At 39.5% G+C, this 122,540-nt stretch overlaps 3 protein-coding genes across 8 annotated transcripts; all 3 read left to right on the top strand.

Moving 5' to 3' along the window:
- The first annotated feature begins 10,589 nt into the window (after positions 1 to 10,589).
- LOC132855407 (BOLA class I histocompatibility antigen, alpha chain BL3-7-like) lies at positions 10,590 to 18,088 on the top strand. 4 transcript variants are annotated; one of them, XM_060884335.1, is made up of 7 exons: positions 10,590 to 10,789; positions 12,820 to 13,089; positions 15,267 to 15,542; positions 16,246 to 16,542; positions 16,635 to 16,739; positions 16,889 to 16,965; positions 17,109 to 18,088. In XM_060884335.1, exons 1-6 carry the CDS (start codon positions 10,720 to 10,722, stop codon positions 16,936 to 16,938), a joined length of 1,068 nt encoding a protein of 355 aa, XP_060740318.1. In that variant the 5' UTR covers positions 10,590 to 10,719; the 3' UTR covers positions 16,939 to 16,965; positions 17,109 to 18,088. The 4 variants fall into 4 exon arrangements, 2 of the variants coding, with proteins under 2 accessions (XP_060740318.1, XP_060740317.1); XM_060884334.1 differs by having other exon boundaries at positions 16,889 to 16,973; XR_009649320.1 differs by having other exon boundaries at positions 16,635 to 16,965.
- A 5,490-nt stretch (positions 18,089 to 23,578) lies between these two features.
- On the top strand, positions 23,579 to 86,783 carry LOC132855416 (E3 ubiquitin-protein ligase rnf213-alpha-like). Its single transcript, XM_060884347.1, has 71 exons — positions 23,579 to 23,639; positions 24,210 to 24,288; positions 24,394 to 24,460; positions 24,767 to 24,813; positions 24,907 to 24,991; positions 27,063 to 27,145; positions 28,205 to 28,229; positions 28,402 to 28,432; positions 28,712 to 28,831; positions 30,286 to 30,464; positions 31,436 to 31,668; positions 31,795 to 32,009; positions 32,751 to 32,906; positions 33,914 to 34,091; positions 34,447 to 34,505; positions 35,477 to 35,663; positions 36,101 to 36,205; positions 38,200 to 38,295; positions 38,688 to 38,801; positions 39,249 to 39,269; positions 39,375 to 39,525; positions 41,004 to 41,177; positions 41,493 to 41,609; positions 41,840 to 42,396; positions 42,754 to 42,910; positions 43,319 to 43,536; positions 46,790 to 46,933; positions 47,255 to 47,425; positions 48,128 to 49,649; positions 49,803 to 49,996; positions 50,496 to 50,651; positions 51,015 to 54,542; positions 54,641 to 54,777; positions 54,971 to 55,069; positions 59,590 to 59,705; positions 59,932 to 60,057; positions 60,194 to 60,240; positions 60,599 to 60,740; positions 60,968 to 61,106; positions 61,211 to 61,393; positions 62,411 to 62,541; positions 65,593 to 65,753; positions 66,180 to 66,365; positions 66,491 to 66,672; positions 67,219 to 67,339; positions 67,435 to 67,532; positions 68,867 to 69,034; positions 69,146 to 69,297; positions 69,462 to 69,549; positions 73,174 to 73,279; positions 73,629 to 73,806; positions 75,693 to 75,889; positions 76,109 to 76,219; positions 76,397 to 76,495; positions 76,811 to 76,999; positions 78,112 to 78,211; positions 78,606 to 78,640; positions 78,742 to 78,836; positions 79,084 to 79,237; positions 79,463 to 79,634; positions 80,136 to 80,227; positions 80,404 to 80,646; positions 80,840 to 80,978; positions 81,189 to 81,263; positions 81,400 to 81,550; positions 82,023 to 82,221; positions 82,786 to 82,857; positions 83,060 to 83,257; positions 84,879 to 84,968; positions 85,298 to 85,467; positions 86,037 to 86,783. The coding sequence occupies exons 2-71, from the start codon at positions 24,238 to 24,240 to the stop codon at positions 86,197 to 86,199; spliced, it is 14,445 nt and encodes a 4,814-aa protein (XP_060740330.1). The 5' UTR covers positions 23,579 to 23,639; positions 24,210 to 24,237; the 3' UTR covers positions 86,200 to 86,783.
- Positions 86,784 to 107,959: 21,176 nt separating this feature from the next.
- On the top strand, positions 107,960 to 118,098 carry LOC132855217 (BOLA class I histocompatibility antigen, alpha chain BL3-7-like). Of its 3 annotated transcripts, none has more exons than XM_060884018.1 (7): positions 107,960 to 108,191; positions 108,481 to 108,747; positions 111,039 to 111,314; positions 116,353 to 116,649; positions 116,742 to 116,840; positions 116,990 to 117,066; positions 117,210 to 118,098. In XM_060884018.1, exons 1-6 carry the CDS (start codon positions 108,122 to 108,124, stop codon positions 117,037 to 117,039), a joined length of 1,059 nt encoding a protein of 352 aa, XP_060740001.1. In that variant the 5' UTR covers positions 107,960 to 108,121; the 3' UTR covers positions 117,040 to 117,066; positions 117,210 to 118,098. The 3 variants fall into 3 exon arrangements, with proteins under 3 accessions (XP_060740001.1, XP_060740000.1, XP_060739999.1); XM_060884017.1 differs by having other exon boundaries at positions 116,990 to 117,074; XM_060884016.1 differs by lacking the exon at positions 117,210 to 118,098 and having other exon boundaries at positions 116,742 to 117,072.
- The last annotated feature ends 4,442 nt before the right edge of the window (positions 118,099 to 122,540 follow it).

Genomic DNA, 122,540 nt, shown 5'->3' with positions numbered 1-122,540 from the left:
TCTTTTTTCTGAAGTCCTGGCAGGCAATAGTCAAAATTTGCAGATTAGGGGAAGCATCTAAAATTATGAGATGGTGTACCTATGATTCAGACTTTGCACCAAACAGAATCTATGACAGGTTTAAGATATGAATCTCAAAAGGTCTGACTACTTATCATTCATTTATTTACAAAGGGGCATTCCAGAGTTTTGAAACCCTACAGAAAGATTATGGACTGGGAAAAGCTGATTTTTTTAGGTACCTGCAAGTAAGACAATACTTTAACAAAAATATTAAAGGGGTGTTAGGAACTAGTGAGTCAGGGTTCCTGGAAGTAATTTTATCACTAACTAAACCCAGATCCTGCAACAAAATTATCTCCAAACTATATAATGCTATACAATTATCTAAACAAGAAAATCTTCTTCTTCTTCTTTCGGCTTTTCCCTTCAGGGGTCGCCACAGCGAATCATCTCTCTCCACCTATCCCTATCTTCTGCATCCTCAACACTTGCACCCACTAGCTTCAAATCCTCATTAATTACATCCATATACCACCTCCTTGGCCTTCCTCTTTGCCTCCTGCCTGGCAGCTCCATGTCCAACATTCTCCTACCAATATACTCACTCTCCCTCCTCTGAACATGTCCAAACCATCTTAATCTTGCCTCCCTAACTTTGTCCCCAAAACATCCAACATGGGCTGTCCCTCTGATGTACTCATTCCCAATCCTGTCCAATCTTGTCACTCCCAAAGAAAACCTCAACATCTTCAGTTCGGCTACCTCAAGCTCCGACTCCTGTCTCTTCTTCAGTGACACTGTCTCTAAACCATACAGCATGGCCGGTCTCTCCACTGTCCTGTACACCTTCCCCTTGATTCTTGCTGGCACTTTCCTATCACACAGAACTCCTGACACCTTTCTCCACCCACTCCAACCTGCCTGCACTCGCTTCTTTACTTCTTTCCCACTCTCTCCATTACTCTGGACTGTTGACCCCAAGTACTTAAACTCCTGTACCTTCTTCACCTCTTCACCCTGTAACCTTACTGTTCCACTTCCCTCCCTTTCATTCACACACATGTACTCAGTCTTACTACGACTGACTTTCATTCCTCTTCTCTCCAGCGCAAACCTCCACCTCTCCAGGTTTTCCTCCACCTGCTCCCTGCTCTCACTACAGATCACAATGTCATCTGCAAACATCATCGTCCAAGGAGACTCCTGTCTGACCTCCTCTGACAACTGGTCCATCACTATAGCAAACAGGAAGGGGCTCAGAGCCGATCCCTGATGCAGTCCCACCTCCACTGTGAACTCCTCTGTCTGACCTACAGCACACCTCACCACTGTCCTGCTCCTCTCATACATGTCCTGCACCACTCTGACATACTTCTCTGCTACTCCTGACTTCCTCATTCAGTACCACAGCTCTTCTCTTGGCACCCTGTCATACACTTTCTCTAAGTCTACAAACACACAGTGCAACTCCCTCTGACCATCCCTATACTTCTCCATCAACATTCTCAGAGCAAAAATTGCATCTGTTGTGCTCTTTCTGGGCATGAAGCCATACTGCTGCTCACAAATTTCCACCACCTTCCTTAACCTAGCTTCCACTACTCTTTCCCACAACTTCATTGTAATGGCTCATCAACTTTATCCCCCTATAGTTGCTGCAACTCTGCACGTCACCCTTATTCTTAAAGATCGGCACTAACACACTCCTTCTCCATTCCTCAGGCATCCTCTCACTTTCTAAAACCCTGTTGAACAAACTAGTTAAAAATTCCACTGCTGCCTCTCCTAGACACTTCCAGACCTCTACCGGGATGTCGTCAGGACAAACTGCCTTTCCACTTTTCAGCCTCTTCAAAGCCTTCCTGACTTCATCCTTTCTAATCTTATCTACTTCCTGTTCCACAGAGTTCACCCCTTCTACTCTTTTTTCCCTGATTTTCCTCATTCATCAGCTCCTCAAAGTATTCCTTCCATCTCCTCTGTACACTCTCCTCACTTGTGAGCACCCTTCCATCTCTATCCTTAATAATTCTAACTTGCTGCACATCCTTCCCATCTCGATCCCTCTGCCTAGCTAACCTGTACAAGTCCTTCTCTCCTTCTCTAGTGTCTAACCTAGTGTACAACTCGTCATATGCCTTCTGCTTGGCCGTAGACACCTCCCTCTTCACTCTGCGCTGTAACTCCTTGTATTCCTGTCTATTCTCTTCAGTCCTGTCCATGTCCCACTTCTTCTTGGCTAATCTCTTCCTCTGGATACTATCCTGAACTTCCTCATTCCACCACCAAGTCTCCTTATCTTCTTTCCTCCTTCCAGATGACACACCCAGCACCTTTCTCCCTGTCTCCCTGATCACTTCTGCTGTAGTTTCCCAGTCATCTGGCAGCACTACCTGACCACCCAGAGCCTGCCTCAACTTCTGTCTAAATTCCTCACAACATTCCTCCTTTTTCAGCTTCCACCACTCAGTTGTTTTCTTCTTTATTTTTGACCTCTTCCTCTTACAGACCATCAGAGTCATCCTACACACCACCATCCTATGCTGTCTGGCTACACTTTCTCCCACTACCACTTTACAGTCACTAATCTCTTTCAGATTGCCTCTTCTACAAAGGATGTAGTCTACCTGTGTTCTCCTACCTCCACTCTTGTAAGTCACTCTATGTTCCTCCCTCTTCTGAAAATAAGTGTTAACCACAGCCATGTCCATCCTCTTAGCAAAGTCTACTACCATCTGAACTTCAAGGTTCCTTTCCTTAACTCCAAACTTGCCCATCACCTCCTCATCACCTGTGTTCCCCTCACCAACATGTCCATTAAAATCCGCTCTTATCACCACTCTCTCACCCTTGGGAATACTCTCCATCATCTCATCGAATTCACACCAGAATCTCTCTTTCTCCTCTAACTCACAACCTACCTGCGGGGCATAACCACTAACAACATTCAACATCACCCCTTCAATCTCTAACTTCAGACTCATCACCCTGTCTGACACTCTCTTCACCTCCAGAACATTCCTCACAAACTCCTCCTTCAGGACCACACCTACCCCATTTCTCTTACTATCCACACCATAATAAAACAGCTTGAATCCTGCTCCTATACTACGAGCCTTGCTACCCTTCCACTTGGTCTCCTGTACACACAGTATATCCACCGTCCTTCTCTCCATCATATCAGCCAGCTCTCTATCTTTCCCTGTCATAGTACCAACATTCAGAGTCCCTATTCTCAGTCCTACACTCTTACCTTTCCTCTTCTCTCTCTGTCTGTGCACTCTCCTCCCTCCTCTATTTCTTCGACCAACAGTAGCCCAATTTCCACCAGTGCCCTGTAGGTCAACGGCACCGATGGCGGTCGTTGTTAACCCGGGCCTCGACCAATCCGGTATGAAATTCTTACTGACAATTCGCATGGTTAGATTTGGCAATGTTTTATGCCGGATGCCCTTCCTGACGCAACCCTCTCTATTTATCCGGGCTTGGGACCGGCACAGACGTCACTGGACTGTGACCCCCATGGCTAGATTATCTAAACAAGAAAATACAGAATACATAAAGAAGAAATGGGAAAGGGAAGTAAATGTGAAGATCACATGGGAGAGCTGGGGGAAAATATGCCAGTTACAATGGTTATCAACCGGGTCAAACACATGGCGGGAATTTTGCCGCAAGAATATTGCGAGATTTTTTATTACACCCATTCAGAAACGATACCAAGGCAACGGAGATGCCTGTTGGAGACTTTGTGGATCTAACGGAGCCAATCACTTCCATATTTTTTGGGACTGCCAGACAATAAGACCTTACTGGGAAGAGATCCATGAACAAATAAACAATGTATTTAATGTAAACATTCCATTTAAATGTAAAACTGTGTATTTGGGTAATCTAGGGTTAGAAACATGGAACATTAATGCCAAAAAACTGCTTATGATTTACTATTGGCGGCCAGTAAGAAATCTGTTCCGAGGAAATGGTTGATCCACCCACCATTGATGAATGGATTGAAATTGTCTATGAGATTTATGTTATGGAAAAGATATCCTTTTCCCTCAAAGTTGAAAAAGAAAAATTCTATAAGATTTGGACTAAATGGACTGAGTATGTAAAACCAATTAGATCTGATTTCATTTGACTATAGTGTAGACTTGCCCTCTTTTTATGTGATGTTTTACATACTTGAAGTGATGCGCATCCCGGCTCTGTTCTGCTTTGTTATGGTTTCTAACTGGAATAAGTAGCGGTCCGTAGAAGAAAATTTCAGAAAGGCAATATGGACAATCTCATCTAAAATATCTATATCCATCTATGCACTGGCGTGCACGGGGGGGGGGCCGGAGGGTGCTCAAGCCCCTGCCCCTTTTGTCTAAAAGTGTAAAGTGCCCCTCTCTTATTAGTAGTATTATTATTATAAATAACAATACACTTCTATACAATTTGCCAGTAACAATAATAATTAACACAACACAAAAAAAAAAAAAAGTTTAGGCGGACGTATTTACGTTGAGGTGGAGCGGAAGGCGGGTTTACCTTTACACATTTTGCAGCCGCATCTTAGCCGCGAGTCTTCAAAACAAGAGCAGCAGACAGGTAACGTGGAAAATGGACATTTATCCTACCATAATTTTGTTGTTAACTTAGCGAATACGGTAGCACGGGACTTATGATTAATTATAATATAAGTATTACTCGAATGCTGCCACGTTTCTGACATTGACATGTCTTTTTTTTTATCCAAGGCCATTAATAGGCGCTAGCAAAGTTTAGAATGTGCTCATGTCATTAGCCCGAGGAAATGCATTTAGTGAAATTAAATCTAATTCCACGTCCAAATCTAACGTAAAACACATTTATATCTTTGATTTGATTTATACAAATAAAGTTTTCAATATCAACAAAACTAAACATGAATTCAACATGATTAACTTATTGAGTCTCACTGTTATCATCATCTCCTTATTTTTGCTTGATGTGTGCATTCTATGTCTATCAACAAATTTAATAGAATGCCAAGGAAAGAAAGGATCAAAAGAAAAAAACACAAGGAACTCTCTGATGCAGCTAAAGGTAGCATCTCTCTCACAAGTTGGCTGAGGAGAGAGAATAAAGATGACGGTACTGTTTGTTTGTTTGTTTTTATGTTTGTTTTTGTTTTTTTAAGCTAGTAAGCTATTACTTACATTACAGTCTAAACAATACTTTAAACATTTTTGTTAAATGAATAAATCACCCAAATTGATTATTCTCTCATTTAATCATCTATATGTTTCAATTCTGTATGACTTTCTTCTGTTGAATATTTACAAGATTTGTTTTGTCCATATACTGAAAGCCAGTGGGGACCAAAATGGAGTCCTCATTAATTCCATTCATTATATGGCCATTTGTTTTTCATAGAGAGCTGCAGTTCAGATAAGGAAAGTATTGAAGAGATTCAAGGGAAAGCAGTTGAGACAAGTGAGAAAGATGAAGGAGATGTTAGAGACAATGAGGAAGAAAGTGGGGAAATACAAGGAGACATTAGGCTCAGTGAGGAAGAGGAAGAGATGGAAAGGGAGGTACAAGAAGAGATGAGTCAAGAAAAGGATAGAGAGATAACAGAGGAAGGAGCTGCAGGAGCAGATATTGAATACCAGATTCAGGGTACAAGTGAACAAGACATTAACCAATCCTTGTTGGCCTTACAGTTTCCAACAGACCCAGCTCATGTTGATCAGCTTAAAATACAGGTTACTAGCGACTACATACAGTTCTGCTGCTCTCTTGGGCCATGTCAGCCAGTAGCTGGCTTTCCAAAAAATCCACAAGGACGGTCTTTTCAGAGCCAGTGGTATGCTAGTAACAAATGGCTGGAGTATTCTCTGGAAAAAGATGCCATGTACTGCTTCAGTTGTCGTCTCTTTTTGACAGAAGACAAGTTTAAAGCCAGGACTGCATGGAGAACAAGTGGAGTTGTCAACTGGAGGAAGGCTGTTGAAAAGATCCATGAGCATTCAGCCACTGAAGCCCATATGATCAGTATGGTGAGGTGGGCCAACTATAGAAAAGGGCCTTTAGTTGAAGCTTTTAAAGCTCAGGCTGCAGAATGTGGGTTACAAAATGAAAAAGAAAGACAGAAGAACAGAGAAATCCTGTTTCGCTTAATCGACATCACAGTATATTTGGCAAGACAAGGACTGGCATTTAGGGGACATGACGAAAGCAGCACCAGTTCTAACAGAGGAAACTTCCTTGAGCTTGTGCACCTCTTAGCAGAATATGACAGTGTCCTCAGAATGCATCTTGAGCGTTTACAGATCACTCAATCCCAAAAGAAGAAGGCACAGGTGACACTTTTATCCAACAGCACCCAAAATGACCTGATACGATCTCTTGGAACACAAGTGAGAAATGTCATTCTGAAAGAGATTAATGAGGCCAAGATATTTTCAATTCTTCTGGATGAAACTACAGATGTGTCACACTCCGAGCAAGTATCCTTTGTGGTCCGGTTCGTCCATGACATGCAAATAAAGGAGCGTTTCATCCAAGTTTGTCAGGTTAAATCAACCACTGGCCAAAACTTGGAGGAAGTGGTAATGTCCCTTCTTTCAGAAAATGGGTTGAATGCTGAAAATATCCGGGGCCAAGGCTACGACGGTGCAGCCAACATGAGTGCTTGTTACAAGGGGCTGCAGGCTAGAATTCAGAGGCAAAATGAAAAAGCCCTCTTTGTGCACTGCCATGCACACTGTTTAAACTTAGTGTTAGTGGAGACTGCTAAATCAAGCCCCCATTTTGTGCGTTTTTTTAATTTGGTAGAGAGGCTCTACACTTTCCTGTCTTCTTCCAGCAAGCGTCATGCTGCATTCATAGAAATGCAAAAGTTGTTGTATGGAGAGAAAACCTGGGAATTAAAACAGCTGAGTGACACACGCTGGGCCTGTCGTGAAAATGCCTTAAAAGCACTGCAGAAAGCCTTTTCTGCAGTTATACAGCTGTTGAGAAAAATCTCAGACAGCAATCCACCAGATCCAGCTGCAGGCGATGCTCTAATGTTGTATCGCAGCATAAATTTTGAGTTTATGCTTTGTTTGGAGGTGGCCACCCCAGTGTTTCAGGAGACTGCTGTTGCCTCAGCTGCTCTTCAGCGTAAAGATGTGGATCTAGCAGTGTCATACACATTGGTGGAAGGAGTGCTAAAAAGGCTTCAAGAACTGAGGACAGAAAGTGAATTCAAGGTTGTTTTTGAAAAAGCAAAGGAGCGGACTGAGGCTACTGGAATTGAGTTTCCTAACAAAATACCTGGTGAGTCAAGACCCAGAAAAATACCTGCAAGGTATAAGTACAGTTCCAAGTCAACAGGAGAAGACCATCACCCTGAGAATTTGGAGGAGTTCTACCGAACAAGGGTGTACTACACCTTTTTAGATACCATTACTCAAGAGATGCTCAGACGATTCAAAGGAAAGGATAATAGTTCAACTGGCATTATCCTCAAATGCTTACACAGTCTGACAGTAGCATCCAAATGGTCAAAAGGAGTAGAACCTGGTGATGCTGAACTTGTCAGAACAGTTAGTAAGTTCTACAGGATTGAGGAAGAGAAGGTCTTCACAGAACTGAAAGTGTTTCATGCATCCTACTCCTTCACCAAAAGTAATGTCCAGCAAATGCTAAAGTGCCTAAAAGACAATGAGATTGAGTCTGTTTTCCCCTCTCTTTCTGAACTCCTAAAAATTTATGCAACATTGCCTGTCTCCACTTCTACAGTTGAGAGGTCATTTTCTAAGTTAAAACTTGTGAAATCCAGTCTTCGAAGTCTGTGTAATGAAGAGAGGCTTTCTGACCTACTGCTGCTCTCCATTGAGCGAGACATTCCAATTAATTGTGATGAAGTCATTCAAATATTTAAAAAGACAGCAGATTGACGAATACTGATTTAAATACAGGTAATTTCATAAATAAGTTAAAACCTGTACAAAAATACATTTGGTTGTTTATTGAAGTAATATTTTTGTCTTTTTTTTTTTAGTGCCCTTTTTTGGTCCTTCCGCCCCTGCCCCACTGCAGGTCTGTGCACGCCACTGCATCTATGTACTTGAATAACTAAAGTTGTAACTAATGTATGTGATGTGAATCTGCCTTTCCAACTAAAAAGATAATTTCAAAAAAAAAAAAGAAAAGCTTTTGTGCACCAAAAAGTGGCAAGACCTACATCAGAGCCACTGATAATGCTGTAAAAGTAAATGAAATGTAAATGGTACTAGAGCTACCTACAGAACTGTGTGGTGTGTGTCTGTGTGTGTGTCTGTGTGTGTGTGTGTCTGTGTGTGTGTGTGTCTGTGTGTGTGTGTGTGTTTTACATCAGGAGATGAAAGTGATTCTGCAGAATAGCGACGCCTTAAACACACACACACACACACACACACACACACACACACACACACACACACATACAGTACACACACACACACACACACACACACACACACACACACACACTTTAATTTACCATTAATTGGAAAAAGTACCGTTTGTTAATAAGTGACAGCTCTTCTCTGATGTGTGTTTTATTCTTTATAAATTATTTCCCATTCATTTCTTACTTTTAATTTCTTTACCATTCGACTCTATCATTATATTAAAATCACACACACTGTTCACTGGTAATCATTATCAATTTAGTTGAAATATTAACTCTTAATTATGTGAAGTAAACATCTCAATTTCATTCACTTCTTTTATACAATAGTATTTTTTTTTAAGAAAACTGAATTCTATTTTTCACGTATTGTTTTGTATATAAAATAAAGATCCATTTAATAAAAATGTTTCCCAACTGAGCTGAATGTTTTTGTGTATAAATTAATGACAGTGTTGTGTTTGTCGTTGTCGTGAGGCGTGTTGGTGTGTTGGTATCAGCCATAAAAACATTTCTTCACTGAAGGGATTTTCCAGCCAATGCTTTCACTCTCTCAAACACACACACACACACACACACACACACACACACATACACACACACACAGAAAAGGCTTTGGCAGGACTTTCCGCTGCAGAGACTTTACACACTGTGTAGTACACTGTTGTATTTTATAAAACTGATATAGATTTATTCATTTGTTCATCTCCGGTAATTACTGTAACCTGAACAAGCTGCTGTTCAGATATTCATATCAGTGTGTGTGTATATGTGTGTGTGTGCATGTGTGTGTGTGTGTGTGAGAATCATCTTCATGTCTTCATCACTGTGTATGAGGAAATCTGAGTGAAATGTAGAGCTAGAATAAGATTATAGAAATGTTTCTCACATCATCTCTAATGTTTAAAGCTGTAGAAATGTGTTTAAATGACGGTCTGAGTGCTGTAGGATAAATGAATATAAATAAATAAATAAATAAATAAATAGTTAAATGATAAAAGTTTGTTGTATAAATAGCCGGCATCTCAGTTTTGTAAACCCTGATTTTTTCCACATTACTAAACCACTTTCAGTTACTAAACCTGCTGCTGTAACTTTGTCTTAGTAACTGATGATGCAGTGAGTTATTCAGTACTACAGACAAGACACACACAACACACACACACAACACTGACACACACAACACACACGAGACACACAAGACACACAGACACACTCTCTGTACAGCATGAGGAATTAATCTGTCAGACACACACTTTTTTATTTCTTCTCAATAAATATCACACTGATCTCAGATATCAAACTAAAGCTTCTTTAACTCTAAACATTAGATGTGATACTTTCTTCAGCTCCACAGACACCCAGATTTCTGTATTTTATGTAAATTAACCAGTAGCTGGATGCAGACCAACTGTTTCTCTGGACAATGACCATGTAATTGTGAAATTATAGATTATTAAAACTCTGAGATCTTAAAACTCTTAGCTCATGAACCTTGTGTGGATTTTGTTGAGTTAATTGTGTATATTTTGTGTTTATTACTTAATAATTAATGACATAAACAGAAATTCAGTCAGTTCACAGTATTTACAGCTTTTACTGTTGGTAATTAAAGTGATATGTTACTAATAAATCTTAATGAAAGTCAGAACACTACACTGAGGTTGTGGATGAGTTTGTGCAGTAAAATGGAGGTGTCGTGTTGATGGAGACAGAAACAGGTGTCTGTCTGAAGTGTCTCCACTCAGCAGAATCATTTTCAGCTTCTCATCTGAACCTCCAGCCTTCACACACACACACACACACACACATACAGTAACACAAACAAAATGACTGTTAGTGTGTTTTTCGTTATATTTTTACAGTAGATCTATTCATAAAACCTAGGACAATGTAAACAAACTAAAATTTTTTTATAATAATAATAATAATGTGTATTTGATGAAAAAATATATTTTTTTTATTTAAAAAAAATTAAAATATAAAAAGTGATCAACTCTTTCCTTCATCTCCTGCTTTTACTTTCAGAATAATCCTGCACACTTCACATTTCCTCAGAAATTGGTGACGCAACTGAGTCCTGAATTCTGATTGGTCAGGACTCTGAGTTCTGATTGGTCAATGCGGTGGTATAAAATATCCTTCTCCTGACAGAAGAAACATTCCCTCAATAACAAGAGCAGCAGCAACATCAGTGAACAGAGTTAAACAATTAAACGGACTTAAACTGAGTTACAGTGCTGTTAAAGTTATAAATCCACTCAGTAAATAATAGATTTAGTGTTTTAGTGATCAGACAGTGAGAGATGTCGCTCTGCAGCACAGTGATGAAGACTCTGATCTTCTTCACATTTTCTCTTCATCTTTCATCAGCAGGTGAGTTCTGTAATGTTTACTGTCTTTACTACATTTATTTACTCTCTAATAATAAAGTTTAACGATAAAGCTGTGATAAGGGCAAATCTGACAAAGTTACACATAAATAATACAGTTAATAAATAAATATATCACCAAGTAAAACAGGAATACACACTTTATTATTATTATTTATTATTATTATTATTATTATTATTATTATTATCTTGTGGTCTGAGTATGAGAATAAATTATGCATGTGTGACGTCACTCTAACAATCCTTACATCATCAGCTCCTTTAAATCTCATGACTTTTCCTGTTATTGCTGTCATTTCTGTCTCCTTTGATGATTTAGTTTAGTTCAGTTTAGTTTCTTTCTTTCTGTGACTATTTTTTCTTCACTTCTTCCTCACTGCTCCTGTAATCAGACAGTTTAAATGGTAGGAGGTTCAGGGGCAGCAGTGACTACATGCAGATTTTAGTTCTTACAGTAGGATGATGGAGGGCAAAGTGACAGAAAAGAAAAAGAAGACAATCAATACACATCCAGTCTTTATTACACTTTTAATCTCTTTATTCACATTTAATCTGATGATGTTCAACACAACAGACTTTTTATACAGTGCATTCAGAATGTATTCAGAGCACTTCTATGGCAAGCCGTTTTAACATTTAATGGCTAGTCTGGATATGTATTATAGATATCCATAATTCAGTTCTGCCTAGACAAAATGAAAATTTCAGATATCCACAATGGCATTCCACCTATCCACAACTGTCTTTTCAGATATCCACAACTTCATTCTTCCTAGGATGAAAGATATACTGTAACTTTTCCCATTCATGTCTATGGAGTTTCCCTTTACAGATATCATTAATTCAATTGTAGATATCCGCGATGTGAAATGTGGATATCTACAACTAAATTATGACTATCCATAATTCCGGTTAGAGATATCTACAATTTAATTCTGACTAGTCACAATCCCAGTTCCAGTTGCAGATATCTGTAATTATGTCACTGCAAGTAGGAGGAGGGTCTTGTTATCGGTGAGAGGAGCTTGTTATACTGTAGCGGTGATTGCTGTTAGCCCACAGGATAAACTCATTATAGACTGAATAGTAATCATAGTAATAGTAATCAAATAGAAATCAAAATAGCGTTCTATTTCATGGCATTTTCTAATTATTTTATCTACAACAGCAACCGCCATTTCTTCTGTTACTTGTAAACCGGCTCAAATGATTTGTTTGCTGGGGTGAATATCCAATGGGAAGCCTTGCATTAGCAACGTCATGCACAACTATAATGACGAGTCAAAATGACGTTTGGGATATCTATAACTTTAATTCTGCCTTGGCAAAACTCAATTATAGATATCTGCAATTGTCATTAAGGATGTGTGACGAGTTGAATATCATTGCAGATATCCGTAACTCACTTCTGACCATTCGAATCTGAATTCCAGATATCTCTAACTTTCATTGTGACTAGCTAAAACGGAATTAAAGATATCTCTAACTGTCTTTGTGACTAGTCAGAATGCAGTTACAACTAGTAGAAAACATGTTGTTGATATCTGTAATGTTAATTCCGGATAGTCAATTTTAGCGATTAAATGTTAAAACGGCTTGCCAAACACTTCACTTTTTGCACATTTTATGTTACAGTCTTATTCCAAAATGGGTTAAATTCATCATTTTCCTCAAATTACTGCAAAAAATACCCCATAATGACAAAGTGAAAGAAGTTTGTTTGAGATTTTTGCAAATATATATATATATATATATATATAAAAATATCACATATATCACATGCACATAATTATTCATATATATGTGCTGTGCTGATTTATTTTATAAAATGTATACTTTATATAATTGTATTTTATTTTATACTCTAATACTTAAATAAATGAAATAAATAGTTAAACAATAGGACCTGTGAGCATCTTTTATTATTGTTGAAAATAAAGTTGAAGAATTGTATAAATATTTAAAGCCACAGATTAATATATATTTTACATCTCTATCTTTACACTCTTACAGATAAACACTATTACCAGTATTTCTACACTGGAGTCACACCAGGAATTAACTTCCCAGAATTCACTGCTGTTGGGATGCTGGATGGTCTGCAAGTCAACTACTATGACAGCAACATCATGAAGTTTGAGCCAAAGACTGAGTGGATAAAGAAGGTTCATAATGATGATCCAGATGTCTGGAATAGATGGAGCAAGAATTTCAAGGAGGGTACTCAGGAGAGCTTCAAAGTCGGTGTGGATACACTAATGCAGCGCTTTAATCAGACCACAGGTAAACACACACACACACATCTGTATAAGCAGCAGACTCTAGTGTATGTATGTGCAGGACAGCTAGTTAATGAGCTGCAGGACATGAGATGAATAAAAGTCAGTAATAAAAAGAGTAGGCAGTAAATAAGATTGTAATTCAGTAGACGGTTGTGTCTGGTGCTGCTCTGTGCTTCATCACGTCACTGAGACTGAAAACACACTGAAGTGAAGGTGGAGCTGCTTACAGCACAGAGCGCCGCTCTACAGGACACTTTACTCCATCACACTACACCGTGGACTCGTCACATCACCCGTGTGTTCATGGGAATGATGTTTGGACCGAAATCTTTAGTCTGTGCTCGGGGGGAGAAGTTTCTGCTTCATCCTGAGCTGTTGTTGTTGATCTGCTTCTCCTGCTGTGCTGCACACTGATTGGTCAGATTTACGTATCTCTCCTGTCCAAACAGATGAGCTCGTCTCTGTCGGTCAGAAAGTCAGTAGCTGTACGACGTCTTGTCGGATCTCAGAGGAACGTTTCGTCTGCATGATGGACGTTTCCTTCTTTCAGACCCTGCAGTGTTGAGCAGTGTGCAGTAAAGCTCTCAGAATTCAGCACTGACCAAAGCCACATCTTCAGTGTACACAATAAATATTTGCGTCCATCTTGTGGGTCAGAAAGTCAGAATGTCTCCGTCCCGCTTCAGTGTGGATCCAAAAACAGCTGACTGATGAATCTTCACTCCAGTACAGAAAGCTCCAGTCCAGTCCAAAGCCTGATGGAGTCGATGCCACACGCCGAACATCAGTCGCTTTATGTGGCAGAAAACTGAAGTGAACATCAGACGCTTTATTTATCTGTCTTTATGTTTCATTTGTCTGATCAGAATGAAACACATCAGGGTTTGAAATGTAGATCAGATGCATGAGTGCAGAGAAAAACCTGCAGAACTGCTGGAGAAAATATCTTCTGCTGTCGATCTTCTTCTTCTTCGTGGTGTTGTTGTGTGATGTTAGTCATCATGAGCACTTGAGCACGCTGTCATGCTGCGACTGAACATCAGATTAATGTCAGAAATCTGACGCTGCAGTTACTGAGCCCATGTTTTATTAGTTCAGAGTCTGTCACGCTGCAGAGAGAGAGGTTTATACACCACTACTTTTCACATTCATCTATTTTATACATCATCCAACTGATCAGTTAACTAAAAAATGATTGTTAGAAGGATCGATGATCAAAAGAATTGTTGCCATGAACGATTGTGTAAAACCAAACGGTCTGAATTTGTGAGCATGCGACTGAAACACTGATGGAACTGATGGATGGTGTAAATAAACCCAGCAGCCGAGTCTGTCGCCTGATTGATGAAAATCACCCTGATGATGTCATATGGTGAATTTTTAGGATTGTCTGATGACATAAAGCTACGCCCCCTCACTACCACACACACACACACACACACACATCAGTGACTCTGAGAGACACCGTGTCGGCGTCTGTAATCCTGATGAAGAGGAGGATGGAGTTTCTCTGCAGGATTCTAATGAAGATGAGGTTGATGAAGGTCTTGCTGATGAACTTCACTCTTCCACGTGCTGTTGGTGAAACTCTGCTCACGTTCACATCAGTAACAAAGCTAGCAGGCGTCAGTTAGCCAGCGTGTCTGTGCTAATCTCTCTCTGAAGGTCAGGACGTGTCCCAGCCAGATGTTGTGAGAGCTTTGAGGAGGTTCTGTGGATTCCTCTGTTCCTCAGCAGTAGTGAAACTCACACTTCAGTCTTCAGCTGATCTTCACAGGAAGCTGCAGGAGAAACAGGAAACCAGGTGGATTCTCCTTCCTGAAGACCGTAGTGTCTTCTAATGTGTGCTGTGTTAGTGTCACTGTGCTCTCCTGATTAGTGTGTGTGAGTGACGTGACGTGACGTCGTCGTACTGAAATAAATAAATCACACAACCGAACACGTTGATCAGTGTTTCAGAACTGAGAAAGTCACAGCGTTTAGATGCAGTGTGTAACTTTAATCAGCGCTACACATGACATTACTGCAGCTACATGTCGTGTTCAGGGTTAAACACTGGATTTATTCCTCACTGTAACACTTTAACTTCACATCACTTCACTAACTACACTTTCTGCCGTTAAAGTGAAACAGAACAACTAACTGTGTATGTGTGTGTGTGTGTGTGTGTGTGTGTAGGAGTTCACACATGGCAGATGATGTGCGGCTGTGAGCTGGATGATGACGGGACTGTTAGAGGATACACACAGTTTGGTTATGATGGAGAAGATTTTGTCAGTTTGGATCTTAAAACTAAAACGTGGGTCGCTCCAACACCAAAAGCTTTGATCACCAAGAACAAGTGGGATCCTGATACTGGTTATAATAACAACTGGAAGAACTACCTGGAGAAAGAGTGTATCGACTGGATAAAGAAGTATGTGTCTTACGGCAGAGAGACTCTGGAGAGGAAAGGTAAAGTGTGTGATCTGTTACTGTAACACACACACACACACACACACTTTTCTCCTGTGTTGTGATTATTTAAATCTCTAATTAAAAATGAGTTAATTCTTTAAAAGCCGTACATTAAAAGTGTAAATCTATTTTTCTGTCCAACTCGAAACTCTTTCACATCTTTGTAGACAGAAAATCTTGATCACATGACCAATAACTCTGAACTTCACTGAGGGGGAAAATGAGGTGACGTTCTTCAGATAGTTCAGTGTGTAAAGTGAAAAGACCAAAATCTTTCAGCAGAACAGCGACGTTTTATTTCAGTTAAACAGAGAAAGACTTTTCAGACCAGAGAGAAAAAAGAAGAAGAAAAAGTAACTGAAACTTTAAGGACGTTTTCATTCTAACAGTTTACAAACACTTTAAAGAGTGATGATGATTAGAAAGTGATGAAGATGCTGTTTCTTGTCTCCTGTGCTGCTCACAGCAGATGCTCTTTAACAGTGTGGTGAAGCTTCAACGTTTCTGCTGTAAACTTTCCTCCTTTCCTGCAGAAACCATTCCAGTGTCTCATCTTCACTAAAACACATCAACTGGTGGAAACTTGATGAAAAACGTCCTCAGCAGGAACACAGATTATTCCTCATCAGGGTTCACATGAGGAGTTTAGACATGAAGAACAGAAGAGACTTTTAATATTTCTGTCTCTGTGTCTCTGCAGTTCGTCCTGAGACGTCACTGTTCCAGGAAGAAGCCTCTTCTCCAGAGGTGGTGTGTCACGCTACAGGTTTCTTCCCCAAAGCAGTGATGATCTTCTGGAGGAAGGACGGAGAGGACGTGCATGAGGACGTGGAGCTCAGAGAGACGTTACCCAACCAGGATGGAAGCTTCCAGAAGAGAAGCATTCTGAAAGTCCCAGCTGAGGAGCTGCAGAAACACACCTACACCTGTGTGATTCAGCACAGCAGCTTGGAGAAGGAGTTAGTGCTGAATGTGAGCGAGCGACAGATCCTGAAAGGTCAGAAACACTTTCCTCTAAAACTACAGATTTACAGTGAAATCTGATTTCCTGCTGCAGCAGATAATAAAGACTCTGTGCTGATTTAACAGGTGGAGGATCGATGGTTATCATCATTGGTGTAGTCGTGGCTCTCATTGTTCTCGTTCTGATTGCCGTTGTTGCTGGAATTATAGTTTGGAAGAAGAAGAACTCTGGTGAGAGGAGGAAGGAGGCAGATGTGAAGTTTTCAGAGAACAGATTTACACTTTCTAATTCTTGAAGGAGATTTGATGAAGATTTTACTTGTTTTTAATCTGAACTGATAAACTGATAAATAAATGTCTGTCCATCATCTGTGTTTCAGGCTTCAAACGTGCTCCAGCCTCTGAAGAGTCTTCCTCCACCAACTCTTAAAGCGTGACTGTGTGTCTTCCTGCTGAAGTGAGAGAGTAAGACATGATGATGTTTACAGTGTCATATGGAAGAAAAATCTGTGTGTGGACTGAAACTCCAGCAGAAAAGACTGAGCTCACATTAAATCTCAGCTCAGAGCTGATCCTGTTTCTTTCTCTCTGTTTTTCTAGGAGACACCAGGAGATGGAGATGAGGACCACACACACACACACACACACAATATTCAGTGGGTATCGGGGTATGATTTATTTTCTTGTAAATCTCTTGTTCTGGGTGTAAAATGGGATTTTTCTGATTGTTATAGTTTTATTTTTATGCTCTGTGTAAATTCTCTGTGTAGTTTGCATTCTTCATCTGTGATTTTACACACACACACACACACACACACACACACACACACACAGATCTACTCAGGCTTCAGTCTTTAATAGTGTTTTAAACAGGAGTGTGTATCAGTTTGTGTATCAGTTTGTTTATTCTGTACGTTTCTCAGCTGATTTCCTGTAGAATTGAATCAGGTTCAGATCGTCAGCACACGAGAGCTTTGAGTTCCGTCTTTTCCCTCTGACTCCAGTGAGATTTTCCTCAGCAGCTGTTTGTGTAGCTGATGGATTTGTGCGTCTCAGACAGAAACTGGGTTCTTCAGATGTGATGAGTGTTGAACAGATTGGACTAAAGTGTAAAAGAACAGGAGTGAAGACAGCAGAAGCAGGAGGTCATGCTGGAGGATCAGAACTCTGAGATTTTATTTTCAACACAAGAACAAAACACAAAGTCACTAAACCTCACTGAGGACTTTATTTATTACTGAACTCCATTTAAAACTTAAACAATCCATTCAACACCTTTTCACATCTGAACGACCTGTTTAACAAATCTGTGTGTTTTATTAGCTTCAGTCCCATCAGTAATTCTAACACATCATACTGTGTGTGTTTCCAGACCTTTAAACACACAAACACACACTCAGCACTGACTCACAATCAGTTATCAACCTTCATCTGTTCTGTTCTGTTTTAAGGGGATTAGTCTCATAAAGACACATTTACTGGTTTGTGTTTCTTCTCTGTTTAAATTTTAGCTTAAGATTAATATTAACATGATAAAGATAAAAGGATGCAAACTGTTATAATAATGCTGAAATAAATAACGGTAACGTCCATGCTTCTGTGTGTGTTTTTTTTATAATAAAGAAAATAGAATAAGATAAAAAAAATAAATGACAGAATATGATCTTAGAAGAGAAATGGAGATGGAGTTACAGCTTTCGAGTTAAAATCTACATCCCTGGGTTTTTGAATTCATGATTATTATGATTAATTACTGTACTTTTAAGAGTTTATGTAATATCACACTTGCATTAAGTTAAACATGTCACTGTGCTGTATCCATACTGCATTTCTACTCTGATAAAGACAGACGACTAGAGTGTAGAATGTTACATACTGTAACTGTACAAGTCCTGCACTTTTCAGACGGTCCCTTAATGAAGGTCCCTCATTTCTTGATGATCCTCTTGTATGTTTAGCTGCAGCTCAGTTTAATGGGTTTACTTTATTCTGCTACACTGTCAGTGTTTATTGGTGATTTATCTTTATGCTACAGTAATTTGTGAACACATTTTGTTTCATGTGTAAGAATCCTAAAGCCCTGGTACGTGGCCCTGGGCTATCAGGTGTAAAGGTGGCTGTGTTTCTGGGTTGAGGAGGTAACATTTTAGACTGAAATCAGTGATGTGCTTTAGAACTGTTCTCACCACCAGACCAACATTAGTGAGCTGTCCAGATCTGATCATCTGATCTGTGTATGTTTGTGTGTGTGTGTGTGTGTGTGTGTGTATGTGTGTGTGTGTGTGTATGTTTGTGTGTATGTACTGTATGATTGTGTGTGTGTTTGTGTGTGTGTACTGCAGTCACTCGGTTTCATTTTATTTTCAGACTGGTTTAGTGACCCTGCCTCCACCTTGTGTGTGTGGAGTTTGCATGTTCTCCCCGTGCCTCGGGGGTTTCCTCCGGGTTCTCCGGTTTCCTCCCCCGGTCCAAAGACATGCATGGTAGGTTGATTGGCATCTCTGGAAAAATTGTCCGTAGTGTGTGATTGCGTGAGTGAATGAGAGTGTGTGTGTGCCCTGCGATGGGTTGGCACTCCGTCCAGGGTGTATCCTGCCTTGATGCCCAATGACGCCTGAGATAGGCACAGGCTCCCCGTGACCCGAAGTAGTTCGGATAAGCGGTAGAAGATGAATGAATGAATGAATGAATGAATGAATGAATGAATGAATGGTTTAGTGACAGAAAGTCATGTGATTAACGCTAAATATCCATGTGTCACCACCACACTATTGTTTATCACAACTTATCTGAAAATGTATTAAATTAACGTGTTGATAATTGAGTCAAATCTCTTATTTGTCAGTGAGATAAATGGATTATTTTCTGTAATATTCATACAGTAAAACGTACAAATAGTTCACTTATTAAAACCCAGCGTTAAAGCGCCACCTAGTGTCAATATGTATTAATTACTTTTTACCATTTAATTATAGTCTGTTTATTGCCCTTAATTATCTGAATTAGGAGTAGGAGTTTTTTCTGTTCTTTTCTTTTTTAGCAAGAAAAATAAAGGATTGTATAAATAGAAACATTTTTATTTTCTTTGGAACGTTTTTGTTGATCCGATATATTTTACAGTTCTGCACAAGCAGTTATTCCATCTGGATGCTTTATAATAATAATAATAATAATAATAATAATAATAATAATAATAATAATAATAATAATAATAATAATTATTATTATTATTATTATTATTATTATTATTATTATTATTATTGTTATTGTTATTGTTGTTGTTATGGGTGTTGGTGGTGGTAATTTTTATACAAAACTATACTATTCACCTCTTTCTGACATTTAGTAAAAGGCTAATAAATGTAAAGTAACAGGCAATAGCGTAACTTCAGTTTTTCTGAGCAACTTTATATTGTTCATAAGAAGTAAATTATTCATTTCTTTCTTTTTTCATTGTTTTTGGTTCAGGTTTACGCTGAGAGTTAGACCATATCTGTCTTATCGTAAAAGCTGTCTGTTTTTTTATCCAGCTTCATTTAATTTGTCATCAGCAGATGAGCTCTGTGACTGTACAGAGTTTGTTAGTGTTTGTGCTCCTTTACGACTTTATTCATAATTATTTTTATGCATCATTATTATTTACAGTCTCCAGTCATTTTTGTAAAAGTATAGTGTTATAATGCAAACTAATTCAGCTAATATTCTATTAAAGAAAATCAGTTGTCTGGTAAGAGAAGAGAGAACAGAATATAGATTTTAGAGAAGAATGTTATACATTTTCGCATATCCTAAAACGGTACTGATTTAGTGCCTTGTAATTACAGAATTATTGTGGATTGATGTCATCAGTGGAGCAGTTGTGACTGTTATTTTCTTCACTGTCTGTCCAAGACCATGGTGTCTCGTAAGAGGAGAGAGAACAAAATACAGATTTTAGAGAAGAATGTTATACATTTTCGCATATTCTGAAATGAGATTTAATAACAATCCATATTCATCAGAGATTAATCTGGTAGTGATCTCCTGTCCTGTGATGGTAGGGTCAGTTTTGATTTCTACACAGAATTCACTTTCACTTTAATTGTGATTTAGAACAAAGTGTTAGAATAAACGACTCTGTTTAATCTCTTTTCTGTAAAATCTGACGCCTGCAGTTTCCCTAAAGTTCACGCTCAGTGTATCAGGGTGACATCTGGAATGATAAAACTCTGGCATCAGGATGGTGATAAACAAGACATTTGAGTTTTTAGTCAGGTTTTAGTCTCCACATGTCACATTTGTCATACTCTTAATGTGTAATAAGATCAGGAATGTGTTTAAACTAAACTGCAATCTTGTTATTGTAGAAATATTAAGTGATATGCTGGATTTTTTATATTCCAACTCCAGCACGTCTCACACCAGTGGTAAAGGTTTATAAATGAATTTTATTTAAGAGTGAAGTTAATTCTACATTTTCATGTGCCTTGAATCAAGTCGTATTAACTGCATAAATTACTGAGCTATAATGTTTAGTCCTAGTCCACTTTGGCTATTTTAAATCTTTAGAATCTTCTCTAAATATTCATAATCCCCAAGACTTAAAGTCTAAAATGTCTTTCTGCTGATCACAGAAATAGGACATGAGGGTTTTTCCCCATTCCTGACATAATTAATCAGATCTGATTAGGTGTGTGTATGATGTAATATAAATACTCTCTCATCCCAGACATTATTCACTAAAACAGCGGTGTCCAATCTTATCCGGAAAGAAGCCACACCAGAGTCTAAAGGCCAAGAACAACTGATTAAACAGGTGGAATCAGGTGTGGCTTCTGCTTGGTTGGAATGAAAATCTGCACCCACACCGGCCCTTTCCAGATTGGTCACTGCTGCACTAGATTCTTCTCACCTTATACACTGTATGGAGTGAACAGCTTGTGATTACACTCAGTGCATCAGTGCAACTCTGGTGATGTTCTCAGGTCATCCTTTAGCTACGGTGTATTTGCAGAAAGCTGTGATGTAGTTTAAGCTTAAGGTCGTTAGAACATCATATGACTCAATGATTAAAAATCATTTATGAAGATAAATAAATAAATAAAAAATAAAGAGCATCTCAGTGCTCCCTAGTGGTGTGAATAAAAAGTTACATGCATAAATAAATTAGGTAAAATCATACACAGTACATCAAATGCTTATATCTGTTTGTATGGGTAAAATTATTTTAAAAAAAAACACTGTTAAGGAATGATTGATTTAGTCAGTTGGACTGTTTTCTAGTGTCAAATAATTGAAATTTGTCTAAATAACTAGTGTGTAGAATAAGATGCTTTAAGCTCACACACGTTAACCTGATCTTTATCCCAACAATATCCCCTTTAATGAAGTTTTCAATCTGTTCAGTTTTTGTTTCACAGTACAGTATAATATGGTGGTGAAGGTCAGGACTGTGAGTATGGTAGTGTTTAGGGCGCCTCTGTTATTTAGCTTGTTCTTCATGTGACAGACATCATCTACTGCTACAATCCCCTGAGAGCCTGGTGTAGTATCTTTACATTGTAGTGAAGTCTCCTAAAACCCCAAATTCATCACTTGGTGACGTTGTTGCTGTCCTGGTGTGATTGATGACTGACAGCACCACAGTGACGTGTTTATAAGAATAACCTTATATATTAAAGTCAGAGATAAACAGTAGTGAGTAAACAGTGAGTGTTAACTGGCTGGTGTTAAAGTTCATGACTGCAAGTGACTCATTATGAGGTGAAATGCAGAAAGGAGCGTCAGGTTTTTATTCTGTATCCAAACTATAACACACTGAATTGGAGGTGAATGTGTTAAATATGTCTGATGAATTCATGTGACTCCACAGAACCTTCTCCAGCAGGCACACCTCGGTGTTATTTTTGTGCTCGTTCATTTGAATTTCATTTCCAAAACCTTTTAAATATTACAATTGGATCTTATAAGTGATGAGGAGAAATCGTTCTAAAACATTTGTGTTCATTTAATGATTAAAAGACGAATGGTTTATTTGTATACCATACCGTAATACGACATTGAATAGCATGGAGATAGTTTTGATAATGCTATGTATAAAAAAAGATCTGTTTAAGGGTGAATCCAGTTTTCCTGGAATAAAATAAATCCTGCATGTTTCATTTATTTATAAAAGAATGTTGATCAGATATCAGATTGTGTTAAAGTTAAAACTCACATGACATCCAAATCTGATTTAATGCTGATTTAAGTCTAATGACACATCAGATGACACTCGACTGATTTCAGAAACTGTTCCTAAAGACTTCAGTAACTCTTCTCCTCTCTGCATTTCTGCTGCATCATTCAGCTATGTTATTGTGGAGCCTGATGAGATTTCTCAGAAACCACGTGACTTCTAACTGAAACTGAAACTATAGATACACAGATAGCTGGTTTTCCACTCAAACCATGTGATTTCTTTGTACAGAGCTTTATGTTCTCTAAGAACTCATGTGACTTTTTATCTAAAATGTGTGCAGTTCTAAGTAATACATTAACTACTCAGGGACCGATACATTTGTTTGCAGATTATAATTTCTTTATCAAGTACATTGTCCTTGTCTGTTATATTGTCTACCTGTCCTGTATATATTGCTGTTTATAAACCTGTTTACAATGTTAGTTTGCTGCTAAAGTTGCAGAGCTGCTAAACGGTTTATCATTGATTTTAAGCAATGATAATAAAGATCTTTTCTATTCTGTCACTAGACTCATAAAATATAGTCTTAATAAATATAATTACTCCTATTACTACTAAAGATGCCATTTCTACAAGATAAAAAGACAACATTTTGTTGAATAATTAGGATTTATTCTTTATGTAAATATAATGTTTTTAAAGAATAAAAACAAAACAAAAAACACTGCTAAACATAATATATATATAGCGTGCAATAGACTTTATTTTTTGCATATATAGTATAAAGTCTAGCCCAAATGCTCTGCAGTATTTTATTTCTCTGCAGTAAATGCAGCATGCTAATGAATGTAATAGATTTGAAAGCTTCAGTGATGTTCTTTGACTCAGCAGCTCCTTTAACAGGGCGTGACTGTTATAAATACCCCAGTCTACTGAGTCTACACACTTTTTCCAGGATGCAGAACAAACAGGTTAGAGATTCTGATTTAATAATGAATCAGTTTGTTGCTCTTTTCTCTGAATAATTTAAATCAATGTTTAACAGAAAATAAACTGCACTGAGCAGAATATATAAGGCTTGTTTTGCATTTCTCAGAGGAAGAGCAGATTTTAGTGCTACAAACTGAGGCATATTATCATACACAGGATTGTGATTCTGCAACCTGTAGGGTTTTTATTTTTCACCTAAAGGAAGCACTAAAAATAGCAGTGTAAAATACTTGAGAGGTATGTTATAGTACAGTTCTACATTATAGAATTTATGTTTTGTAATCATCTAAATACATTTTAAATAGGAGTTCAGGAGCACAGTCTCGAACCTGCAGTCTATTTTATCTCGGAGTTTAAGGGACCTTTATACTTTATACAAATATCGTCCTCTAGTGGCTGTTTTAATCCGATATGGGTGCAACAAAATGGGAGCAGTAGATAATGTCAGAAATCTCATCTGTTATGTATAATAGATCATCATAGAAAATTAAATAAATAAATAAATAAATAAATAAATAAATAAATAAATAAATAAATAATGCACTTTCCAGGTAAACCTGTAACTGATGCCGAGGTAAAATGGATTCTTCTCAGGAAACAGACCCTTCAGATGAACTGGCTCCTCAAAATGTAATGACTATTTTATATGGTTTCTTTTTTTTTTTTCAGTTCAGAAGTTCTATAAAATATTAATCAAAAAACATTATTTAGTATTTTTAATGAATTTTCTTTCAGAATCCTGCTGAAGAGAGAACAGACTCTGTGGAGAATTCTGACATGTTTCCACACAACATTTCTCATGGTAAGAACTCTTGACTAAAAAAACTAATTCTAAAAAAGAATAATTTGCTACATAATTAACACTTAATGTACTAAATAATCATTAACACAGCAAGGAATAATGAAGCATAATAATTCACTGGAGCCTAAGATATATATGAGTAGATAATAATGTTACACTGATGACCTACAGTATAAATAAAGCTTAATACAGATTTCTGTTATTAAACTCCTTTTTTTTGTGCACTTAGTAGAGTATATAATAAAGTGTTGTGAAATGGCAGGACTTCAGAATTATTAACGTTATCTCTTCAAACATCTTCATTAGAAAGAGCAGGACAGCTAAAACCAGACTCTCTGAACACGAGAACAGAGGTGAGAGGAGCTCAGAACGTCTGATAGTAATAAAATCACTTGAGATATCTAATGTATACATTCTCTTGGACGCTTATATTTCGCCATTTTAAGTCGGAGACCCAGGTGAGAGCTGAGGCTACTTCAGAGAGAACAGGAGAAACTCCACATGATGGACAGAAACACACGACACTGACAGGTACACTGACTGCCTCTAATGTAGTGTTTACTTTAAATCACATGTCATTGTGAAATATAAGTCACAGAAGAATGTTAGTGGGATTATAGGAAAAAAAGAATTTAATAGTATATAATACAGTACTTTATATGATATAGTACTTATTAGTTTATATAAATATACATGATTGTCTGAGGTGAAGCTCAAACATGAGATGATGATTAAAACGTGATAACATTGTATTTTAGCTCTGTACCTCTTCCACATGTATTTATAATGATTTTATATAAATGACTATATGCAAATACTGTAGCAGGTTATGAATATCAGGTTTGGAAAGGTTTGTGAAATAAAAATGATTGAGTAAATAAGTGGATGAGAATGTAAGTGTGTGGTGCAGTGTTCTAATGTCATGTGTAGTTCATCTGTAAGACATTTTAATTACATTAAAATCCCACACAAGTTTTATTGAACAGGTTACATGTAGTACAACTTACCTTAAAAGGTAATAAAAACAACTGAAAAAACATGTAAACACTTACGTTAAACAGAGCTCTTCAGGAGCTTGGAAATAACACTGGCTTTATGTCTGTTTGGTACAAAGAGGTCACATTCATGCATATATACAGATAAAATGTGGTTTTGAGTTGATCTGCTTGAGGAAAAGCACTTCAACAAACGTGTAGTTACTTCATGCATGAAGAAGTTGATAAGATAAGCAGTTTCCTTCAGCTAGTATTATAAATATTGTTTTAGTAGAAGGCAGGATGGAGGAAATTTTAGTCTGATAGAAGGAATTATTGTAATTTTAACTGACAGTGCAAACCATGACGACCAGGCTAATATTTACAGGTTTTATGTAAGTATACTGTGGACTAAACTAGTAGCAATGTTTCCTCTCACAAGATCCACATGCATTTCCAATTAAGTTATATTTTGTCTCGTTGAAAAATGGAGCTAGCTTAGATACCGAAATGAGTAACATAACTGAAATAATTTACCACCGAGGGTCTGCTAGAACAGTTGAAGCAGAACAAGACATGGCTTTGCTTCAGGTGTGTGTTGAAAGGTGTGTGTACATTCATAAGACTAAACTGTTCAAAATGTCAAAAAGAATTTTTCTTCAATCAGCATCTCTACATATTTGTCAGTGACTATTGAGTTCCAACACAGACACAACCTCATTCTGCTTAATGAAGTATTGATTATCACCTGAACCACATCTATACCAAACCAAAGCTGATGTCATCACGATTCTCTTCTTATATGACTAGCTGGATAGCAAATAAAACAATGCTAGTAGTACTGCAAAAAATAAATGAAGATATTTTTTGCAAATAAATGTTCTAAACGACGAGATGTTTATTTGGAAGTGATGTTGTCAGTAGTTTATAGAATAAAACAAAGACATTCATGTCCAGAGAAACTGATAATCCGATACATTTGCAGTAATCTCTTAATTTTTTCCAGAGCTGTATTAAATGTGTATATTGTATTGATTCTAATAGTTTAATGATAACAAACCAGTCTGGTACAATGTTTATTTCCAACAATCTGTGTTTTAGAAATCTGTGAGTCATTTCAGTGACTCAGTTTAAACTAGCTTAGTGTGCCAGATTTGATAAGACCATAACTAAAAGATAATTATTAACCTTTTATTTGAGGTTTATTTAGTGGTTAGCACGTTCGCCTCACACCTCCAGAGTTGGGGGTTCGATTCCCACCTCCGCCTTGTGTGTGTGGGGTTTGCATGTTCTCCCCGTGCCCCGTGGGTTTCCTCCGGGTACTCCGGTTTCCTCCCCCGGTCCAAAGACATGCATGGTAGGTTGATTGGCATCTCTGGAAAATTGTCCGTAGTGTGTGATTGCGTGAGTGAATGAGAGAGTGTGTGTGTGAGTGCCCTGCAGTGGGTTGGCACTCCGTCCAGGGTGTATCCTGCCTTGGTGCCCGATGACGCCTGAGATAGGCACAGGCACCCCGTGACCCGAGGTAGTTCGGATAAGCGGTAGAAAATGAATGAATGAATGAATGAATGAATGAATGAATGAGAAAATGAATGAATGAATGAAATAAACCTTTTGCACATATTTAGGTGAATTAAAAGACAATCCACCAGAGAAGGTTGTTCTACAGGAGCCCTTACAGTCTTCTCAAGCAGAAGAGGAGGGGTTTGAGGTGAGGAGCAATGATCTACATTCTTGCTTGTAGTCTAAATTTTATATTAATCAAACCCTTCAGTATTTCTGTTTTTTTTGTGATTGTTGTGTCCAAAAAAGCTAGGATGCTTTCAAAAATATTCTATATTTATAAAATAAACACAAATATATTTTATTTTATTTTTTTATCAATTTACAAAATGCAAAGTTATCAAACAGAAGAAAAATCTAAATCAAATGTTTTTGGTGTGACAACCTTTTGGCTTCAAACCAGCATCAATTCATACACTTACGGAAACAGCTGTATAGGAGCTTCACACTGTTTGAGGAAACAAACAAACTCTACCAAGGTGAGGTTGTGGAGACAGTTTCATATCACAGGTCATACACCATGACAAGACTCAGCACAGCAAAACTACTGTCCAGAGAAATCTGATCAGAAGTGGTCTTCATAGAAGTTCCGATATGGAAACAAGGTGAAGAGACTCGACTATACGCAAAAACATAAGAACTAGGTGCAGAAAAATGGCAGCAGGTCTCCAGACTAGAGACAATAATGAGTATTTGCAGGCAACAGTGAAGCATGGTGGAAATTCCTTGAAAGCTTCAGCATATAGAAGAACAATGAGTCCTGGAAGTGATGGTGTGTCTCAATCAAGCCCTAATCTCAACATCATCCAGTCTGTCTGTGATTACATACAGAGACAGAAGGATCAGAGGCAGCTTTGAGAAGATCTGTAGTCAGTTCTCCAAGATGATTGGTCCACCCTACATTAAAACACTGTGTGCAAGTGAACCTAGAAGAACTGATGCTGTTGGATTTCTCTTCTGTTCATTTACTTTCCATTTTGTTAAGTGATAAATATAAACTATTAAGACTTCTATTTTTCTATATTTTTTAACCTGTCTAAAACTTTTGCACAATACTGTATATAAAGCCTGTTATCTTAGTGTAATTAACTAAACAAATGTAATTATCATATGATCAGCTTGTACCTAACCGTATTATACTGAGACTAAGGTTTAAAAGTGATCTATCTCAGGTCCATTTCTCACTTATTATATTTTTATTTTCTAGATTTTGTCTCAACATCAAGATGAAGGTAAGAGAACTGTTTTAAAAATGTCAGTGAAGTCAAATTGTCAGTTATTTTTCTGTTTTATGTGTAATGAGCTCTGAAGCACTGGACAATGTGTAACCACAGAAAGTTTATACAGCCCTTTATACACAGGTTCCTTTCACTGTTAACATTTTTGAATATCTTTTTTCTTTAGTGTCACACTATTGGCCAGATAATGAAGACAGGTAAGCTTAAATTTATGTGTGAAAATTTTACATTTTTGTCTCCAATGGTGCATTGTTTATAAAAGAGAAATCACTCACTCACTTGTTTCCTGCTTTCAATTTTAAACATTCATTTTAGTTATAAAAGTTGTATTACTTGTGAATGAAGGTGTGAACACTATCATATCATGGCTGAAATGTCCTTTTTGCACAGCATTTTCTCAACCCTGTTATCTTTCTTTACCTGCTCGATGATCTTGTCTAAGTGATTGTGCTCTCTAACTCTCTGTAACACTTTAGGAACGAAGACTGCATTTGTGTGAAGTTTTATGCTGCTCTTCGGAAGGGAGTTGGTTCTTCACATGATAAGATGCATATTGTCTTCTCTGACGGAAATAAAATTGAGATGAAGCCAATAAGGTAAGTTCATAAATGACATTTTACACCATAAAAGGAACTTTTATTATTAAAGCACACACTGCATTCATATGTTGTGGTATTTTACTCACTCTCCTAAAAGTACAATTTCAGTCAGTTTAAATCAACAAAAAGTAGCTGCAATATGAAGCTGCAGAAAAAGTGCAATGAGTTTTCATTATTCAAAATGGGTGTATTTGTTGTTAGAAAAAAACACAGTAATAATTTATTAAGGCTGCAGTTTTTATTTATATAATACAAACCTCTTGTCAGTGGGTGCCGGGATAAAAATAGTCCCAAATGCAGGATAGCTGAAAAGCAGGTTTATTAACTAAAAAAAAAAAAAACAAAAAAAAAAAAAAAAAAAAAAAAAAACACACAAAACAAGGACCCCGACAAAACAAGACGTGACAAAGACGACCAAGGACGAGGATTCCACACTGCCATAGGCAACGTGGCATGGCTAAATACACATGACAATTAACACTTAAGGAACAGGTGTGCAGCAGTGGGGAGGAAGAGACAAGGGCGGGGCAGACATGTGAACACAGAACATAAACAAAAGCACATGGTTAAAGTCTGGGCTGGATCCTGATCCGCCACAGAGAAAAAAATAAATGAAAATGTCTATAGGGCAAAACATACGGGCCTGCAACACCCCCGCAGACAAGAAATGAGGCAACGTCCTCCACAGGAACAGGTACGGGGCGAAACCAGGCTGGTACCATCCTCTGCAGGCAAGAAGTAAAGTGACGTCCCCCACTGGAACAAATGCAGCACGATGTCACACAAAAAACAAAAGTCCAGGGAAAAACAGGGCAGAAAGAACAGTCAGAGGAAAAAAAAAATGCTCCTACAATAATACGGTCCAGGCTGACGCTATCCTGCTCGGTCTGAGTCTGGCAGAATCCTTCTGTCAGTGGGTGCAGGGATAAAAATAGACCCAAAAGAAACATGATTATTAACTAAAAAAAACACACACAAAACAAGGACACCGACAAAACAAGACGTGACCAAGGACGAGGATTACACACTGCCATAGGCAACGCGGCACAGCTAAATACACATGACAATTAACACATAAGGAACAGGTGTGCAGAGGCGGGGAGGAAGAGACAAGGGCGGGTCAGACACGTGAACACAGAACATAAACAAATGCACATGGCCAAAGTCCGGGCTGGATCCTGACACCTCTCATGACATTCCATAGTGTGTTTGAGTATATTAACCACCAAAACATAAATTCCTCCATGATATAATGTGGTGACCTATTTGACATCTTATTTGTTCTTATGTTATAGGAAAGTCTTCATCTTTTTTAGATCTTTACAGGAATAGAATTAATAACACCAAAATGTGTGCCAGAAAAATATATTGTCATGCCACAAGCCGAACTTCAGCATTTGTATAAAAGTGAATTTAGATATAAACTGTATAAACTGTTTGTGTTTCTCCAGATCTGATGAAACTGGTCGGATGTTCAAACTTGACCTTTTTTTTGACAAGTCATTTACACAAAATATTTGTTACACATACTGTCTTACTGATAGCAAAGACAACTTTGAAACCCTTGAATATGGAAATCAGAAATACAAATACAGAACATTGGTCAGAGACATCACTGAGAAGGATAAAGGTAAGATTGTTAACTAACAACTAAATGTATATTAGCATATCACTAAAAATTAGTCAAAAATATTGGAAAAAATATATATCCACAAAATAATTCAACTGATTCACCTTTACTGACTGTTTTCTGTCCCTGTGGAAGAAATCTGAAATCATGCACATGTAAAATACCTTCGTCATCAATCAACACTAGCAAAACATAAGACTCTCAGTACAAAACATACAGATGGTTGCTGACCAGCACAAGATTATTATTATCAAAGGATTATTAATTGACAATACCATTCAGCCTAATCAGAACCAGAATTTAACACCCACATGATGTATATGCATCATGCATGTATATACAGCTCTGAAAATATTATGATAAGTTTCTCTGGTTTTACTATTTATAGGTATTTGTTTGAGTAAAGTGAATATTTTTGTTTTGTTCTATAATCTACTGACAAAATTTCTCCCAAATTCCAAACAAACATCTTGTCATTTAGAGTATTTATTTGAAGAACATTAAAACTAGTCAAAATAACAGATGCAGATTTTCAGACGTTGCCTTCTGGCAACGAGATGGTGGAATGAACTTCCCCTTGGGGTCCAGACAGCTGAGTCACTGTCTATCTTCAAACAACGGTTGAAGATCTACTTATTCATGAAACACTTTAACCAGCACTTTCTCCCCTGTTTGTTGTATGTGTGTTAAAAAAAACTTTGAACAGTGATTTAGGCTCATGGCATCTCACACTAACCTTGTGAACCAGAGTTAATATATTCAGTGATAGAGACTTAATAGCACTTTTGTACGTCGCTCTGGATAAAGGCGTCTGCCAAATACTGTAAATGTGAATGTAGATGTACTGATTTACATGAAAAAAAAGTACTTTATAAATACAGATGTTCTTCATGGTCAGAATGCACTGATATATTGTACTGATATATTTTTGTACATGTTTGAGAAATATTTTGAATTTCTTCTATTTACAGTCTTTCACCAGTTTGATGATGTATGCATGCAAACAGGAAAATGGTATCAGAAGAAGAAAACTACAGTGCTTAACAAAATACGATCCAAATTCATTCGTGCAATGTTAACACAGCTGATGAAATGCACAAATGAGGATTTATCAGAGATGCAAACTACGGCTTTATTTTTTATTACTTGTGTTCAAATAAGACGTGTTAGTGACTCTGAATTGCCCCTAATATTAAAATCCTGGGTAAGTACAGGTGGAATTAGTCTTTATTGTATGCCAGTTTTAAAGAGCTTTAATGAGATATATGTCTGAATCAGAAAAAATGTAAAAATGTATTTGATTATTTGGAATTGTTTTAATTTTTTTTAGAATGATGTAAAGAAAAATCTGGACAAAGCATTTCTGCATACAATTAATGAGTCAAAACTGAACACTCCAGTTCAGTATGTTCTCGCTGCAGCACTTCTTGCTCAGTTATTTCGGATTCAACCTGAGAAAGTTACAATGGAAAAGCTGTCTGGAATTGTCAAACAAAATGGCGAGCTGCATGGCCCGCTGACGAGTCTCAATGACACAGTGAGATTGTGAGTTCATTTTTTCATTAATTGCTGACTTCAAAAGTTTTGATATGTTATTGTTTTATTTATATTACAGTAGTATCCTACAGAAGAGATGGTTCTTAAGACACATTTTGTATAAAACATTATTATTTAATGTCAGTTAATGAAGGCTATATATGAGTGACTGGAGACTAAGAAGTGTGACGAAGACAAAATGGTGTTAGGTGTTAGTAACTGGCTTTTTCTGAGACTTTTGCATTGGTGGGACCTTCTGAGCAGTGAAATTTAGTTTAATGTAGAATCTTTACTGAATTTATATGTAGTCTTCAAACAGCATGAGAAAACTAAGACATGGGAAATAAATGTGCAAGCCATTCTGGATGAGAGAATACAGAATCATCTATATCACCTATATTGATGATATATGTGTAGATATAGGTTATCTATGATGCAGGTGTGTGTTTGCATGTGTTTGACTTAGCTCTGTAGTTACTGGAATGAAGGATACACTTTCTCCACTAAAAGCAAAAAAAAATATTTTCACTGTAAAAATTAAATGATTACATATATCTAACTAACATTCCACATTTCATTGATAATAATAGTGAAATATAGGGAAAAGGTATAAAATAGGCTATATGATTTGGATGAATAGTGACAGGGACATGCAGTTCTGTGATAAATAAGCAGTTTAGTGAATTTGAATCACTCATTCAAGTTTTTGTATAAATGATAATTTGTTAATTAATTTTGTTTCTTTTACAGGGAAATTTCTGAAGCTGTACGTTATGTGTACAATCTGGCCTGCCAAACGTCACCAAAAGCAGCACTTTGGTTTATGGCTCTGTTTTATGCAGTGTCTCCGGACTGTGTTCATAAATTAGCATATAAGCATTGTATGCAAAAATTGTCTGCACACAGGTACAGCTACTAACTGTTAATTCTAGTTCTACTTAACTGTTAATTAAGTTCTAGTTTAAATGATGACACAGGTATATTTAACCCATGTTTTCCTGTTTAAAATCATTGTCCACTTAATCTGAAGTATATTTGTGCTCAATTATTTATTTATTTATTTTTGTTTGCTTTTTACTGAATGAATTTGAATTAGATCAACTAGACAATTTTTATATAAAAATATAAATATAAAAATATATATTCCATAGAAAAAAGTTATCTGCATATTTTTTAAAAATGATTCTTGTACATAGATCTGCACGGTCCAGCAGCAGGATCCTTGGCTCTCACTGCCACAGCCTGGGTTTCATTCCCAGGCAGGGAACCAGCCCAGCCACTTAGGGGTTAATTCTCAATGCCATTCAGCATAAAACATTTGCCAAAATCATATTATGCAGAGGGGGGCACGGTGGCTTAGTGGTTAGCATGTTCGCCTCACACCTCCAGGGTTGGGGGTTCGATTCCCCCCTCCGCCTTGTGTGTGTGGAGTTTGCATGTTCTCCCCGTGCCTCGGGGGTTTCCTCCGGGTACTCCGGTTTCCTCCCCCGGTCCAAAGACATGCATGGTAGGTTGATTGGCACCTCTGGAAAATTGTTCGTAGTGTGTGATTGCGTGAGTGAATGAGAGTGTGTGTGTGCCCTGCGATGGGTTGGCACTCCATCCAGGGTGTATCCTGCCTCGATGCCCAATGACGCCTGAGATAGGCACAGGCTCCCCGTGATCCGAGGTAGTTCGGATAAGCGGTAGAAAATGAATGAATGAATGAATGAATGAATATTATGAGGATTGGGTGATCTGCTGTGACGTCCCTTAACAGGGAGCAGCTGAAGGACAACAGAAAGCTATCCAAAGCTGCAAAATTGATTTCTTATTCAAATAAGTAGATAATGAACTCAGTTTATTTGTTGCCTCATGTAATGAAACTGGTGCTTTGTCATTTTTTAAAATATTTAATTAAATCTCTTATTAAGGGACTTCTCAGAAATGATCGATACACACATTGGGATGATCAAGAGAAAAAAAGAATTCAGAGATGCTGTGTTAGACATGTCTAATGCGGGAAATGGACGCTACCTCGTGAAAATCACCGTTACTCCAGAAGAATTCTTGTCACTGCTGATAAAATGGAAGAAGAGCTACAGTTTACATGTAAGTGTTAATCGAGGAAAGGTTTTACTGTATGCTGCTCTATTTCAGCCTTGTCCAGTTTTAAACCCACAAGCATGAACTTACATCTTAAAAATATCTGTGCAGCATATTTAGTCTAGGATATGTATACTTTTTTAAACAAGAGTAGATTCCAAACAAATAAACACACTATCTACAGTATTTGTATTTGACTTACTGATGAAGAGATGGAAGTACAGCATGTGTAATACTGTATTGTGGCAGAGAATCGAAAAACTGTAGTGGATATAGTACGTCCTCCTAGTTATTTTTGAATCTGCACGAATCAGTTACACCTTGAGAAAGGTTTGGATATACTTTCTATTTGTTTTGTCAGGAACTGCATGAGGATGTGAAAACAGCAGCCTTGCACATTAAGGACTGGCTAAAAGAAAGGTACTTTGATTAATGATTAATGACTAAATCACATACAACACAGTGCCCTCCATAATGTTCAGGACAAAAGCATTACTAAAATTTGTACCCAAACAGTTGACAAGTAGTTAAAGTGCTCAGCTTTGTTTCAGCAGTGCAGCAATAGTAGTTCACTTTGTGCAGCTTTGAGAGATTTTTTGTCTTTTTTGAGATTTTGCTATTTGTCAACATGAGGACCAGAGTTGTGTCAGTGAAAGTTGAGGAAACCATTATAAGGCTGAGAAACAATGATCACAATAAAAATATCTTCTTACACCAGTCTGACAGAGCAGTAATACTCTGGAGGCAGGTGTGGCGTTGTCAAGCAGAATGACAAGGAAAGTCTTCAAAATACTTAAGAGCCTGCAGCATACATGATGAACTTGTATCATAGCGAAGGACAAGAGAAACGGGACTGGCCAAGATCCAAAGCATGGCACCTGATCTGTAAACCCTGGGCCTGCATGATACTGAAGATACAGTGAATTCTGAGGTGTCTACAAACATAAGACTTCATCCTACACCTTCTCAGTGATAAAGCATGTGCCAAGTTTAATTTTTTTAAACTAAAGGGAGGAAAATACATGACTTGCCAAGTCAATCACTGATCTGAGTCCCAATGAGCACACCTTTCTTAAACTGTAGAAAGACCTTAAGGGAACTAACCCCTGAAACAATCAGGAGCTGAAGATGGCTGCAGTACAAATCTGACAGAGCATCACCAGAGAAGATACTCAGCATCTGCTGATGTCTACAAGCACGTGCACTTTAACCCTATTGTTTGAGGTGAAATTTTAATGCAAGCATGCAAAGATTATTCCAACCATTATGCAGGGCACTCCATACAAGGGCAGGCAACTACTGTAATAAAACAATGAATGTTTCTAATAAAAACACTAACTATAATGTTCTTTAATGTGTACATTAACATAATGTAACATGATTCCAACAAGCAGCCAAGAAAGATCAACTTCAGAAGTACTGAAGAGGGATGTACGCTCCTGCCTGGAGAAAACGCTGACTTTCCTTGCAAACTCTTTAGTTGACAGAAACTGGAAAGAGCACTGGAACAATGTCCTGTCAGTACTGCAGCTTCTGAATGCATTCACTGACTATCTGGACCACCTTTCAGATGATATGGTAAATAATTCTTTTGACAGATTATAAATGTGACGCTGTGTGATTAACTATACTGTAGAATTGTGTTAAACAGAGATTACACAAAAAAGAGGAGTTACATTTGTAATGAGATGTTGATGAAATCAATATATAAAGCATGATAACTCATTTTAATTTATGTTCATATATACTGTAGGACATTTGTTAGAAAAGACACATCAGACTAGAGGACATAGATTATGGACATAGATTATGCTGAAGCTAAGCTAAAGTTTAACTTATCAAAATTTTATTTGCATGTAGCAAACTTTTATTCACAAGCTTAAGATGTAACAATTGTGTTTATAAAAATGCATTGGATTAACACCTACACTGTCCGAGAGCAGAACAGGAAGTCTTGAAGCTGTAATAGCTGAATGCTGGGTGCATTATATTTACTGTATTTGAATATTTTGCAGGACTTGAACACAGAAAAACACAGAGCTACTTTTGTAGATCTAACAAAGAATATGTGTGACTGTATCAGACAACACCAACTTGGAAACAAGACCTTGGAATTTAAGGTATTTGTATTTACACTACCGATAACAAGTTTTAACACCACGATTTTTCCAGTTTTTACTGAAATTTTAAGTAGTTCCTGTCCAGTCAATAATCCTGAAATAGTACAAAGGTAAGCAGCAAACTGACAAAAGTATAAGTAAAAAGTTTAGGTTTCTAAAAACTGAAAAATAAACTACATTTCCAAACTACATTACAAAATTGTAACAAAATCTTGCAACTGTTCTGCAGAAATGGAACTAAATTAAATGTTGACAGCTAATGTTCCTACAGGTGTCCTAATAAACCCTCTGTCTGTATAAAAGCAGTGCTGGAACAGATTGTGTTACTACACCCTCTTAAACAATATCTGCTCACTATGTTAAAGTATGTTCATCTGTTATATCTGGAAAAAGTGGCTACTTTGAGTCATGAAATATAGATTAAATTAGATGTCATGATGTGTTTTTTTATAATTGTTTATTTCTTCTATGCTTTAATTACAGAGTACATTACAAGTTTAAATTTAAAAAATGGAGGTGTTCAGTAGTGTTCTTTTGACCAGTAGTGTAATAATTCATTTTGGTTTAACAAAATAATTTTAAATTTGACAATATTCAAATTCAGGTTTCTGTGAGCAGTGAGGATTTCATATTGACATTGTGTACATTGGTATTCATACTTATAGTGTATAAAAACAACATTATTATTATTTATTTATTTATTTTATTTGTTTTAAATTGGCTGTTACATTCTAAACTAATTGAATAACAAGAGGTAGCAACACAATACGGTTGAGGGTTTGTTCTTAAAAGTGTTAATTTCATCATATCGCATATAATGAAAATCAAAATGTCATTATTTTAAAATATACACAGACAAAAGACATAAAGGTGACTTGACTTATTCAGCCACTGAGCTACCACCACCCTATACATAAAATATAATCTAAAACAGGGGCGGTTCTAGACCTTTTTAGGGTGGCTCCAGCCCCCCTGTCTGTGATTATATAAGTATAATTTTTACTTTCAAAAATAAAAAATGGACATGTCGATGGAAAAGAAAATTATTTATCAGTTTTATCCAAGAGCGAATTTTTTTACTTTACTTTGCGTTGTAATCTTTCAAAAGTGCGTCATCAGCTGTCTGCTTTATTTGAACGGAGAAGCTCAGGCACGCGCAGCGTGCACGCGCATTCAGAACTGAAGGCATTTATCTATAACGTTAATCGGCGGAAAACCGCAAAGACAGCAACCAAAAGCAGTGAAATTTCACTATTCTTATTACTAGAGTTGATAGCACAAACAAAATATTAATGCAAACAATCATTTCAATACTAAATAAAAATAACATTTATTGATTTGGTCTTTGCCTTGTGAATATATGTTTATTAATGACTGCATTCATTGGACACACTGTTTGTAGAGAATGCACACATACATGAACTGATTTGAATAAAGACTGGCATCATTACATCATGCATAAAATTTTGGTGTCCACTTTTGCCATTTTAAATAATACCATAACTTTTGGCTTACTATGTAGTCATATAATATAAAACTCTTCTTGTTTTAAATTCTCACTGAGGGCTAAACCCCCTCTAAAGATGAAATCCTAGAACCTCCCCTGATCTAAAAATATTGTGTACATTACTGTACGCATTGTCACAACCAGGGAAGGAAGGAGACAGACCCGTACGCAGGATAGCTTCAAATGAAAGGGGTTTAATAAATAAAGAAGACAAAGACAGAAATGACGATAACTGAAATAATACAAATGACGACACTTAACAACGACTAGACATAACGAAGGGATAAACGTAACTAATGATTCCGCGCTGCCATTGGCAACGCGGCTCACTTAAATATAAAAGACAATGATAACACAATAAGGATCAGGTGTGACGACAGGGAGGAGCAGGCGAAGGCAGGGCAGACACGTGACGAGGAATGACAACAAATGCACATGGCCAAAAAGTCCGGGCTGAGTCCTGACACGCATATGATTTCTTTTTCAGCACTGGAGTGCAGTGTTTAAACTTCAATTGCCAAAAGTTTGGCAAAAACACTGGGAGGAAGTTCTAAAGAAGCAATTCAAAGAACATCTACAAAAGGCAAGTTTCATTTTAAATTAGGGACCCAACAAGAACACATAGTGAACCACGACCTTTGTTCTACCAACTAGAATAACAAATATACAAGAGTATACAAATGAAATGTATCATGATGTATCAGTTACCTTACAGAAAGTAAAAACAAGATAATCTATACAGAAGAATGTAGTACATTGTAGTTATTGCAGTATCGGCTTTAGTATGTTCATTGATTTCAGTAAACTGTTGAATTTCATTAATTGTTTTCCACATAGTTTAAATCTTTATACTATTTATTTACAATTCATGTTTTAGCATTCTCATGATTTATATAATTTCTGTGTAACTGTATATCTACATTTTTATACCTTTTATATGTATTAATTTTTTATTTTTTTATTTTCTTTAACCAGAAAAAGATAACTGATCAAGTTCGATACTGCTGTACTTATACTGATCTTTGTCCAGCAATGGAGGACTGCTTGTTAACTTGTGCTCAAAATGCAATTAACAAGCAGGTCACTGAGGTAAGGTTCATTGAAGGTATATGTTTTCAACATGCCTTCAAACTGAGAATGATTAGTAACCTGATAAGCAAAAAGTTTTTTGATTTTGAGCATAAACATATGGGCATAAGCTTATTGTTTATCGTTATGTTTTTCTGTAGCTGCAAAATAGTTACATTGCTGCAAAACACTGATCTCTTTCTGGATTAATGTCTATGTATTAATTAGTGCAAATTAAAAAAAGTTGTCTACTTGCAAAGCACACATACACACACCATCAACACTTACAGCTTTTAGTCCATTAACATCAGCACTGGAAGCAACACTAGATATCAGGCTCCCAGTGCCAAGTGTAATGTGTAAAAACACTGCAGCAAATTGTGACAAAAGAATTTATTAACCAGACCTAAATTGGGCAGTTTTTTATTTTATTTGTGTTTTTTCCTTTTTTTCCCCTTTTTTAATCAGAAAGGAAGCCAGTCTACTTGGGTGAGACTTCAGTAGTTAAACAATACAAGTCTAAAACAAATTATAATTATTATTATGGATTGTTTTGTGATATGATCTTAACAAATGAAATTTGATGTTAAACAGAGGGAGCTCCTTAACATAATATCAGAGTCTACTAAACCTGGACTACTGTCCTTCGTTATCCAAAGCAAGCTGCGTGACCTAGAGTGGAGCGACAAGGACTTTCTTTTCCTTCTGTATGATGAACAGCTGAGAGAGATTTTTCGTACAGTGGGTAAGATATTGTTTCTCTTTCTTTTTACTGAGGTTTTTTGTCATTTGTATTTTTGTATGTCTATTTGAGCTTTAACTAATGATGATTAGATTTTAGACTATTGATGACACAGTATTGGAATGTGGACAGTCAATACCAGTACAGAAATTACTGGTATAAAAATAACATCTAGCAGACACTCCTTCACTAAAATATTTATGAAACATGGTCAAAAATAAATAAAACCAGAACATATGGTAATAGACCATAGACAATTACTTATAAATTGTAATAATAGCCTTAAAGTACTTAACGGTAATTATATATTTCTTAGCAAATTTCTTCATGTTAACTATGAACACCTTATGTAAAATAACCTAAAACATAGTACTAAGTCTTAGAGCAAACACACTGGTTGTAGAAATGCTTTTTGTTAGACTCTTATAGACTATATATAATTTTTTTTCCTGATATTTACATCTGGATGTGTTAAACAGCATGGAGGCAGACCACCCCATTTTAGGTGGACTGTTGTATTGTAGTAGTAAGTATTGAAATTGTACTCTTCAAATAAGTACCCTAATTTAGGGTCTGCTGATTGACTTGACTCTAAAACCTTCTTCTATTTCTGCTGATGAAGTCCTGTGTTGAGTATCAGTCTGTTTTGAAAGTTCCTTCTAATTAAATTTGATTAATTTCTCTGAATGTGTCTCTTGACATTCAGTAAAACATGGTGGTGGTATCATGACATTGGCTTTCACTGCCGCTGAACTACTGATTGTATCAGACAATGTTCTCTAGAAATATGAATTTATTCTGCCGATACCTGCCGAGATTTAGCAGCCATGAAAGCCCATGCCATGACACCACCACTGCCATGTTTTACTTATAAGCTTGTATGTAATGCATCTTGAGCAGATAGGGCTTTCTACATATTTTGACCTTTCTATCACAGAGGTTCATCTTGGTTCCAGTCACATGTATCAGTATCACTTGTGCGTTACAAGATGTACTGTATAGTTGTGAACAAAATGTCGTATAACACAAATGTTGTATAACACATCTAGATGTAAATATCAGGAAATGAAAGCTAAACTTCTGATCCATCATCCCATAATCATCTTTTGATTTTAAACTTTTGTCCTCAGAGTGTGTCAAAAGAAAAACTTTCAGTCCTAGTACTTTAAGGAGTTCTGTGTGTGATGGTCCAATATGTTTGGCAATATAGTGTAATTAAGTTGCTGTATGAAAATACTATGAACCTGGTGGACAGGTTTACTCCCAGCGGAAGCTGTCATACAGATAGCCCAAAATGCCCTAAATGTACCTGGAGAGCCGGGATGTTGGCCCTTGTCAAACATCACCTCTCTAATCCTAAAGCATTGAAACAGCAAGTCCAATTTATTTAGTTCAAGACCTAGTCTGCACTTTCAAAATGTAGGTTAAAGTGTATTAATAACAATTCTGGTGAGTAATGAGACTTTTGAACATTTCTGCAGATAAAATGCGCATGGAAAATATCTGTATGGCACATCTCCCAACAAAACAACTAATACAGAAAGCTCACAATCTAATGGACCAACTGATCGAGGAAATGATAAACAAGTCAATATCATGCAGACTACTTAATGAAATCATTAAAAGGAAACAACATGCCAACCATTACTTCCTAGGTAAGTTTTAAAGTTTTGATGTTCTTAAATTCTGCCTTTTCTCTAGTTCCCATCTCAACACCAAATAATTACGTATATATATCTTAGGTTGAAAAAATGTGTACAGTACTTGTGTCTACCGATATTTCGCCTGAAAGAAGGAGACAATCTAGTGTTTAAATCACACAAAACATTGCATTGGTTACATTTTATGCATTAAATAATTTTTTTTTGTTAGCATATGTGATAAAGTCCCACAGAGTGTTTTTACTTTTTAACAAACATTTCAATGTTCTCTAAAACCAAATGATTTTTATGAAAACTCTTCCTGTATAGGAAAAAACATGGACAAATTTTTGAAGACAATAAAGGAAGCAGAGGAGGATTTTAAAAAATTTGAAGGCCAGAAAAGAAAAGTGAAGGTGCTCTATGACCTTAACCAAGGCATGCCAGGTACAGTGTCTGTTTCTTTTTGAACAGTTGTATTTCAATCTTCCAACATTTTATATTTCACTGACAGTATCATTCTTTACATGTTTAATATTTAAATAAAATACAGTGGTTTTGTTTGATTGAAAACCCCAGTTTTCTGTCATATCTGTTACCTGTTTGGTCTGTGGTGAATTTATCATTGCTAAAGACTGTTTTCAGCACTAAAACATTTATTTATCATTGTTTTTCAGTTGATGTAATACAACTTGAGACAACTTTGTCAATCGAGCTTGACAAGGAGGAACGATCACTGAAAACTATCATGGGCATGTTGACCAGCGACGAACCTGGAAGTGACACATATTTGGTCAATATACAGTCATTTGAAAAGATTGATTTTCTGTCTAAAAGCACATATTTCAAAGAACTGTGGAGAGAAACAGCAAAACAAGCCAAGAACACAGAGTTTAAGGATGTTCCATTAATTCCACTTGACCAAGTCTACGATAATATTTACAAACCAGCCTTTGAAGAATTTAAAAACTCCTACAAGGCCTTGAGGGACCTCTCGATGACTCTTCAGGACTTGAAGAGTAAACTAGGAAAATATTTAGATAGCATGTCAAACGAACTGAATACAATGGCAGAGGTGTTCAGTGAGGATCCACGTGAATGGATTCACAAGACAGATAAACACATTAAACTTTATAGAACTCTTCAGTCTGCAAAAGAAAATGCAGAAGTGATCATTGAACTAAAAAATAACCTCGGGCTGTGTGGAGAGTTTGATGACATTGATAAACTCAAGGTATGCAGAATAGAAAGAATTTCAACTGCTGAATGCTTTGTTTTTCTTTTGCATGTTTAATGAGTTTACACTGGAACTAGATCTAAATTTGAAAGTGACTTGTTTTTTCCCCTAGACCTAGTTACTTTTCAGGACAAATTAGCATTTTAAATGATTGTCCTGAATATAAGCATTATTAAAAGCATATAGACAAAACTGGATCAAGTCAAGATAAAAGATCATCAACAATACATTTGATTATTACAATTGAAACTGAAAAGATTAACCTCTTTTCCATCTGTCATGGAACAGCAATGCTTGTAATCATAAATATTCTTCTGATGTTACATATTAAATTGTAGTAATATGTAATTACAGAATATGGACTTCAGTTGCTTGTGTGATCTCACTGAAAATGTGGCCAAAGCTGGAAACGAACTGAAGAAAATTCCAAAGGAAACAAATAGCTTTCTAAGACAATTTAATGAATGCATCAGACGAGGATTCATCTCGTGGATTAAAGAAATTATAAAAGGTAAGTGTTTAGAAACCTTAGGTATAATAGTAATGATAATTTAATTTAAATGTATTAGGCAAGTATAATTGATTTGACATGTTTTAAAAGGAATTCTGATTATAATTTTCGCCTCATCTCATCTTTGTTCCGTGATTTCATGTGTTTGCTTTGTTTACCTTTGTTTTGATTCATGCCTTGTCTCTACCCCTGTATTGTCACTGGTAGTTGCACTGATGTGTCTTGATTATTTTGACCTTGTTATTGCCTAATGCCTTGGGTTGTCCACCATTCCTGACACAAGATTTATGTTATTATTAGAATTTAGAAAATGCTTACAGATCAATGCTAAGAAATGATTGTTAACCATTGATAAACCACAGTAATTAGTAGTTTATTCATTACTTTACTTTTACTCTTTAATTTTAGACACCGGAGAGCTAACAGCATTTGTGGAGCTGGCCTCAATCTCTGCTGGAGAAAATGCCATGGACATTGATAAAGTGTGCTATTTCAGAGATGCCATATCTGCTGCTGCACCACTCATATATCAGTTGTCTGAAAGATCTGGTACTAAAGAGCTCCTGCAAGCTATCAATAAGCTTGGATGTGCTTTGGAAAGTGACAAAGAGCTGCAGAATAAACTAGTAAGATGAAATTTTAAACTCTTGTGACAGAAAGTGTGCTGGCTGTTACGTAGCTGTTGTAAGATGAGAGAGATGCAGTGTATGGCCAAAATTTTGTGAACTCCTGATTATCACACCCATATGTGGTTCTTCACAGTTATACAGATTGTCTCTGTGTGCCATAGCATTACTTTTTCCTTTCGCTGGAACTAAGAAACTCAAACCCTCATCTAGCATGACACTGTGCACAAAGCAGCTCCATAAGGACATGGTGTGTTAAAGCTGGAGTGCAAGAACTAGACAGAGCATACTAATGGCATAAAATACATTTTAAATTAATTGAATGCAGAAAAATGCAGATAACAAAAATGCAGATCAGTGCAAGTCATGGGGTCAAAGTAACTGTCTGCAGAGCTCAGAGACAATTCAATTCAAGTTTATTTGTATAGCGCTTTTTACAATTGACGTCTCAAAGCAGCTTTACAGAACATAAACATAGAACAGAAGGTTAATATAAAGAATAAAGATTAATAAAATACAAAATTAAAGATTAATATTAGATATATTTAGTTCACAATGTGTATGTATTTATCCCCAATGAGCAAGTCTGAGGTGACTCAGGCAGCAGTGGCAAGGAAAAACTCCCTTAGATGGTAAAGGAAGAAACCTTGAGAGGAACCAGACTCAAAGGGGAACCCATCCTCATATGGGTGACACTGGAGGTGTGATTATAAATATACAGTCAAACAAATGTTGTATTGATGCAGAAGATCACATGGAGTTCACATCTCCTCTTTAGTATCGCAGAGTCTAACTGGAGCTGGTAGATCTCTAGATGCCTCAGGACTCACAGAGTCGGCCTCATCTCAGTGGAGGTCCAAAATCTTCATTGCGCGGAAGACGATAGGAGCTGGTACAATTTCTGGGTGCCTCGGGATGGGTAGAAAGAGAGAAGCAGTGGAGAGGGATTAACATATCTGGTGTTCATGAAATGTGCAAGTCTGATGTATTAGAGCACAATATTATGGGATGTATTATGTGTATGCCTGACTAAAGAGATGAGTTTTTAATCTACATTTAATCTGGGAAAGTGTGTCTGAGCCCCGAACACTATCAGGAAGACTATTCCGAAGTTTGGGAGCTAAATATGAAAATGCTTTACCACCTTTAGTGGACTTAGATATTCTGGGAACTACCAGAAGTCCTGAGTTTTGTGATCTTAAAGAGCGTGAAGGATTGTAACTGTTACGGTGCAGGACAAAGGCGAGTGAGGATCCAAATGCAGTTTAGAGTTTAATAGTCCAAAACACAAGAAACAGATGAACAGACAGGCAGACAGAACAAGGCAGCAAACAGGGCTAACAGGACACAGGAACAGGCACACCAACATCCAACATCAGACAACGACCAACACCAGGGAAGTGAACAAACAGAGTATAAATAAGAGACAAGAACCAATCACACAGCAGAACTAATTAGAGACAAGACAACACACCTGAGGGGATGAAGGAGTACAATTAATGTCCATGGGAACAAAAGAGTGGGCGGAGCAAACAATTAACAACCGGGAAAGACAGCAGACAGAAACAGGACAGAAACACAGACAGACTCATTACAGAGCCCCCCCCTAGGAGTGGATTCCAGACACTCCAACGCAGAACCGGAGGGCGGCGGAGCGGAGGCGGAACAGGGGGCGGGAAGGCGGGCCAGGTCCATGTGGCGGTAGAGGGCAGGGCAGAGCCGGCGAAGCTGGAGGCCAGGGCGGAGCCGGCGAAGCTGGAGGCCAGGGCGGAGCCGGCGAAAGCAGGAGGCGACCAGAGCAGGACCGGAGACCAGGGTGGCGCCGCAGGCAGAGCCAGCGACCAGAGCAGGACCGGAGACCAGGGTGGCGCCGCAGGCCGGGCCAGAGACCATAACGGCGTTGGCGGCCAGGGTGGTGCTGGAGGCGCTTTGAACCTGTAAAGACGGACAGGAAAGGGAGAGACTGACAGAGACAGGGAGACAAAGCTGGGGACCGCTGGTTCCGTCGACCCGGTCGGTTCGGCTGGTTCTGTCGACCTGGTAGACCCGGCTGGTTCTGTTGACCCGGTCGGTTCCGTTGACCCGGTCGGTCCGGCTGGCTCGGTTGGCCCGGTCGGTCCGGCTGGTTCTGTCGACCCGGTCGGTTCGGCTGGTTCTGTCGACCTGGTAGGCCCGGCTGGTTCTGTTGACCCGGTCGGTTCCGTTGACCCGGTCGGTCCGGCTGGCTCGGTTGACCCGGTCGGTCCCATCGACCCGGTCGGTTCGGCTGGTTCTGTCGACCTGGTAGACCCGGCTGGTTCTGTTGACCCGGTCGGTTCCGTTGACCCGGTCGGTCCGGCTGGCTCGGTTGACCCGGTCGGTCCGGGTGGTTCTGTCGACCCGGTCGGTTCCGTCGACCCGGTCGGCCCGGTTGGATCCGGTGTTTCAGCGGGTTCGGCAGGTTCGGGCGTTTCAGCAGGTTCGGGCGTTTCAGCAGGTTCGGGCGCTTCGGCAGGTCCATGCGCTTCGGCAGGTCCATGCGCTTCGGCAGGTCCATGCGCTTCAGCAGGTTCGGGCGTTTCAGCAGGTTCAGGCGCTTCGGCGGGTTCGGGCGCTTCGGCGGGTTCAGGCGCTTCGGCGGGTTCAGGCATTTCAACAGGTTTGGGCGCTTCGGCAGGTTCGGGAACCTCAACAGGTTCATGTGCTTCAGCAGGCTCGGGCGTTTCAGCAGGTTCGGGCCTTTCAGCAGGTCCATGCGCTTCGGCAGGTCCATGCGCTTCGGCAGGTTTAACAATTAACAACCGGGAAAGACAGCAGACAGAAACAGGACAGAAACACAGACAGACTCATTACAGTAACGTGTTAGAAGACTAGTTAGATACATGAGCTAAACCATTAAGAGCCTTGTATGTAAGTAGCAGCAGTTTTTGTAATCAATTCTAAACTTAACAGGTAGCCAGTGTAGAGTTGATAAAATTGGGGTTATATGATCATATTTTCTTGTCCTGGTAAGAACTCTGGCAGCTGCATTTTAGTCTAACTGTAGCCTATTTATTAAAGATGCAGGACAACCACCTAGTACTGCATTACAATAGTCCAGTCTAGAGGTCAGGAAAGCATGAACTAGCTTCTCAGCATCGGATACAGTCAGGATGTTTCTCAGCTTGGCAATATTTCTAAGGTCGAAGATGTGACCTTAATATGTTATAGGTCTGATATGTTATACCTCTATCTGTCACCTTACATTATAAACATGTTCTAATATTTTTAACAGAAAGACTCCTGCACCAACATGGAGTGGCTCAAAATTGCCTATGAGACTCATGGTTCTGTTGAGAGGTCGTCTTTGCAACAGGCCACAGATATCAATGACAATGGGATTTACATAATCAAAATTCCATCTGATGCGCAGAGAAAGGTGAAATATTCAAATCTGTTACTTATTACACTCAGTTTATAGCTTATTTACTGCATATATTACAAATGCCCAGTGTTATGAGATTCTCTTTTCTTACATTTCTTCATAGAGCTGCTCTAGCTGTTTATGGTTTCTTATTTTATTTATGGTTATTTGTTAGAATAAATTAAAAAAACAAAAAGTAACCAATAGTTACTGTAGTACAAATTTACAATTTAATGTAGATACAAATTTACAAATTTTATCTTGCAAAAGGTGGTTTAGTTGTACTAAATGACCCCCTAGATGCAATCCCTAATGATGTTTTACTTTGTTTTTAAGATTAATCTAGAAAATTGCCTCACATTAAGGTGCAAGGAAAAGTTGTCTGATGGACAGGATGCAAAATACAGAACATACGGTCTTGCTGAGCTTCAAGATCTGCACAACAAGCTGATGCTGATTACTGTCAGTGTTAAAAATCGAGAGGATGAAATCACAACCTACATTGAGGTAGGTTTATGATTGGAGTTATAATGTTCTCCACCACTTTTAGCTGTGATGTGTTTACATATATATATATATACACACACACATAAAACTTACTTAAAAACTAAATGGCTCAGAATCAAATGCAAGTTAGTTTCATTTCATTTTTGTTTTCATTCCTCTTCTGGCAAAATCTGTTAACATTTTTTTTTTTTACTTTTTTCCTAGCTTTTTGCAAATTCCAAATACATCCCTACTTTTTATCCTATCAATTTGATCCAAATTCTTCACTCAAATGTCAAGCAAAGTGATGTGGTTAGTAAATACTGGAGTAATGCTAAAGGTTAAACATCTGATTACAAAAGACTTTTTAGAGAATCTTTGTTGTTTTCATCATTTGTTAGCCAGTTATGTAGCTACCTAAGTTAGAAATGACAACCTTGACTAATTAAAGAGCAGGGAGGATCATGTCTGGAAGGTGTTTTAAGGAACAGGCCATTACTTGGTAAGGCAGAATATTTAACATATTCCTCTGCAATACCATGGAAAAATTTGAAAATAACCCTACTTTAACATCATTACTCGGGTTTATCAAGACCTTCAGAAAACAGGAATTTTAAAGTCAGGTGTGTTGAAACTAAGCTGTGCAGAGCAATAGATCTACCGCAGTAATAACAACACTTGCTATTCAAAAAAAAGGCTATAGTATTTATCTCTTTTTTTCAGATTTTGGAGCAGATAATAAATGTGGGAAAGTGCTTCCTTGACCTCCGTGATGCTGGACATATTCTCTTTAAAGACTGGGAGATGACTGCCTACTGCCAACAAACACATGATATTAAAATATGGGTGAAGTTTGGTATTGCAAATGTAGAGATCAAAGGTCACAGATCGTTGCTAGTTGAGTTGAAAGGACTGTGTGAAAGCATGAGGAGCTGTCTCTGTGAATGGTTAAAGTACACAGAGCAGAAAAGGAACACTTACTACTACTTAAATTTCTTCACAGCAAAGCAGCTAGTCTATCTGTGTTGCTCTGTGGCTGAATATCGGATTGGGTGGAAGAACATTAGCACTAGTCTTCTCAACATGTTAGCCATCATGAAGGACGACATCCAAGAAAGTGATCTGCAGAACGCTCTCACCAGAGCACTCGAAACCCCAGTTGAAAGTGCTGGATCCCAAGCATCAATCGAGCTTAAGAAGTTCCTCAGTGATTATCCAGACATGATAGAGTATTTTCTCGATACTGGTTTTACAGAGGAAGAGACCAAAGCAGCAATTATATATTGTGAGGAAGATGAGCAAGTAGAAGGAGGAGATACAGACTCAAGGACTGTAGAGGAATATCGAGACAGTGTGATGCAATGCATTGATGATCATCAGAATGATGAAGAATGGGTTAATGAGTGGTGTGAGAAATACGAGACAAGGCGGGATAGTGTCCTTAAAAATCAAATGAAATTCAAAGGTGGACTCACGACAGAAGAAGTTTCTTTTTCAATGACACAGGAGCAGATTGCAGCAGCATTTGACAACTTGGAAAATTCTGATGAGAAGATTGTAATGCTTTGGAAGACATACCACAACAAACTCTCAGGACTCGTATCAGACAAGTTTGTAGACTTAGATGTTCTTGGAGAAACCATGAACCATCTTGCTAAATCTGCTGAAGTAACTGTGACACGAAAACTGCCAATCACTTTGGAAAGGGGCAAACCCAACCTGATTTCCTGTAAAGATATTGAAATGCTTCCACTTTGCTTATCACTGTACAGTGATAAAGAGCAGTCATTGCCAACCTATGATGAAATTCTGGTCTGTACCTCTGAGACGACTGCAGAAGAGGTGGAACTGATCATTAGGAGAGCTGTACAAACTGGCAGCACACATGAGAAGATCTACTGCTTACTGAATGCAGACCAACTAAATCATGATGTGTCTCGGAATTTCGAGTCCATTTTTTACAAAAAAACTCAGGAGTCACATGTCCAGGGAGGCGCGTCTAAGAACGATTACCAGTTAATTATTTTTTGTGACTCAAAGGCATATCACAGTTATGTTGCCACTGCTTTTGACATGTTTAAGAGGACGGTTACCGAGAATCCAAATCAAAATGAGGAAATTAAACAGTACCTCCTTCACAAGCACCAAACTTCCTCAGAAGCTGGAACTGCATTTACAGAATTGAACCAACCTGATAAATTTCAGCTGAAAACAAAAATCATTTTCTCAGAAAATGCAGGAATGGGTAAGAACCCTTCAAATTAAATATAATTAAGAAAGATAATAACACTTGTAAGTGCTATTTTAAACTGATTGTGTGTGTTTCTCAAATGAGCTGAATGTTCTGGACCTGTGTCCTTTTGGACTTGATTATTTTTTTAAATGTGTTCTACAACAGGAAAATCCCTGTATGTGAATAATCTTGTGAAAGAGTCTGAAGGAAGCCTCAGAAGTGCAGGATTTACTCATAAAACAATCCGTATAAACCAGTCGCACCTGAGGACAGAGGACATTGTCTCTGAGCTGCGGCAGTATGAGGACAAACCCACAGACAAATTCCCGAGAATCTTTCACTTTGACATTCCTCCTGTGGTTAGTATTTTTATTGTATAATATGTTGGCAACATGTAATCTCGATACCCTAGTTTAAAACAGAATCACAAAGAGAGTAAAGCACTGGTTATTAAGCAGTAATCTTGTGGTTTGCAATTTATTAAGTGTGCTCATGAAGTGCTGAAAAAACATCACAAATAATCCAGAATAAAGGGTTGGTACATCAGTTGTAAAAAGGTGTGTGATCAGTTAGCTGGTAACTGTGTATGTGACACTACACCTAGTGTGTGGGTGTTGTAGTCACTGTTTGTAGTTCATGGTGCATTCTGGGAAATGGAGCTTGATGCTGATTCTGGAGATGACATGACAGCTGGGAGTTTCTGTCCTGAGTTGTGTGATGGAGGCCGTTCTGTGACACTGCTAAATGGCGATAAATCGCTAAAGGCTGAGAGACATTCCCCACATCTAGTCTACTGTGAACACAACTCTGCTGTACTGTATATCATTTACTGACTCCCGCACTAAATTTTCTGTTCAGGTGACAAAAGGACTGTACACCTTTCTGCTGCAGCTGTTTGTGTTGAGGTGTTTCCAGAGCCCTGATGGGATCATATGGAGATACAATCACTCCCACATTTACTTGGTGGAATACACAAAACGAAAGCACAGGGAATGTGACCGGCACAGCTCTGAGGTAATCACCAGGCTTAGATTTAATGCTGTAAATATGTTGTTTAATGCTAGATACTCCTGATTTCATTTTTGGACTGGATTCTGCTTTATTATAATGCATTTTTATTTCATAAACACACACAAGCTTCTCTAGCAAGTGGGTTTAAACATCAACTGTATATATCCTGTAATGTTAAAAGGCGAGTCCTTCATGTAGTGTATTCATATTTATTCAGTTTTCTAGACATTTAGAAAAAAAACTTGGTTAATTAAAATCTAATGTATTAAAGTTACCTTTTATAAATATTGTATTAAGGTGAATTAAGATCTGGTTTTAAACATTTAGTAAAACCATAACTACTTCTGTAATTATTTTTACTCTCAGATTTCATCTCAAGTAGAAGATGCATTTTTGGAAATGTTGCCATCTGTGAAGTGTCTTTCCCCTGAGGAAACCCTGAGACACCTAGAGCAGCAAGGATCACATGATAAAGACTACCAGCTCATGGACAATGCAGAGTTTCGTAGTGAAGCCTTTCAGCGCACTTACCAGTACTTTAAAATCTACAGACTAAAACAAGACCAACTGGAGAACTTCTCGTTCAGTCCTGGATCTGTTGAAGATTCACCAAAAGAATGGTTGGAGTGCCTGTTGCAGTTCTGTGACATTAAAAACCCATCTTGGGGAGAACTCAGAAATTTTACACACTTTCTAAACAGTCAGTTGAAGAAATGTGAGCAGTCTATTTTTTGTAGCGCTGCGTTAAAAGATGACCTGACAGGCTTTAAAAAATTTGTTGTGAAATTCATGATGACAATGTCCAAGGATTTTTCCATGAGATCTCTGAAGACATCGGATGACAGTGATGAGACAGCAGAAGATGGAGCAGCAGAAGACATAGTTCTCAGAGAATTTCAGCTGCGAAGACGATGGGAACAACAGGCACATCCTTACATCTTATTCAATGCGGATAATGAGTCCATGACGTTTTTAGGATTCCACATTCACAATTTAGATGCAGTTGATGCTCAGACTAAGGTGGTAGTGGAAAAGAGGATTATTGATAAGAGACTTTTTAGCCAGTTGTCAGCTCAAAGAGTGCCCTTTAACATTAACTTTGAGCAACTGCACCGTGTTGAACAACTTGATATTATTGGCAGAGTGCTAGGAGTCAGTACTGTGATGGATCCAGATGATACGTATCAGTTGACTTTAGATAATGTGATGAAAATCCTTGCGATTCACCTTCGATTTGAATCTGACATTCCTGTGATCATCATGGGAGAAACAGGATGTGGAAAGACCCGACTGGTCCAGTTCATGTGTGACCTGCTGAGATCAGGGAAGCAGAGACAAAATCTGATTGTAGTGCGAGTGCATGGAGGCACATCATCAGAGGTCATTTACCAGAAAGTGAGGAAGGCAATCGAGATTTCAAAAGAGAACGAAAAGTATAACTTGGATACAGTGCTGTTCTTTGATGAAGCTAATACAACAGAAGCTGTTAATGCAATCAAAGAGGTGATGTGTGACAAGACGGTGAATGGGGAACGTATTGATGCACCTCGCCTTAAGATCATTGCAGCGTGTAATCCCTACAGAAAGCACTCAAAGGAGGCCATAGAGCAACTGGAAAGAGCTGGACTGGGATACAGAGTCAGAAGTGAGAATACGGAGGAGAAACTTGGGCAGATACCAATGCGTCAGCTGGTCTACAGAGTTCAGCCATTACCACCAAGCCTTACTCCTCTGGTGTGGGACTTTGGAAAGTTAAATGAGCTCACACAGGAGCTTTATATCACACAGATGGTCAAGACTTTCTTTTGCAAAGAAAACCTCCCCAATGCTGAACAGCAGGCTATATTTACAAAGGTAATCTCTGCCTCTCAGAAGCATATGGCAGAGCTTACTGATGAATGCCGGATGGTCAGTCTCAGAGACATAGAGCGATGCTTGAAAACAGTCATGTGGTTTTATCAACAAAGGCACAAATTATTTAAGGAAATCGACAAAATTAGAGGAAACAAAGGAGGCGTTGATGATGATCTGGTGCGATCTCTTATACTTGCAGTCGGAGTCTGCTACATGGCTTCACTAGAGAAACGAAATGAATACTTGGAACAAGTTTCAAAAGCTTTCTCTCTGTCCTGCAGTGATATTCGGACAGAGATTGAGCTTTGTAAAGATGCATTCATCTCAAACGTCGACTGTCCAACTTCAGTGGCAAAGAATGAAGCTCTGAAAGAGAATGTATTCATGATGGTTGTGTGCATGAACTTAAGAATCCCTTTGTTTCTGGTTGGAAAACCTGGAAGCTCAAAGTCTTTGTCCAAGACAATTGCTGCTCATGCAATGCAGGGCAAGGCTTCTCCAAATGATCTTTTTAAAGGATACAAGCAGGCACAGCTGGCCTCATTCCAGTGCAGCCCACACTCATCTCCTGATGGCATCATCTCAATATTCAGGCAGTGCGCACAGTTTCAGAATGAGAAAAATTTGAACGAATATGTTGCTGTTGTGGTCCTGGATGAAATTGGATTGGCAGAAGACTCTCCAAAAATGCCACTGAAAACATTACACCCCCTCCTGGAATACGGATGTGTTGATGATGAAAGTCCTAATGAGTTCAAGAAAGTTGGATTTATTGGAATTTCCAACTGGTCATTGGATCCAGCAAAGATGAATCGTGGTATTTTGGTTCTGAGAACATCTCCTGAGACAGAGGAGCTGGAAAGCACAGCTCGTGACATTTGTTCAAGTGATAAGGAACCAGTCAATACAGAGATTGCATGTTTGATTCCAAAGCTTACCCAGTTCTACTTAAAAGTGCTTAAAGAACAGAAAACTGAATTCTTTGGACTCAGGGATTTTTACAGTCTCGTAAAGTTGATTGTGTCTTATGCCGTTACAGAAAATGGCAGTCCATCAGATGAGGATCTAACGAGAGCTGTGCAAAGGAATTTTGATGGTTTGGATTCTCTCAATGTTTTGGACATTTTTTCAACTCTTTATAAATCAAGAACTAAGAAATGTGACACGGTCTCACTTCTCAGAGAAAACCTGGACATAAGGACCTCAGGATTTACTTCCAGGTACCTTCTTCTGCCGACAATCAATCATGCTGCTCTTCAGATTTTAAAATCCCAGAACATCATTGATGAAAGCAGTGTTGAAATCATCTTTGGCTCAGGATTTCCACATGATGAGGAATACTCTCAGGTTTGTCGCACAGTAAACAGAGTAAAAACATGCATGGAGACAGGAAGGTCAGTTGTCCTTCTCAATATTCAGAGCCTATATGAGAGTCTCTATGATGCTTTGAATCAGTGCTACGTAAAATTAGGTGGGAGTTACTACGTCGACCTGGGACTAGGATCCCATAGAGTTAAATGCAGAGTCAAAGATGAATTTCGACTGATTGTCATTGAAGAGAAGAGAACAGTGTATGAGCAGTTCCCAACACCACTGCTAAATCGACTGGAAAAACACTGCTTGGAGATGAGCAATATTCTCCCAGACCATGCTCAGGAGATGAAGACTGAATTGGAGGACTGGCTAAACCTATTTGTTACACGGGATTCAAATAAACAAAACCAGCTCCTTACCACCAGTAGGAAATACGACACTATAGTTGGCTACACAGAAGACACATGCGCGTCTATCCTTCTGGTGTGCGCTCCACAAATATTGTCCCAGGAACTGGATCAAGATGAGAGAGTGAAAGTTCTTGAAAAGGCCCAGGAAATGCTTCTACAGTGTGCAACCCCAGATTCAGTTTTGAGAGCAACTAATTACATGGAGGAACATTCTGAGAGATTTCTTGAGGTGTATTTTGCAAAGCAGCCACATGGCAACCTAATAGAAGCTTTAAGAAAATACAGAGAGACGGAAACCGATGGAATTTCCCTTGAGGTTTGCTTTCCATGTGTATTTGTATTTGTCACTTCATAGAATTCTATATAATAATGCATTGAATTAATTGTTTTATTATGACTCATTATTTAAAACAGGTATCCACATATTCTCGACTGCTCAATAAAAGAGATGTGGAGAAAATCAGTAAGGAGCTTGACATTGTGGAATGTGATTCCTGTCTCTTCCTGCTGAATGAATTTTACACAGAGCAGTCATTTTCTCAAACAGTGAGGTAATAATGTTACTGGATGTAATAATAATAATAATAATAATAATAATAATACATATATAAACAATAGAAATATCTTAGAATTATTTTACAATGATTTTAAGTAAACAAATTCATCTATACTATTCTAAAAGATAATCTGTAGACTTGTTGGTGCTTTCCAGTATTGTGACCAAAGTGATTTTGTTTCTTTTAGTGAATTTGTTGCTGCTGATGCAGGAGCACGCAAACTCCTGCTTCTGCAGTCTTACTTTAATGATCCAAAACAAAGTCAGCGACTTCTCTTCTGTGTGAGGTAAAAACAGAAACCAATGAATAATATATTACTGTACTGTATGTTCATGGGTTTTGCATGTTTTCAAGTATTAAATTTGTTTATAAGCAGAGTTGGACATTTAAAAACTGGCACTTAAGAAGTAAAGATTAGCAAAACAACCAAGGAATATGTACAGTAACCTCATGGGTGCCTGTCAAGCAAACCCATGGCCACCAGCATGCCTCTTTATAGGCCCTTGGTCACATACCTGCAAGTAGCGCAACTCGCGATACCTGTGCGCGCCGCTATTTAAGACCCTGAGTTTCGGCACTCGGTCTGTAGATATAGTCTGTGCCAGAGTTAGAGCAGTAATACATATCAGAACACGTAGCGCTCTGAGAGGCAATATGTATACACACCAAAAGGAGTTATAAAAAAAATTCTGCATGGCATAGCGCTCTAAGAGGTAATATAACCACTAGGAGGTCGAAAAGAAGAAGCATTTTGATTGAATTTTCAGAGTAATAACCTGTATTGGAGCGCACATTGCTCTGAGAGGTAATTTTCCATGAAGCAAGGAGTTTACGCTTCTGTGATCATCCCTGACTGATTCTTCCATGACTGCCTGGTGTAACGATAGAGTTTCAGTCACATGATTCAGGGAGCTGCTTTGGGCATCCTGCGTCAACACAAGCGTTTCACCCTCACTTTTTTGGGTCTCATATATATATATACGTATATATACGTATACAGGGAGTGCAGAATTATTAGGCAAATGAGTATTTTGACCACATCATCCTCTTTATGCATGTTGTCTTACTCCAAGCTGTATAGGCTCGAAAGCCTACAACCAATTAAGCATATTAGGTGATGTGCATCTCTGTAATGAGAAGGGGTGTGGTCTAATGACATCTACACCCTATATCAGGTGTGCATAATTATTAGGCAACTTCCTTTCCTTTGGCAAAATGGGTCAAAAGAAGGACTTGACAGGCTCCGAAAAGTCAAAAATAGTGAGATATCTTGCAGAGGGATGCAGCACTCTTAAAATTGCCAAGCTTCTGAAGCGTGATCATCGAACAATCAAGCGTTTCATTCAAAATAGTCAACAGGGTCGCAAGAAGCGTGTGGAAAAACCAAGGCGCAAAATAACTGCCCATGAACTGAGAAAAGTCAAGCGTGCAGCTGCCAAGATGCCACTTGCCACCAGTTTTGCCATATTTCAGAGCTGCAACATCACTGGAGTGCCCAAAAGCACAAGGTGTGCAATACTCAGAGACATGGCCAAGGTAAGAAAGGCTGAAAAACGACCACCACTGAACAAGACACACAAGCTGAAACGTCAAGACTGGGCCAAGAAATATCTGAAGACTGATTTTTCTAAGGTTTTATGGACTGATGAAATGAGAGTGAGTCTTGATGGGCCAGATGGATGGGCTCGTGGCTGGATCGGTAAAGGGCAGAGAGCTCCAGTCCGACTGAGACGCCAGCAAGGTGGAGGTGGAGTACTGGTTTGGGCTGGTATCATCAAAGATGAGCTTGTGGGGCCTTTTCGGGTTGAGGATGGGGTCAAGCTCAACTCCCAGTCCTACTGCCAGTTTCTGGAAGACACCTTCTTCAAGCAGTGGTACAGGAAGAAGTCTGCATCCTTCAAGAAAAACATGATTTTCATGCAGGACAATGCTCCATCACACGCGTCCAAGTACTCCACAGCGTGGCTGGCAAGAAAGGGTCTAAAAGAAGAAAAACTAATGACATGGCCTCCTTGTTCACCTGATCTGAACCCCATAGAGAACCTGTGGTCCATCATCAAATGTGAGATTTACAAGGAGGGAAAACAGTGCACCTCTCTGAAGAGTGTCTGGGAGGCTGTGGTTGCTGCTGCACGCAATGTTGACGGTGAACAGATCAAAACACTGACAGAATCCGTGAATGGCAGGCTTTTGAGTGTCCTTGCAAAGAAAGGTGGCTATATTGGTCACTGATTTGTTTTTGTTTTGTTTTTGAATGTCAGAAATGTATATTTGTGAATGTTGAGATGTAATATTGGTTTCACTGGTGAAAATAAATAATTGAAATGGGTATATATTTGTTTTTTGTTAAGTTGCCTAATAATTATGCACAGTAATAGTCACCTGCACACACAGATATCCTCCTAAAATAGCTAAAACTACAAACAAACTAAAAACTACTTCCAAAAATATTCAGCTTTGCTATTAATGAGTTTATTGGGTTCATTGAGAACATGGTTGTTGTTCAATAATAAAATTAATCCTCAAAAATACAACTTCCCTAATAATTCTGCACTCCCTGTATATATATATATATACAGTCACAAGCTTACCCTCTGCACTTTCACATTATTTATATTTGCACCTTTTTAATCCTATCCTGTCATCACTCCCTATCCATATGTTCAGCAAGTTTCTGATCAGCTGTAGACAGCCCTTCAGGTGATGTTCCTCAGGTCAGCAGCTTGGAGACGGTCGCTTCTACAGTTCCAGAACCCCGACCCCCCCGCCACAGGGCTGCCAGGGGGCTAAAATGCATTCATCATGCAGTATTTATTTGTGTTTGAGATGCAGCCCTCTCAGTTCCCAAAATTGCCTAATTGCCTGGGCTATGGCCGTTTGGCTGACTATCCTATGGTTGGTTCATTTATCGATGCAAAGCACTTTTGACCACCCTATTGGGATAGGAACTCTGACCTCATCCCCACTTTGCATACGCCAGGGCATACGCTCGGTAGCCAGCTATACCATTGATTTCCGAACTGGGCACATAACCATGCAGACAGATCGGCACACCTTGCACATTGGCCCTCCTACAGAACAGCTGTCACTATATGTCACTCTGGCTTCCGAGTTACGCCTTATGACTGGGCCATGCAGTCAGTCATGGTCTGTGGCTCTCATATGCAGTTAATAAATGCCCTGGCAGTTTTCCAGCACCTCATCAACGAGGTCCTCAGGGAGACCCTGAATGCCTTTGTATACCCGGACAACATTCTCCTCTTCAGCAGTTCATGGAAGGAACATGTCGTACAGGTCCGCCGAGTCTTGCAGCTTCTCCTTGAGAATGGCCAATAGATGAAGCTTGGGAAATCACAGTTCCATGTGAATACCACCACTTTCCTGGGCTTTTTGGTCTCTACGGATGGCCTGAGCTTGAATCCATTCAGGATCAGGGCGGCCAAGGAATGGCCTCAGCCATCCTCAGTCGGTGCAGTCCAATGCTTTCTGGGCTTCACTAACTTTTTCCAGCACCTTGTGGGCAAATTTAGTACCTTGCCCATTCCACTTTGCGCTCTGACCAAGAAGCTTTAGGGGAGGTTTGTACTGTATGGACCGTTGAGGCCCAGGAGGCCTTTGAGGCCTTGAAGGAGAGGCTGATTTCGGCCCCCGTGCTTCGGGTGCCTGATCCAGAGGTCCAGATCATAGTTGAGGTTGACGCCTCTGACATAGGAGTAGGGGTCTTTCTGTACCAGCGGTCAGGAGCAAAGAAGAGCTGCACACATTTCTCTTGCTGGCTGATGGTGCCAGAGAGGAATTACGATGTAGGGGACTGTGAGCTCCTGGCCATTAAATTGGCTCTGGAGGAGTGGAGGCATTGGCTGGAGGGGGCCAAGCACCCATTCCTTATCCAGACGGACCAGAAAAACCTGACCTACATCCAGCAGGACAAGAGACTGAACCTCGACAGGCCAGGTGGTCCCTGTTCTTAGCTCGGTTTGATTTTACCCTTTCTTTCAAACCTGGCTCGAAGAATGTCAAACCAGACACACTCTCTTGCCAGTGCGACCCCCAGGCAGAGGACCCCAACGTTCAGAGGTCCCCTGATGCAAGCACAGGGTTTGCTCTGGCCCTTGCCTATACCGTCCCGTCTGTGGTCACTCCTATCCCTGGATGTCATCACCGGCTTGTCTTGCTCCCAGGGAATGAGTGTGATCCTGGTGGTAGTGGACCAGATTAATCACATGGCTTACCACCTCCAGCTGCCCCAGTCCATGACGATCAACCCTACATTCCATGTCTCCAGGCAGAAGCCAGTCCTCTGGAGGTCTCTAGAACCCTCTGTTGGCCGGGTCACACTTTTTGTTTCTCTTTGTAATGCTCCTGTTGATCTCACATTTTGCTTGCTGCTTTGCCTTGCTCATAGTCTGTAGTTGTTGCCGTGAGGTTAACTCAATACAAGTTATTGAAGACATTGCTTATTAAGACATTGCTTTATTTTATTCTGTTAACAAATCACTTTAAGATTGTGAGCATAATTAAAATGTTTACATCCAGCACACAGGATGTAGGCACAATTAACTCTGCTAAATAGAAGGATGTGCTGGTTTATATGCTGCTGAATAATTACTGTTGTACATATTTATAAATGTGACTTAATTTAACTAAATAAACTAGCGTTTTATTGGAAGCCTTTTGTCACAAGATGGTCGTGTAGATGCTGATTAGAAACCTTAATTTGTCTGTAAATACACCACAGTAATAATGTAACATCTCTTAATAGTTCATCTAAAAGCTTCCTGTTTATTAAATGTGTGAAACTTTCAGACACAGCATTTCACGGATCAGATGTTCAGCCTCACATGGAGCTGCTTTTGATGTTGTCCTTCTCACAAGGCTCCCTCGGATTTCAGGCGGCTGTGGATATATTGCTACATTTGGAGGTTATTTCTGTTTAATATTTTTAAATGCAAAGTGCAATAAACAAAGCTGTAGCTTTTATAAATAATGTGCACAATAACCTTTATAAAGGTTTATACATAACCTGTACACTGTGAATCCAGACCCGGTTAACTAGCGTTATAGACTCCAAAGTACTTCTGTAAGTCACTCTGAATAAGGGCTTCTTCTGAATGTTTGAAATGTCACTTTGAATGTGTCTCCTTTTAGACGGCTGGGTTTCACTACACATAGATGAACTAATCGGAACTCCAGGATTTCCAGGAAAGATTTATGAACTGCAGAAATGCACCACTGTCTCAGAGACACTCGCAAAAAGTTCCAATTCTGCAGCAGGTACTGTTGATATCACTTTGCAGCCTTTTGCAATTTTAATATATTTTGCCCTGTAGTCTACTATAGTTATAGTCATATAGTGTTTGTATTATACTTATAATGTTGTTTTACATATAACTGTTTTACATATTTACAGGCAATCCTGATGTGGATAGTCCTAAAACCACATTTTCTGAAAAACAGGTAAGGGGTTTGTGTGTGTGTGTGTGTGTGTGTGTGTATGTGTGTGTGTGTTTTCTTCCACTGCACTCCACGTTCAGCTTCAGCAGATGTAGAGGGATCTGCCACATTTTTCCATTGTTGGACTGTCACTGTGAAAATTAGACCTGTCCTTGCTTACCTCTGTGTGAATTGCATCCCTCTAAGCATCACTTTTTCTAGACTTTGAGTCCAGTGTTCGGGGCTTCTGGTCTGCCTGTGACACAGCACTAATGTTTATATTGTCCACAGAAAGGAATTATTTTGCTTTATGTTCGGAAATTTGTTCTGTGTGATTCTTTTTTAAATCAATATATGTTTATTATACCTTTTTTCCTTGCAGCATGTCTTGGTTGACACACACTTGTTAATGAAGAAGTCTTTACAGAAGGGAATTATGCAGCTACGCGACAAAGCAGATAACACACAAAGAGCAACAAAACGTATAGAGATTCTCCATGGGCTGCTACAGAACAAATACTCTGGTGAGAAGTCAACTGGAAACAATCTCTTTACTGAGTAACTGGAAATGATGCCTCACTATTTCAGTGTTGTGTGGCATTTAATTATCCCTCTATAGAAACAAAGTTATAAGCAGCTGCCTTTGCTTCATCATTTTTATGTTCAAGCTCTAGTGCATGACTAGCTTATTCAGTTGTGTTTTTATCAGTAGGATGACAAAATGTACACATTAATGAATTTGTTTCAACAGCATCTGATGCTTTTATTAAATCACTGGAAAGGAGAATAGTCAGTTTCCTCTCAGAGCTGGAGAAAAAGAAAGGAAAAGAGAACTGGGTTGTTGCTCAGGCACGTTCTGATCGTTTTGTTGCCGAAGGCAGTTCATTCAGGTACATAAACATATCGCGTATAGTCTATTTGAATTAGAGGTATTATAATCATAATAATGAGAAAAAGAATGAAATACTTGAATAAAAATGTATTTACTTTTCAGGCATGTGCTGTGGGTTCATCTGGAGGACAGCGTAGCCTTAGCCATTGCCCACATACTGGCAGTCATTGATGGAGACAACAACCTCGATAATCTGATCAATGATCAGCTGTTGGAAAAGGCTGACTTCTGGCTGAATGTGTTTCAGGAGGATCACTGGGATCTGCTGCACATTCCTGTCACTATGTCAGTATTCATTGTTGTTCTTATTTAAGGAAAAATGGGCTTTGTTTAAACCTTTTATGTTCATTTAAAATATTATTTTTTAGAACTTTTTAATCTGTAATTAGTTCCATGGTTAATGCTGTTATAAATATGTGATACTGTATGTATTCATGAATGTATTAAACACAGATCAGCCATAACATTAAAGCCAATTAGGGCTGTTTCGGTGGCACAAGGTTCCAAGAGGTTGGCAGCAGATCCTTTCCTGTAAGTTGTGTTGAATCCTCCATGGATCAGACTTGTTTGTTCGGCACATCTCACAGATGCAGGATCAGTTTGAGATCTGGGATTTTTGGAGTCAACACTTTGAACTTTGTAATGTTCTTTAAACTCTTCCTGAATGGTTTATGCAGTGGGTCAAAGAGCATCCTCTTGCTGATAGAGGCCATGAGTTCCAGGACCCAAGGTTGCCCAACAGAACATTGCCCAGAGCACCACACTACATCCATAAGCTTACCCTCTTCCCATAGTAACACACACACCCGGCGTCCACATGTTGTAAAAGAAATTGAGATTAATCAGACCAGGCCTCCTTCCTTTGCTGCTCCATGGTCCAGTTTTGATGTGTCCAGTTCTCCTTCCACTGTAGGAACTTTGGGTAATGTAAAGGAGTCAGCATGGCCACGCTGATGCTCTGCAACTGCATACTGTATATTGTGATGCTCTGTGTGATCTGACTCCTTTCTATAAAACCAGCAGTCACTGTTTTTAGCTACAGTAGCTCTTCTGTGGGTTCCAACAAGATAGACTAGCCTTCACTCCTCCATGATTCTTGGGCTCCATGACCCTGTCTTTGTCTTCATCAATTACTTTACCTGTCAGTGGGTTTAATGTTGACCGATGGCTGATCGATGTATATGTTTTTATATGTATTGTCATTGGACTTGTTTACTTTAATTTAGACATATATTTCATTTATATATCTATATTTTATCATTTTTAGAATTTTAATATAATTTTTCCTGCTCTATCATCCAGCTATCAGGGGTCGGTATTTGTTCTGTCAACAAGTGGAGACCAGACAAAGTCATGGACTTGTCATTTCCCATTTAGCTGGGCTTTAAAAGAGAGATTTGAGGAGATTTGGTCATGTGTCATCAATCTGGAAGGTAATACATGCACATACATGATGTTTGAGCTGCCTGAAACGCTGATGTTTTTCTTTACATTATTATACAATACAAAAAATACAATACAGTATTTGAAACTTACAGTACACTACTTAAATGATATTAATTACATTGCTGAAATTTCATGTGGTAAAATTGATAAGACATACCGAGGGCTGTGTGGATTGTAGATGTGAATTTATTAAATAAAACCTAATAAGATTGAAGCACGATGTGCACAGATAAAACTAAATGCAAACCCTTTAGAAATCATGGCAAAAAGAAATGTGTATTTATAACAGAAAGAACATTTTTACTGGTGTAACTGAATGTTTAGATTTTCAGCGTTTACTGCTATTTATAGGTAGATATGTGTAACGACATAGAGCATAGCACATTTTGTATCAGACCCCCCAGTTTTTAAGGATGCAGAAATATTGGAACACGTCACTGTTTTTTTTTTTTGCACAGGTATGTCCTGTTAGATTATTGTTTAGACAGTAACTAGCTACATCAACACTTGATAGACATACCTTTGGCCTGTCCATGGGAGAAAAGCAAGCCATTTTCAAGCAAGAGAATCAGTTAGAGGCACTGCACATTCCTCATAGTCATTGCAGTGCAGACAAAAAGTTAAAAGACAATACGAAAAATACAAAAAAGACAATACACAAAAAGACAATAAACAGAAACAGCGCCGACCAGTGTAAATACTGTATGTTCAACAAATATTGTGTGCAGTTCTAATACTACAGTGTGAATGAACACAGTTTTTTAGCAGCAGGTCCCTGAGATAATGTATAGGATTGTGGAAAAACAGCAAACGACTGAAATATTGTACAGTATGTGCAAAACGACTGAAATGTTGGCTAGTATGTGCAAAGAGCAAAAAAGTGTGCAGAACAGCATGTAAACAGTTTGATGGGTGTAAGCAGCATGTAAACAGGTTGATGGATAGGTATATTGGAAGTGTGTGTATTTGGTGTAGGTCTGTGCAGTCCATACAGATGATGTGCATGTGTATGTTGTGCTCAGTACAGTTCAGTTCAGTTATTGAGAATTCTGATGGCTTGTGGGAAGAAACTGTTACACAGTCTGGTCGTGAGGGCCCGAATGCTTCGGTACCTTTTTCAAGATGGCAGGAGGGTGAAGAGTGTGTGTGAGGGGTGTGTGGGTTCATCCTCAATGCTGTTGGCTTTGCGGATGCAGCGTGTGGTGTAAGTGTCCATGATAGAGGGAAGAGACACTCCAATGATCTTCTCCGCTGTCCTCACTATCTGCTGCAGGGTCTTGCGATCCGAGATGATGCAGTTCCCAAACCAGACAGTGATGCAGCTGCTCAGAATGCTCTCAATGGTCCTTCTGTAGAACATGGTCAGGAAGGGGGTCAGGGAGATGTGCCTTTCTCAGCCTTCATAGGAAGTAGAGACGCTGTTGGGCTTTCTTGGTGATGGAGCTGGTGTTGAGTGACCAGGTGAGGTTCTCCGTTAGATGAAGACCAAGAAATTTGGTGCTCTTGACGATCTCTACAGATGATCCATCAATGTTCAGCGGAGAGTGGTCGCTCTGTGTTCTTCTGAAGTCAACAACTATCTCTTTAGTTTTATCAACATTCAGAGACAGGTTGTTGGCTCTACACCAGGTAGTTAGTTGTTGCACCTCCTCCTTGTATGTTGACTCGTCGTTCTTGCTGATGAGACCCACCACAGTCGTGTCATGGGCGAACTTGATGATATGGTTTGAACTTTGCATTGCTGCACAGTCGTGAGTCAGCAAGGTGAACAGCAGTGGACTGAGTGTTCAGTGTGGTGGTGCTGGAAATGCTGTTCCCGATCCGGACTGACTGAGGTCTCCCAGTCAGGAAGTCCAGGATCCAGTTGCAGAGGGAGGTGTTTAGTCCCAGCAGGCTCAGCTTCCCAATCAAGTGCTGAGGAATGATTGTATTGAATGCTGAACTAAAGTCTATGAACAGCATTCGTACATAAGTGTCTTTATTGTCCAGATGGGTGAGGGCTAAATGGAGGGCTGTGGCAATGGCATCCTCTGCTAAATGGAGGGCTGTGGCAATGGCATCCTCTGCTAAGGAGGGTCTCCGATATTTGAGAAATGCTTCAGAAAACTGTGTTGGGGCACCAAACAAAACAAAAATCAAAACCAACGTGTAGCCAATGAGCAGTAAGGGGCATGTCTTGTCAATATGGGTGGAGAGAGTGTTCAGTGCGCATGTGTGACATTAGCAGAAAGCGGTTTTAACAATGACAAGGATAAAAACAAAGAATGAAAAGCGAAGAAAGGCTTACGATAAGGCAAGAAGTAGGACCCGTGTTAATATAGGATCAGCTTTCCAGTTGGCCGCATATTCACAGATAGGAGTTTCCCCGAGTCAATAACTCCTGAGCTAAACGCTGTTACTACACAAATAACACCTCTTTTCTATTGTAGTAATGTACTGTAGAGAGGCAGCTACAACCACGTTTTGCTAGTAACAGCGTTCAGCTCAGGAGTTATTGACTCGGGAAACTCGAGTCTGTGAATATGTGGCCAACTTCCCGCTCCTTCAGTTCAATCCAGCGCTGGAAAGCTGATCCTATATTAACACGGGTCCTACTTCTTGCCTTATCGTAAGCCTTTCTTCACTTTCTTTCTTTGTTTTTATCCTCCATGTCAATGTTAAAACCGCTTTCTGCTAATGTCACACATGCGCAATGAACACTCTCTCCGCCCATATTGACAAGACCCTCCCCTTTCTGCTCATTGGGTACACGTTTGTTTTGATTTTTGTTTTGTTTGGTGCCCCGACTCAGTTTTCTGAAGCATTTCTCAAATATCGGAGACCCCACCTTTAATCCAAGTGTGTGATGAAGAATTCCCATTAAAATACACATTAGAATTTTAAACCTGATGCGGGCAGCTAGAGGAAGTCAGTGTTTGAATAACAGCAATGGGGTAATGTGGGAGAACTTGCCTTAATCCTTCATATACCAATACATTTGAGGGCTATGTATGCATGTATGCATGTATGCCTTTACTCAGTCATATATACTCTTCTAGGACCATGTGGTAAGCCTTCTAAAAGGTACTTTGAGAAGTTTGAAGAACTGATACCTCTCCCCTGGATTAAAAGTATCACACAAGGCCATAAGCTGTTTGCTCTGTTTTCTGAAGATCTTGTAAACATCTCAATGCCATCATATCCACACGAGCTAAATAAGGTAAGTGAATAAGAAAACTGAAGAAGATGTCTTCTTGGTAAATAATTAGTGCTCCTGATTTGCTCCTGTGGTCTTCAGAAAAATTAGGAGCAATAAAATAAATTCTACTGAGTTGATTCATTGGCTTAATGTTGCATAATTATAGATAAATTAAAAAAATTAAATAAATTATAGACAAGTTGCTTGTATAGACCAATCTTGTGGTGATATTAACCAAATAAATTACCAAACTCTAAAAATGATGAATAACAATGTATTATGGTTATATATCATACTTTATACATAAATGGAAAAGAAATTATTTAAAGTGACAACCTATACTGAGAGAGATTTTGTGGACGTCTCCCAGTGTCTGTAGCTTTCATTTGTGTTCTTTGGTTTTATTCTCGTTTTCAGTATATTTGATAAACCTGTTCTGTTCTGCAGTCTTTTTCAGATACACTCACTAGACTCACACCACGTCTCTATCACAATTTAACGGGAAAAGTTCCTGACTCTGTTCCTCTGCCATGGCTGTATGTAGTTAATAAGTATTTGCATGACAACCATCAGCTTCTCTACACTTTATTTTCCCAAAACACAGATGTGGTCACTGCTGGGGAAGCAACTGAGGTAAGATTTATTTTTGTTTGAGTTTCATTTTTGCCATTCAGAAATCACTTCTCATCAAAAGAACATAATCAAATACACTTGATACCAGTACTGAAGATATATACTAATATATTGCTATTTTCAAGGCACTCAGCCAGGTTCTTCAGGGCCTTCAGCCAAAAGAAAATGAGCTGAAAGATTTTGTCAGCTGCCAGGAGTGGCTAAAGAAAGTGAAGTCCGTGTCTGTGACTGTTGACTTGATACTTTCAGAGGACTCACCGGTATCATGTCATGCTGAAAATGCAGAAATGCTAATCACAAAAATCAGGTATGTTCTGACATTCATTTAATACTTAAAGACAAATTAAAGACATATTAACAGGGGTTTTACTTACAGGACATTTACGATCTCTCTCTCTGTTAACCAGCTATATGATATTACAAAAACTGGCACTGGATCATATTCAGATTTAAGGGTCTGCAGTCAGGATTTAATAGAGAAATTACAAACATCATTATTCAGATCTCAGACCTAACTCCAGACTAATTTATGAGCTGATGTTCTGGATAACATGCTACTTTACATAGAATAATGAATAATGTTTTATTTTCATCTATGAAAATTGCTTGTGAAAACTATTTAAAAAATCCCAGGGCTCAAGTCAACTTTCTTCAGTCAGTATTAATAGAGGTAATTAGAATAGCATCATGTGATAAGTTCATGGTATGAGGACTGTACCATTTGACCCATTAAATAAAACTAAAAGTTACACCATGAGCAACACCGTGAAATATCAAGTTGCATAATACTGAAGTTACAGACATTTATGGCACACAAAAAAAACAGCCCACTGAAACCTGTTTCATATTTCAGACTTATTTGGCAAAGTAGCTGGATAATGTATCTACTGATGGACCACCTACTACAAAATGAGCAGGAAATGGAAAAAAAATTGCTGACCATTCTTGTAAGAAATCTGTTGTTTGCATGGAAGGTATGTCAATTCTTTTCCATTCTTTAAGTTCAATAAATCATTATGCATTATTAATGATCATCCTGTAAATAACCCTCAATGTTTTATTTGTGCAGAAACTAAACTCAGAAGAAGGGAAACAGATGGAATTTGTGATTGATCAAGTCATCCTGACTCTGGCTAAATGTAGCAAGAATGCTTGTAATGTGTTTAAGTGAGTCTGTCAGATGAGAACAACAACAAACGTTTCACTTTAACACACACAAACATTAACAACTGATATCAGTATAATGATGAGTAATGTGTATGTGCAGCTAAATATCTTAAATAACTATTGAGTCTGTACTGTATCGATCTTCACATTTAGCCATTTATATGTTTGAATTTATCAACTTTTTTACTGAGGTGTCAGTTTATAAGCATGTTGAATCAGCATGGCATCCACTGGTCCATGTTACAAGGAATTAAAGTGATTATACATCAATCAGCCTTAACATTAATACCACAGATTCACTGGTTGTAATGAGGAACACTGATGATTTTGTTACAGTGTCACCTGTCAGGGTCTGATACATTAGACAGCAAGTGAAAAGACAGTTCTTGAAGTCGATGTGTTGGAAGCAGGAAAAATTAGTATGTGTATGAATCTGAGTGACTTTATCATGTGCCAAACTGTGATTTGTAGTTGTTTGGGTCAGAGATTATCCTAAACAGCAGGTGCTATGGAATGTTAATGGTACCTTAGGGTTAGATGCAAAATGCTCCTAAAAAATACAACCTGTGAACCAGTGTCAGGGTCATGGTCACCTAAGGCTTATTGATGTGTGTGTAGTGAAGGCCAGTTCATCTGGTCCGATCCCACATTAAAGCATCTGTAGCACAAACTGGTGGCTGGTGGCTCTGATAGAAAGGTAATTTACACAGTTCATTACAGCTCACTGCGTATGGAGCTATCAGAGTAACTGATGCTGTTTCCTGTTCACCACCCAATGTTCTGCCCAGAAACCTTGAGTCCTGGAGTTCATGGCTTCTTTCAGCAGGATGTTGCTCACTGACACACTTCATAAACCACTCAGGGACAGTTTGAAGAACAATCTTAATTTGATCCAGCATCTGTTGGATGTGCCCAACAAAGAAGTTCAAGATAAGTCCAAAAGAATCTGATGCTAAAGTCTTAGTCTCAGATACCACAGCACACCATCAGAGGTCTGTGGAGTCCATGTATCAATGACTCAGAGCTTTTTGGACTCTACAAATGGAACTGTACAATAGGCAGGTGGTTTAAATGTTATGGCTGATCAGTGTGTAAACAATATTAGGGTAATTAATAAATTTTTTTCTCCACAAATTTTCAGCTTTTACTGAATTATGTAACATTAAGTTAAAAACTTAAAGAACGACAGGTTATTAAATGTCAATAATCGCCTCAGTGACTGACCAGTGTACATTGTACAATAGACAACTGACGGTTGTAAGAGGTCACTTGTAAACATATATAATAATTAAAGGTTAGACAGCTACTGTAAAACTTTTATTCTCTTATGTCAGAGTCGTATGTGGCTACTGTGATAAAGACTTCACAGAGGAAAACACAGCTGAGGTGGAATGTGGACACATGTTTCACATATCTTGTTTAAAGGAACATGAAGACTCACAGTGTAGGAAGTGCAAAACACCGATCAGTCAAGACTACAAACCTTGTGGAGTTGTGGCCAAGTAAGAACATCTCAATTTACTGTTTATCATTTTATTCTTGCAGACAGAAATTCAAAAATTCTAACTTTTAGAAACTTTTGAGTGTACATTTCTTTTTTCTCGTTTTACCAGAGACACTTTTCTAAAAGTGAACCGATTTAGAAGAAAGTGCAATTCCTTCTTCGTGGAGTTCATGTGGAACTTTATCAGTAGCAAAGAGCAGCTGACTGACAACGTATTGAACAAACTCATGGACTATGTAAGATGTAGCCCATCTACAGAAGGTAATGATTTTTGACAAAAAACTACCTGCAGTAGTGAAAATGGTCTTCAGATTTATGCTCTATAAAGAAAATAAATAAATAAACAGTATTAAAATGAAATAAGAATGAATAACCTTAATGTAAAAGATTGTTTCTTCTTAAGTGATATGAACATATTTTCATAGCTACAAGTGGGAGGTCCACGTTACAGCAGTACATGAACCCAGACCCGGCTGTCCAGTCTCTCGTACTCAAGATCCTACTGAAATGCGGGTATTGTGTTCATTTAGAGCTCTGCTCTTAGAAATGTTGATGTCCAGCATCATCAGCATCAGCATCATGTTAGAGAGTAAAAAGTAAAATGTGATGCAGTGGATCTAATAATTGGGAATACTGACCTCTAATGTAATGGCAGTGGTTTTCTTGCAGTGTACAGTATGTTTAAGAGAATATACAGTGGGGCAAAAAAGTACAGTGATACCTCGAGATACAAGTGCTTTGACATACAAATTTTTTGAGATACGAGCTGTGATTCGACTATATTTTTGGCTTCAGATACGAGCAAATTTTTGAGATACGAGCATCCGAGCCGCCGCCGCCGAAACAAAGGTCCCCAACAACCACGTGTGCTCTGTTTCCCCTGTCTCAGCTTCCCGCGTCTCACTCGGTTAAAGCCACCTTTCCACTGCACACAACAAACGACGGCCGATAAACAGGAAGTCATTAATTTCCTATGGAGAGTCGCAAAGGCGCTGCGCGAGGTGCCGACCATCTGTGGATACGTAATTTTCGGATCCGTTAAAAAATTTGAACTTGTGCGACTACATCCGATATGCCGACCGGACAGGTTTTTATTAAAACGACTGGCAGATGTTAGTGAGGAAAGAGTGACAAAAAGGGCAAAAACAAGTGAAGAGAAAAGCGATGAAGAAAATTAAGCAAAATTAATGTAAAGAAAACAGAAATTGTAGCAATTAAGTTCAGTTAAGTTAAGAGAAATCAAGCATCGCGTTAGTTCTGGCAGGCCACGTCGTCAAGCGTGCATCAGCTGTTACAGTAATCAGCTGTCCATGACGCGCACCAATCTGGTTACTACATCCACATTACCCGACCATTTAAATTCATATTCATAGAGCCGCTCTAGCGCTTCGCTGCTGCTGCAATTTAAACTCCCTCCTCCAACCACCCCTCCACCATGCTGGAACCCGTGTTCGTTGTACCAGTTTACGTCATAAATCTCCACATATTTTTCTCTCTCTCTCCCTCTCTCTCTCTAATTATTTAATTATTTATTTATCCATTTATTCATTTATTATTTTCCTTTCCTATTTTTAACTCTATGCATGATTAATGGTTCTGTTATACGGGGGTCTATTCTATTTTCTAGTTGCTGCTCTCCCCGCTCTAAATGAAGTTTAGTTAAGTTCCATTTAAGTGTAAAGTAGCATTAAGTGTACAGTAGCGAGTAAGTGAACGAAAGTGAAAGTGTAATTCCTCCTAACTCCTCCACCTGTTTACTCCTCCCTCAACACCTCCGTGCTCATCTTCCGTAAAGTAAAACCAGTTTATTTTTTAACATTCTCTTTTATTACTGTATGTTTTTATACAATATTTGTCATTTATAAATACATGTACTGTACATTTTTCATATTCAAAACACATAAACAAAACAACTGGAGTGGAATTTTGCGAGCTGGAACGGATTAATGGGATTTCAATTCATTTAAATGGGGAAAATTGCTTTGAGATACGAGCAATTTGAGATACAAGCAAGGTCACAGAACGAATTAAACTCGTATCTCGAGGTATCACTGTATTTAGTCAGCCACCAATTGTGTAAGTTCTCCCACTTAAAAAGATGAGAGGCCTGTAATTTTCATCATACTGTAGGTACACTTCAACTATGAGAGACAGAATGGGGGAAAGAATCCAGGAAATCACATTGTAGGATTTTTAATGAATTAATTGGTAAATTCCTCGGTAAAATAAGTATTTGGTCACCTACAAAAAAGATTTCTGGCTCTCACAGACCTGTAACTTCTTCTTTAAGAGGCTCCTCTGTCCTCCACTCGTTACCTGTATTAATGGCACCTGTTTGAACTCATTATCAGTATAAAAGACACCTGTCCACAACCTCAAACAGGACTCCAAACTCCTCTATGGCCAAGACCAAAGAGCTGTCAAAGGACACCAGAAACAAAATTATAGACCTGCACCAGACTGGGAAGACTGAATCTGCAATAGGTAAGCAGCTTGGTGTGAAGAAAGCAACTGTGGGAGCAATTATTAGAAAATGGAAGACATACAAGACCACTGATAATCTCCCTCGATCTGGGGCTCCACGCAAGATCTCACCCTGTGGGGTCAAAATGATCACAAGAACGGTGAGAAAAATCCCAGAACCACACGGGAGGACCTAGTGAATGACCTGCAGAGAGCTGGGACCAAAGTAACAAAGGCTACCATCAGTAACACACTACGCCGCCAGGGACTCAATCCTGCAGTGCCAGAAGTGTCCCCCTGCTTAAGCCAGTATATGTCTGGGCCCGTCTGAAGTTTGCTAGGGAGCATTTGGATGATCCAGAAGAGGATTGGGAGAATGTCATATGGTCAGATAAATCCAAAATAGAACTTTTTGGTAAAAACTCAACTTGTCATGTTTGGAGGAGAAAGAATGCTGAGTTGCATCCAAAGGACACCTACTGTGAAGCAAGGGGGTGGAAACATCATGCTTTGGGGCTGTTTTTCTGCAAAGGGACCAGGACGACTGATTCATGTAAAGGGAAGAAGGAATGGGGCCATGTATTGTGAGATTTTGAGTGAAAACCTCCTTCCATCAGCAAGGGAATTGAAGATGAAACGTGGCTGGGTCTTTCAGCATGATGATTCCAAACACACTGCCCAGGCAACAAAGGAGTAACTTTGTAAGAAGCATTTCAAGGTCCTGGAGTGGACTAGCCAGTCTCCAGATCTCAACCCCATAGAAAATGTTTGGAGGGAGTTGAAAATCTGTGTTGCCCAGTGACAGCCCCAAAACATCACTGCTCTAGAGGAGAACTGCATGGAGGAATTGGCCAAACTACCAGCAACAGTGTGTAAAAACCTTGTGGAGACTTATAGGAAACTTTTGACCTCTGTCATTACCAACAAAGGGTATATACTGTAACAAGTATTGAGATGAACTTTTGTTATTGACCAAATACTTATTTTCCACTATAATTTGCAAGTAAATTCTTTTAAAATCAGACAATGATTTTCTGAATTTTTTTTTATTTTGTCTCTCATAGTTGAAGTGTACCTATGATGTAAATTACAGGCCACTCTCATCTTTTTAAGTGGGAAAACTTGCACAATTGGTGGCTGACTAAATACTTTTTTGCCCCACTGTATTAAGCAATACCAATATAATGTTCTCACTTCTGACCAATCAGAATCTAGAATTTGTTAGCATTGTGATATTTGTATCATCATACTATTTTATTTAACTGAAATCACCTACTTAGTGGTTAGCACGTTCGCCTCACACCTCCAGGGTCGAGGTTCGATTCCAGCCTCCACCTTGTGTGTGTGGAGTTTGCATGTTCTCCCCGTGCCTCGGGGGTTTCCTCCGGGTACACCGGTTTCCTCCCCCGGTCCAAAGACATGCATGGTAGGTTGATTGGCATCTCTGGAAAATTGTCCGTAGTGTGTGATTGTGTGAGTGAATGAGAGTGTGTGTGTGCCCTGCGATGGGTTGGCACTCCGTCTAGGGTGTATCCTGCCTTGACGCCTGAGATAGGCTCCCCGTGATCCGAGGTAGTTCGGATAAGCGGTAGAAGATGAATGAATGAATGAATGAATGAAATCACATAATCAGCTAAATTGAGAGCTGGTGTTTGTTTGTTTTTTTTTGGGCAGAATGGAGGAAACAGCACCTCAGCTCCAGAGGTTTATTGAAGAGGCTGTGAAATCAAATGAGAGGAACGCTGATGAAATCTACTTCATGGTGGTGCGCAGCATCGAGGTCAGCACTGTCTTTCCTATTACTAATTATAATACATTACAGTATAATATAATACTCTTCTAGCAGCTTTTATACATCAGATTAATTTGTGTAAAGAGCATGTAGGAAGGTCAAGAGCATTAGTGAAACCAACATAGCAAATATAAACACACAAACGACAATGATCATGGAAGTAAAACAAATCCTGTTATCACCCTACTAATGCCGCACATAGAATAGCACTTGATCCAACACATCATGTTATTTTACAGTGGCCATGCATCAGTGTGAAACATCCAAACAACAACATTGAAAAAGCTTAGATTTATTCATCTGTTTTATAAACTGTACTTATTAAAATGTTCTGCAGGATCACATCCACTTTTCCAGTCAAGGATGTCTCATAAACAACGCAGTCAAATGTCTTGGTACCTGTGTGTTTATCGAGTCTGACCACAACATGAATTCTGAGGATCTATACACCATCGCGAAACTGCGGTTTGCCATCACGGTTGCGTCTGAGGCCATCAGGATTGTACTGTGTGAAGGTCCTTCAAAATATTTACTTTAAGAATACAAACTCTGTATGTTCTTTTTAATGTGACTTTTTCTGTCCTTGCACACATTGGAATGGAGGTGATATTTGGGTTTAGTTTTTGGCCTACTAGTTACTTAGTTCTAGTTACTTTGACATTCTTATTCACAACCATATTGCAATTATAACATGTGGGATTCAGGGATTAAGAATTGTTAGTGGTGATGGCTTCACTGGACCACGCTTCCCAGAATCCATATCTGTAGAATCCATGTCTGTATACATTACAGCAGCATGAAATACTTTTCTTCACATATCCCAGTTTCGGGAGTTTAGGTCAGGGTGCAGGGTCAGCTATGATACAGCGCCCTGGAGCAGGGAGTGTTAAGGGCCTTGCTCAAGGGCCCAACAGTGGCAGTTTATCAGTGCAGGGGCTGGAACCACAACCTTCTGATTAACAACCCATAGCCTTAACCATTGGAGCCACCATGGGACTGAAGAGAAATGACAGAAGACCAAAAGGCAGGGTATAAAGATAAAGAAATAAAGATGACACACTCCATCAACTGAACATATGGTGAAGACTTAGGTGTATGTGCAAAGAACACACATAAGCCCATGTAGAAAATGCTTAAGGCTGAAATATGAGAAAAACATGAAAGGCAAACCTCATGAATGAACAAAAAGATAACTTTTATCATAGTCATGGAAACATATTAATAAACACAGTGTGATATTAAACTCCACAGTGTGATATTTCGGCTTTTATAGCTTTTATAAATTTTAATACATTTAATAAAAAGGAGTGTAGAGTGAAGAAAGAAAGAAACAAAGGGCCTTTTTACACCTGGTCACTTCATGTGTTTTCTCTGATCCGATAGCGATCTGATTTGTTAAAACTGTTCCATTTACATTAGGCCACATAAATGCGTCTTGGCAAATCGGATATCAATCTGATCTTTCTACTCCCGTACAAAATGCAAATATATTTTACCTCATTTCCGGGGTAATTGAAATGGAACATGCTTTGGTGTATGCGGTTGCTACAAAAAACAGCATTTATTGTTTGCTGCATTTTCGCTGGTGGCAGCAGTGCGGTTTAAGACCCAACGAGACACCTGGGTGAAAGATCGGAGCCAGAACTGGTTCGAAAACATATTTGTTTCTGGCACGATGCACGACTCGCGAGTCACTTGTGAGTGACGTACTTCCGTTTGGGAGGAGTATAGCTCTGACGTATGTGGCTTGAAGAACCACATTCATTTACACCTGTCCAGTTTCATCTGAAATGCGTCCCAGACCACCTCCTGAAGTGGTTTGAACCATCAGATTTATATCTCGAAACCGTTTCCGAGGGCATTTACACCTGGTCTTTTTACGATCGGATCACAGAAAACGCATAAAGTGACCAGGTGTAAAAACCCCCAAAGAAACAAAGGAAATAACAAAAGGCTGCAACATAACAAAAAGTACAATAGAGACAGGTTGCTGAATACTTTCTTAATGCACTGTAACTTTTGTACACTCTTCTTTTTAAACTCTTAAGCGCAAGGTACACACATTAACTTTCATTAGCACTACAACATCAACCTCCACATTTTAAAGTTCCTTCTAGCTATTTTCACCCTATTTCAGAAGCAGCTTTTAGAGACTGGAAACAACTAATTCGATATATAGTGACAGACAAACCATAAAGTTTCTGTAATCCAATAGAGATGTAAACTTTTTAGGACAATTAGAGACTTTTATTTTCAAATAATTACAGTAGAAAATAAACAATAGTGTTGTTTTACAGGAACTTTACCCAGGCATAACCATGTGGTTGTGTATACTTTTAAAACTTTTTTGAGGGTTAATGGAAAACCCCTGTTCACCCCAATTTCTGTGTTTATTCTTTAGAGGTCACAGATGATGCTGAAGAGTGCAGACATCTCCTACAACGCTTGAAACAGCTTTTGTCTGACACGGACAACCCTTGGATACAGATATTCCTTTTACGCAACATCTGTGAGACGCATGGATTCAGCCTGGTCCATCAACTGGGACAGAGTGAGAGGTTTCAGTGGACTATACCGAGTCGGGTGTTAGAAGAACAGGTAAAAATCTGCACACTCTTCTCCAGAAATTCATCAGACGTGAAGTTGGGAATGAATTAACATGATGTTATGAAGGAACAAATGAACAGCATACACAACATACATTTTTGTCTCTCAGTCATGAATTCATTTAATTGAATGTAAGTTTATTTTGGAATTTTATATTTGCATTTTTTTTTACTGTAAAGCTGTAATTTTATTCTCAATGTAACAATTCAGCAGGACTCTACACGAGCAGTGGATCAGTTCCTGATGTATGGACAAATGTATGAGAAGATAGTCGTAGACTCGTTCAGAGCTTTAGAAGAGCCTTCACATGAGATTGCACAGGTTCTGTACATGGACTTAAATAATAATAGTAATTATAGTAATAATCAGAATTATTAGTTTTGTTTCTATTGTTTGTGTAGAAAATAATTAGTGATGGTTATCTTTTAGTGTATATGTGCTGATGTGCTGTTTGAAAATAACTGGACTATATACATCATGATGTATTTGATTTACCAGGAGTTTGAAGGCAGCACATGTTTCCGGGTGTGTATGGCGTTAGCTGCATTCAGGCAGCTCACACAGAACACAGCTTCGGCTGACAGTACAGGCTCTCTGGTGAGAATTTATCATACACTTAGAATTCTTTATTTTTTTTTACTTATATCAGCGCATGATGATTGACTACAGAGTCTTCTGCCATGACTCTGTCATGTAATACCCAGATGTTTAGCTTGTGATTAATCATTGTTAGTATTAACATGATAATTATATTTCTAAACTGGAGTTTCTTATGTTGTTGCATGTTTTTGCTGCATAGTTCAATCCATTTATAATGTGAATGAAGCACAACATATCATCTGAATTTTAGGGAACCTGACTAATGATCTTATTGACTCTACATCACACACACTCCTCTGTAACTCATTTTAGATGACGAAGATGAAGATGAAGTCAAACACAGACACCAGCTGGGGTCAGCTTGTTAAAATCTCTCAATCAGAGCTTGAGGATTGCAGTCTGTCACAGATTATCTTACACACTGCCCTAGTAGCACACGTTTCTACAGCGCCAGAGATGAAACTTCTAAACACTCTGTGCTTCAGTCCAGGAAACTGCAAGGTTGGTATTTTACAGAGTTAATTTCATCAGTGGTTTGCAGTTGTTTTAAAACATGAACATTTATGTGAGAAAGTGATGATCTTCATACAGAGAGTCCCATCAGTTACAGTTAGAGACACTGTATTTTTGTTAAAAAAAAAAAAAAAAAGCCACACTTTTTAGCCACAGTGCATCACTGTTTATTGTCTGGATTAACACCAACAAATCTCAAGATCAGAGTTTGTCATCTCTTACACTAGCTCTTATACCTGAGCACCTTGATCTTTTGATCACTAAAGATTCAACTGGGTTATTTAAATATAAGGGTTAAAATGCCTAGAAAATAAACATGTGACCAAAATCATCAAGGCTCAAGAGAATAATACATTAAGGCAAAAATACATTTAAAAATATTCAATATAAATTCAAATAAATTGATTAAAATAATCTGATTTAATGTATAAGTCTTCAAAAAATATCCTGTTAGCAGCAGCACAAATTACTTTGTAGTGAAAAACTGATGGATTTACGGAACTCAATATTTTCCCAAAAATGTCAGACAACAGGGGGGGCACGGTGGCTTAGTGGTTAGTATGTTCGCCTCACACCTCCAGGGTCGGGGTTCGATTCCCGCCTCCACCTTCTGTGTGTGGAGTTTGCATGTTCTCCCCGTGCCTCGGGGGTTTCCTCCGGGTACTTCGGTTTCCTCTCCCGGTCCAAAGACATGCATGGTAGGTTGATTGGCATCTCTGGAAAATTGTCCCTAGTGTGTGATTGCGTGAGTGAATGAGTGTGTGTGTGCCCTGCAATGGGTTGGTACTCCGTCCAGGGTGTATCCTGCCTTGATGCCCAATGATGCCTGAGATAGGCACAGGCTCCCCGTGACCCGAGGTAGTTCGGATAAGCAGTAGAAAATGAATGAATGTCAGACAGACAGAGAAACAGAAATACACATTCCTACAATATCCAGTCTAGCTAATATTGGGGTTTGAGGGTGTAAGCAGTGATTGCACAGTGTGGTTCTGGTGGAATGGAACAGCAGTGAGGAATACAGCTTGCTCGAAACACTTCTGTAAAGCCTACATTGATAATGTTTCCTTTTCTCTTCAAACATACACTTTTCTGTTGTACAGGATTCCTTCATCCCAACTATGCCTAACTCAATAAATGAAATAAAAGACTGGATTAAAAACTTTAAATCCGAAGCTCCATCAGAAAATCTGAAGATATGGGGTAAGATTTTTATCTGCTTTAATTGATGTATCTAAAACAATATTATTGACAAAAGCATTACTTTATAAAGTGCACACTACACTATGTTTATAATGTGTGTCTGATGCCCCTTTATGGAGCAGTAGCTGTGTAATGGGCAGTCAGAAGTGATTAGCATTTCAGTGTGAGGTGCTATGTGAGGTCCAATTTTTCCTAATTTTTCAGTCATTGAATTTTAAGTTTGTATTTTAATGGAATCAGTGCCCAACCAAGCCCCCTGGCTTCTCACTATTTAAGCTGATTTTGGACTTCAAGGGTGTTTATTGTCTCTATTTCCCGCATCAGAACTCAGTGCTCCTCATGTTCACAGTAAATTTTCTTTTTCCTTTTGTGAATGAATTTTCTTTATCTCCAGTGTGTGTTTGTGGAGAACCTGTTTTAATTGGCAATGTGAGTATTGACTTCATCTCTCAAATACTGCTTTTGAAATTTGCTCATATTTCATCTTGTACTGTAATAACACCATGAATTATTGCTTGCTTTTAACCTAGTGTGGGAGACCATATGTAACATCAGAGTGTGCAAACTGTGGCAGTAAAGTTGGTGGTGAGAGACACACACCAGTAGAAGGTTTCACAGAGTTCAGGTAAATGTTAAATGCATGAATATAAAGAGCTTTAGTTTGCAGTATTCAGCTTAATACCAGAATTGATCCAAAACACCCATGATGTTTACCTAATGCCATGTGCCAAATGCTTTTTAACAACAACTTTCTTTATGAAAACTAAGAATTAAAAAACATTTGCATTTTATGAGTGATTGCATCTGGTGATTTTAGTAATTTTATCATTTTTATTTGGTTTAATTACAAGGGCTTTTTTTGTTGAAATAAGTAATGTACAGGGCAGCGGAAAAGGTCACAACCTCGGTGATCCTAGCAGACGGAAGGAGCAGGTTGGAGAGAGGAGTCTTTATGGTGCTAACCTCCACTTGGTGCGAGCTTTAATACACTCCTCCATGATCTGGGGTACGACTGAACACACTGAGGTATGTTCCAAATTAAAATAAAAATAAGTATACCACTGTTCTAAAAAAAATGTTCTACAAAATAACCAAGGTGCCAGCAAATATTTAAGTTGTAATCAAATGATTATTAGAGGGTTAAGGATTAGCTGTTTTACCATTTAGCAAATGTGTAATGGTTAATTTAGTAGTGCTGGTGGTTTTAACAGATGTTGAACTGTGTGATGTTCCTGTGTTGGTGTTGTTCAGGATGTTCAGAATCTCACTGAGATGCCACAAGGAGCATTGGATATCAGGAAGCACCTCTTTGACCACCTTCAGAAGGACATTGAGCTGCTCGCCCAAGCTTTAGGAAAGAGTGAGCAAGATGCTGAGATGACCGTCCACTTGTTTCTGAGGTTCATCTTGGAGAGCTCCTCTGGTAATAATTCTCCTGTTTCTCTGCTCTCCATTCATTTTTAATGGTCATAACTGTTGCTTCAGTGCCCATTAGGAGAAGTCTCCATCTCTACACTGCAGGAGGACTATAGTAATTTATAATATTATTGGTAATGAGTTAGTAAATCAGAAGTATCAGTGTTGAGAAGAAACTTTGAGATGAACCAGACTTCATAGAAACTATACACTGGCAGACTGAAGCTCAGCTGTGACCTGGTTATTCATTAGAGAACAGACCACTGATTTTTGACAAATAAAAAGGTTTCTTCGTAACAAAATAAAGACTGAAGAAGGGTTTCTGGCTGTCCCAGGCTGTAATATCATAACATAACAAATTCCTGACATGGTGGATTTTTAGTAGTGCTTATGATATCCCACACAGACAGTGTATCTCCATATAAAGCTAATACAATCCAAATAGGGTGTTTCTAATCTCAGTATTGGAAAGGACATAAACTTGTAACTGTGTGCTGCTCTCATTCAGAGCCGAACCTTCAGATCCAAATAACAGACAGTGAGGAAAAACGGGAAGAATGGGAGAAAGTTATTCACCAAAGACTTCAGGCCTTCTTTCAGGTAAAATTTCACTTTCACTTCGAGTCCAAGACTGAACTTAGTTTTCTTTTTTACCAGATGGTTATCAGAGTGCTTTTTTATTTTTATTTATTTATTTTTCTTTATGATAAATAATATTATTGCAATTGAACAATCTTTTGATTTGAATCTTAATATAATTTGTGCTGTTTCTGAAGAATTTTGAGGCACAACTATTGGAGGTTCAGAGTAATATGCTGAAGTTAGCTGGTCTGGGTACTTTGGAAAAGATGATCTACAGTAAGGAGCCAGCACTGACGGACCTGCCTACCTCTGGAGTGTTCAACCTTCCGATCATGTGGAGCTTCACACAGAGGATGACCATCCAGCGCTTCAGTCACTTAATTGAGCAGGAAGATGAAAGGAAAAATGTTCCTCTTCTCTCAGAACTCCTAAAAAGTGTACGAGTTTTATGATTATAGTGATTATAAAATGTTCACACATCTTTCATACAACTCTGTATATGTAGAGAAAGTAGCTGATCATTACTCTAATTCAGCTGTGGCTCAAATAATAAAGGAACACACCCTGCAGTCTATTGCAGAGAAGATTGAACACAACATGAGTCATTTATATTTATTTTTGTATTTACAGCATGTTCACATTGGACACATCAGATATCTCCCTCAGGTTTTGAGCCTTCAGCAGAAACTGATGTGCTATTTTGTGAATCTGGATCTGCAGTGTTACAATAATGTGCCTATTAACACCTTCAGGAAGGAGAATGTGGCAGGTGAGATGGATGTAAACTGATGTGGATTGTTGTCTTTGATATATACACACACACAATGGGTCAAGAATCTGCTGTTAACATACTTTTATAAAACATTTTACATGTAATGAAGAGAATTGTAGAGCGTGATTTATTTAGGTTTGTTATTAGTAATTACAGTTGTACTATGTTGTTAATGATCTTGTTTTTGTCTTTTTTTTTCTTCTTTAGATCATGAACAACAGGACTTCAGCGAAAGTGCTGAAATTATGAAGCTGTTATGGAAACATTTAAAGTCAATTAATTGTAAGATTTTTTTTTTTTTATCTTTGCACCACTGTAAGAGTAAATCTATGAAATAGGTCCAGTTGTATACGTGTATACACCGGCTAGAAAATGACCTGAGAATGTGTTAAATCTTCATGACAAATTGTTTTTTTAGACCCACAGGTAACAGCCGAGCTGAAGGAAAAAGATGACTTAACGATCCTGGACTTCCTACCAACGGAAGACTCCGTGGCACAGATTATAACAAAGTACCTCGTACAGATGCAGAACAAGTTCATAGAAAAGACCAACCCGACAGCAGACAGGTACACTGTTACATCTGCACTGGAACTCAGACACTTTGTGTGTAACAGAAAAGGAGTACGTTCTAAAAGATAACATTTTTGTGCTGTGATGCATTTCACCACTAGGGGTAAATTAAACACCTTATTATAGACCAGTTTAATTAGAATTGTACTGTGATCCAAATCACCCTGCATCTACACAATTAATTTAATTCAAAAGCTCTTTTCTGTTTGTTTGAAACAACATTCTAGCCGATTCTTTGTTGTTCTTTCTTTTTTTAAATAAGATTTTAGGTAGTTTGATATTATATTAGTAGTTTGGTATTATAATAGTCATTATTCATCGTCATATTTCATTTCTGTTCAATAATTAAAATTCACTGCTGTCATTATAATTATGAACATGGCCCATTATAATAAATCATGATAATATTTTCCTATTATTATTATTATTATTATAATTATTATTATTATTATTGTTTCTTTGTTTAAGGGTGATCACTGCTCAGGAGCTCAAGCCTTCCCATGTCATCACTTGTGTTCCTGAGCAAGACTTCCTCACTATTGCCATTTCAAACATCGACCACATGGTGTACGAGGACGGGAAACAGAGCACCAACTATAACTTTCAAACTGTGGAGCGGCAGATAATAGATCGATTCTTCAAAGAGAAACCCATGATCAAAGTCACTGTAAGCTATTTTTTAAGCTCCTTTCAGGCTTCAGAAAATAAGATACAGTGCTGTGTAAAGTTTGATTACCCCACCATAAAGTTACTCAGTTTGCGTCAACAGGGATCATTATCATTATCCAGTGTCACCTCCAGCACATGCTGAACAAACCTAGCACAGGAACACATGACTGTTTTCTGCACCTACACTGAGACAGGTCATCAGGTGTGAATTCATTCTCTAGAACAGCAGCTCTGACAGCTTGGGATTCTCTAGCAAGAACTCATTCACAGGGACGTGGAAGCTACACATAAACAGATTAAAACACATGTTTATTGTAGATATGGCGATGTTTTCTGTGAGGAGATGTTTGTGTATCATGAGTGGTAGGAGTCTCCAGTGTCAACGGAGTGTAAACAGATGTGTTGTTCTTTGATATTGATGTGGAATAATCAGAATAAAGGTTTGGCATATTGTTGAGGTTTAGTTAAAAAGCTGTTTCAATTATTCAGACTGTAACTGTTTACATTAGACTGTTTTAATAATGTTTTTTTTATTTCATCCCATCTCATTTTTCTCCTTCAGACGCTTCCATTATTTAAACACGACACTGGAACAACGCTGCGTGCCTTTTTCAGAACAGTGCAGGACAAGCTGGTATGAACCTGGCATCCTAAACTAAATACACTGAAAATAAGATTAAGTAACAAAGGATATTTCACAGTAGAAGTGTTTATCTGGCATTTTATTAAAAAAAGTTGATGATAAAAATCGTTATGCTCAAAAACTTTATTTATTTGTTGCCTCTAATAGAAAATGATCATGCTTTTATGATAATTTACGGGGTTTTCTCCAACAGGAACCCTTGAAAACCAACGAAAGGAACTGCATCATGAATGATTTCCGGTTTTTGAATGAGATTTCTGCAGCTCTCTCCACCCTGCGGATTGTTATTGGATTCCTGAAGCTGTCATTTCCTGCACCAGAGCAGAAGCTCATGGCGTACGTAAAGAAAGACCTGAAGCTGGACGACAGAGCACAGTCACTGAACTTGCAGGTGCAGCCCTTTTTTCTACACTTTTTCTACAGTGCTATGTTAGAAACTTTTTGATAACTTGAATTCTTGTATTGAATGACATAAGTATTACAGTTTCTCTAGGTTTTTATTTATATAGTGCCCTAAACCATATACAATGTCACAAACCATCGTTAGCTAGCAGACAGTCGAGATGTTGAGCCAGTTGATCTGCTGCCTGGCCTGGCTCTGGATTATATCAGCTCTACTATATGACTAAGTCTGTGTGCTATATTTCAGGTTTTCCTCATAATACAAGAGTAGCAGATATAAATGACAGTACTATAGATTTACACCGATCAGCTATAACATTAAAACCACCTGCCTGGCATGGACTCCGCAAGAGCTCTGAAGGTGTGCTGTGGTATCTGACACCAAGACATTATCAGCAAATCCCTTAAATCCTGTACATTGTAAGGTGGAGCCTCCGTGGATCAGACTTGTTTGTCCACTACATCCCATAAATCCTTGATTGGATTGAGATCTGGGGAATTTGGAAGTCAACATCTTGGACTCTTTCTCATGTTCCTCAAACCATTCCTGAACCATGTTTCCTAAAACCATTCCTGAACCATGAGGACAGTGTCATTAGGGTACACTGTTACCATGAAGGGTATGTGCTGCACAATGTGCTGCAACAATGTTTATTTAGGGGGTTTTCAGCAAAACCTAACTGCTGTTCATCCCAGGTGATTCATCCCCGTGTCACGTTTTTGTGGTCTCCCTGTACAACTCACTGATCTCCTCTTCAGACAGTCTGCTGTCTGCAATCTGCTGTCCTTTTCCTCACACTGCTAATCTGAGGCTCATTTTGATGTGTCCTTTATCAAATCAGAAGAATTCATCCATTTTAATCCACACAGGCCCCTCAGGTACTTGTTCGGTCTCCTGTCATACTGGCAGGTCTACGTCTGAGTGCAGTTTAACCCCTAATGCAGCTGTGTGACTAGTTTTCAACCTTCTGAAGTTCTCCCACAACACCCCATTGCTGCACTTCACTGGCTCCTCCCACATGTAAGCGATGCGCACACACACACGCCATCCACGTGATGTAAAGAAAATGTGATTCATCAGTCCAGGCCACCTTCTTCTACTTGCACCATGGTCCAGTTCTGATGCTCACATGTCCAGTGGTGTACAGAAGACAGCATGGTCACTCTGACGCTCTGAAGCTACGCAGCTCCATACACAGCGAGCTGTGATACTGTGATCTAACTCCTGTTTATCAGCGATTTTGAAGAATTTGTGCTCCAGTTGGTCCTATATGGGATCAGAGCAGATGAGCTAGCCTTGACTCCACACACATCAATAAGCATTGGGTGTCCATGACCCTGTCTCTGGTTCATTGACTGTCCTTCCATGGAGACTTTTGGTAGTTTCTCTTCACTGAGTAGCAGAAACACCCTTAAAAATCTGCTGCTTAGGAGAAGCTTTGACCCAGACGTCTAGACATAACAATGTGACCCTTGCAAATGTAAAAGATTCCTACACTTGCTGTAACAACAGTGACAGTGTTACTTACTTCACCTATCACTGGTTTTAATCTTATGGCTGGTCAATGTTTTATTCTGAATTTTATTTAAGAGTTTCAATTTTGTTTCAGGTGCTGAGATCCAGCCAGGTGAAGCACATCCAGGATCTGTGGGAAGCATTATCACTTAGACAGTCATCACTGCTCATCGAGATGAATCAGGTAGAATTAACCATTCACTTTTCTATCATTGTACTGTAGGTGTCTTTTTCTGTGAAGGCTGCATTTCTAAATTATTTTTAGTGTCTGTCATCATTATGTAGCACTGAATTGTTAACTCAAGTAATGTTCAATATTTTTATACTTTAAAGTCATTAGCAGTCAGAACAGCAGTTCTGTAGAATACTAACAGAATACTGTGTATCTATTAGGTATTACCTGAATGTATAAGATTATTTATAAATCTTTATTACTCAATAATAAAACATTATAATCTGAGTTTTCTGAACTTTGCAGAAGATTGTAACTGCTTAATTTGTTTTTAACTTTAGAATCCCTTTATCATGATTGAGGATCGCAGTTTTCATGAGATGTTCACAGACAACCAGAATAATAAAAATAAGACAATTCTGGCAAACATCACTAACTTGGACGTCCTCATCACCGAGCTTCACTACGTGATCCTGAACATCAAGCTGAATGATGTCCGTCCAAACTGGACGTGGGTGTTTTAAATTATTAACACAAGTAGCTGAGCAGAAAGTGCTGAATGTGCAGAACATATTGAACACTAAAGCACCAACATAAAACACACACTGTCCATAAATGAATTAGTGAATATTTATCTGTCACATAACACGCAGGTCACTGAATCAGCCCCAGCCTCACTTCTCCTGTCCTACTTTATTTTACACTAGTCAGTGATGCTGTTGTACTTTGTTTCAAAAAAACTCCACAATAAAACATCTGCTTTAAGGCTTAAGATTGTTAGCACAAATATTCTCATGTAGACACCAAAAATTAAACCTCATACATGCTCCAGGAAAAACACTTGGACACTGACTTTATGAGACATGTGAACATAGCTTTTTAATGATTAAGAAATGCAGATTTGGAGGTTTTGATGTATTTGATGGGTGTAGTCTGTTTCAGGAAGCCCTCATAAATCACAAATGTTAGCTGAGGTACTGAGTCAGTGCTCTAGGATTAGGATTAGCCGTGTGAGATTTGAGTCAGCAGGCTGGATTTTATTGATCATTTTACTGTGTGATGTTTCTGTCCCCTGCACAGAGTTCTGGAAACATTTGAAGCCTTCCTGGAATACAGAGAGATCAACGAGAAGGCCGTCGACTGTCTGAGGGATCTTAAAGAAATAGAGATGAGACACAGCATCGCTCTGTGGAAACTAGCAGTGCAGATCAAGAAAGGAATAAAACATAGTGAATCTGTGTGAAGTGAAGCTGCAGCACACAGGCATCCACATAGTTAATCCACATAAATACTATAAAGCTTCATTTACTTTCTTCAACCTTAACTGTAATCAGAATTTCTTCTCTTTTCTTGCATGTGAATTAGAACACAAACGAATAAGCATTCTAAATGAACTTCAATATAATATTAATGCTGTCACGGGGGAGCCTGTGCCTATCTCAGGCGTCATCGGGCATCAAGGCAGGATACACCCTGGACGGAGTGCCAACCCATCGCAAGGCACACACACACTCTCATTCACTCACGGACAATTTTCCAGAGATATATTAATGCTGTTTGTTATTAAAATAGAGTCATGTCTTGAAATGCCACATTTAAAAAAAAATGTTTCTTTTTAGCTCCTAAGGGGATTTCATTAGGGTTTATTTGTTGAGGATTATCATGAAGGCTTCTAAAAGTTTTAAAAATGTGTGATGGGTACAGTCACTTTAAACTGGATCCCTGTGTTCTTTTTCTAATACAGTTATTATTAATTGGATTATTTCTGTTCTGAAGATCTATGATCTATGTTCTATGATTTCTGGGCAATTAAAACATATAAAGTTCCACTGAGTAATTCAGTTATTTAACTGTTTAGATGTTTAACTGCTATTTAATCTAAACATTCTGAAGCAATGACTTTTACTGGTGTGTGTGTGTGTGTCTGTGTGTGTGTCTGTGTGTGTTTAATTTTGAGTTAACACACAGAGAGAGAGAGAGGAAGACAGGAGATTGAGACAGACAGGGAGGAGGAGTTTCTGAAAGAGAGCTAACTTATACTCAGAGTCAGTTACCATAGCTTACTCTGTGAACCTAACCTGGTTGGGAGCAGGTTTTCTTTTGTAAACCCAGAGTTTCTTTCAGTCTCCTCCCCATTTTAAAGTGGAAGCAAGGTTTAAACACCTCATTCATTGCACACATTTCAGTTACACAGAGAGAATCAAAGGGAATGAAATGCTCTCTGTTGATGAAGAGGCTGTATTAACTTGTAGGGAGTTACATTTACATCGGGAGAGGATTTTGAGGCCCAAAGCGGATTTTGGTCACATCCCTATGCATTTTTACAGGGAGTGCAGAATTATTAGGCAAATGAGTATTTTGACCACATCATCCTCTTTATGCATGTTGTCTTACTCCAAGCTGTATAGGCTCGAAAGCCTACAACCAATTAAGCATATTAGGTGATGTGCATCTCTGTAATGAGAAGGGGTGTGGTCTAATGACATCTACACCCTATATCAGGTGTGCATAATTATTAGGCAACTTCCTTTCCTTTGGCAAAATGGGTCAAAAGAAGGACTTGACAGGCTCCGAAAAGTCAAAAATAGTGAGATATCTTGCAGAGGGATGCAGCACTCTTAAAATTGCCAAGCTTCTGAAGCGTGATCATCGAACAATCAAGCGTTTCATTCAAAATAGTCAACAGGGTCGCAAGAAGCGTGTGGAAAAACCAAGGCGCAAAATAACTGCCCATGAACTGAGAAAAGTCAAGCGTGCAGCTGCCAAGATGCCACTTGCCACCAGTTTTGCCATATTTCAGAGCTGCAACATCACTGGAGTGCCCAAAAGCACAAGGTGTGCAATACTCAGAGACATGGCCAAGGTAAGAAAGGCTGAAAAACGACCACCACTGAACAAGACACACAAGCTGAAACGTCAAGACTGGGCCAAGAAATATCTGAAGACTGATTTTTCTAAGGTTTTATGGACTGATGAAATGAGAGTGAGTCTTGATGGGCCAGATGGATGGGCTCGTGGCTGGATCGGTAAAGGGCAGAGAGCTCCAGTCCGACTGAGACGCCAGCAAGGTGGAGGTGGAGTACTGGTTTGGGCTGGTATCATCAAAGATGAGCTTGTGGGGCCTTTTCAGGTTGAGGATGGGGTCAAGCTCAACTCCCAGTCCTACTGCCAGTTTCTGGAAGACACCTTCTTCAGGCAGTGGTACAGGAAGAAGTCTGCATCCTTCAAGAAAAACATGATTTTCATGCAGGACAATGCTCCATCACACGCGTCCAAGTACTCCACAGCGTGGCTGGCAAGAAAGGGTCTAAAAGAAGAAAAACTAATGACATGGCCTCCTTGTTCACCTGATCTGAACCCCATAGAGAACCTGTGGTCCATCATCAAATGTGAGATTTACAAGGAGGGAAAACAGTACACCTCTCTGAAGAGTGTCTGGGAGGCTGTGGTTGCTGCTGCACGCAATGTTGACGGTGAACAGATCAAAACACTGACAGAATCCATGGATGGCAGGCTTTTGAGTGTCCTTGCAAAGAAAGGTGGCTATATTGGTCACTGATTTGTTTTTGTTTTGTTTTTGAATGTCAGAAATGTATATTTGTGAATGTTGAGATGTAATATTGGTTTCACTGGTGAAAATAAATAATTGAAATGGGTATATATTTGTTTTTTGTTAAGTTGCCTAATTATGCACAGTAATAGTCACCTGCACACACAGATATCCTCCTAAAATAGCTAAAACTACAAACAAACTGAAAACTACTTCCAAAAATATTCAGCTTTGCTATTAATGAGTTTTTTGGGTTCATTGAGAACATGGTTGTTGTTCAATAATAAAATTAATCCTCAAAAATACAACTTCCCTAATAATTCTGCACTCCCTGTATTTGAGCGGTACCGTTTTTCTTTACAGTCAATAAGATACATCCATAATGTCATCCATCCTTACATCAGAACCATCAGCCATCTGTGCTCTTACATCCCAGCTGATGCTTTGTGTTGCCTTACGTTTCTGTGCAAATGGTAGTTTTGTGTAGAACATATTAGTAAGGCTAATTAATCATGATATCCACCACCACTAAACACAAAATCACAGCAATTTATATGGTGTTCTTCATTTCCAAAAAAAATAAAAATTAGATTTTAATGTAGTTTCAGTACTTCAATACTAGAATTCACCTGTGACCATACACTCACCTTTAGCTTTTGTTTCAGAATCTCGATTGTCTATATAACTCCTTAACTGGCAACTGAAAATACATTAAATTAGAGTTACATAATGTAGTTCTAAAATTAAAGTAGCTCTACAGAATTAAACTGTGGCATTTACTGTAAATCACTGAACTGTGTTCATCTGTGCACCAGAAGCTGATGGACCTTCCTCTGGCAGTAGAAACGGTTTCTTCATCCCAATCATCCTGTGAAGATGAGCATTTCATAAAGTACACTTTATAATATTATTTGTAATAATTTATGGTGTATTGAGTAGGCTACTTAAAACTGCTTGGAGTTCTGTTGGGACAGGAGGCTCCAAGAGACAGATATTAAAATGTGAATCTGTTGGGACCAAAAAAAAAACCCCAACCGAAAGAAATATAAATGGAAAAATCACAAAAAGTCTATATAAAAATAACACATACTGTAGGTAGACCGCTTACATTTTATGAAGGCACTTAAATCTGGAGTGACTGGCTCTGATGAAATCCCTCAGCCATTGGCCTTCCAGAATTCAGGCTCAGGGACATCTCCTCTGCATTTGTCAGAGGTGGTGGTGCAGGTCCTCCCCATGTTTTGCAAGCCTCTGCCTTCTTTCTTTTGGCTGAGTAGTCAAATGAGGATGCACATTTAGACCTATGTAATTAATGCTGCTGCACTGCTAGACACTGAATGCTATTTAGTTATTTAATATGACAAATGTTTGTAAAGCCTTGTACCCTACACCTATGATATGCTCAAGGCTTACCTGATTGACCTGATTACCTGATATTTCATTTTAAGCTGCTGCCACGTTCTTTTAATGCCTGCAGGATTGCACCTATACATGAAAATTAAATTAATAGGTAAAATACTCTTCTTCCAGTTTCACCTCTGATATTATAACAGTTGGTAATTTACTCTAAAATAGTTCTTAATTACTAACTACAAATTACATCTTCAACAAGTATAATTAGAGTAATGTAATAATTACTAACTCTAGAAAAGTATTTTCTACTTACTAATTTGGTCTATTTACTTATTAATAACTTTCTAAATCCCCAATCAACCTCAACCACTTGAACAATAATAAAGAGAGACAAGAAACTGCACTTCTAATGCTTTTAAATAAACAATATACAATTGCATGAATTATCCTTGAATTGACCAAAGTGGTCAATTCTGCTACCGCTCTGGTCTTGATGAACTCCTGGCGGTCATCAGCTATATATGCATCTTTAAACCGTGGGTCGACCAAGGAGGCCATATCCAGCAGGTCAACCGTTTTTGGGTCCGAGTACTTCTCGTTTAAGTACTCTAGGATGACTCTTTTCATGTCCTTGGTCAGCTCGGTGTCATCATCAGCTGCAGCAAGAACAGTGTTGTTGAAAAGATGGAGAACAGGTTTGATGTACGACACACTGACAATCTTCATAAGACAGCGCGTCTGCGAATTCCAGCAGTGGGCCGAGGGTCCGGCTTATAGATTCCAAGACATCTGTATCTTGCCAAGTGGGTACCAGGTGTTTGGGTTTCTTGTCTGCTTTCAGTACCTGTGATTGTGCCTTCTCTTGTTCAAGCACCCTCTGGATCATCATCTGGCATGACCCCCACCTTGTTGGTGTTTCTGTGATGAGCCGATGAAAGGGAAGATGGTGCTCTGCCTGGGCTTTCTTCAACTCTTTTTTCCTTTTCCAAGAGTATGAAAAGGCACTCACAATCTTCTTGCATACGCCAACAGCACGGTCAGTTCGGGGGTCTTTCATACTTTTTTCTGTTGACAAATTTGTAAGATATTATTAGTTAATTTCATCTATAATCTCTCTCTCTCCCCACACACACTGAACAACTATCATTACAACTATTGAAATGCTTGATAAGGATTGAATGAACATCACTTAACACAAATGCAACAGTAAAATAACAGAGGCTGAACAGAGGCAAATTCTACATCTCTAAACGCAAATGCAACATTAATGTGCAGTAATATAGGCAACTATTACAGTATAATGTTAAAATATTATAATTATGCACTATTACATGAATATTATATTTATATATAAACAAAAATAATTAATATAATATTAATATAATACCAAGTGGGTTTATTTATATATTATATATTACAATATTAATATTATGCATATGCACAAATTTTTAACCTACCGATGGCGAGGTGCAGCCTGTGTCCAAAGCATTGCAGACTGGTCTAATCATTCAGAGACGCTGCCTTGACCACGTTCGTTCCGTTATCAGTAGTAATGCAAACTTGGCTTTCTTCTTTAAAACCCCAAGCGCTTCCTTGAGTCCTTGTGCTATCTCCTCGGCCGTATGTTCAGCGGGGAAGTACAATGTCTGCAAACACCGGCTGCCAAGATTCCAATCATCCGTTATATAGTGAATGGTCAGACTGAGGAAAGGCTCCATGGTACGGCTCGACCACAGGTCCGTTGTAGTAGCAAAGTATTTCAAGTCACACAGCTCTTTTTCAACATTTTCGCGGAGCTCGGCATACAATTTTGGCATCTCGGTTTCTGTGATGTATTTGCGGCTTGGCACCTCATATCGTGGATCAATAGCTCTGATCATGGCTTTAAAGCCGCGTCTCTCTACCGTTTGAAAAGGGACCATGTCCTTACACAAGTAAACAGTTATGGCCCTGGTAATTTCCATCCATCGCGGGCTCTTCCTAATATAAGGAGTACCTTTTGAAAATGATGTTGGATTGAGGTTTGGATCAGTTCCTGTTTTTTCTGTCCTGCGTTCTTCGTACTGGATCTTGCGGTTGGCTGCATTGCCTGGCAATGCTGGTGGTATTCAACGACATGTTTAGTTTTGAGGTGGTAGAACAGATTAGTCGTGTTACCGCTCTTAGCTGGAACTTTTGCCCCACACACACTACAGAGTATATTTTTCTGCTGCTCGTCGGACGGCTTAAATCCAAACCAAGTCCAAATAATAGATGTTGCACCGGTCTTTTTCATGAGCTCCTCTGTTTCACTGACGCTTTCAGCCATGTTTATTCAAGGTGACGAATATGATGATTCGTTGCAGCCGGCTGCAGCTCGTGGCTCTAAATTTCGCGGGTAGATTGCATCATCAACATGCATTATCGCGATAGTGCAATAGAATTAAAATCTCTATCGTTTATATCGCATATCGTTTATATCACCCATTACTATAATGAGGTGTAAAAAATATAGCTTAGAAAGGGAAATATTTAAAGGAAAGATATATGAGTTGGGAAAAGAATGACGTTTGAAAGGGATATTAAGGTTGGTTGAAAAAATATGGGAATGTAATGAAGAATTATTTATTTTTCTAAAAGAATCAGGAATATACCATAGAATATAGAATTTTGTTTGTTTAGTAGGTACTTGAAGCCCTGAGGTTGCATATCCTGGTACAGTAGGTGGCGGTATGCACCTAAATAAGTTGGTTGCGACCCGCCATATAAACCGAGAAAGAAGAAGAAGATGCGTTTTAATAAGTGTAACGCATCTAATTAGGTGTTCAACCCAAACACTTCAATGTAGCGTTAGTTTCTGTTCGTAGTGAAAGGAAACATCGGAAAGACGCTGACGTTGCCTCTGGCGAACAGAGACTTAAGTTGCGGTTTACTGCGCCATGTGCATGGACTTTGCTGATGGACTGGCGGATAGCTAGCTCAACTAGCAGGGACTAAGTTTGGCGACTGTTAGACTGAGTACCTCTAATTTAAGGCAGGGTCTCCGATCTTTGAGAAATGCTTCAGAAAACTGAGTCGGGCCGAATAATAAACAAAAATCAAAACAAACTTGTAGCCAATGAGCAGAAAGGGGAGGGGCGGAAAGAGTGTTCAATATGCGGCGGAAAGAGTGTTCAGTGCGCATGTGTGACATTAGCAGAAAGCGGTTTTAACATTGACATAGAGGATAAAAACAAAGAAAGAAAGCTAAGAAAGGCTTACGATCAGGCAAGAAGTAGGACCCGTGTTAATATAGGATCAGCTTTCCAGCGCTGGAGAGAACTGAAGGAGCGGGAAGTTGGCCACATTTTCACAGATTGGAGTTTCCAGAGTCAATAACTCCTGAGCTAAACGCTGTTACTACACAAATAACACCTCTTTTCTGTCGTAGTAATGTAGAGAGGCAGCTACAACCGTGTTTTGTGTAGTAACAGTGTTTAGCTCAGGAGTTATTGACTTGGGAAATTCAACTTTACTTAAGACGCCGAGGCACTTTTTTCTTTCTCGATAGGTGAGTAACGTTGGTTGTGCTTTGTTTCACATAACTAATATATGCCGTCCTTTGCATGATTATGCTTGCGTGTCATTTTTGCTTGTTTGTTTATCTGCAATCGTGTTGTTCTTCCCTTCAGCTATGATAAAGACAAGGGATGAGCGAGTACAGCATTATCTGTATCTGTATCTGTTAACCATATGAATTATCCGTATCTGTATCTGTACTCGGAGTGGGTGGGGCCTTACCCGGAGGTAGCTTGTCTTGAAATGGGTGGGGCTTTAACCGGTAATAATTAATTTGTAATATTTATAACACTAGCTTACTACCTTTATGTTTTTATGAAATACAGCAAAAACGTGTCAGTGTCTGGTTACTAGTTAGAGACAGCTGAAGGTTTAAAAACGAAAAAAAATCTCCGACAGGCAGAGACGCAACGCGAGTCGCATTCTACCAAGCAAGCACCACGTCTGAACGAACCCACGTTTACCAGAACTCTACTGGTTAGTAAGTACGTATTATTAACGTTACAACCCGAAGTAAAAAGCTGAAGAAACCCTAAACGTTAACGGAAAAGACCCGCGAACCCGAGTGACTGAGGGAGAGACAGAGAGCTGTTCTGTGTGTGACTGTGAGTGAGCAGAGCGAGACACAGCAACACAATACATCTGTATGTGTGTAGGGGAGGGGCGCTGTGACTAGCCTATCACTGTAGGGGAGGGGCGCTGTGACTAGCCTATCACTGTAGGGGAGGGGCGCTGTGACTAGCCTATCACTGTAGGGGAGGGGCGCTGTGACTAGCCTATCACTGTAGGGGAGGGGTGCTGTGACTAGCCTATCACAGAACGCTGACACAATCAGCTACCCAATGATGATTTTCATTCATCCGAGCACAGATATTGACTCGTATTACTCGTATAATACTCGTACTCGGCAGAAGTGCTTTATCCGTACCGGATACTCGGCTCATCTCTAATAAAGACACATTTCTTTCCATTAGTTGCCTGGGTTACGTATGTATGTGTGGGCGGAGCTATCAATACAGGGGTGGGACCCATTTGGGTTAGGGGTGTGTTTGTTTTGGTGATTTCAAATGTCAACATTGGCTTTCAAAAATCGGAAACCATGCCTTTAAGTTTTCATTTAATTTTGCCAGATTTTATTATTTATTTTATGGCCATTTATTGATTAAGAAGTGGCATATGTTATTGATACTTTTTTTTAAAACTGAACTTGAGTTTGAAAGTAATCTGGACAATATTTTGCTTGACATCACATAGTAAACTGTTCATGTTGTTTATGTTGTGGTGTGTGTGTTTGTGTGTTTGTGTGTGTTTACAATATTGAATTCCATTTCACACTTTTTGGTACCTGTCAGTTATAAATAGAACCCATACTCAAAGTATATGTAGAGAAAAGACAAATAGATTAAGTTTGACAAGTGTATTTGATTTGAGTTTTTATGATGTGTCTATTACCAATTTTGTGTGTATATATATATATACATATATATATATATATATATATATATATATATATATATATATATATATATGTGTGGGGGGGGGGGTATATACATATATGTGTATATTTTGTTTTGGTTTGTTTGTTGTTTCATTCAGCAAAAAAAAAAACTATTGTATTCTGTGATTAAGGCCATGTCCACACTAATACGTTTTCGTCTGAAAACGTATATTTTCTCTCTCCGTTTTGGCCTTTCGTCTACACTGAGACGGCGTTTTAAGTCAACGAAAACTTAGCTGTTGGAAGACACTCTCCAAAGCGGATAAATTTGAAAACGCCGTCTTCGCGTCTTAGTGTGGACCGTAAAGACGGAGGCTTTTAAATACTATGACGCATTTAGTCATGTGATGCAGTCATGTGGCCAATTCAGCCAAGATGGTGAACGACATTGTGCAGCAGTTGTTTTGGATGCTCTTGTTAAAAATTAATGTCAGTTTCTACATACTGCAGATTGCGTTTCTTCAAAGAAGGCGGAATGTTTACTCGCAGTTGCTGTTTAGTGGCGGAACTCGAGGACAGTTGTGTTTCAGACCGTACATGAAGCGGAGATTTTGGGTGAGACCTGGACACTGCCGTGCTTGGTGGGATAACTTTGTGCGTGGAATTGTCGTGCCTGAGGAGTGGCGTGAAAACTTCAGAATGTCTAGGGATTCTCTGTACCATCTGAGTGAACTATTACGACCTCACATTGAAGGCCAGACAACACGAGTGAGATCACCGGCGGACGTTGTTACAAAGGTTGCATGTACTCTATACTATTTAAGTGACGAAGGTCGACTGCGGAAAACAGCGAATGCGTTTGGATTAGCCCGACAAACTGTGTCTAAAATAATCAGAGAAGTGTGCAGAGCTATCACATTTCACCTTGGTCCCGAGTATGTTTCACTTCCATTCACAGAACCAGAGGTACAGACACTTGTCACAAACTTTTACAAAACACACGGTGTCTAGGGGCTATTGATGGCACGCATATCGAAATTAAGCAGCCTTCATCGAACTCCACTGATTACATCAACAGGAAAGGCAAATTCTCCTTGAATGTACAGGCTACCTGTGATTACAAGTACACATTCATGGACGTTGTTATTAAATGGCCTGGCAGCGTTCACGATGCTCGAATATTTGCCAATTCACAAATCAATGCTTACTTGAGACATGGAAAGATTCATTCTTGTCCAAAAGTAATCGTGGAGGGAGAAGATCCTGTTCCTGTATTTCTTCTCGGAGACCCAGCATACCCCCTGCTGCCCTATATTATGAAAGAGTATGCGAGTGGAGGTTCTACTCCTCAGGAACAATACTTTGGGTTTTCACTGTGCAAGTGCAGAATGGTGATTGAATGCTCATTTGGACATTTAAAAGCACGATTTGGAACATTACGAAGGGCAATGGACATAAATCTGGATGATCTTCCATTCGTCATCAATGCCTGTTTTGTTTTGCATAACTTTTGTGAAGCTAACAGAGAAATCATTCCAGACCAAAATGTTGCTGCAGCTGTCCAGTATGACAGAGACTTCCAGCCACCAACACGGCACAATAATACCAGTACAGAATGCAATGAAACTGAGGGGAGGCGAGTAAGAAATGTGCTCGCCAGGTTTCTTGACCCTTGAACGATGCTCATTTCAGATTATTGCATATAAATTTTGCCACTTACTGTTATTTCTCTGAATTAAAACGTTAAGAAAAATTCAGTTTGGTAAACATTATGCTTGTCTGATTAAGTTATACTTTCAGATTGTGAACGTCATATAATGTCTATTGAAGTGCTTAGGCTCCTGTGATTCAATAAATGAATAAAATGTATTTTGTTTATGAACAATCATTTATTGTGTAATTGCTTCAAGATATTCAGCAGGGGAAAAAGTTAGCCTACTTGTTGTTACTGCATAAAAAAAACTCCACTCTTTCAAACTGTACATTAACTGTACATTCAAACTGAAAATTAACTCATGCCCTTGTAGGCATTGTAAACTTTAATTGTTGAAACTGAAAATGTCCACAAAATACATTTTACTTTAATGTAAACATTACATGCCATGGCTACAGGAAACTTAGAATTAAACAAATAATAACAAAAAGTGCTTCTTTTTTCAACATGCACGTATATCATGTGTATTAAAGACATGACTACTCTGTGTCATTAGAGTAAAGATATTCAGTGTACGAAAATGGAGCAGAATCTTCATGGTGCTGTGGTGCTGTTTGTCTGGTTGGTGCTGAAGAGGGAGCAGAGGCAACAGCTGAACCATAGAGGTAACCAGGTTGCCGCTGGTGTGAGCTGTATCGTTGTGGCAGCGGGGGTGGTGCTACAAATGGAGTCTGGGCCATTGATTGTCTCATAAGTAAAAATACGTCTGTAACTGAATTTGTAAGTTTTTCAATGTTTGATGTCAGTCTGCCAATGTTCTCTGAAAACTGTCTGTTTGCAGCCTCCATCCTCTCAAATGTCTGCCTTTTTAGCTTAAGATCTTCCTGTGCAAGTGTAATGAGCTGTCCTTCATTTGACAATTTTCGTTTAAGCCGCTCTTGTCTGTATGATGACAGCGTTGCGTTCAGCCTGTCACATCTGAGTCTCTGTAGAAATCCCATCTGAGTCCTCACTTGCTGTAACAGGAGAAGGGCTATCGCGACTGACTGATGGTGGATAACTTTCATCGCTGGTGGTGCTGCTTCTGATGTTTATGTCGCTTGTTTCAATGCCACAATTAATGGTGGTGACGGCTGGAGAACCACCCCGGATCTGCTCGCAGAGTTCAAAGTACAGTAGTACAACCCTTCTATGCCCACTTCTCTTTCCAGAGTCTACTGCATGCCTGTACTTAAGCCTGATAGCCTTTAATTTTGTGGTTAGTGTGAGTTTTGTGACCTCGTCCTTACTGTGGGGGTAATCGACGTTATCCGCGGGATATTGCTCTTTGAAGTGGTCCAGTATTTCGCCATATTTGTTTTGGCACGTCTCCCAGTCTACATTCTCGCTTGCTTTGGCCACTTTATATTCTTGTGTTACTCGCAGCAACAACTCTACCTCACTGTCGGTCCATTTAAAAAAATCAGTGCCTTTCCTCGACATTGCCACTATGTTTTTGAGAGCCGAAAAGTAAATAAACGCCTAGCGGAAATGAGGCAGGTTGAAGCTTTACTCATGCGCAGTAGGGAGATGTAAGCGTTTTCATACATTTCAGTGTGGATGAGCAACTTTTGGAAAACGTTTGAAAATGATAATGTGGACGCGGAGCGTTTTTAGATGTAAACTCGTTTTCAAATATATCCGGATTAGTGTGGACATGGCCATAATGTGTTATTTTCTTTCTACTGGAGCAGATCTGGAGGAAATCTGCTGTTTCAGTTTTTTTACATGCCCTGCCCAAATTTTTACTGTCATCCAAAAAGCATAAAAAAAAAAAAAAACAAATAGAATAAAATTGATACCTATTGTATATTTGTAGATTTTGACCTGTGTAACCTTAATCAATAAGATCATGACACCAACAGTACTATTTTAAATATTGTTCAAATCAGGTAAACGGCAATAAACCTTTGTACTTTTGAGACAACGCGGCTCTGCAGACCTATTTTATTTATGTCTCCACCAATGTAAGCATGTAAGAATTGGAAAAAGCTCTTGCAGGAAGTTAACAAACTTCCCCAGGTAAGGATGATATTTGTTATGAGATGGTTAAAGATCTCTCAGAGAAATCTATGAAGATGATTCTGAGTCTCTTTAACAAGGTGTGGGAATCAGGTAAGCTGCCTGCTGACTGGAAGCATGAGGTTATTGTGCCAAGTGGAAAGTTAGGCAAGGATCACTCACAGCTTACTAACTACAGACCTATGATGGTGCGTATGGTCATGAACAGACTGGTACATGTTATAGAGAAAAGAAACCTTTTTCTGCATTTCAAAGTGAATTTTCTGATAGTGTTCGGGGCTCAGACACACTTTCACAGTTTAAATGTAGATTAAAAACTTATCTCTTTAGTCAGGCGTACACATAATACATCCCATAATATTGTGCACTATTACACTAGACTTGCACATTCTTATGAACAGCAGATATGTTAATCCCTCTGCACTGCTCTTCTCTTCTCTTTTTCTACCCATGCTGAGACACCCATGCTATGATCGTCTTCCGTGCGATGAAATTTTTGGACCTCCACTGAGACAAGGCTGACTCTGTGAGAATCCTGAGACATCTACAGATCTACCGGCTCCAGTTGGACTCTGTGATACTTGTATATTTGTAACCACACCATCTAGTGTCACCCATATGAGGATGGGTTCCCCTTGAGTCTGGTTCCTCTCAAGGTTTCTTCCTTTACCAATCTAAGGGAGTTTTTCCTTGCCACTGCTGCCTGAGCCTCCTCAGACTTGCTCATTGGGGACAAATACATATACACACATACATACATACATACACACTGTGAACTATATATATCTTGAATTTTTATTGTATTAATTCTTTATATTACTCTTTATGTTTATCTTTTGTTCTATGTTTATGTTCTGTAAAGCTGCTTTGTGACAATGTCCATTGTAAAAAGCGCTATACAAATAAACTTGAATTGAATTGAATTGAAGCAATCAGATCAGCAACATCTATTTCAGGCTTACAGATGGGACATATGCATCATAAGGTTGCACCGTATGCTGATGTTGTATTGTTATTTTTATCTTAGCTTAAGAAGTCAGTTCCTGCGCTAGTTGAGTTGACAAACTGGTTTGGTATCTTTACTGGTTATAAAATTAACTTATCTAAATCTGAAGCTTTGTCTTTAGGTACTATTATTTCCTAACTTGTGCCTTGTTTTCCTTTTAAGTCTTATAATCTATCCTTCATCAATTTAGGTATTTTTATCTCTACATCTCTACATGTATGAATCTAATATTAGTCCTTTATTTGAGAAAATACAGAAGGCTTTAGAGCAGTGGAATTCCTTGCCAGTGTCTTGGCTGGGTTGGATAGCTGGTTGACTTCCTTTATATTGAGCAAACGTAAAAATGTAAAATACTGCCAAATTCTGAGGGAGGGTTGGATTTTCAGAATATTAAGATGTATCAGATAATTTCTCACCTGAGATACATTGCTGAATGAGCCATGAATGATTCTTCCTCTACTTGAATCTTTTAAGAGCTTTTTTTTTAAGAACTTTCGTAAATTAAAGAGATATATAACAATCCGATTATAGTTAATACTCTGAACGCATGGAGATCTGTCCATAGGTTTGGAGGTTTGGAGGTAAATTGACTTCTTTTTTTTATCCCAATATTAAACAACCCTGACTTTATCCCAAGAATTTTGGATGGTGGTTTTAAATGATGGTGTAATCTGGGAGGATTGGGGATTTGTTTACAGACAATAGATTAATGTCATTTATGGAGTTTACTCAGACGTACCAGTTATTCAAACCTGATTTCTTTCATTTCCTTCAATTGAGACATTATATTACTGATAACACACTTGTTAAAAACTGTGAGATATCTTCTTATTGAGAGGTTATAATTTTTATCATCAGCAAAAATGTCTTTCCTTTGTTTTAGTGTTCGATCTCTTCTGCTGACACACATAATTAGAATTAAATGTTAAGAAGAGTTCCTAATTGATATTGATGATGAAACATGGGATGACTTGGTCTTATGCTGAGAAAATATCTGTTTATACATATACAAGAGAAATACAATTCAAACTTATACATAGACTTTATATTTATTTAACCCCTCTTTATCTCATAGTGTATGTGTTTAAAATGTAAAATTAAATCAGGTACTCTAACATATTGTCTATGGTCATGTGACAGACTGCAAAGGTATTGTTTTTTTGGTGCTGGGGAAATGGAAAAGATCTTTAATATGCAGTTGGAGTTTGACCGTCTCACTGGTGTTGGGTATACCCAGTGGACATATTGTTTTATCTGCTAACAAAAAATATATACAATTTATCATTTTCTTCCAGAAAATACATCTTTTACTTAATTGGATTAGTGATAAAAGGTTGGCATAAGAGTTGATTCCCCTGGAATGTCTTACGTCTGTATTACATCAAAAAATGGGTGGGGTTTATATAGTCTGGACTCCATACCTGATCTATTTTGAACCTCGTCTTTACTCGGTTATATTACAAGGTTTACGATAGCTATAACTCTCTGGACAGTTAATTTCTTTGCTCTCTTCTTTCTTTTTTTGTTTTTTCTTTCCCCAATGTATTATGGCTTAATCCTGTTTGCTAAAAAGTCTGAGCTATTTGTGTTTAATTGGAGCTTTTTGTTAAGTTGTCGAAATAAGTTTTTTGTTTTTCCATGTTCTGTTGTACTTACCTATATTAGTAGAAATTCAATAAACAGGATTACAAAAAACATAAATAAAATAATAATAATATATCATTAATACAAAGTTTACATGTTTTTCTTCTTTTTCTCGTTTAATGTTTTAGGTATGTATTGTGTGGATTTTGTTGAGTTAATTGTCTATATTTTGTGTTTATTACTTATTAATGACAAACAGAAATTCAGTCAGTTCACAGTGTTTACAGCTTTTACTGTTGGTAATTAAAGTGATATGTTACTAATGAATCTTAATGAAAGTTGGAACACTACACTGAGGTTGTGGATGAATTTGTGCAGTAAAATGGAGGTGTCGTGTTGATGGAGACAGAAACAGGAGTCAGTCTGAAGCGTCTCCACTCAGCAGAATCATTTTCAGCTTCTTATCTGAACCTCTAGCCTCCACAAACACACACACACACACACACACACACACAGGTGCGGGGATAAAAACAGACCCAAATGCAGGATAGCTAAAATAAATTGAATTTATTAACTAAAAAACCCAAAATAGGGACAAAGACATGACCAGACTTGACACGAGACGACAGATGACAAGGATTCCACACTGCAATAGGCACGGTTAAATACACAACACAGTTAACACTTAAGGAACAGGTGTGCAGAGGCGGGGAGAAAGAGACAAGGGCATAAATGACAGAACACATGGAGACACAAGGACACATGACAGAACATAAATAAAAGCATCTGGCCAAAGTCCGGGCTGGATCCTGACACACACACACAAACACACACAAACAGAATTATGTTAATGTGTTTATCTTTTTCCCCTCCTCGAACCGCCACCTTATTGTGGTGGAGGGGTTTGCGTGCCTGAATGATCCTAGGAGCTATGTTGTCTGGGGCTTTCTGCCCCTGGTAGGGTCTCCCAAGGCAAACAGGTCCTGGGTGACAGGCCAGACCAAGAGCGGTTCAAATACCCCTTATGAGTGGTTTAAAAACAAGGTCCGTGACGTCGCACGGTATGGCGCAACCGGGGCCCCACTCTGGAGCCAGGCCCGGGGTTGGGGCTCGCATGCGAGCGCCTGGTGGCCGGGTCTTACCCCACGGGGCCCGGCCGGGCTCAGCCCGAAGGAGCGACGTGGGGCCGATCTCCTGTGGGCCCACCACCTGCAGGAGGGACCGTAAGGGGCTGGTGCGATGTGGATTGGGTGGCAGTCGAAGGCGGGGTCCTCGGCGACCCAATCCCCGGACACGGAATCTGGCTCTAGGGACATGGAATGTCACCTCGCTGGGGGGAAAGGAGCCTGAGCTGGTGCGGGAGGTTGAGAGATACCGACTAGAGATAGTTGGGCTCGCCTCCACACACAGCTTGGGCTCTGGAACCCAGCTCCTTGAGAGAGGCTGGACTCTCTATTACTCTGGAGTTGCCCGCGGTGAGAGGCGGCGGGCTGGTGTGGGCTTGCTCATAGCCCCCCAGCTCAGCAACCATGTGTTGGAGTTCACCCCGGTGAACGAGAGGGTCGTTTCCCTGCGCCTGCGGGTCGGGGATAGGTCTCTCACTGTTATTTGTGCTTACGGGCCAAATGGCAGTGTAGAGTACCCGACCTTCTTGGCGTCTCTGGAAGGGGTGCTGGAAAGTGCTCCAACCGGGGACTCCATCGTTCTACTGGGGGACTTCAACGCTCATGTGGGCAGCGACAGTGACACCTGGAGGGGTGTGATTGGGAGGAACGGCCCCTCCGACCTGAACTCAAGTGGTGTTCTGTTATTGGACTTCTGTGCTAGTCACAGTTTGTCCATAACGAACACCATGTTCAAGCATAAGGGTGTCCATCAGTACACATGGTACCAGGACACCCTAGGTAAATTTTGATCGACTTTGTGGTTGTTTCATCTGACCTCCGGCCGTATGTCTTGGACACTCGGGTGAAGAGAGGGGCGGAGCTGTCAACTGATCACCACCTGGTGGTGAGTTGGATCCGATGGCGGGGGAGGAAGTTGGACAGACTTGGCAGACCCAAACGTACTGTGAGGGTCTGCTGGGAACGTTTGACAGAGTCTCCAGTCAGAGAGAACTTCAACTCCCACCTCCGGCAGAGCTTCAACCAGATCCCGAGGGAGGTTGGAGACATTGAGTCCGAGTGGACCATGTTCTCCGCCTCCATTGTCGATGCAGCCACTCGGAGCTGTGGCCGTAAGGTCTCCGGTGCCTGTCGTGGCGGCAATCCCCGAACCCGGTGGTGGACCCCGGAAGTAAGGGATGCCGTCAAGCTGAAGAAGGAGTCCTATCGAGCCTGGTTGGCTCGGGGGACTCCGGAGGCAGCTGATAGGTACCGGAGGGCCAAGCGAGCTTCAGCCCGGGTGGTTGCGGAGGCAAAAACTCGGGTCTGGGAGGAGTTTGGTGAGGCCATGGAGAAGGACTATCGGTTGGCCTCGAAGAAATTCTGGCAAACCGTCCGGCGCCTCAGGAGGGGGAAGCAGTGCCCTGCTCACACTGTTTACAGTGGGAGTGGGAATCTGCTGACTTCGACTGGGGACATCCTCGAACGGTGGAAGGAGTACTTCGAGGTTCTCCTCAACCCCACCGACATGTCTTCCGTTGAGGAAGCAGAGGCCGAGGGCTCAGTTGTGGACTCATCGATCCCCCAAGCTGAGGTCACTGAGGTAGTTGAGAAGCTCCTCGGTGGCAAGGCACCGGGGGTGGATGAGATCCGCCCTGAGTACCTCAAGTCTCTGGATGTTGTGGGACTGTCTTGGTTGACGCGCCTCTGCAACGTCGCATGGAGGCTGGGGACAGTGCCTCTGGACTGGCAGACTGGGGTGGTGGTCCCTCTGTTTAAGAAGGGGGACCGGAGGGTGTGTTCCAACTACAGGGGGATCACACTCCTCAGCCTCCCCGGAAAAGTCTATGCCAGGGTACTGGAGAGGAGAATTCGGCCGATAGTCGAACCTCGGATTCAGGAGGAACAATGCGGGTTTCGTCCCGGTCGTGGAACACTGGACCATCTCTATACCCTCGCCAGGTTGCTGGAGGGTTCATGGGAGTTTGCCCAACCAGTCCACATGTGCTTTGTGGATCTGGAGAAGGCATTCGACTGTGTCCCTCGTGGTGACCTGTGGGGGGTGCTCTGGGAGTATGGGGTCCGGGGCCCTCTGCTAAGGGCTGTCCGGTCCCTATATGACCGGAGCAGGAGTTTGGTTCGCATTGCCGGCAGTAAGTCAGACTTGTTCCCGGTGCATGTTGGACTCCGGCAGGGCTGCCCTTTGTCACCGGTCCTGTTCATTATCTATATGGACAGGATTTCTAGGCGCAGTCGGGGGCCGGAGGGAGTCCGGTTTGGGGACCACAGGATTTCGTCTATGCTTTTTGCAGACGATGTTGTCCTGTTGGCTTCCTCAAATCAGGACCTTCAGCGTGCACTGGGACGGTTTGCAGCCGAGTGTGAAGCGGCGGGGATGAGAATCAGCACCTCCAAGTCCGAGGCCATGGTTCTCAACCGGAAAAGGGTGGCTTGCCCCCTTCAGGTTGGTGGGGAGCTCCTGCCTCAGGTGGAGGAGTTTAAGTATCTTGGGGTCTTGTTCACGAGTGAGGGAAGGATGGAGCGGGAGATCGACAGGCGGATCGGTGCATCTTCTGCAGTGATGCGGTCGATGTACCGGTCTGTTGTGGTGAAGAAGGAGCTGAGCCGCAAGGCGAAGCTCTCTATTTACCAGTCGATCTACGTTCCTACCCTCACCTATGGTCATGAGCTTTGGGTCATGACCGAAAGGACAAGATCCCGGATACAGGCGGCCGAAATGAGTTTCCTCCGCAAGGTGGCTGGGCGCTCCCTTAGAGACAAGGTGAGGAGCTCGGTCACCCGGGAGGAGCTCAGAGTAGAGCCGCTGCTCCTCCACATCGAGAGGAGTCAGCTAAGGTGGCTCGGGCATCTGTTTCGGATGCCTCCTGGACGCCTCCCTGGGGAGGTGTTCCGGGCATGTCCAACCGGGAGGAGGCCCCGGGGAAGACCTAGGACACGCTGGAGGGACTATGTCTCTCGGCTGGCCTGGGAACGCCTCGGTATTCCCCCGGAAGAGCTGGAGGAAGTGTCTGGGGAGAAGGAAGTCTGGGCGTCCCTGCTTAGACTGCTGCCCCCGCGACCCGGCCCCGGATAAGCGGTTGAAAATGGATGGATGGATGGATGGATGTTTATCTTTTTATTTTTAAAGTAGATCTATCGAAAAATCATAGGACAATGTAAACTAACTAAATTATTTTTATAATAATAACAGGGCTCTCAAGTTTTGAAGACAGGCAAGGGTGACATCTACCTAAATCTTACTCAGATAGTGCTATTTTCTGATTGGCTTTTGTGTAGCCTCTATTTTTGATTGGCTGATAAGTGTCAGGTTCGACTGAGAACTCCAGGTGAGACGCGCTTGATTCCTGCCCGGTTCCATAGAGACAGCGGTGCGGACAGATACATTTTAGGCGCTGCGGCTTATTAAATATATGATAAATAGTCAAAATAGTTTTTCTGCATGAGAAATGCAATGTGTGGTGGGAGAGCGTGAGAAAAGACCAAAATGCGTGACTGTCACTCTCAATGTGTGACACTTGACAGCCCTGTAATAGTAATAATGATGATAATAATAATAATAATAATAATAATAATAATAATAATAATAATAATAATAATAACCTAAAAACTAAAGACTAAAAACCTAGAGAGATGGTGCCAGGAGAACAATCTTCTCCTGAACGTCAGCAAGTCTAAGGAGTTGATAGTGGACTTCAGCACAAGGCAGGAGCGGTCATACCAACCACTAAACATCAACGGGACCCCTGTGGAGAAAGTGGACAGTTTCCAGTACCCAGGTTTTCACATCACACAGGACCTGTCTTGGTCCTGTACCATCAACACCCTGGTGAAGAAGTCCCGGCAGCGTCTGTACCATCTGAGAGTCTAGTGTTAAGGGACTTCAAACTACCCTCTCGGGTGCTAAAGACTTTCTACACCTGCACCATTGAGAGCGTCCTGACAGGTAGCATCACCTCCTGGTTCGGGAACAGCACCATGCAGGACAAGCGAGTCCTCCAGAGGGTGGTGCGGTCAGCTGAACATACCACCCACACTGAGCTCCCTGACCTGCAGGACATCTACAGCACGCGGTGCAGGACCAGGGCCAGGAAGATTGTAAAAGACCTCAGCCATCCCAACAATGGACTCTTTTCTTTGTTGCGTTCAGGGAAAAACTTCCACTCCTTAAAACCAAACACAGAGAGAATGAGGAGAAGCTTCTTCCCGCAGGCCATTCGGAGCTTAATCCAGGAAACACCCAGGATCTAGTATTGGACTACCTTCTTTTGCACTATGACACTTTAACTCTGGACTGTCACTTTAACTCTGGACTGTCATTTTAACTCTGGACTTGCACAGCACAGTGCCACTTTATATACACCATACTGCACATGGACACTTTAAGGACAATCATAAAATGCATTTATGTATATGCACTATTTTTCTCACATTTTCATATTTTATATAGTTCTTATAAAGTTTATCTACCTCCTTTTGGTTTAATTATTATTATTGTTTTTATCCCAAATTGCATTCCTTTTTCCTTTTATGCTTGAATACCGGACAGATGTAAAAAGCATTTCACATTTGCCCCTGATGGTTTTTTGTTTATTGTGTGTGTGTTCATGTATTTGTCTGATGTTTGTTTGATTGCTGGCGTCTTGTGTTTCTAATTTACATCATAGCTAATACTTACAGTAGTACTTTTATTAAATGTATTGTAGCTGTATTGTTATTTCAATATGTACTTTTATTTACTTTTATCTTTTTTAGGGTGACTATTACCATCTGTCTAGGGACTACAGATGAAAAATAGCCATCTGGCTAACTCTGGCATATTGACAGAAATGTTTATTAATATGCATTGTCCCTGTAATAAATAAATAAACAAACACTGCATGTCGTACTTTGTATGTATGTGTATGTGACAAATAAAATTTGATTTGATTGATAATAATAATAATAATAATAATAATAATAATAATAATAATAATAATAATAACAACTAGAACGTACATTTCCTGAAGAAAATGTGAATGGTGCTTACACGTGGCAAGTTCCCCTCATCGGGCTGAGTGTTTTGATATACGACATGTCCATGTTGTGCTAACTTTTTGATTTCGCTTATTTTGGGGACGGGGCTACACGTGACATCTCGTGAATACCCGGTGGGGTGCCAATACTTTTGGACAAACGTTGCTACTGAAATAAAACTTTGTTCGGAGTAATGTCCTAAGGAACCTGTCCGAGTTCGGTGTAAATCGCACGAAAACTTGCCGAGTTATAAACCTCCAAAATTTATAATGGCCAATTTGAGCTTCCGTACCAGGAATTCTGGAATTTTGATCACTTAGAAAAGTCCTACTGTAGCACACCTCTCCTCAATGAGCCGGTCAATTTGACACCTCATTCATGGGTCTAGGACAAAAGCTGCGGGACAAGTTACGCGTTATGTTGCGGAGTTTTGTCCGGCACAATAACAAGAATGTTGCTTTGCAAGCACCATTAATAATGCATATTTCATGAAAAGAATAATGTATTTTTTTACTTTAAAAAAGGTTCAAATATAAAAAGTGATCAACTCTTTCCTTCATCTCCTGCTTTTACTTTCAGAATAATCCTGCACTCTTCACATCTCCTCAGAAATTGGTGACGCGACTGAGTCCTGAATTCTGATTGGTCGGCACTCTGAGTTCTGATTGGTCAGAACGGTGGTCTTCCCCTGACAGAAGAAACAGCAGGATCAGTGACTCTCTATTATACAGTTAAATAGAAGTAAACAGGATTAAAATGAGTTAAACAGAGTTACAGTGATGCTAAAGTTATAAATCCACTCAGTAAATAATAGATTTACTGTTTTAGTGATCAGACAATGAGAGATGTCGCTCTGGAGCACAGTGATGAAGACTCTGATCTTCTTCACATTTTCTCTTCATCTTTCATCAGCAGGTGAGTTCTGTAATGTTTACTGTCTTTACTACATTTATTTACTCTCTAATACAGTTTAACAATAAAGCTGTGATAAGGGCAAATCTGACAAAGTTACACATAAATAATACAGTTAATAAATAAATAAATCTCTCACCAAGTAAAACAGAAATGCACACATTATTATTATTATTATTATTATTATTATTATTATTATTATTATTATTATTATGTGTTTGATCTTTACAGTATTTCCAGTGTGTGTTGAGTTAGTGATGTAATGTTAATGTGTGTTTTTACACTTTTACAGTCACACACTCGCTGCAGTATTTCTACACTGCAGTTACACCTGGAATAAATTTCCCAGAATTCAGCACTGTTGGTCAGGTGGATGGACAGCAGTTCAGCTACTATGACAGTAACATCAGGAGGAAGATCCCAAAGACAGAGTGGATACAGAAGGTGACTGCTGATGATCCTGATTACTGGAACAGAAACACACAGCGTTGTCAGGTTGATCAGAAGAACTTCAAAGTCAATGTGGCTACAGGAATGCAGCGCTTTAATCAGACTACAGGTAAACACACACACACACACACAGTAGAGTCTGCAGCTTATACGTGTGTGTGTGTCTGTGTGTGTGTGTGTGTGTGTGCAGGACAGCTAGTTAATGTTTGGTGAACTGTTTTGCTTTGTAGGTAAGAAGTTTGTCAGCTCCACTAGCCTGCTGTTAGTAATTAGTAGTTAATTCTTTTTATTGCCCAGTTAAACTAGTAGTTAATTGTACTAAGCAGTTAAACTAGTAGTTAATTGTACTAAGCAGTTAAACTAGTAGTTCATTGTACTAAGCAGTTAAACTAGTAGTTAATTGTACTAAGCAGTTAAACTAGTAGTTAATTGTACTAACCAGTTAAACTAGTAGTTAATTGTACTAAACAGCTAGTTTATTGTGAACTATTGTAGAGCTACAGGACATGTGATGAATAAAAGTCAGTAATAAAAAGAGGAGGCAGTAAATAAGATTGTAATTCAGTAGACGGTTGTGTCTGGTGCTGCTCTGTGCTTCATCACGTCACTGAGACTGAAAACACACTGAAGTGAAGGTGGAGCTGTTTACAGCACAGAGCACCGCTTTACAGGACGCTTTACTCCATCACACTACACCGTGGACTCGTCACATCACCCGTGTGTTCATGGGAATGATGTTTGGATCGAAATCTTTAGTCTGTGCTCAGGGGGAAAAGTTTCTGCTTCATCCTGAGCTGTTGTTGATGATCTGCTTCTCCTGCTGTGCTGCACACTGATTGGTCAGATTTACGTATCTCTCCTGTCCAATCAGATGAGCTCATCTCTGTGGGTCAGTAGCTGTACGACGTCTTGTCAGATTTCAGAGGAACGTTTCGTCTGCATGATGGACGTTTCCTAATTTCAGACCCTGCCATGTTGAGCAGTGTGCAGTAAAGCTCTCAGAATTCAGCACTGACCAAAGCCACATCTTCAGTGTACACAATAAATATTTGCGTCCATCTTGTGGGTCAGAAAGTCAGAACGTCTCCGTCCCGCTTCAGCTTCGATCCAAAAACAGCTGATTGATGAATCTTCACTCCAGTACAGAAAGCTCCAGTCCAGTCCAAAGCCTGATGGAGTTGATGCCACACGCCGAACATCAGTCGCTTTATGTGCCAGAAAACTGAAGTGAACATCAGACGCTTTATTTATCTGTCTTTATGTTTCATTTGTCTGATCAGAATGAAACACATCAGGGTTTGAAATGTAGATCAGATGCATGAGTGCAGAGAAAAACCTGCAGAACTGCTGGAGAAAATATCTTCTGCTGTCGATCTTCTTCGTGGTGTTGTTGTGTGATGTTAGTCATCGTGAGCACTTGAGCACGCTGTCATGCTGCGACTGAACATCAGACTAATGTCAGAAATCTGACGCTGCAGTTACTCAGCCCATGTTTCATTAGTTCAGAGTCTGTCACGCTGCAGAGAGAGAGGTTTATACACCACTACTTTTCACATTCATCCATTTTATACATCATCCAACTGATCAGTTAACTAAAAAATGATTGTTAGAAGGATCGATGAAAGAATTGTTGCCGTGAACGATTGTGTAAAACCAAACGGTTCGAATTTGTGAGCATGCGACTGAAACACTGATGGAACTGATGGATGGTGTAAATAAACCCAGCAGCCGAGTCTGTCGCCTGATTGATGAAAATCATCCTGATGATTTTGGTGAATTTTTGGAGAAACTCTGCTCACGTTCACATCAGTAACAAAGCTAGCAGGCGTCAGTTAGCCAGCGTGTCTGTGCTAATCTCTCTCTGAAGGTCAGGACGTGTCCCAGCCAGATGTTGTGAGAGCTTTGAGGAGGTTCTGTGGATTCCTCTGTTCCTCAGCAGTAGTGAAACTCACACTTCAGTCTTCAGCTGATCTTCACAGGAAGCTGCAGGAGAAACAGGAAACCAGGTGGATTCTCCTTCCTGAAGACCGTAGTGTCTTCTACTGTGTGCTGTGTTAGCGTCACTGCGCTCTCCTGATTAGCGTGTGTGAGTGACGTGACGTGACGTCATCGTACTGAAATAAATGAATCACACAACCGAACACGTTGATCAGTGTTTCAGAACTGAGAAAGTCACAGCGTTTAGATGCAGTGTGTAACTTTAATCAGCGCTACACATGACATTACTGCAGCTACACGTCGTGTTCAGGGTTAAACACTGGATTTATTCCTCACTGTAATACTTTAACTTCACATCACTTCACTAACTACACTTTCTGCCTTTAAAGAGAAACACAACAACTAACTGTGTGTGTGTGTGTGTGTGTGTGTGTGTGTGTGTGTGTGTGTGTGTGTGTGCAGGAGTTCACACAGTGCAGATGATGTACGGCTGTGAGCTGGATGATGACGGGACTGTTAGAGGATACAATCAGCTCAGTTATGATGGAGAAGATTTCCTCAGTCTGGATCTGAACACTCTCACATGGACTGCAGCTAAACCACAAGCTGTGATCACCAAGAACAAGTTGGATAATCATCCTGGTATGACTGTGAATCATAAGAACTACCTGGAGAATGAGTGCATCGAGTGGTTAAAGAAGCATGTGTCTTACGGCAGAGAGACTCTGGAGAGGAAAGGTAAAGTGTGTGATCTGTTACTGTAACACACACACACACACACACACACACACACACACACACACACACACACACACACACACACACACACACACACACACACACACACACACTCTCTATCTGGCGCCTCTCAAGTGGCAGCATGTTGCAGCAGCTCCTGTTAAGTTTGTACTCTTTTTATTTATTTTATAGTGTCCAGGCACTTTGTGTAAACTGCACAATGGACATCAACAAAGTCACAGTTTGCTCTGCTTTTTCTGCTTTTTTGGACTTTGTGTACAGTCGCGTCTATAAACTTTGTTTACAGCCGCGGTCCTATTGTTTACACCAGGGATCAGCTGTTGGCATTCCGCAACACAGTGATTCTACTACAGGAAAAACCAGACATTCCCCACGAGCTAAAAAGGAGACGACGGGGGAACAGTGCTGGAGCTCTGTGTCGGATTAAAAGGAGACGTTACAGACCAACTCTCCAGTCCATCGTTATGGGAAATGTGAGATCTTTACCCAACAAGGTGGACAAGCTAGCGGCTCTTACCCAGCATCAGAGGAAATTCCAGGTGTGTAGCATCATGCTGTTCACAGAGTCATGGCTCACTAAGCTAACACCGGATACGACCGTGGCTTCAGACAGAACGATAAGATAAGCGGTAAGAGAAAGGGAGGAGGACTGGCAGTTTTTGTGAATAATAGATGGTGTAAATCTGGTCACCTCACTATTAAAGAACAGATCTGCTGTAAGGACTTTGAGCTGTTAGCCGTTAGCATGAGGCCGTACTATCTGACCAAAGATGGTATATCTCATCAAAAAAGATAGTATATCTCATCAAAACCAGATGAAATAGCTAAAGTGTCCAAATTTACTCAATGCTTTAGAGAGATAAAAGACTGGATGAGCTGCAGTTTTCTGTTGTTAAACTCTGATAAGACAGAAATACTACTTATAGGTCCAAAAACCAGTACACAGAAACTCTCACAATTTAATTTCCATTTAGAGTAATGTAATGTTACTGTTACTACCTGGGTGTTATATTAGACAGCAACCTGTCTTTTGAAAATCATATCGCCCATACCACAAAAACAACCTTCTTCCACCTTAGAAATATTGCCAAGCTGAGAAACATCCTGTCTGTATCCGATGCTGAGAAGCTAGTTCATGCATTCCTGACCTCTAGACTGGACTATTGTAATGCATTACTAGGTGGTTGTCCTGCATCTTCAGTAAATCGGCTACAGTTAGACTAAAATGCAGCTGCCAGAGTTCTTACCAGGACAAGAAAATATGATCATATAACCCCAATTTTATCATCTCTATACTGGCTACCTGTTCAGTTTAGAATTGATTACAAACTGCTGCTACTTACATACAAGGCTCTTAATGGTTTAGCTCATGTATCTAACTAGTCTTCTAACACGTTACAGTCCTTCGAGCTATCTCAGATCACAAAACTTACAGTAGGACTTATGGTAGTTCCCAGAATATCTAAGTCCACTAAAGGTGGTAGAGCGTTTTCTTATTTACTGTAGCTCCCAAACTCTGGAATAGTCTTCCTGATAGTGTTCGGGGCTCAGACACACTTTCCCAGTTCAAATGTAGATTAAAAACTCATCTCTTTAGTCAGGCGTACACATAATACATCCCATAATATTGTGCACTATTACATCAGACTTGCACATTTTTTATGAACACCAGATATGTTAATCCCTCTCCACTGCTTCGCTCTTTCTACCCATCCCGAGACATCCAGACATTGTACCAGCTCCTATCGTCTTCCAAGCGATGAAGATTTTGGACCTCCACTGAGATGTGGCTGACTCTGTGAGTCCTGAGACTACTGACTCTGTGATACTAAGAGGAGATCTGAACTGAACTCCACGTAATCCTTACACCAATACAACATTTGTTTGACTGTATATTTATAATCACACCCTCCAGTGTCACCCATATGAGGATGGGTTCCCCTTTGAGTCTGGTTCCTCTCAAGGTTTCTTCCTTTACCAATTTAAGGGAGTTTTTCCTTGCCACTGCTGCCTGAGCCACCTCAGACATGCTCATTAGGGAAAAAATACATATACATACATACATACATACATACATACATACATACATACATACATACACACTGTGAACTATACATATCTTGAATTTTTATTATATTAATTCTTTATATTACTCCTTATGTTTATCTTCTGTTCTATGTCTATGTTCTGTAAAGCCGCTTTGAGACAATGTCCATTGTAAAAAGCGCTATACAAATAAACTTGAATTGAAAACTTGAATTGAATTGAATTGAATTGACCAGGGAATTCTCGCATGTTATAGCAATAGCTGCGTATATTCCCCCCCTCTGCTGATGGTGAATCGGCATGTGATATCCTGCATTCTGTTGTTAACAGACTGTTAACACAGAGCCCAAACGCCCTTCTCATTATCTCTGGAGATTTCAATCATGCCCCTTCATCCTCCACTCTGCCCACGTTCACCCAGTATGTTTCATGCCACACTAGAGACAATAAAACATTGAATTTATTTTATGCAAACTCAAAGGAGGTTTACACTTCAGCTCCCCTTCCCCCCTTTGGGAAGATTGGATCACAACCTGGTTTATCTCCAACCTGTGTACAAACCCCTTGTGTGCAGGCAACCAGCTGCCTCCTGCACAGTGAGGAAATGGTCTGATGAGACCAGTGAGGCTCTGAAGGACTGTTTTGAAACAACTATGTGGAAGAAATTGTGTAATCCCCATGGGGAGGATATTGACAATCTAACAGACTGTATTACGGACTATATCAACTTCTGTGTGGAGAATACTGTACCAGGACTGTACAGTGTTTTTCCAACAACAAACCATGGATCAACCCTCATATAAAAACTCTTCTTAAAGAGAAGAAGAGGTTTTTAAATCGGGAAACAAGGAAGAGCTGAAAACTGTCCAAAGAGAACTGAGAAAGAAGATCAGGGAAGGAAAAGCATGCTACAGGAGGAAGATGGAGGATCAGCTGCAGCAGAACAATGTCAGTGGTGTGTGGAAAGGGCTCAAAACCTCAGGAAGATCAAAGCGAGGAAGGCTGCGGGACCAGACAGCATCAGCTCCAGGCTCCTTAAGACCTGTGCAGACCAGCTGTGTGGCATACTGCTGTACATGTTTGACCTGGGCCTGAAGCTGGGGAAGGTGCCACAGCTATGGAAAACATCCTGTTGATGCCTATACCAACGACGTCATGCCCAAAAGACCTTGGGTACTACCGACCAGTAGCAGTGACCTCGCATCTTATGAAGACTTTTTAGAGGCTGGTGCTAACTCATCTGCGACCTCTGCTGAGCCCATCAATGGATCCACTTCAGTTTGCCTACCAACCTGGCATTGGAGTGGAAGACGCTGTCATCTTCCTCCTGAATCGGGCTATTTCGCACCTGGAAAAGGCTGGGAGCACAGTGAGAGTCATGTTTTTTGAGTGCTTTTAACACCATCCAACCTGTGCTCCTAAGGGATAAGATGGTGTACATGGGAGTGGACCATCATCTGTGTGCTTGGATATTGGACTACCTCACAGACTGACCACAGTGCATGAGGACCCGTGGCTGTGAGTCTGACATGGTTCTCTGCAACACTGGAGCCCCTCAGGGAACGGCTCTAGCCTCTTCCTCTTCACCATCTACACTGCAGACTTCATGTTCAGCTCAGCAACCTGTCACCTACAGAAGTTCTCTGATGACTCTGCCATCATCGGTCTGAACATGGATGATGATGACAGGGAGTACAGAGGACTGATCCAGAACTTTGTGGACTGGTGGAAATGGAGCTGCCTCCAGTTAAATGTGGGGAAAACTGAACTGGTCGTGAATTTCCGTAGGCACAAACAAAATTCATTACCAACAGTGAACATTCAGGGAAAGGACATCATGAGAATGGACTCTTACAAAAACCTGGGTGTTCATCTGAACAGCAAACTGGACTGGACAGAAAACACTGAGGCAATTTACAAGAATGGGCAAAGCAGACTCTTTCTGCTGAAGAGACTAAGGTCTTTTGGATTGCAGGGAGAGCTACTAAAGACCTTTTTTGACTCTGTGGTGGCCTCAGCCATATTCTATGGTGTAGTATGCTGGTGCAGCAGCATTTCTACTGCAGAAAGGAAGAGACTGGACAAGCTGATCAGGAAGGCCAGCTCAGTCCGGGGATTCCTCTGGACACTGTACAGGAGGTGGGAGAAAGGAGGATGGTAGCAAAACTATCATCATTGCTGGAAAACGACTCTCACCCCCTGTATGAAATGGTTTCATCTCTGAGCAGCTCCTTCATTGACAGACTGTTACATCCTAAGTGTCTGAAGGAGCGATACAGAAGGTCTTTTCTCCCTGCTGCTATTAGACTTTACAATCAAAACTGCTCCCAGTGAACCAGTCACCATAATACACACTGTTATTACTGTTTAACTGCAATGACAAACAATAACAAAGTATTTTAAACATGTGCAATAACAGACATTTTTAAAAATGTGCAATATTACCTATGTGCAATATGTCTTCAGTGTAACCACTATTTTTATACATTTTGTTTTTGTATATACTGTATACTATGCTATATTATGTATATATATATATATATATATATATATATATATATATATATATATATGTGTATATATATACACATATACACCTGTATATATATTCTTTTTATAAATTTTTTTGCTTCTGTAACAGAGAAATTTCCCCATTGTGGGACGAATAAACATATATCTTATCTTATCTTATTTTACATACACACACTTCTCCTGTATTGTGTTTATTTAAATCTCTAAATAAAAATGAGTTGATTCTTTAAAAGCTGTACATTAAAAGTGTAAATCTATTTTTCTTTCCAACTCGAAACTCTTTCACATTTTTGCAGATAGAAAATCTTGATCACATGACCAATAACTCTGAACTGCACTGAGGGGGGAAATGAGGTGACGTTCTTCAGATAGTTCAGTGTGTAAAGTGAAAAGAGAAAAGAGAGAGGCGTTTAATATTTCTGTCTCTGTGTCTCTGCAGTTCATCCTACAGCATCACTGTTCCAGGAAGAAGCCTCTTCTCCAGAGGTGGTGTGTCACGCTACAGGTTTCTTCCCCAAAGCAGTGATGATCTTCTGGAGGAAGGACGGAGAGGACGTGCATGAGGACGTAGATCTCAGAGAGACGTTACCCAACCAGGATGGAAGCTTCCAGACGAGAAGCATTCTGAAAGTCCCAGCTGAGGAGCTGCAGAAACACAACTACACCTGTGTGATTCAGCACAGCAGCTTGGACAAGGAGTTAGTGCTGAATGTGAGCGAGCGACAGATCCTGAAAGGTCAGAAACACTTTCCTCTAAAACTACAGATTTACAGTGAAATCTGATTTCCTGCTGCAGCAGATAATAAAGACTCTGTGCTGATTTAACAGGTGGAGGATCGATGGCTATCATCATTGGTGTAGTCGTGGCTCTCATTGTTCTCGTTGTTGTTGTTGCTGGAATTATGGTCTGGAAGAAGAAGAACTCTGGTGAGAGGAGGAAGGAGGCAGATGTGAAGTTTTCAGAGAACAGATTTACACTTTCTAATTCTTGAAGGAGATTTGATGAAGATTTTACTTGTTTTTAATCTGAACTGATAAACTGATAAATAAATGTCTGTCCATCATCTGTGTTTCAGGCTTCAAACGTGCTCCAGCCTCTGAAGAGTCTTCCTCCACCAACTCTTAAAGCGTGACTGTGTGTCTTCCTGCTGAAGTGAGAGAGTAAGACATGATGATGTTTACAGTGTCATATGGAAGAAAAATCTGTGTGTGGACTGAAACTCCAGCAGAAAAGACTGAGCTCACATTAAATCTCAGCTCAGGGCTGATCCTGTTTCTTTCTCTCTGTTTTTCTAGGAGACACCAGGAGATGGAGATGAGGACCACACACACACACACACACACACATTATTCAGTGGGTATCGGGGTATGGTTTATTTTCTTGTAAATCTCTTGTTCTTGATGTAAAATGGGATTTTTCTGATTGTTATAGTTTTATTTTTATTCTCTGTGTAGTTTTCATTCTTCATTTGTGATTTTACACACACACACACACACACACACACACACAGATCTACTCAGGCTTCAGTCTTTAATAGTGTTTAAAACAGGAGTGTGTATCAGTTTGTGTATCAGTTTGTTTATTCTGTACGTTTCTCAGCTGATTTCCTGTAGAACTGAATCAGGTTCAGATCGTCAGCACACGAGAGCTTTGAGTTCCGTCTTTTCCCTCTGACTCCAGTGAGATTTTCCTCAGCAGCTGTTTGTGTAGCTGATGGATTTGTGCGTCTCAGACAGAAACTGGGTTCTTCAGATGTGATGAGTGTTGAACAGATTGGACTAAAGTGTAAAAGAACAGGAGTGAAGACAGCAGAAACCTCACTGAGGTCTTTATTTATTACTGAACTCCATTTAAAACTAAAACAATCCATTCAACACCTTTTCACATCTGAATGACCTGTTTAACAAATCTGCGTGTTTATTAGCTTCAGTCCCATCAGTAATTATAACACATCATACTGTGTGTGTTTCCAGACCTTTAAACACACAAACACACAGCACTGACTCACAATCAGTTATCAACCTTCATTTGTTCTGTTTTAAAGGGATTAGTCTGTAATAAAGACACATTTACTGGTTTGTGTTTCTTCTGTTTAAATTTTAGCTTAAGATTCATTTTAACATGCTAAAGATAAGAGCATACAAACTGTTATAATAATGCTGAAATAAATAACGGTAACGTCCATGCTTCTGTGTGTGTGTGTTTATTATAATGAAAGTAGAATGACATAAAAATGTAAATGACAGAATGTGATCTTAGAAAAGAAATGGAGATGGAGTTACAGCTTTTGAGTTAAAATCTACGTCCCTGGGTATTTTAATTTATGATTATTATGATTAATTACTTTTAAGAGTTTATGTAATATCACACTTGCATTTAGTTAAACATGTCACTGTGCTGTATCCATACTGCATTTCTACTCTGATAAAGACAGACAGACGACTAGAGTGTAGAATGTTACATACTGTAACTGTACAAGTCCTGCACTTTTCACACGGTCCCTTAATGAAGGTCCCTCATTTCTTGATATTCCTCAAGAAATAATGTTCCTCTTGTGATGATATTTCTCTTGTGATGATGTTCCTCTTGTATGTTTAGCTGCAGCTCACTTTACTGAGTTTGCTTTATTCTGCTACACTGTTAGTGTTTATTAGTGATTAATCCTGATGCTACAGTCATTTGTGAACACATTTTGTTTCATGTGTAAAGAATCCTAAATCCCTGGTACGTGTATGACGTAGGCTACTTTGTGGGCGTGGCTTATCACCTATCAGGTGTAAAGGTAGTCACAGTCAACCAGTCTCTCACTGTGTTTCTGGGTTGAGGAGGTAAGATTTTAGACCTGTTCTCAGCACCAGACCAACATTAGATAACTGTCCAGATCTGATCAACATCACAACTTATCTGAAAATGTATTAAATGAATGTGTTGATTATTGAGTCAAATCCCTTATTTGTAAGTAAGATAATTCTCTGTAATATTCATAAACATACAAACAGTTCACTTATTGAAACTCAGCGTTAAAGCGCCACCTAGTGTCAATATTTATTAATTACTTTTTACCATTTAATTATAGTCTGTATATTGCACTTAATTGTCTGAATTAGGAGTAAGAGTTTTTTTTTCTTTTCTTTTCTTTTTTTAGCAAGTAAAATTAAGGATTGTATAAACAGAAACTTTTTTTATTTTCTTTGAAATGTTTTTTTTTTTTGATTCAATCTATTTTAATCATTTAAACTCATCTTAACACTAAAACCTACAGGGAAATTGAGGCATATACAGTTCTGCACAAGTAGTTGTTCCATCTGGACACTTTCTAATAATAATAGTAATAATAATAATAATAATTATAATAATTATTATTATTATTATTATTATAATTATTATTATTATTATTATTTACATTTACATTTACAGTATTTGGCAGACGCCCTTATCCAGAGCGACGTACATAAGTGCTTAAATCTTTAACATTGAGTACATTAATGCTGGCTCACTAAGTTACATACTTAAGATACCATGAGTTTAAAACATTTGTTCAAAGTTACAATGAAAAAGTGTCAAAGGTGTGTTTTTTGTTTTTTGTTTTTTGTTTTTTTTTAAAAATGCAAAAGATAAGGAAAGAAGTGCTAGTTGAAGTGTTTCCTGAATAAGTAGGTCTTCAACCGCCGCTTGAAAATATCCAGTGACTCAGCTGTCCGGACCTCTAGGGGAAGTTCATTCCACCACCTTGGTGCCAGTACAGAGAAGAGTCTTGTAGTATACTTGCCTCTTACCCTGAGAGATGGTGGAACCAGTCGAGCAGTGCTGGTAGATCGGAGGGTGCGGGGTGCAGTGCGAGGAGTGATGAGGGCTTTGAGGTAAGAGGGAGCTGGTCCATTTTTGGCTTTGTAGGCCAGCATCAGTGTTTTGAATCTGATGCGTGCAGCTACCGGAAGCCAGTGGAGGGATCGCAGCAGCGGGGTGGTATGCGAGAACTTTGGCAGGTTGAAAACAAGCCGGGCAGCTGCATTTTGGATCATTTGCAGAGGACGGATTGCGTTCATAGGTAGACCTGCCAGCAGTGCATTGCAGTAATCCAGTCTAGAAATGACAAGAGACTGAACAAGTACCTGAGCAGCCTGTGTGGACAGAAATGGCCGAATCCTTCTAATGTTGTAGAGCAGAAACCGACATGAGCGAGTCACATTAGCAACATGAGAGGAAAAGGACAGTTGATTGTCCATGGTTACCCCAAGATTGCGAGCTGTGGCTGAAGGGGAGATCAGATCGTTGTGCAAGGATATAGCAAGATCATGACCTGGGGATGAGTCACCTGGGATGAAGAGCAGCTCAGTTTTGCTAGGATTAAGCTTTAACTGATGAGCAGTCATCCATGATGAAATTTCTGCCAGACATGCTGAGATCCGGTCAGAAGCTGTGGCATCTGCGGGTGGGAAAGAGAAGATAAGTTGTGTATCATCAGCATAGCAGTGGTAGGAGAACCCATGTGAGGAAATAACTTCACCAAGAGAGTGAGTATACAGGGAGAAAAGAAGAGGACCAAGTACTGAGCCTTGTGGGACGCCAGTGGAGAGTCTGCATGGAGTAGATGTCACTCCCCTCCATGTTACCTGATATGAGCATCCTTCCAGGTAGGAAGCGAACCATTCCCAAGCTGATCCGCAAATCCCAAGACTCCTGAGGGTGGCTAAGAGAGTCTTATGGTTCACCGTATCAAACGCTGCTGAAAGGTCAAGGAGGATAAGGACGGATGAGACATTGGCTGATCTAGCAGCATGTAGTTTCTCAGAGACATCTAAAAGGGCTGTCTCTGTGGAATGAGCTGCTTTAAAGCCAGACTGGTTGGGGTCTTGGAGGTTGTTCTGTGAGAGATAGACAGACAGTTGATTAAAGACAATGCGTTCAAGAATTTTTGAAAGAAACGAGAGAAGTGATACCGGTCTGTAGTTACTGATGTCTGATGGATCCAGAGCAGGTTTCTTCAGGATGGGAATAACCCTTGCTCTCTTGAAAGTAGTTGGTACCTGACCAGATGCTATGGATCTATTGGTGATAGTGGTAATGAAGGGCAGAAGGTCTTGCGAGATGGTCTGGAGCATAGTGGAAGGGAGTGGATCCAATGGGCAGGTGGTAGGATTGCAAGACTGGATGAGTTGTAGAATCTCTTCTGCTGCTACAGTTGAGAAATGTGACAACAAAGGTGTAGGGGAGTCCATACTCTGAGATGTAAGTGCAGTCAGGGCTGAAGTGAAGGTCCGGCAGATTTCCTCAATCTTCTCCTGGTAGAAAGAAGCAAAGTCTTCTGCAGTCAGGGAGGATGAAGAAGGTGGAGCCGGGGGGTTGAGCAGAGAAGAGATGATGTTGTGGAATTTCCGAAGGTCATGTGAGGAAGCTTCAAGCTTTTCCTTGTAGAAGGAAGTCTTGGCAGAAGTCACGTCTGAGGAGAACTTGGCCATGAGTGTTCGGTAAGAATCAAGATCTGCATCAAGTTGTGATTTCTTCCACTTTCTCTCTGATGATCTTAGCTCTCTTCGATTGTTGCGCAGCACATCTGAAAGCCAAGGAGCAGAACAAGAAGTTTTCTTGGGTTTAGTGGACATAGGGCAGAGGAAGTCCATAGTTGAGGAAAGAAATGAGAGGAAAGTATCTGTGGCCAAGTCCAAGGGCAGTGAGGAAAAAGACTCAGGATCAGGAAGGGAAGAAAGAGTGCCAGAAGCTACAGAAGAAGGGGAGACAGAGTAAAGGTTGCGGCGGGTAAGAGCGAGGGGGTGAGAGGTAGTTTTAGGTAGGGTAGGGAGAGTGATGGTGAAGGATACCAGGTGATGATCAGAGACGTGTAGCGGGGTAGCAGTCACGTCTGTAGCTGGAGAAGGACGGGTGAAAACCAGGTCCAGCACATTGCCTCCTTTGTGTGTGGGGATGTAGCTGTTGAGTGTGAGTGTGAATGAGGCGAGAAGAGACAGGAGGGAAGAAGAATGTAGCTTGTCAGAGGAGAGGTTGAAGTCACCAATCACTGTCAGGGGAGAGTTATCAGAATAACAATATTATTATTGTTGTTGTTGTTGTTATAGGTGTTGGTGGTGTTAGTTTTATATGAAACTATACTAAACTATAACTACTACTAGTTATACTATACTACACCTCTTTCTGACATTTAATAAAAGGCTAATAAAGTAAAGTAAAAGTGATACACTGAACTCACGCTCAGCGTATCAGGGTGACGTCTGGAATGATAAAACTCTGGCATCAGGATGATGATAAACAAGACATTCGAGTGTTAAACAGGTTTTAGTCTCCATATGTCACGTTTGTCGCGCTCTTAATGTGTAATAAGATCAGGAATGTGTTTAAAATAAACTGCAGTCTTGTTATTGTAGAAAGTGATGTGCTGGATTCAGATAAACTTTTTATATTCCAACTCCAGCATGTCTGACACCAGTGGTACAGGTTTATAAATTAATTTTATTTAATAGTGAAGTTAATTCTACATTTTTATGTGCCTTGGATCAAGTCGTATTAACTACTTAAATTATTGAGCTGTAATGTTTAGTCCTAGTCCACTTTCTCGGCTGTTTTAAATCTGTAGAGTCTGTGAATATTCATTATCCCCAAGACATTATCCC

Source organism: Tachysurus vachellii, chromosome 12 (assembly GCF_030014155.1).
Source record: "Tachysurus vachellii isolate PV-2020 chromosome 12, HZAU_Pvac_v1, whole genome shotgun sequence".
In the NCBI taxonomy this organism is placed as follows: domain Eukaryota; kingdom Metazoa; phylum Chordata; class Actinopteri; order Siluriformes; family Bagridae; genus Tachysurus; species Tachysurus vachellii.
This window is presented reverse-complemented; position numbering and strand designations above follow the sequence as displayed.

Bases quoted from the DNA above. Each gene is read 5' to 3' on its own strand.
- LOC132855407 (XM_060884335.1), top strand. From the start codon at position 10,720: ATGTCGCTCTGCAGCACAGTGATGAAGACTCTGATCTTCTTCACATTT. The intron at 10,790-12,819 runs GTGAGTTCTGTA...ACACTCTTACAG, and splicing joins TCTTCATCTTTCATCAGCAG to ATAAACACTATTACCAGTAT. The intron at 13,090-15,266 runs GTAAACACACAC...GTGTGTGTGTAG, and splicing joins GCGCTTTAATCAGACCACAG to GAGTTCACACATGGCAGATG.
- LOC132855416 (XM_060884347.1), top strand. From the start codon at position 24,238: ATGGATTCTTCTCAGGAAACAGACCCTTCAGATGAACTGGCTCCTCAA. The intron at 28,433-28,711 runs GTAAGCTTAAAT...GTAACACTTTAG, and splicing joins TGGCCAGATAATGAAGACAG to GAACGAAGACTGCATTTGTG. The intron at 42,911-43,318 runs GTAAGTGTTTAG...CTTTAATTTTAG, and splicing joins GATTAAAGAAATTATAAAAG to ACACCGGAGAGCTAACAGCA.
- LOC132855217 (XM_060884016.1), top strand. From the start codon at position 108,122: ATGTCGCTCTGGAGCACAGTGATGAAGACTCTGATCTTCTTCACATTT. The intron at 111,315-116,352 runs GTAAAGTGTGTG...GTGTCTCTGCAG, and splicing joins AGAGACTCTGGAGAGGAAAG to TTCATCCTACAGCATCACTG. The intron at 116,650-116,741 runs GTCAGAAACACT...CTGATTTAACAG, and splicing joins CGAGCGACAGATCCTGAAAG to GTGGAGGATCGATGGCTATC.